The 132876-nt window shown below is 39.8% G+C and overlaps 2 protein-coding genes across 4 annotated transcripts in view; both read left to right on the top strand.

Moving 5' to 3' along the window:
- Dr1 (down-regulator of transcription 1) overlaps window positions 1-6321 on the top strand; it is a 16065-nt gene extending 9744 nt beyond the window's left edge. Inside the window, exon 3 of the mRNA XM_048351987.1 lies at window positions 4263-6321. Within this exon, the coding sequence (XP_048207944.1) occupies window positions 4263-4409 (147 nt within the window). The 3' untranslated portion in view covers window positions 4410-6321. The remainder of the gene's footprint in view (window positions 1-4262) is intronic.
- A 22397-nt stretch (window positions 6322-28718) lies between these two features.
- On the top strand, window positions 28719-120907 carry Fnbp1l (formin binding protein 1 like). 3 transcript variants are annotated; one of them, XM_048351990.1, is made up of 16 exons: window positions 28719-28943; window positions 63379-63494; window positions 77258-77311; window positions 79328-79475; window positions 80234-80296; window positions 85561-85665; window positions 91270-91398; window positions 93523-93669; window positions 95870-96073; window positions 97951-98109; window positions 103530-103544; window positions 106717-106826; window positions 112931-113063; window positions 113604-113698; window positions 115995-116143; window positions 117279-120907. In XM_048351990.1, exons 1-16 carry the CDS (start codon window positions 28920-28922, stop codon window positions 117455-117457), a joined length of 1830 nt encoding a protein of 609 aa, XP_048207947.1. In that variant the 5' UTR covers window positions 28719-28919; the 3' UTR covers window positions 117458-120907. The 3 variants fall into 3 exon arrangements, with proteins under 3 accessions (XP_048207947.1, XP_048207946.1, XP_048207945.1); XM_048351989.1 differs by lacking the exons at window positions 97951-98109; window positions 103530-103544 and having other exon boundaries at window positions 117279-117437; window positions 118651-120907; XM_048351988.1 differs by lacking the exons at window positions 97951-98109; window positions 103530-103544.
- Window positions 120908-132876: the final 11969 nt, after the last annotated feature.

The following is a 132876-nucleotide window of genomic DNA, read 5'->3' on the forward strand; positions in this document are numbered from 1 at the left end:
GGGAGAGTGCTATGTTAGTCTTGAGCAAAAAAGCTCAAGGACAGTGCCCAGGCCCTGAGTTCTAGCCCCAGTACTGGCGCAAAAGAAAAAAAAAGTAACACATTTTAAATTGTTTTCATCTTAAATCTGCTCTCTTTACTTACAGAAATCATACTGGTTTTCCTAAAGCAACCTATATACCCAGAGTAAAGTCTTTTTTTTTTTTTCCCCAGTACTGGGCCTTGGACTCAGGGCCTGAGCACTGTCCCTGGCTTCTTTTTGCTCAAGGCTAGCACTCTGCCACTTGAGTCACAGCGCCACTTCGGGCCATTTTCTGTATATGTGATGCTGGGGAATCGAACCCAGGGCTTCAAGTGTACGAGGCAAGCGCTCTTGCCACTAGGCCATATCCCTAGCCCCCAGAGTAAAGTCTTTATGTAATTCCTTGATTGTAGAATCTGATACTTAGAGCTTCCCAGTTTGACACTGGTTTATGTAAAAGTAAATTAAGGAGAGCCGCTTGAAATAACTGTTGAGATTTTACTTTGATATTTTCTCAGTCAGAATGACCATTTAAAAAAAGGAAAAACTTACCTAACATCCTCAGGTTTAAAATGATGGGCTAATAAGAGTATGGAGTCACTGGGCACTGGTGGCTCACTCATTTCATCCCAACTACTCAGGAGGTTGAGATCTGAGGTTTCTAGTTTGAAGCCCAGGGGCAGGAATGTTGAAACTCTGACCTCCAATAACCACAAAAAAAAAAAAAAAAAGCAAGCCAGAAGTGGAGAAGTGGAGCTCAAGTGGTAGAGTGTTAGCTTTAGCATTGACCTCAGAAGCTCAGTGACAGCGCCCAAGCCTTGAGTTCAAGCCCTGAAACTGGCATACAAAAAAAAAAAAAAAAAGAATACTGAGTCAGATTTTATGATTAATGGCTTAAAAGAAAATAAAATAACATCTACTTTGCAGTTAAATTAGGTCTCTGCCTTTGAAGCATCCTATTCTTAAAACTTTCAAAGGGATAATAAAGCGGAGAAGGAAAAAAAAACTAACTTATTTGTTACAATTCTACAGCCTAGTCTGAAGAATTAGCACATTAGTGATATTCCTCTGTTTCAAATAAGCAGGGCAAGAGAAGGTGGCAAGGTTTTTTTGGATTTTTTTGTGGGGAGGGTGTTGAACTCAAGAGTCTCACACTTGCTAGGTATGCACTCTACCACTAAGCCACATTTTCAGCTGGTTTTGTTTTTAGTGAGGCAAGATCAGCTTAGGTTGGCTTTTTTTTTTTTCCTGGACCTGGGTCTTGAACTCAGGACCTGGGCACTGTCCCTGAGCTCTTTTGCTTAAGGGTAGAGCTCTGCAACTTTGAGCCATAATGCCACTACCTTAGGCTGGCTTCAGATTCAGGCCCAGTTAGCTTTGAATTGGAGGTCCTCCTGCCTTATTCTCCTAGTGCTAAGGTGATGGGCAAGTACCACCATGTCTGGTCCCTCTCACTCTCTTGCTAAGTTCTCTTAATTGCAAGCATTTTAGATAGAATAAAAAACCAGACTTCCAGTAAGGTACTGTAATCGCCATTAGAATTGAGAAGTATCATTTTAAGGAAACTTTTTTGCTTTGTTTTGCTTTTTGCCAGTCCTGGGGATTGAACTCAGGGCCTGAGCACTGTCCCTGGTTTCTTTTTGCTCAAGGCTAGCATTCTACCACTTGAGCCACAGCTCCCCTTCTGGCTTTCTTCTATATATGTATTGCTGAGGAATCGAACCCAGGGCTTCATGTATACGAGGGGAGCGCTTTACCACTAGGCCATGTTCTCAGCCTAAGTAAACTCTTCTAAATTAGCACCATACCTGAGCTCCATGAAGTTGTATCAATCAGGTTGGTTTGGTTTACATAAAAACATTTGAGGGGCTGGGGATATGGCCTAGTGGCAAGAGTGCTTGCCTCATACATGAAGCCCTGGGTTCAATTCCCCAGCACCACATATATAGAAAACGGCCAGAAGTGGCTCTGTGGCTCAAGTGGCAGAGTGCTAGCCTTGAGCAAAAGGAAGCCAGGGACAGTGCTCAGGCCCTGAGTCCAAGGCCCAGGACTGGCCAAAAAATAAATAAATAAATAAATAAATAAATAAATAAATAAATAAATAAATAAATAAAAATAAAAAGAAAAACATAAAAAAAACCAAAACATCTGAGTCTTTTTGGTTTTGGTTTTAATTTTTGAGACAGGATCTTGAATAACGTTACAGCCCAAGCTGGCCTGTAACTCAAAATCCCTCTCTCTCCACCTCTTAAATGCTGGGATTACATGTGTGTTCCACCACACCCCAGGAGTACTTTACTCTGGCTGCACCAGTTTGTCCAGCAGCAGAAACTGAATCCAGTTTGAATTTTCTCTAATACTTAAGGAACCTGCCTGAACCAGTCCCCTCTCCCTTAGGGGTGTGGGTACCAATCCTTGCATCCTCCTCCAAACTCAGGGCATTAATACCAGCTGATTTATGCCTTTTTATGAGGGGTATGAGTCTCAGTTCCATGTGATTCCTTTATTCTCCAGTTTTAGCATTGGTGACTGTCCCCTGTATGCCACCTCCATAATATCTTAGTAATCTCTTCATGCTTTTCCAGTTGCCTGTCACTAGCTTTATACTTGGCTGACATAAAATCATTTACATTAAATTCCTCCTTTCCATAACTAGTATAACTTTTGTCTACTTATTACATCTAGATTGATACTGGGAGTAGAAAATAGTATTCAGTTCAACTTTGAGGAAGGATGCAATTTTAGTAGGCAAAAATCAGTGAATTTCTCCAGACACCAGTCGCTCACACCTGTAATCCTATCTATTCAGGGGGCTGAGATCTGAGGATTGCAGTTTGAAGCCAGCCTGGGCAGAAAAGTTCCTAAGACTCTTGTCTCCAATAAGCCACTCAAAAACCGGAAGTGGTGCTCTGGCTCCAGTTGTAGAGCATTAGCCTGGAGCAGAAAGAAGCTCAGAGACAGCCTGTGTCCAGGCCCTGAGTTTAGGCCCCACAACTGAACCCCCCCCCCAAAAAAAAAAATCAGTAAATTTCAAGGAGAATGAGTGACTATTAGCAAGAATAGATACACCAACAACGAGAAAATGTTCTGTGTGTTTGATAATTTTCTCTTTTGTGGGGGGGGGGCAGTTGGTCATGGAGCTTGAACTCAAGGCCTCCGTGCTGTCCCTAAGCTCTTTTTGCTCAAGACTAATGATCTACCACTTTGAGCCACAGTGCCACTTCTGGTTTTCTGGTGATTAATTGGAAATAAGAGTCTTACAGACCTTCTTGCCTTAGCTGACTTTGAACCGTCATCCTCAGATCTCAGCATCCTGAGTGGCTAGGATTACAGGTGTGAGCCACCAGTGCCCAGCTGAGAAAAGTTATATTTTCTAGATTTTCTTGAAATAAAAGGTAAGTAATTGGGACTGGGAATATAGCCTAGTGGTAAGTGCTAACCTCGCATACATGAAGCCCTGGGTTCGATTCCTCAGCACCACATATATAGAAAAAGCCAGAAGTGGCGCTGTGGCTCAAGTGGTAGAGTACTAGCCTTGAACAAAAAGAAGCCAGGGACAGTGCTCAGGCCCTGAGTTCAAGCCCCAGGACTGGCAGAAAAACAAGCAACAAAAAGGTAAGTAATTATGATAAAGACTGAGAAATATTAGAGTAGCTATTACATTCAAGTACAATTCTTTTTTCCTAGTACTTAGAGCTGGAGAACTTTTACCACAGAAAAATTATATATTAAGAAATTTTCATATCAAAATTGTAATATGAGGGGACAGAAGAAAGGAAAAAAACACAAAGAGTGGATGGAAAGAAATATTGTGATTTTACTGTCAACCTTTGCAGTTCAGTTTCTTTAATTGAGCTAAAGAGTTCTTGTTTTCTTTATGTACAAAAATTGCATAGTAGTTTGGAAATATTCAAGTTTGATAATGATTAAGGATGTTAATTGGCTTAGCTTTTTTTTTGGGGGGGGGGGGCAGTCCTGGGCCTTGGACTCAGGGCCTGAGCACCTTCCCTGGCTTCTTCCCGCTCAAGGCTAGCACTCTGCCACCTGAGCCTCAGCGCCCTTCTGGCCGTTTTCCATATATGTGGTGCTGGGGAATCGAACTGAGAGCTTCATGTGTAGGAGGCAAGCACTCTTGCCACTAGGCCATATTCCCAGCCCGGCTTAGCTTATATTTAACCAGAGTATAGTTTGCTTTTATATTTTTAAAGGTTGTAATTTGCTTTTATATTTTTAATATTTAGGCTAGACAGCAACAAGCAGAATTGGCCCAACAGGAATGGCTTCAAATGCAGCAAGCAGCCCAGCAAGCCCAACTTGCTGCTGCCTCAGCCAGTGCGTCTAATCAGGCAGGATCTTCGCAAGACGAAGATGATGATGATGATATCTGAAATTCACCAGCTGAGTTTCTGTTTCCTCTATAAATGTTTTTCCTTGCACAAGAAAACAGTGAAAGAAATGCTTATCTGTAATTTTGTATGCATCTTGGTGGACTTGCCATTGGTATTCTAGCGGTGTCGGCTGTTAAGTTTCATACATTGTGTGCTATACATGTAAAAACTATCTCTTTGAACTATTGAAAATTTAAGGTTCAGTATAATATCAATTTTGAATTTTTAATGGTGTTTATGAAATTTTGGATAGCAATCTGCCCTTTCTTTGATCAATAAACAGTGTTAACAGAAAACTTCAAGTTTATAAAATATAGTGAAATTTATACAAAAACTCTTAATCTGCATTTACATTTCCTCTGCCATTTTAACCAAACTAAAATTGGGAATTTTAAATTAGGTGTGGTGTGGTGTGGTGTATGGGATCAGGTTGATGAAAAAAGGAGTTCATTTCTGTAGTGTCTAAATTTTTAAATAATGAGTATATGTGCAGGCAGTAAGAATATGCTCAGATAAATATACTTATTTAGACAAACCTCAAAAGAAGACATTCAGCTTGGAAGGGAGTGACTTCAGTAGTAGTTAACATAAATTTGGTGAGTTTTATTTTTTATTTTGTTTTTTTGTGTGTGTGGAGGTAAAAGCTAGTTCTATTTTGGTATACTTTATCTTGAGCTACACTATGATATTTCAGAAACTGCTCAATTTTGAGGACTGTCAGGATTCTTACTATTTCACTCCAGTTCAATACTTAATAGTATTACTTGCTTACTTAGTCCATCTGTGTTTATATTCTTCAAGTATATAGGTGGGACTTTGAAACAATTGCTTGGGTTCCGTTGGTTTAACTGAAATTCATGAATATTCAGACCTTTGATAGGGATAAGATATGAAAGCTAATGAGAAAGAAGGTATGTTTGTTTTTTTAATTTAATTTGTAGTTGTAGTTTACCTAGTGTTTGTTTTTAGTACTACCTTTACATTTTCTTGACTAGATGACCTAGATGTCCAACGCTACCTTTTGACATGGCATTATTTTCTCCATCCTAATTGAATAATAGCTTTAAAAAGTTTGCTTTTTTGTAAGAAAGTGTGTCATAATGGATCAGCTCTATGTGAAACTTAAGTAGTTTCAAGCTGCTCCTTAAAGGAAGAAGCTTTAATTTGGTGTCAATAATAAAGTTTGGTAGTAATTGTTATAGGAATCCAGTGTATTGCAGAAATGGCATATTATTTGTATGTTGGAACAGAAAGGAAAAGCCACTTAAGATAATATGAAGTAATTAAATCCTATGTCAGTTGCCAAGTCATTTAAATTTCTATATTCACCAAGTCCAGAAATAGATTCTAGCTGCCAGGATTCCAATTTTAATTGGAGAGCAAGTAAGTAAAGTTTGTAAGTATTAGATTTCTTAATGATCACATTTTATAGTTTTAGACAAAGGGAAATATTGTTACACATTTGTCAAATATGTTTCCCCTACATGATAAAAAGGTTAATAATTTTGCTGAATATTTTAAGTTGAAGTTGCTTTGAGTTACTTCCTGGGTATCAATTCCATGAAGTGTGTTTGGACAAGATAAAAGGAATTATTTTTTAAAAGTTTTAAGTACCAAAGGTAGTCTAGTCTAGCAAAAATAGTAAGTTATTATGTGTTGGCTTTTCTAATTTGTACTGTAACATCCTTCTACTTTCTATTTTAAGTGTATCTATTTCTCAAGAAAACAACTTAGATATTTTTCCATACTTCTTTCTTTCTGATGCAGATTCAGGTTAATTAATATTTTACTGCATCTGATAATGTATTATATGTTTAAAAGTCTAGTGACTTTTCATTTTGACATTCTTGTGATTTCATATGCTGTATTCTTCAAGCAATAAAATTCTGATGTGTTTTATAAAATGTTCTTATATTTACTTATATAGAAAGATTCCTATCATTATTTTTACTACTTTTGAGTATGTTTTGATCATTTAGTATGTACTAGCCTCTTTTCTCCTTTGTTTAGTGTTATTTCAGAAAATGTCGTTTTCTGTGTGTGTGTGTGTGTGTGTGTGTGTGTGTGTGTAATTTATAATTCCAAAGCCAATGCATAACAGCTTGGTAAGCAACAGTTTATTTTTAGGTTTTAAAATCACAATTATGTCTTACCAATCATCACAACTTTAGTCTAGCTTTGTGGGTTTTTTTTTTTTTGTTTTTTGGGTTTTTTTTTTGGCAGTCCTGGGGCTTGAACTCAGGCCCTAAGCACTGTCCCTGGCTTCTTTTTGCTCAAGGCTAGCACTCTACCACTTACTTGAGCCACAGCGCCACTTCCGGCCTTTTCTGTATATGTGGTGCTGAGGAATAGAACCCAGGGCTTCATGTCTACGAGGCAAGCACTTTACCACTAGGCCATATTCCCAGCCTCAGAACATTAGTCTTTTGAAGAGAAAAGCAGAATCTGTAGGTGTTTTTTGTTATTGTTTTATTTTGTCATGGGGCAGTGCTGTCCCTGAGCTCTTCAGAGGCTCAAGGCTAATGCTCTACTACTTCGAACCACAGCACCACTTCAGTTTTCTGGTGGTTAATTGGAGATGAGTCTAATGGACTTTGCTGCCCAGGCTGGCTTTGAACCGTGATCCTCAGATCTCAGCCTCCTGAGTAGCTAGGATTATAGGTATAAGCTACCACCAACGCCTGATAAAATCTGTAGGTGTTTTTTTTTTGTTTGTTTGTTTTTTTGCCAGTCCTGGGCCTTGAACTCTGGGCCTGAGCACTGTCCCTGGCTTCTTTTTGCTCAAGCCTAGCACTCTGCCACTTGAGCCACAGCGCCACTTCTGGCCATTTTCTATATTTGTGGTGCTAAGAAATCAAAACCAGGGCTTCATGTATACTAGGCAAGCACTCTTGCCACTAGGCCATATTCCCAGCCCCCAAATCTGTAGTATTTGGGAAAGAAGTTTTATTTACTAAAGAGTTTTTCTGGTATAGGAATATGGTTTGGTGGCAGAGTGCTTGCTTGGCATGCATGAAGTAGTGGGTTCGATTCCTTAGTACAACATAAACAGAAAAAACCGGAAGTGGCACCATGACTCAAGTGGTAGAGTGCTAATTTTGAGCAGAAGAAGCCCAGAGACAGTGCCCAGGCCCTGAGTTCAAGCCCCAGGACTGGCCAGAAAAACAAAATTCCCATCCCATTGAATATACATCTATTTTTTGAAAAAGGTACCAAATTTTAAAATTACATATGCCATACATACAGAATAAAGTTTGAATAAAATGAATATACAATTTTAGTCTTCAGATGAAAACAGAATGGTATGAACCTCCCCCTCCCCTAAAAAAAAAAATTTTTTTTTTCCTGGTCCTAGGGCTTGACCTTTGGGTCTAGGCACTGTCCCTGAGCTCCTTTTGCTCAAGGCTAGCATTCTACCACGTGACCCACGGCACTACTTCTGGTTTAATTTGAGATAAAGAGTTTCACGGACTTTCCTGCCCAGGCTAGCTTTGAACCAGGCTGGCTTCAAACCATGATCCTCAGATCTTAGCCTCCTGAGTAGCTAGGGTTACAGGCATGAGCCACCTGCACCCGGCAATATGCCTCTTTTATTTATCATTTTTGTGAATTGTCTATGTAACAAATCACCAAACTTAGTGGTCTAAAATGATACAGATTAATCATCTTGTACCCTTAGAGATCAAAACTTGAAAATCAATTTCTTTGGGCCAAAGTCAAGGTATTGGAAGGGTTGATTCCTTCTAAAGGTGGTGAGGGGAGAATCTGTTTTGTTGTGTTTTTCAGCTTCTTATGACTGCCTGCATTCTTAAGCTTGCAGCCTCATCTCTCCATATTTAAAGACTACTTTTAGCATGTCATCTTCCCTTTAAATATTCTAGGGTAATCCCCCCACTCAGTTTCAAGATCCCTAATTTAATCACGTGTGTAAAGTCTTACTGTATAAAGTGATATGTCTAAAATTTATTACCAAGTCTTCTACTGATGTGAATTTAAGGAGTTTCTAGGTCATAGCTATTATAAATTGTGCCATGGAGAACATGCTTACATGCCTTTCGGGTGAGTATATGTAAACATTTCTGTTAAATATATACATAGGAATGGAATCTTGGAGTGTACATACTTTCAGTTGTAGTTTGTGCTGTCAAACAAATTTTCAGAGACTATAGGAAGGCATCATTTTGATATGTACATAATAATGAACTGCCTTGATAGTCTTAGTAACCTGAGGAGAGTAACAAATTTCTCAAAATACCTAAATTACACTATGTAAATTAAACTTCTACAGGTCTGATGTTACTTAAAATCATATTGGAGGGAATTAACAAGCAAAATGTTTGTTCTTATAACTAACACAGCAATATGCATTCATTATGTTATTGCTCCTCAGAAGAAATACCAGTTAAGTAATCAAATGGGAATGTTTAATAGTTTATAAATAGTATGTTCATTTTTTTAAGAAAATGATTTAACTTCATAAATATATTACCTTATTTGAATACATTAATATCCAGGTGGCTATTAGGAAGAATTGTTCCCTTCTACTTCTGGCTCTTTGCTGGCTAACTGGAGATAAAGGTCTGCTAGATTAGTCTTCCCAGGCTGGCTTTGAACCTTGACTCTGATCTCAGCCTCTTGAATAGCTACAATTGTAGGCATGAGCCAGCAGCACCCAACTTACCATATTTCCTCAAAATAGGAATTCCTCAAGCCGGGTGCCAGTGGCTCAGACTTGTAATACTACCTAGTCAAGAGGCTGGAATCTGAGGAGGAAAGTCCCCTTGAGACTCTTATCTCTAAAACCGGAAGTGGAGTTGGGGCTCAAAGTAGTAGAGTGCTAGCCTTGAGCACAGAGGCTCAAGGACAGTGCCCACACCCTGAGTTCAAGCCCCACAATCAACAAAAACAAAACAAAAAGCAAAAACCCAGAAGTGGAGCTGTGGCTCAAAAATGTTAGTCTTGCTGGGAATATGGCCTAGTGGTAAAGTGCTCACCTTGTATACATGAAGCCCTGGGTTCGATTCCTCAGCACCACATATATAGAAAAGACCAGAAGTGGCGCTGTGGCTCAGGTTGACAGTGCTAGCCTTGAGCAAGAAGACGTCAGGGACAGTGCTCAGGCCCTGAGTCCAAGCCCCAGAACTGGCAACAAAAACAAAACAAAAAAACACTTGCTAGTCTTGATCAAAAGAACTTAGGGACAGCACTCAGGCCCTTAGTTCGAGACCCATAACTGACCACACACACACACACGATAGTTTTTTTGTTTGTTTTTTTACCATAAATCAAGAAACTTATTAAGACTAGAACAAGAGTTCTCAATTTCAGCATTTTTAGCATGTGGAACTAGTTCTTTGTTGTGGGATGGTGTCTTGTGTAATGTTGGATATTTAACAGTCTTTGGTTTAGAACTACTACATGCCACTCACTATGCTACCAGCACTCCTAACCCACTCCAGACATTGCCCTTGGGAGAGAGGTAGACGTACACAGTTAAAATCAGCCCTGTTAAGAACTATTGCTTTCGAACACTTAGGTTTTACTTTTAGGGTAAGATATTAGTGGAGCTGGGCACCAGTGACTCATGCCTGTAATCCTAGCCACTCAGAAGGGTGAGATCTGAGGATCATAGAAACCAGCCTGGGCAGGAAAGTCTGTAAGACTTACCTCTAATAAACTACTCAGAAAAAGCCTAAAGTGGTGCCAGCCTTGAGCACAAAGAGGCTCAGGGACTACACCCAGACTCTGAGAATGAGTCCCAGGACTGTCCCTCCCCCCCCCCCCGAAGATATATATGGAAAGGCTGTAATCTAAACCCCTTTTAGAAGCAATGTGTCATTGGACAGACAAAAAGAAACATGATTCAAGAATAGGCCTAGGATTGAAATGTATTCCAAGACCAGCCAAACCTTACAGAAGGCTCTTGACTTTATTCTGATCTGTTCATTTTGAAAGATTATAATAGGACCTTTAATTGTACTATACATCTCTACCATTGTTCTGCTTTCTCACCTGCTGCTAGTCAAAGCAGTTGAGTGTACTGCTTCATATCTGTGCTATCATTTGTTTTTATGTTTTTAAGGTTCTGGGAGTTTGAACTTTAGGGCCGTCTGTCACATGAGCCATTTTTCTACTTCTTTTTGCTCTAGTCATTTTTCAGATTGGGCCTTCATTTTTTTTTTTTTTTTTTGGCCAGTCCTGGGCCTTGGACTCAGGGCCTGAGCACTGTCCCTGGCTTCTTCCCGCTCAAGGCTAGCACTCCGCCACTTGAGCCACAGCGCCGCTTCTGGCCGTTTTCTGTATATGTGGTGCTGGGGAATCGAACCTAGGGCCTCGTGTATCCGAGGCAGGCACTCTTGCCACTAGGCTATATCCCCAGCCCGGGCCTTCATTTTTGCCTGGGTCTAGCCTCAAGCTGTTTTTCTACTTCCACATCCACCTCACATGTATCTGGAATTAGAGATAGGCTCCACCACACTCAGCTTGTTGTTTTTAATTTTTTTAAATTTATTTTATCTGTGTTGTACTGAGGAATTAAACCCAAGGGCCTCATTCATGCTAGACAAGCACTCCACCACAAAGCCACATTCCTATCCTCAGCTTCTTTTTTGAGATATGTTATTTCTGTCTTTTGTTGTTGTTGCTTGTGGGTCTTGAACTCAGGGCTTGGGAGCTGTCCTTGAGCTTCTTCACTCAAAACTAGCACTCTACCACTGATCCACAGCACCACTTTCAGTTTTCTGGTGGTTAATTGGAGTTAGGGACTTTCTCCAGGGCTGGCTTTGAACCATGATCATCAGATCTCAACCTCCTAAGTAGCTAGGATTACAGGTGTGAGCCACTGGCACCTGGCTTACCGCTGTCTTTTTGCCTAAGCTGACATCTAATTTTTTTGTTGCAGACTCCCAAGTCTGTATTACAGGTATGGACCACTACACCCAGTTTATAAAAAGCATGTTTTTTAATATTAATTTTGTGCCTGTTCTGGGGCTTGAACTCAGGACCCAGGTGCTGTGCCTAGTTTCTTTTGCCCAAGGCTAACACTCTACCACTTGAGCCACCACTCCACTTCCACCACTTGTGGTGATTAATTGGTGATGACTATCATAGACTGTTCTTCCCTAGGCTGGCTTCAAACCTCAGTCCTCAAATCTCAGCTCCCTGAATAGCTAGAGTTACAAGTGTAAGCCACTGGTGCCCAGCCTGGCATATTAGTAGTGAATGTACAGTTTTTGTTTTTGTTTTCCAAACCTGGGGCTTGGACTCAGGGCCTGAGCACTGTCCCTGGCTCTTTTTGCTCAAGGCTAGCACTCTACCACTTGAGCCACAGCGAATGTACAGGTTTTTTTTTTTTTTTTTTTTTTTTTTTTTGCCAGTCCTGGGCCTTGGACTCAGGGCCTGAGCGCTGTCCCTGGATTCTTTTTGCTCAAGGCTAGCACTCTGCCACCTGAGCCACAGCGCCACTTCTGGCCATTTTCTGTATATGTGGTGCTGGGGAATCGAACCCAGGGCTTCATGTATGTGAGGCAAGCACTCTTGCCACTAGGCCATATTCCCAGCCCGAATGTACAGTTTTTTATATCAAGAACTGACAGGGAAAGCAGCATAACCTAAAGGGTTTTTGGTTGTTGTGTTTTGTTTTTTGCTTTTCATTTGCTTGATGTTATTTTTTTTAATTTTTCTTCTTTATTGTCAAAGTGAAGTACAGAGGGGTTACAGTTTCATGTCTAAGGCAGTGAGTACATTTCTTTTTTTTTGGCCAGTCCTGGGACTTGGACTCAGGGCTTGAGCACTGTTCCTGGCTTCTTTTTGCTCAAGGCTAGCACTCTGCCACTTGAGTCACAGCGCCACTTCTGGCCATTTTCTATATATGTGGTGCTGGGGAATTGAACCCAGGGCCTCATGTATACGGGGCAAGCACTCTTGCCACTAGGCCATATCCCCAGCCCCTCAGTGAGTACATTTCTTATCCAACTTGTTACCTCCTCCCTAATATAAAGGTTTTTAACTCAGAATCTCACATTCTTGCGTGCTGGCTCATCTGGTACTCATCTTGTTCATCTGCCACTCTTCCACTTAAGCCATGCCTCTAGTTTGACAATTTGCTACCTAGCTGGATATGTATTCTCCGACTTTTCTGTCTGGGTTGGCTTTGAACCTCAGTCTTCCAGGTCTCAGCATCCTGAGTAGATAGAATTATAGGCATGAGCTATTAGTGCTGTTTCCTTTTAAATTTCCTGTCTTAATATGTTTCTTGTATCTGTAATTTATATAAATAGTACTATTGAAACAAATAGAGTTACAATAAGCTTTAGTGTGACTGAGTGGTTTTTTTGTTAGGAATTGGAAGTGGAGGGGGAGACAGATAACATCAGAAGTAATAATGATGGAAGAAATGACATGCCTGCTGCTAAGGCATCCAAAGATTCTCTTGACAACTGAGGGAAAACAATGGCCTGTTTTTGTTTTTAATTATGCTCATAGAAGTTGCCATTTACTTAACATCTGTATTGCTGATTAGCTTCTAGAATCTGTAAGTAAGGCTTAGTGATGTAGTTAAACAAAGTTACAGTGGTATTGATTTCAGAAATATTTATTACTGAGGCAGGAGGATTTGTAAGTTCAAGGCCAGGCTGAGCTACATGGCAAGACCCTGTCTCAAAGAAAAACCAACTTGTAGAATACAGAAGAAAACCTGGATGATCTTGAGTATGATGATGACTTTTTAGATACAGAAGGCAGGATCTGCTAGGCCCCCGTGGCTCACATGTGTACTCCTAACTTACTCAGGAGGGTGAGATCATAGGGTCACAGTTCAAAGCCAGCTCAGGCAGGAAAGTCCATGAGGCTCATATCTCAAACTAACTACCAAAATAGAAGTGGAGCTGTTGCTCATGTGGTAGAGCATACTTTGAACACAAATTATTAAGGTCAATGTGCAGGCCTGAGTTCAAGCCTCAGGACTGGCACTAAGCAAGAACAAAAGACAGGATCCATGAAATAAATTGTTGATAAATTAGACTTTATTAAAATTAAAAACTAGGGGCTGGGGATATGGCCTAGTGGCAAGAGAGCTTGCCTCGTATACATGAGGCCCTGGGTTCGATTCCCCAGCACCACATATACAGAAAATGGCCAGAAGTGGCGCTGTGGCTCAAGTGGCAGAGTGCTAGCCTTGAGCAAAAGGAAGCCAGGGACAGTGCTCAGGCCCTGAGTCCAAGGCCCAGGACTAGCCAAAAAAAATTAAAAACTAGGGCTGGGAATGTGGATTAACGGTAGACTGCTTGCCTAGCATGCATGAAGCCATGGGTTTGGATTCCTCAGTACCACATAGACAGAAAAGGCCAGAAATGGGGCTGTGACTCAGTGGTTCAGTACTAATCTTGAACACAGAGAAGCTCAGGGACACAGTTCAGGCCCTGAGTTCAAGCACCAGGACCTTCAAACAAAACAAAAAACATATAGGTAATGGACAGCTAGAATAGACCAAAGACCTCATAGACCTTTCCCCCCAAAAGATAGATGCCGGGGCTGGGGATATGGCCTAGTGGCAAGAGTGCTTGCCCCGTATACATGAGGCCCTGGGTTCAATTCCCCAGCACCACATATATAGAAAATGGCCAGAAGTGGCGCAGTGACTCAAGTGGCAGAGTGCTAGCCTTGAGCAAAAAGAAGCCAGGGACAGTGCTCAGGCCCTGAGTCCAAGTCCCAGGACTGGCCAAAAAAAAAAAAAAAAAAGAAAAAGATAGATTCCACATTGACATGTGACATGCTCCCTGGGAAAGTAATCTTGCCCTTAGGGAAATGTGCATTAAAATTACAAGCAGTACTGTTACACATTAGCATGTCCTGAGTCGGAAGAGGTGACAGGTGTGGAATACAGAAACTCATGCATTACTGGTTGGGATACAACACTTTGTAAAATGTACAACAATGTGGTAAAGCAGCTTAATGATTTGTGTGTTTGTGTGGTGCTGGAGGTGGAACCCAGGGTTTTGAGCATGGAAGTACTCAATCTCCAACTCAGCTTCATGGTTTCTCATAAAACTAAACAAGTCCTGGGGCTTGAACTCAGGGCCTGGGCACCCTGAGCTTCTTTTGCTTAAGGTTTGTGCTCTACCACTTGAGCCACAATGCCACTTCCATTTTTTTTGTTTGTTTATGTAATACTGAGAAATTGAACCCAAGGCTTCCTGCATGCTAAACAAGTACTTGACCACTAAGCTACACTCCCAGCCTGCAGCCGTTCGCTATTAGGATCCTACAATGTTCCAAACACTGGAATGGTTCTACAGATATAAGATAAGCTGATCACAACTCCTCAAAGATCTTAACATTTTCCTAGAGGTCTTACTAGGGATAGATGGTGAGTATGTAGGAATGGCATCTAATGTGAAGGCAGGGAGGGATTTATCAGAAAGAATTTCTTAGAGGAAATGCTGCCTAAACTAAAATGTACCTGGTAATTTCTTAGAATGAGTATCAGGAAAAATCAAATCTTCCCTCTTCCTAAGGAACTCTGTGTGTTTATGCACTTGAACTCAGGGCCTGGTCATTGTCCCTTGGTTTCTTCACTGAAGGCTTTGAACTATGATCCTCTGATCTCAACCTCCTGAGTACAGGGTTACAAGTGTGAACCATCATCAGCACCTGGCTAGATAGACTTACAAATATGTACAGTTTAATAACTTAAATACCTGTGTGCCTGTTAAGTGCTGTTAGGCCTCTGGAAAGCTCTTAATACAAACAAAAACAATGGGTTATGTTTGGATTAAATATTTTGCTGAAGGATGAAACTATATTCATCTTGACTACTTAATATGCACACTGAGTTTGGTGAGTGCTCAAAGGCATATATCAAAGTTTCCTCTTTTCCAGCTTCCAGTTTTCCCTCAGAAAATTTGCTGAACCCTACAGAAACAGACAAAATATTACTAGGGCCTGCCACATGTGCCTTGGATTTAGCAGTAGGCCGGCAGTTTGGCCAAATAAAGTTCCCTCTTCTCCCCGGGGGGAAAAAAAAAATTACTAGCTGCTTTAATCCTTCTTTCCAATGACTTGCCCAGGGAAGTTCCTCTGTTTATAAAAAAGTACTTGATGCCAGGCACCAGAGACTCACGCCTGTAATCCTAGCTGCCCAGGGATCTGAGATCTGAGGCTTGTGGGTTGAAGCCAGCCTACACAGCAAAGCCTGTGAGACTATTTACAAATACACACACACACACACACACACACACACACACGCTGGCCTTAGAGCTGTGGGTGATAAAATGCTAGCCTTGAGAAAAAAAGCACAGCACCCAGGTCCTGAGTTCAAGTCCTAAGACTGGCATTATTAACAAATCATGAGGGGCTGGGAATATGGCCTAGTGGCAAGAGTGCTTGCCTTGTATACATGAAGCCCTGGGTTCGATTCACCTGCACCACATATATAGAAAATGGCCAGAAGTGGCGCTGTGACTCAAGTGGCAGAGTGCTAGCCTTGAGCAAAAAGAAGCCAGGGACAGTGCTCCGGCCCTGAGTCCAAGGCCCAGGACTGGCAAAAAAACAAACAAACAGAAAAAACAGATCATGAAACTCAAAAGAGCTTATTCTCTCACCTAAGAATTTTCTTTTTTGTCTTTTTCTTTTTTTTCCCAGTCGTGGGGCTTGAACTCAGGGCCTGAGCACTGTCCCTGGCTTTGTTTTGCTGAAGGCTAGCACCCTGCCAACTTGAGCCACATTGCCCACTTCTGGCTTTTTCTTTGTATGTGGTACTGAGGAATTGAACCTAGGGCTTCATGTATACAAGGTAAGCACCCTTGCCACTAGGTCATATTCCCAGCCCCCAGCTTTTTCTGTTTATGTGGTACTAAGGAATCGAACCCAGGGCTTCTTGCATGTCAGGCAAACACTCTACCCCTAAGCCACATTCCCAGCCCCTCGCCTAAGAATTTTCTACTTTTTTATCTTTTGGTTGTAGATGTGATTTCATCACAATGCCTAGGACTTTTAGGTCAGACTTCAATGATGTCTTTTGAAATCCCACTGAAGATCTAGGGTCAGAAGCACGCTAATCCAATGCTATGTACTGAGCATTGCTTATATTAAAGACTGAGTTACACATACTAAGCTTGTTGTTGTAGTCAAGTATTTGCTTGTACTAAGTGGACTGTGACCTGAAAGTAATATAAAATGGTCAAGACAAAGTAGGGTCATGAACTTCTTATGCAAAGAAAAGGGATACCCTATGTTACTTCAGATTTAAAAGTCATAAATAATCTCTTTATATTTACACTGTGTGCAGATAATAGAAAAGCAGTCCTACACATTCGCAGGCAAAGTGAAGGTGCTTGTGTGGTTTCCTAATGTACAGTATGGCATTTCTACCATTAGATGGCAGTCAAAACTAAGGCAATGATTAAACTCCCAATTTATGATTTACATAGGTGCAATTTATGCAACAGAAATATTTTTGAAACTTTCCATGAGAATTGAACATATTGTAAATTATCTAACATTCCTTTTTGAAATCAAGCTTATTTTACAAGGTAAGTTTCCTGAAAATGATCAAGTCTTCATATCTATTTATATCTATTTTTCTCATATATAAAGGTTTAGTTAGATAAAGTAAGTAAAGTGCTTGGGACTCACACCTGTAATCCTAGCTACTCTGGAGGCTGAGATCTGAGGATCTCAGTTCAAAGCCAGCCAGGGAAGCAAAAGTCTATGAGACTCTTATCTCCAATTAAAACCAGCACAAAGCAAGATAGATGTGGAGCTGTGGCTTCAATTATAGAGCCCTAGCCTTGAGACAAAAAAAAAAAAAAAAAAAAAAAAAGCCAATAGCTGGGTGCAGGTAGTTCATGCCTATAATCCTAGCTACTCAGGAGGTTGAGATCTGAGGATCATGGTTTCAAAGCCATCCCTGGCAGGAATGTCCTTAAGACTCTTCTCACCAATAAACTAGGAAGACAAAGCCAGAAGTGGTGCAAGCAGTAGAGTACTAGCTTTAAGAAGAGAGAGGCTTGGTGACAGAGTCCAGGCCCTGAGTTCAAGTCACAGGACTGGCAAAAAATAAAAAATAATTCACCTTCCGACACCATATTCCCATTTTTCTTCCACTAATTTTTGTAATTCATTACATACTCTTAAAAGCCAGGTTTGATCATATTTTGCCTTAAAAATCTCTGCCTACACCATAGTCATGAAGATTTTCTCATATGGTATGGTCTAGAAGCTTCATTATATTTCTCCTGAAACTGTATCTTCACAGTTTGATCTAAAATCTACTTGGATGAACTTTTGTGTACTATAAAAGGTAGGGTGAAGAATCATTGTTTCCATGAAGAAATGTAACTTATTAAAGAGATGGCATCTTTCTTAATCTGCAAGGTCAACATCTAAAATTTTTTGCAAGCTATATCAAACTTGGATAAAGTAGAGCATATTCACATTTAACCAAGTTGTCATTTGGTAGAGATTTTCTGAATTTAAAAAATGTTCCAGAGGGGGTTGGGGATATAGCCTAGCGGCAAGAGTGCCTGCCTCGGATACACGAGGCCCTAGGTTCGATTCCCCAGCACTACATATACAGAAAATGGCCAGAAGCGGCGCTGTGGCTCAAGTGGCAGAGTGCTAGCCTTGAGCGGGAAGAAGCCAGGGACAGTGCTCAGGCCCTGAGTCCAAGGCCCAGGACTGGCCAAAAAAAAAAAAAAAAAAAAAAAATGTTCCAGAGGCTGGGAATATGGCCTAGTGGCAACAGTGCTTGCCTTGTATACATAAAGCCCTGGGTTCGATTCCCCAGCACCACATATATAGAAAACGGACAGAAGTGGCACTGTGGCTCAAGTGGCAGAGTGCTAGCCTTGAGCAAAAAGAAGCCAGGGACAGTGCTCAGGCCCTGAGTCCAAGCCCCAGGACTGGCAAAAAAAAAAAAAAAAAAAAGTTCCAGAAAATCCTATTAAAACTGTTTATAGGAGCTGGGGATTTAGCTCAGTGGAAGAGCACCTGCCTGGCATGTGCAAGGCCTCGAGTTTGGGCCTCAGCTCTGGGAAAAAAAACAAAAAGCTATGAAAGACCAAAAAAAAAAAATAATAAAACTTTACATTTAGATAATTATGTTTTTTTGTTTTTTGTTTTTTGTTTTTACAAAATCTGAACACCTTTGGTTATAAGGAATACCTTTTTATTATCTAGATGTATTATCTTCTGGAGAATATAAAATGTTTTCTTGAGGGAATCTAAACAGGATAAACAAGCTGTTTGAAGTGAAGCAGAGTATGTAGCTTAGAGATGATCCTGTAAACACTTTAGGATCAATTACTCATTCTCAAAGGCAGTATTTATCCTTGTGCCTGTCCTGACCTTGTGCCTGACCTATCCTTGTGCCTGACCCAAACACCTTTGCAGGTGTTCTCATCTAGGTGGGGAAATATCCATATGGTAACCTTTTTAGAAAATAATCAAATCACAATAACAGAAAATCACACGTTTCCATTCTTAGCAATTCATAATGATAGAGAATGAAAATAAACAGTTTCTCAGTCCTGACTCCACAGTTAAAAGCAAGGTTTGTATTACAAAAGTCTGTATTCCTAGCTACTCAGGAGGCTGAGATTTGAGGATCATGCTTCAAAGCCTGCTGGAGCAGGAAAGTTCATGAGACATGTATCTCCAATTAACCACCACTCAAAAGCTGAAAGTGGCACAGTGGCTCAACTAGAGAGATAGCCTTGAATGAAAAAGCTTAGGGATGGCACCCAGGCTTGAGTTCACACCTCATAACTGGGACACACACACACACACACACACACACACACACACACAGTCAGCCACTGGGGGCTAATGCCTGTAATCCTAGCTACTCAGTAGCCTGAGGATCTCAGTTCAAAGCCAGCCCAGGTAGGAAAGTCTGTGTCTCCTCTTAACCACCAAAAAGTGAGGAGTGGAGATATGGCTCAAGTGATAGAGTGCCAGCTTTGAATGAAAAAGCTAAATAGGACTGCAAGGCCCTGAGTTCAAGCCTCAATACTGGTACCAAAATAAAACAACCAAACAGGGCTGGGAATGTGGCTTAGTGGTAGAGTGCTTGTCTAGCATGCATGAAGCCCTGGGTTTGATTCCTCTCAGTACCACATAAACAGAAAAAGCTGAAAGGGGCACTGTGGCTTAAGTCTTGAGCACAGAGAAGCTAAAGGACAGAGCCCAGGTCCTGAATTCAAGCCCCAAGACTGTCTAAAAAAAAAATAAATAAGCTTTTTTCCTTTAAAATAATCAAACTAACTCAAATACACAAAACAAATCCCATCTTAAGGAATTTTAGGGAGATCATATTGGATAATCATTTTCGTTGGTGGTGCTGATAGTGGTAGTGGTGGTTATGGGGCTTGAACGCAGGCTTGGGGCTGTCCTTAAGGTTTTTTTTGTTCAAGACTAATGTTCGTCCACTTTGAGCCACAGCATCACTTCTGTGGGGTGTTTTTGTTTTTTTTGTTGTTGTTTTTTGCCAGTCCTGGGACTTGGAATCAGGGCCTGAGCACTGTCCCTGGCTTCTTTTTGCTCAAGGCTAGCACTCTGCCACTTGAGCCACAGCGCCACTTCTGGCTTTTTCTATATATGTGGTGCTGAAGAATTGAACCCAAGGCTTCATGTATGCAAGGCGAGCACTCTACCACTACGCCATATTCACAGCCCATCACTTCTGTTTTCTGGTGGTTAATTGGATATATCAGTCCCATGGACTTTCCTGCCTGGGCTGGCTTTAAACCACACATCCTCAGATCTCAGTCTTCTGAATAGCTAGGATTACAGGCATGAGCCACTAGCACCCAGTGCTTGGATAATCCTTTTAATCTAAATATTTCATTATTAAGGCAGATAGACTACTATCTGCCAAAGAATAATAACTTCAGAATTATTCAATATGGAGTCTGAAGAAGAGTCTCCAAGAAAAAGAAATGTACTCATTACCTGACTTATGTGACTGTAACCCCTTTATAATAACAATTAAAAAAACAAGTAAAAGAAAAGAGTCTCCAAGAACCCCAGGACTATTGTCAGAGGTTAAATAGAGGCACTGTTTTCTAGAACAGGGGTTCCTTGACCAGGGTCACTTTTGTGAACATAAAATGCATTGCATTAACTATGGTGAAGGCCTGTAATTTGTCACATTCTTTCCCTCTGGACACAAACGGCCAGAAATAGAACACCAAGAGAAAGGAATAAACAGGTACTTTTTTCTTAGCTTGTGTCTGCCAGTGAAGGACTTCGATATGGCCAGTTTTGCTTTGGTGATAGGTAATGAAGAGAGTATCTTTGCACAGTGGAATCAGGAGAATGGTCCAGTTGATGACCAGCACCCTGAATTGAGGGTTCAATCTTGAAGTATTGTTGTCCTTCCTTACTATTCAAGGACATTTGCTGGGGAATAAGATTGAGTTAATTGCGAACTCCTTGAAGCAGGCTGGGTACATTCCTGTGATTCCAGAATGGTGGAAGATGCTGGAAGTGGCAGGTCCTTGTTACTCCTGGCCCCACCCACTAGAAGTGTAGACCAGGCAGGTTACTTGGGGATAAGTAAAGGCTCAATTACCACTTGGCAGAATCTAGTGGTACAAAACTAATATTTTAGGAACTCTCTCTTGAGCCCTAAACTCAAACACTGACCAGTTTGTGCCATCACCACCACTGAGTACAAATAGGTCGATGAAACTTTGGAGTTCTAAGCACAATCTCTCCAGCCTCACTTGAAGTGACTCACTCTTTTCACTCATATATACACATATTTCCTGGGAGATACAGATAATAGTAGTATGTGTGAGTATGAGCTGTGTATATTTGTGAGGGGGTTGTTTGTTTTGCAAATGCCACAGAGAAATGTGTGTGATTTTAATGTGTAATCAAAGTACACCCACAAACATTATGCTTTAACCACTGGGAATTTACAGTTTCTGACTTGGTAGACCTAGAGTGAGGCCTGGATACTGTTGTTTTTGCCTTTTCTTTTCTTTTTTCTTTTTTTTTTTTTTTTTTTTTTTTGCCAATCCTGGGGCTTGAACTCAGGGCCTGGGCACTGTCCCTGAACCTTTACCTTTCTGTGCTCATGTCTAGCACTCTACCACTTGAGCCACAGCACCACTTCTGGATTTTTCTGTTTATGTGGTACTGAGGAATAGAACCAGGGCTTCATGCATGCTAGGCAAGCACTCTACCACTAAAGCACATTCCCAGCCCTTGTTTTGTAATTATAAAATAAATGCACAGGGCTGGGGATATGGCCTAGTGGCAAGAGTACTTGCCTCGTATACGTGAAGCCCTGGGTTCAATTCCCCAGCACCACATATATAGAAAATGGCCAGAAGTGGTGCTGTGACTCAAGTGGCATAGTGCTAGCCTTGAGCAAAAGGAAGCCAGGGACAGTGCTCAGGCCCTGAGTTCAAGGCCTAGGATTGGCAAAAATAAATAAATAAATAAATAAATAAACAAATAAATAAATAAATAAATGCACAAAGCAGCCAGACACCCGTGGCTCATACCTGTAATTCTAGGTACTCCGGAGGCTGAGATCTGAGGATCATCGTTCAAAGCCAGACTGAGCACGAAAGTTTGTGAGACTCTTATTTCCAATTAACCACCAGAAAAGTGAAAGTGGCTCAAAGTTGTAGAGTGCTCGCCTTGAGCAAAAAAACTCAGGGACAGTGCCCACGCCCTGAATTCAAGCCCCAAGACCAACAACATAATAACCAAACAAAGCTGTGAGTATTGTAAGAAAAGTAGTACAAAGGAGTAACAGTGGGAAGGGGGATTCTGCTCAACGCAATCTCCAAGAAGCTCTGATCAGATGTAGGTGCTACTTCCAGTTTCTTGTGGGTCTTCAGAGCTACTCTAAGCACACAGGCACAAAACTGATGGCGTCCAGCATTCTACTGCTCTGAGCCTCCTCAGGCACAATTTTCTTTAAAAGTGTTCTAAGTCAGGTGCTGGTGGCTTACACCTGTAACCCTAGCTACTCTGGAGGCTGAGATCTGATGATTGCAGGTGGAAGCTAGCCCCAGGCAGGCAAGTCCAGTCCCTGAGACTCTTTAAGTAACCACCAAAGCACCAGAAGTGGAGCTGTGACTCAAGTTGTGGAACTCTAGCCTTGAGCAAAAAAGCTCAGGGACAGTGCCTGAGGTTAAGTCCCACAACCAAGCAAACAACCAAACAAAAACCTCTAAAATGTGAACTATGTTCATTCTTTTCAGTGAGTCTTAAAATCTTAACACACACATACCACTGTCTTCATGGCCGTTCCATCTTTGTAACATCCTCTAGTCCTAATGACACCCTAAGTTTTCCCTGTTGGATTTTAGGCTTGCTTGGGGACTGTCACTCCTTTTTTCTTGTATAGGCCTCCCGTATGCAATGTAGATGTCTGGTTTCTGCCTGTCCCAACATTTGATTTTAGAAGCACATAATTTGTTCTGATTTCCCAGGCTTACCACTGGGGGAGAATTTGCTTCAGGTTGAGACACACCTAGATTCTCATATGTGATATGGAGGAGACTCTAGACTCTGGACTTACACTTTGGAATTGATGTGGGCAGGAGTTTCTTTTTGCTCAGGGCTTGGCCACCATGCCACTTCTGGCCTGTTCTGTTTAGTGTGGTACTGAGGAATTGAACAGAACTTCGTGCACGCATTCTATCACTAAGCCACATTCCCAGCCTGACAAAACTCCTAAAAAGTTAACACTTAGATTTTTTGAGCCTGTATACACATTTTATTTTCAAATTTACATGACATACCAAATTGGAATCCATAAGAACAAAAAACAAGTGTTTTGCTTTTTTGCTGGTCCTGGGGCTTGAACTCTGGACCTGGGCACTATCCTTGATCTCTTTGTGTCATACAATACTTCTGGCTTTTTCTGTGATTACATGGAGATAAGAGTCTCATGGAGGGGCTGGGAATATAGCTTAGTGGTAGAGTGCTACCCTTGAGCAAAAAGAAGCCAGGAACAGTGCTCGGGTCCTGAGTCCAAGCCCCAGGACTGGCCAAAAAAAAAAAAAAATAAAAAATAAAAGTCTCATGGACTTTCTTGCTCAGGCTGCCTTCAAACCACAATCTTCAGATTTTAGCCTCCTGAATAGGTAAGATTATAGGCATGAGCCACCAGTGCCCAGCAAAACTGAGGTTTTTAAAAGTGCATTCTCGGGCTGGGGATATAGCCTAGTGGCAAGAGTGCCTGCCTCGGATACATGAGGCCCTAGGTTCGGTTCCCCAGCACCACATATACAGAAAACGGCCAGAAGCGGCGCTGTGGCTGAAGTGGCAGAGTGCTAGCCTTGAGCGGGAAGAAGCCAGGGACAGTGCTCAGGCCCTGAGTCCAAGGCCCAGGACTGGCCAAAAAAAAAAAAAAAAGTGCATTCTCTTTGTTAATGTGCATATCTTGAAAAAGTTCAACACAGGCCAGTCACCCAATAAAACAAAGAAATCAGAAAAAACATGAATACTTAAAAAATTTGGGGCTGGGAATGTGGCTTAGTGGTAGAGTGCTTGCCAGCATGCATGAAGCCCTGGGTTTGATTCCTTAGTACCACATAAACGGAAAAATCCAGAAGTGGTGCTGTGGCTCAAGTTTAACATGAGTTTTTTTTTTTACTAATCAATATTTATAATTGGCAAACAAAATTATTTAAATATATATATTATACAGTTTGCTGAACTGAGGTCCATATGCCTCATGCATGCATGTCATTTATTTTTTGTGAGTGCTTAACTTATTCTGCTAGCAAATTTCAAATGTATAATAATAGCGACTCCAGAAAATTTCATATGTAAAATATAATATATACATTAATGTAGTGGCCCAGTCTCATTAGGAAAATTACATGAGCTACATGAACTGGATTCAAAAATAGAATCTCAAATGATATAAAATCATCTGTGTGGCTGTCTCTTTCTTTCTTCCTATTTCTCACTTTTCTCAGGAGAGCCACCTTAAACTATGTCCTTGAAGTTTGGATTTCTTCCAGTTCTTGGTTAGAAAATCTGGCAGTGCAGGATGTAGAGATGACTATTAAATAGCCCAGACCATTCTTAGTTTGGCTGGCATGGAATCAATATGCCATTATGATTCCATTTTTTGTGTGGGGCTTCATTTGAACATTAAAGTGGATATGCCCAATTCATGATATCTCTTTGTTATTTTTCCTAACCTGCTCTTACCTTGATTTTTTTTTGGCCAGTCCTGGGGCTTGAAGTCAGGGCCTGAGCACTGTCCCTGGCTTCTTTTTGCTCAAGGCTAGCACTCTGTCATTTGAGTCACAGCGCCACTTCTGGACGTTTTCTATATATGTGGTGCTGGGGAATTGAACCCAGGGCTTCATATATGCTAGGAAAGCACTCTTGCCACTAGGCCATATTCCCAGCCCTTTAGCTTGATTTTTCTGGCTTAGCTACTGAGACAATAATTTTATTTGTCTTAAGACTTAGAAAAATTATTATTATTATTATTATTATTATTATTTTTGCCAAACATGGGGTTTGGACTCAGGGTCTAGGTGCTGTCTCTGAGCCTCTTTGTGTTCAAGGATAGGGCTCTACCATTTGAGCCATAGCACCACTTTTGGCTTTTTTTTTTTGAGTAGTTCATTGGTGATAAGAGTTTCATGGGGACTTTTCTGCCTGGGCTGGCTTTGAATGCAATCCTCAGATCTCAGCCTCCTGAGTAACTAGGGCTATAGGTGTAAGCCGCCAGCTCCTTGCTCGTCTTAAGGCTTTTAAATGAGAATAAAGAAAATATTATTTATGTGAGAGATTGTGATCTCTGGGTGGTGAGAGTTTTATTTGGTGGGTACTAAATTTTTCTACAGCTTTATTTTTTTCCTCATAACCAAGGCATTGATTTATGATTAGAGATTGCTGTATATGGACAAATAAAGTATTACATATTCCAGAATGCCACATATGCTTCACATCTTGACTTAAAAAAAAAAAAAAAGGAATTGTGGGGGCTGGGGATATGGCCTAGTGGCAAGAGTGCTTGCCTCATATACATGAGGCCCTGGGTTCAATTCCCCAGCACCACATATATAGAAAATGGCCAGAAGTGGCGCTGTGGCTCAAGTGGCAGAGTGCTAGCCTTGAGCAAAAAGAAGCCAGGGACAGTGCTTAGGCCCTGAGTCCAAGCCCCAGGACTGGCCAAAAAAACAACAACAACAAAAAAAAAGGAATTGAAACTGCTAGGGGGAAGTGGTGTACTGTAACTCAAATGGTAGAAAGCTAGCCTTGAGCACAAAGAGGCTTAGGGACAGTGCCCAGCCCCAGGACTGGGGAAAAAAAATGATGCTGTGTGCTGGTGCTCATACCTGTAACCCTAGTTGCTCAGGAGGCTGAGATCTGATCACAGTTCAAAGCCAGCCCAGGCTGGAAAGTCTGTGAGACTTTATCTCCAATTAACCACCAGAAAACTGGAAGTGGCATTGTGGCTCAAAGTGGTAGAGTACTAGCCTTAAGCAAAAGAGCTAAGAGACTGTGCCTAGGCCCAGAGTTCAAGCCCCACGGCCGACCAAATAAAAAAAGAAAAAAGGCAAGGAATAATGCCCCAGGACACAGACACACACACTCGGAGAAAGTAGAATAATTATTCTCTTGATTCTTAGTGTTGCTTTCCTTGTAAAATATGTAACTGAAATAGAACTTTGTGTAATTTATTGCCAGTAGGTCAAGCAGTGAAAAGATATAATTGGTTTGACAGATTTTTGTTTAATAATTCAAGTTATGATATGGAGGAAGCTTCTAGAATAAAGTAGAATTCATGATACTAGTTCTGTCAAGAACTGTCAAGTTCGTCACTTTGGAAACAAGCCATTATAGTCTGTTGGGGAGTTATATGTAGACAGTATTGCTTTAATGTGAAAGGTAGATTATTTTACCTTTTTTTTTTTTTTTTTTTTTGGCCTGTCCTGGGCCTTGGACTCAGGGCCTGAGCACTGTCCCTAGCTTCTTCCTGCTCAAGGCTAGCACTCTGCCACTTGAGCCACAGCGCCGCTTCTGGCCGTTTTCTGTATATGTGGTGCTGGGGAATCGAACCTAGGGCCTCATGTATCCGAGGCAGGCACTCTTGCCACTAGGCTATATCCCCAGCCCTATTTTACTTTTTTAAAGGTAAGGCATGCTATTGTAGCTTAAATAATGGTCTTAAATTCAATAAATCTTTGTCTTGGGGTTCTAATGAGTTATTCATTAAATACTGATATTTTCCTTTACTAAGTAGTGTTCCCTGTGATTGCTAAATACATTCATGATGTCTAGGGAGAGGAAGGGAGCGAAGAGGTGGACAGCACAAGTAACCTTGAAGGAATTACATTTGAAATAGACACAGTATAGAAAAATATTAGAAAGGCAAGTGTGTTGTCAGTGCTTCAGACACCTTATCTTTTTTTTTTTTTTTTTTTTGCCAGTCCTGGGTTTTGAAATCATGGCCTGGTTTGCTCAAGGCTAGCACTCTATCACTTGAGCTATTCTGGCTTTTTCTGTTTATGTGATACTGAAGAATCGAACCTAGGGCTTCATGCATTCTAGGCAAGCACTCTACATCTATGCCACATTCCCAGCCCTTCAGATACTTTTCATTGCATGGTATAATTAAGCATTTAAAAAACGGCCTTATGGGCTGGGTAGTTCAATGGCAAAGCACTTGCCTAGCAAGTGCAAAGTCCTGGTTTTGATCCCCAGTACCAAAAAAGAAAAGACAAAAAAAAAAGTTAAAAATTGGAAATAGCTGGGTGCTGGTGGCTCACGCCAGTTGAGGTTGAAATCTGAGGATGTTAGGTGGAAGCCAGCCCGAGCAGGAAAGGCCACGAGACTCTTAATATTCGTTTCCAGAAAACTGGAAGTGGTCCAGTGGTTCAAAGTGGTAGAGCGCTAGCCTTGAGCATAAAGAACTCAGGGACAGGCTGGGGATATAGCCTAGTGGCAAGAGTGCCTGCCTCGGATACACGAGGCCCTAGGTTCGATTCCCCAGCACCACATATACAGAAAACGGCCAGAAGTGGCGCTGTGGCTCAAGTGGCAGAGTGCTAGCCTTGAGCGGGAAGAAGCCAGGGACAGTGCTCAGGCCCTGAGTCCAAGGCCCAGGACTGGCCAAAAAAAAAAAAAAAAAAAAGAACTCAGGGACAGTGCCCAGGCCGAGTTGAAACCCGTTCAAAACCCAAGACGTACAAAAAAAAAAAAAAAAAAAAAAAAAAAAAAAAAAAAAACCAAAAGAATTGGGCCATAACCCAATTGGAAGAGTGTGTGTTCAAGCTACCTCAGAGGAGCACACCAAGAATTTACCATGTGGTGTGGCTGGATTGCCGGGTTATTCATTGGCCTGAGTCCGGAGCGGAGCCCAGAGGGCAAGGCCTGGAGCGGAGGAGGCCGGGCACCTGTGCAGGCTGGGCCGGGGAGGAGTTTCAAATGCTGACACGGAGCTCGCAGAGAACTGAAAACACTCAGCTGTCACCGCTCACGGGGAGTACTCCACTAGTCCAATGGATGTGTGTGTGTGTGTGTGTGTGTGTGTGTGTAGAAATGAGCACTAAAGTGCGCGTTAGGGACTTGAGATGGGTATCCAGTGGCACCAGCCAAACTTGCAGGCTGCCCGTCTGTGGAGTTAGATTGGCAATCACCTCTGCAGAGCGAGGGGAAGCAGGGTGGACTGCACGGGGAGACAGGGAGGCCGCCGCCGTTCCCCGGAGGCTTGGCGCCCGCAGGCGCGCGGCCGGCCGCAGCCACAGGTGTCCACTCCAGCAGCAAAGCAGGTGACACGGGCCCGGGCCTCGCCGTGGCAAGGTCCCCAAGCCAATCCCTCGTCCCTTACAAGGGCGGGACGGTGGCACTCGCATGTCACCGATTTTCAGGAATCAGGACTCTCCAGGTCGCAATGTCACACCCGACATGAGATGGCCTACCCCGGGAAGACTTGCGAGGAAACGCCGGTCTCCCCGGGCCGGCCGCTGAGGCTCGGAGGAGGCTTCTTTGTCCGGATTCTCTGGGCCGTGTGCGGGAGCTTCCCGCTCTGGGGGACTCCGGGCGGAGCGTGGGGGCGGCCTCTCCCTTTCCTCGGGCCCCATCCGTGAGGCAGAGACCCCGCGGCCCCAGCCCGCCCCGGAGCGCCTGGCGGCGGAGCCCCCACCCGCGAGGGGTCCCGGAGCTCAGCCCGCCCAGATCCCAGGGTGCACCGCGCGCCCCCTCCCCGCGCCGCGCGCCCCACCCCTCGGCCCGGACCCTCCTTCGCGGCGGCGGCGGCGGCGGCGGCGGCGGCGGCGGCGGCGGCGGGAGGCGGCGGCGGCGGCGGGAGGCGGGGACGGGAGGACGCGGCGGTGGCGGCTCCAGTCGCGTCTGTCCTCACTCACGGGGGAACCCGGCGGTGGCGGCACCTTTCCAGGAACTGACGCCGAGCCGGAGCCTGCGGGCTGGCCAGAGAGCACGGTCGGACAGCTGGACGGCGCCGCCGACGGACGCACGGACTGCGGGGCAGCCCGAGTCGCCTCAAGTTCCGCCATGAGCTGGGGCACGGAGCTCTGGGTGAGTGCGGGGCGGGGGACCGGGGCCGCGGGCCGGGCGGAGCTGGGTCGGCGCTGGCGGGCAGGGGTCCCGCTCGGCTTTGTGTGCAGGGCCGTCTTCCCGCCGCCGCGGGCCGGGGGGCTGGAGCCCGCGCCCCAGCCTCGGCCGCCGCCCTGGCCGCGCCTGGGACGGCGGGGCTGCCGCCCGCGAACCCCTGCCCTGCGCCCGCCGCCTTCACTTTCTCGGGCTCCGGGCACCCTTGCTCCCTTTGTCGCTCTCCGCCCCGTGGCGGGGGAGGGGGCCATTGTCCCGGGGGCGCGGGGGTCGTGGCCGTCGGGCTCGGCGCTGGGGCGACGGGCAGCGCGGCCCGGGGCGGCGCCCGGAGGGGCGGCGCGGCCCGCGGGGCGGTGCCGCCCCAGCCCAGGTACGCGGAGCTGGGCGGCTTTGTTCGGGGCCCGGCCTCCACGCCCATTTCCCTTTCCTTGCGTCCCGCGCCCCGCGCCTCGGGGACTCCGACTTCGGCCGCTGCCTCTGCGCTTGTTGGGTCAGCTTTGTGACCCGAATTCGCCTCGGGGACCGATGGCGGCGCGTGCGGCTTCCCCATTGCTGCCCCCCCCCCCCCGCCGTCCCCCTCCCGTTCTCTTTCCCAGTCTCCCCGGCCTTTCCCGGGCGCCGGAGGCTCCAGACGAGGCCTGGGGGCTGGCCGGGGTGGTGGGTCGGAGCAGCGGCCCCGTTGGGGCGTCGGGGCGGCGGAGGCGCCCGGGCTGCGGGCTCGCAGGTGCGGCGCGGGGGCGCCGTCCCGGCCACTCCCCCTTCTCCCACCTGTGCGCCTCCCGGCCTTTGTTCCCGGGCGGCCAGGATCGCTGCCGAGGGAGGGAGAGCAATTTGGGAGCGCGGTGCTCACGGTTGGCGAGGGTTCCGCGTCTTCCCCCCCCCCCCCCCGGCCTTGTGGACAGGGAATTGTAGGACGGAAAGAGACTTTAGCCGTCACCTGAGGGAACACCTGCTTAGCCATCCCAAGAATCTCCGGTGGCATTCTGGAACGGGGCTCGTCCAGTCTGTAAACACACCACCCCAAGAGAAAACCCCTCCGGAGCCTCTCAGACCGCGCCTTCCACAGCACTGATTGTTCTCATTACCAGAGAGTACGTGTCAATGAATTCTGTCCAATTTAACTCTCATTGGTGAGAGAGTCGGACGTTATCTGTTCCTTTCCTTTTCCTTTGTACATTCTGTGATTGATTGTAGTGTTGAACAGAAGTGGGGTTGGTTTTATTTTCCATTTTCGTAACTAGTATTTTTATATTTTTCCTTTGTATGTGTGTGTGCCGGTTCTGGAGCTTGAACTCAGGGCTTGGACACTGTCCCTGATCTCTTTTGCTCAAGGCTAGAATCGTACCACTTGAACCACAGCTTCACTTCCGGCTTTTTGGTGGTTAGAGATAAGAAGCTCAGGGACTTTCCTGCCTGGACTGGCTTTGAACTGTGATCCTCAGATCTCAGCCTCCTGAGGAGCTAGGATTATAGGCACAAGCTTCCAGTGACCCAGCCTAGCTTTAACTTTTTATTTAAAACTTTGAGATCTTACTTGTGTATGTGTATGTGTGCTGGTTCAGGGGTTTGAACTCGGGGCCTGGGGGCTGTGCCTGAGCTGCTTTTTGCTCAAGGCTGGCACTTTAACACTTGGCCACAGCTCCAGGTTCAGTTTTTTTGGTTGTTAACTGGAGATAGGAATCCCATGGACTTTCCTGCCAAGGCTGGCTTCCAAGTATGATCCTCAACCTCAGCCTCTTGAGTAACTAGGATTGCAGGGGTGAACCACTGGTGCCCGACAAAATTTTACCTTTTGACTTCTTTACATTTGTTGGGTCAAGGGTTTAAACTCAGACTTGCACTCTACCGTTGAGCAACACCCCAGGCTTTATTTAAAAACTTAAAAAAATTTCACTTTGTATCACACTATAGAAAAAGTTTTGAGAAAGAAATAAAATACTATAGTGAAGACTAAAATGTGTTCAAACCCTCCAGTACCACCAAAAAAGACTAAAATATAATTTAAAAGTTATTTTAAAAAGTTAATCTGATACATTGAGAAGCAATCTCAGCCCTCCAATCTCTCCTAGCTTATTATGTATTCAGCATTTGAATAGTTTTTTTTTTCTCCAACATCCTGAAAAGATAAACCCTAGGAGAGAGGAATTTTTGTTGGAATTAAAAATTGGTTTATATCCTTTGGAAATAGTGGGAAGAAATTTACATTTTTTTTATTTTTTATTTATTTATTTTTTTGGCCAGTCCTAGGCCGTGAACTCAGGGCCTGAGCACTGTCCCTGGCTTCTTTTTTGCTCAAGGCTAGCACTCTGCCACTTGAGCCACAGCGCCACTTCTGGCCATTTTCTGTATATGTGGTGCTGAGGAATCAAACCCGGGGCCTCATGTATACAAGGCAAGCACTCTTGCCACTAGGCCAGATTCCCAGCCCCTACATTTTTTTCTTGAAAAAATGTTTCTCCTTGGTGGTGATAGAACTCAGGGTTGCATAAGAATGCAAATGAGTTGTGATCCACCACTGATGTACCATCTTCAGCCCTCTCAATTTTTTTTTTTTTTGGCCAGTCCTGGGGGTTGGACTCTGGGACTGAGCACTGTTCCTGGCTTCTTTTTGCTCAAGGCTAGCACTCCGCCACTTGAGCCACAGCGCCACTTCTGGCCATTTTCTGTATATGTGGTGCTGGGGAATAGAACCCAGGGCCTCATGTATATGAGGTAGGCACTCTTGCCACTAGGCCATATCCCCAGCCCTCTCAAATTTTAACAATCATAATTTAAAGTTAATAGTGGTTTGAGGAGGACTTGATGGAAACATTTATTAGAAACGAAGTAATGTAGAGGCAACTAATATCAACTCAGTGTCTAAACCTTAGATAATTAGAACTTGGTGTAAGGAACTATGAGTGGGAGTAGAATAAACCTTGTAAAAATTCCACTAGACTTTGTTTTTACTTTTATGTTTTGAATAAGGATGTTGTGCTTCCAAAGAATTGTAAGGAAAGACAAACACCTGTGCTGTCTCTTGGTATTGAGAAATTTAATGTTGGGGAGATTCTCAGTTTTTAAATTTAGAAATCAATTTTCATAATTTATTTAACAAAGAGTGATAAGTAGTTATGTACTCAGGCCTATTGTAATGATCAGTGGAATTGTGTGTTTTTTAAAGTCTTCAACTTTAAATCTGACAGCAAAGGGATTCCATAGAAGAACATGACTGGCACTGGGTGGTACAACCAACAGTGATTTGCTGAGTGGATTGTGTAAGACTTGTGTAGTTGGGAAGGTATATCAATTAGCTGATAATGAATGAATGGTAGCTGTGCTTTGAGGACTTGTTGTGTTCCATGTGAGCAGTTAAGTAAGGCTTGAATAAATACAATACAGGAATCACCTTCTCCATTCTCTTCTGAGCCTATACCAAAGATTGCAGCAGTGTATTTTCTTGGGTGTGTGGTAGCTATAGAGTAGCATCTCAGGCATCACTTATTATATTGATTTCTTCTTCTTTTTTTTTTTTTTTTGCCAGTCCCTGAGCTTCTTTGGCTCAAGGCTAATACTCTACCATTTGAACCACAGGGCCACTTCTGGCTTTTTCTGGTTATGTGGTGCTGAGGAATGGAACCTAGGGCTTCATGCATGAAAGGCAAGCACTCTACCACTAAGCCCACATTCCTAGCCCTGATTTCTTTATACCTGTAGAAACAATGTTTGGGATGGAAAGAGCTAAACATGAATTGATGATGTCACATTACACACCTTTTGGAATTATTAGCTCTTTTTTTTTTTTTTTTTTTTTTGGCTGGTCCTGGGCCTTGGACTCAGGGCCTGAGCACTGTCCCTGGCTTCTTTTTGCTCAAGGCTAGCACTCTGCCACTTGAGCCACAGCGCCACTTCTGGCCATTTTCTGTATACGTGGTGCTGGGGAATCGAACCTAGGGCTTCATGTATGGGAGGCAAGCACTCTTGCCACTAGGCCATATCCCCAGCCCCCCCTTTTTTTTTTTTTGGCCAGTCCTGGGCCTTGGACTCCGGGCCTGAGCACTGTCCCTGGCTTCTTCCCGCTCAAGGCTAGCACTCCGCCACTTGAGCCACAGCGCCGCTTCTGGCCGTTTTCTGTATATGTGGTGCTGGGGAATCGAACCTAGGGCCTCGTGTATCCGAGGCAGGCACTCTTGCCACTAGGCTATATCCCCAGCCCTATTAGCTCTTTTTTTAAACAAGGAAATTAGAGCGTGGAAAAGGCTTATATTTAATAAGTTTTACTTATTAGGAGGTAACGTTTTAATTTTTTTTTTCTATCATGGGGCTTGAACTCATGGCCTGGGTGCTGTCCCTGAGCTGTTTTTCTCAAAGTCCGTGCTGTACCACTTTGAGTCACAGCACCACTTCTGGTTTTCTGGTGATTAATTGGAGATAAGAGTCTTACAGATCCTGCCTGGGCTGACTTTGAACCAAGATCCTCAGATCTTAGTCTCCTGAATAGCTTGGATTACAAGCATGAGCCACTGGTGCCCAGCTAATTTTTTAATTTTTTCTTTGACAGTCCTGGGGCTTGAACTCAGGGCCTGGATACTGTCTCTGAGCCTCTCTGGGCTCAAGGCTAGCACCCTACCACTTGGTCCACAGCACCACTTCTGGCTTTTTCTGTGTAAGTGGTACTGAGGAATCGAACCCAGGGCTTCATGCATGCTAGGCAAGCACTCTACCACTAAGCTTCACTTCCAGCCTAACTTTTTAATTTTTTGAGAAGCTGGTTAAAGTTCAGTAGCCTCCCGCTCCCTCCTGCCCCACGCAAAAGAAATCTGTGTGGTGTGTGTATGAAAAATATGACTGGTACATCACAGTCATATATACATGTGTATATGTGTGTATATATTATATATGAATGAATGATTTACATATATATAATTTAAAAATTTGCTGCCAAATTTTTGGTCAGTTCTTTGGGAGTAGTTTGGGAATCAAAACTATCTGATTTGATGTATAGGGTCACATAAACTTTTGTTATTATTCCTTAGTGTCCTGGTATGTATAATTTTTGGCCCTTTGGTTTTAATAGTGTAAATTCAAAGATTATTGGTATTTTCATCATAAATTAGGTAAATACCCTTGACAAAACAAGATATATTTTTGATAGAAATGGAAAAGTTTGATTATTATTTTTTGCCAGTCCTGGGGCTTGAACTCAGGGCCTGAACATTGTCCCTGCCTTCTTTTTGCTCAAGGCTATGAGCCACAGCTCCACTTCTGTTTTTTTCTGTGTATGTGGTGCTTGAGGAATCAAACCCAGGGCTTCATGTATACGAGACGAGCACTTTCCCACTAGGTCATATTTCCAACCCCGTTGGTTATTCATTACTTTGTCCAACTGAATGAATAGGTGCTTGGATTATTCAGAATATTAGTTACTGATTAGTAAGTCTATCTTGGAAGGAGGCTTTAGGGTTCTAAGAACTCTGAGCCACAGTGCCAGTTCTGGCTTTTTCTGTTAATGTAGTACTGAGGAATCGAATTCAGGGCTCCATGCGTGCTACCAAATAGATTTATCTGGACTAAAGGAAATGAGTTGCACCATAGAGGACTAGTTAGAGTGTATTGGCAATGTTGATTTTATTTGATTTCATGTGTTTTAGTGGCTGGGGATGTGGCTTAGCAGTAGAGTGCTTGCCTAGCATGCACGAAGCCCTGGTTCAATTCTTTAGCCCCACATACGCAGAAAAAGCCAGAAGCGGCACTGTGGCTCAGGAGGTAGAGTGCTAGCCTTGAGCAAAAAGAAGCCAAGGACAGTGCTCAGGCCCTGAGTTCAAGCCCCAGGACTGGCAAAAAAATTTTTTTTTCATGTGTTTTAGAGGGCACCTGACTAGAGGAAGTAGGCAAAGCTTATTAATGTGAACTGGATTACGTTTTCAAAGGCCATGAAACTCATGTGGAATTTTTTTTTTTTGCCAGTCTTGGGCCTTGGACTCAGGGCCTGAGCACTGTCCCTGGCTTCTTCCCGCTCAAGGCTAGCACTCTGCCACTTGAGCCACAGCGCCGCTTCTGGCCGTTTTCTGTATATGTGGTGCTGGGGAATCGAACCTAGGGCCCCGTGTATCTGAGGCAGGCACTCTTGCCACTAGGCTATATCCCCAGCCCTCATGTGGAATTTTTGTGTGTGTGTGTGTATGTATGTATAAAAACTAAAGCAATTTTTATGTCTCATCTACTGAATATTGTTAGGAGACTAGAGTCATTTTGATGGAAGTAAATACTTGGTACCCAAATGGATTTCTAATTTCTTCAGATTTGGAATATTCACATTAACAAAGAATTGTCTTCAGGATAGAGCCTACGTTTGAACACCAAATTAATTTATGCTTCAACCTACATAATCTGAAGATAATTGATGCAGTAATTGGAATGTTCTTCTTTTTGTGATACAGTAGTGAGTGTTGAACTCAGGGTTTTATTCCTGTTAGACAGGCACAGAAGGCACTGTACCATTTGAGCCATGCCTCTGGTCCTTTTGTTTTAGTTATTTTTAGAATAGAGTTTTAGTTTATGCCCAAGCCAGCCTTCACTGGATCTTTCTTCCTTTTTTGGGTCTCTGTGTGTGTGTCAGTTATGGGGCTTGAACTCAGGGCCTGGGTGATGTTCTTGAGAATTTTTGCTCAAGGCTAGTGCTCTACCACTCTGAACCACAGCTATTTTTCAAATAAGGACTCAGTTTTGCTGGGCCAGCTTTAGACCTTGATCTCCCACCTGTAACTTCTGCATAGTTGGGATTACATATGTGTACCAGTACAGGTGACTTGCTTGTTGAGATGGAGTCTTGCTAAGTTTTTGCCATAATTAGCCTCAAAACTCTGTCCTGGTTTCTACCTCCTGAGTAGCTATGATTATAAGTGGCTGATAATGAGCCTAGCCTCCTCCCTCCCTCCCCCTTGCTCTCTTTCTCCCTCCCTCTCTTTCTCTCCTGCCTGCCTGCCCTCCCTCCCTCCCTCCCTCCCTCCCTCCCTCCCTCCCTTCCTTCCTTCCTTTCTTTCTGTTATAGTTTTTTTTTTTTTTCTTTCCAATCCTGGCCTTGGACTCAGGGCCTGAGCACTGTCCCTGGCTTCTTTTTGCTCAAGGCTAGCACTCTGCCACTTGAGTCACAGCGCCACTTCTGGCCATTTTCTGTATATGTGGTGCTGGGGAATCGAACCCAGGGCTTCAAGAATACGAGGCAAGTGCTCTTGCCACTAGGCCATATCCCCAGCCCTCCCTTCCTTCCTTCCTTCCTTCCTTCTTTCCTTCCTTCCTTCCTTCCTTCCTTCCTTCCTTCCTTCCTTCCTTCCTTCCTTCCTTCCTTCCTTCCTTCCTTTCTTTCTTTCTTTTCCATTTCCCCTTTCCTTCCTGTCCCTTTCATCCTTTGCTTTCTTTTTCCTTTTCTCCCCCCCCACCTTTCTCTTTTTCCTTGGGTTTGAACTCAGGGCCTAGGCGCTGTCCATGCGCTTTTTGTGCTCAAGGCTAGTGCTCTACCACTTGAGTCATAGCTCAACTTCTAGGGTTTTTTTTGTCGTTAATTAGAGATAAGAATCTCATAGTTGGGTGCTAGTGGCTCATGCCTGTAAATCCTAGCTACTCAGGAGAATAAGATCTGAGGATCTTGCTTTTAAAGCTAGCCAAGACAGGAAAGTCTATAAGACTCTTATCTCCAATAAACTACCCAGAAAAAGCTGGAAGTGACACTGTAGCTAGAGTGCTAGCCTTGAGCACAAAGAGGCTCAGGGACAGTGCCCAGGCCTTAATTAAGTTCAAGCCCCAGGACCAGCAAAAACAAACAAAACCATAATTTTCTTTCCTGAGCTGGCTTTGAACCAAGATCCTCAGATCTTATCTTCCTGAGAAGCTAGGAATTACAGGTATAAGCCACCAGTTCCTGGCCCCCTTTTAAATTGTAAAATGAGCAATTTAGTAAAATGTACAAAATGGATTAGAGAATAACTAGAAGGGACACTGAGAGATCAGTTAGGGGTCTACTGTGGTTTTACCAAAAAGATAATTGTATCTTGGAAGTAAAGTAAGATGACAGGAGATCCAGAGTAGATGACTTACACCAAGTGAGTGTCTTCTGCATGAACGAATGGAAAAATGATGATGCTCAAATATGGCAGTATGTTTTCTCATTCTATAGTATTTAAAAGGATCAACTGCTGGGTTATCTACTGGAATAAAAACCTGAGGCAAATATAATAAGTTTGTTTAGATTTGCTCATATTGCTATCAAGTGCTTTTAAGTACATGGTAGAAAAAAGATGCTAATCTATAAAATAATAGGTCTAGAGTGTTCAGTCTGCAAACTTTATGATATACTTGATACTGTAAAGCTCTTCTAGTTCTCATTAGACCCTTAAGTATACAAAAACAAATTATGGTACAAAGCTGTTACTGCTGCCTGTTTGCTATAGTAAAGAAGAATGCTCAAGATGTCAGTGTCTTAAAAGGAAGAGGAGATCACTAACTCTTAAAGTGGGAATTGTAACCTTCCTTAGTGATAAGAAAGACTGATGGGCAGAGAATAAAGACTTAAGTTTAACTTGAAAATTTCATACTTATTAAGTAACCTGCTATAGTCATGTCTTGCATTAAAAAGTATTTTGTGATTAAGATACTTTCTCCTCTGGGCACAGGTGGCTCATGCCTGTAACCCTAGCTGCTCAGGAGGCTGAGACCTGAGGATCCAAGTTCAAAGCCAGCCCAGGCAGGAAAGCCCATGAAACTCTGATTTCTAATTAACCACCAGAAAACTGGAAATGATATTGTGGCTCAAGTGGTAGAGCGTTAGCCTTGAGCTGAAGAGCTCAGGGACAATGCTCAGGCCTAGAGTTCAAACTTCATGACACCACCACCACCAACAAAATTATTCTTTCTTAAAAAGAAAAGATGTAATATGGAATTTAGCTATTTTAAAATATTCTACCTTTAGATTAATCCATTTAAACCGTTTCCATAAAATTCTTCTACCTTTTTTGTTACTTCAATCAATTTCTGTAATTTTAAGTCCATTGATAGATACAAACATGATTTGGTTGTTAGAAACTATAGAAGTATGTGGGATAGTTGGGGGTCTGCCTCAGTGGTAGAGAAGCAAGTACTAGGCCCTGCAGAGACATACATAGATTTCACTTTGGTTTTAGAAATAGCAACACTAATTAAGAATCCTTCAGGTGCTGGGAATGTGACTTAGTGGTAGAGTGCTTGCTTAGTATGCATGAAGCCGGGGATTCGACTCCACATAGAAAAAGCCAGAAATGGTGCTGTGGCTCAAATGGTAGAGTGTTAGCCTTGAGCAAAGAAGCTCAGGGACAGTGCCCAGGTCCTGAGTTCAAGGCCTAGGACTGGCCAAAAAAAAAAAAAAAAAAAAGAAAAAGGAATCCTTCTGGTTAGGGATAAGTGAAGAACTGATCATTGTGAAATATGAAACAGTTGAGGCCTGAGCAAGGTGATATCTTAAAGTGTGAGCTGTGTTGGTCTGGAGCAGGGTATAAGAACCCAAGTCTTGAGGAAGGCTGGAGTGTAGTTGGAGTGACAGAGCCAGAGCCTGAGCAGAGAATGGACATGAGAACGAGATGAACTCAGTGTGGGGTGTCACACCATGTGTGGGATGAGAGCAACCAAGTGGAAGAGTGTAGAAAGTAAAAGCTTTAGCCATTGCCCTATGTTGGAGCCCAAGTAAAATGAGGAAGGCATCCAGCCTCAAGGTAGTAGCTTCCAGGTAGACAGAGAGCAAATAAGTACAGAGCACAGTGGACAGCCTGATGGGGAATTTCTAACAATGGTGGGTGGCCTGCGTGCAGGGAGGAGAATACCTGAGTAGTGAGCATCAGTACTGTAGCAGTGGGACACTTGGTGCACACTTATCCTTACATTAAGAATAAGAGGATCCAGTTTTTTTTTTTTTTTTTTTTTTTTTTGTCGTGGGGCTTGAACTTGGGCCTGGGCACTGTCCCTGAGCTCTTTTTTGCTCAAGGCTAGTGCTCTATTACTTTGAGCTAATTCCAGTTTCCTGGTGATTAATTGGAGATAAGAGCCTCTAAGGCTTTCCTCCTTGCACTGGCTTTGAACCTCGATCCTTAGATCTCAGTCTCTTGAGTAGCTAGGATTCTAGGCAGGAACCACTACCGCCTAGCTCAGGTTTTTTTGTTGTTGTTGTTGGGGCTTGGACTCTGGACCTGGGCACTGTCCCTGAGTTCTTCAGCTCAAGGCTAGCGTTCTACCATTTGAGCCACAGTGCCACTTCTGGTTTTCTGGTGGTTAATTGGAGATCCAAGTCTCAAGGACTTTCTTGAACTGAGATCCTCAGATCTCAGCTCCCTGAGTAGCTAGGGGTACAGGGGTACAGCATGAGCTACCGGTCGGTTTAGGTCTTTTAATTGTATAAAAAGATTATGAACGTTGAAAGGGTGGTATTTGTTGAAATTGGAGATAATTGGTATATATTCATGGTGTTCAGTATATAGAGATAGATACAAAAATACATAGATGTAGATGTGTGTATGTTGTCTTTATAATATGAATCTGCTCAGTTAGAGGACCTTTATTATTTATTTATTTATTTTTGCCAATCTTGGGACTTGAACTCAGGGCCTGGGCTTTTTTTGCTCAAGTCTAGTGCTCTATCACCTAAGTACCACTTCTGGCTTTTTCTGTTTATGTGGTACTGAGACATAAAAATTACTTTAGTTTTTACACACACACACACACACACACACACACACACAAATACACAGATTTCACATGAGTTTCATGGCCTTTGAAAACGTGATCCAGTTCACATTAAGAAGCTTTGCTGGAGGCTGGGAATGTGGCTTAGTGGTAGAGTGCTTGCCTAGCATGCATGAAAGCCTGGGTTCGACTCCTCAGCACCACATAAACAGAACATGCCAGAAGTGGTGCTGTGGCTCAAGTAGAGTGCTAGCCTTGAGCAAAAAGAAAGCCAGGGGCAGTGCTCAGGCCCTGAGTTCAAGCCCCATGATTGGCAAAAAAAAAAAAAAAAGCTTTGCCAGGCTGGGATGTAGCTCAGTGGCAAAGTGCTTGCCTAGCAAGTGCAACGTCCTATGTTCGATCCCCAGTACCAAAAAGAAAAGTAAAAAAAAACACAGTTTAAAAAAAAAAAGGAAGCTTTGCCTGTTTTCTCTAGTCAGGTGCCCTCTAAAAACACATGAAAAAAAAAATATATTTTTGCCAGTCCTGGGGCTTGGGACTTGGGGCCTGAGCATTGTCTCTGTCTTCTTTTTGCTCCAGGCTAGCTAGCAGTCTACCACTTGAGTCACAGCACCACTTCTGGTTTTTCTGTTTACTGAGGAATCAAACCCAGGGCTTCATGCATGCTAGGCAAGCACTCCACTACTAAGCCACATTATCAGCCATAGAGGGCCTTTATTAAACATTAAAATCTTAGTTTCTGATTATTTTCATTCACTAGAAGGAACTAGGTTTTTTTTTTTGAGAAATAGCAGATCTCATGCTATAGCAGGCAAATGCAAGATGAACCTAAAATACCAATCTTGTTCCAGAAAGTAAGGAAGTACTCAAAGAATGATGAAGACATATAACAAACACCACCTTAAAGAGGCCCCAGTGACCAAATATGGGACAATTGTAGCATAAACATTAATAATGGTTATGTATAGTAACCTATGGGATAAAACAGGAATCAGTTAAGTTCACACTGACATAAATAACTATGGAAGAGTTAACCACAGAGTTAAAAGAGTTACTTTCTATTATGGAGGCCTGGCCCTTAACACCTTAGTCAAGGGATCACTTAAATATCACTAGTAATGGAACAAATTGAAATCATGTGCTATCTAATGGATGCACTGATAGACACATCATTTCTGGCCTTAGAAACACAATTTAGGACATATTAAAGTATCAGATAAACTAAAATTGATGTTCATTCTACAAAATATTTCCAGTATTTGAATTCTGTGCTGTGTCAATAACTGGTAGCAAATGTTTAATCAACTGTTGTTCATCTGCCAGAGATGTCTCCCAAATTTAACAATGTCTACTACAGTAGACATTGACCAAAGAAAAACATTTGGAAGTAAATCAGCAAAAACTAAATGTTGGCTAGGTATAGTGGCCCATACTACCATTGTGGCTCTAGGTATAGTGGCCCATACTACCATTGTGGCTCATGGTTTTAGAGGTTTCTATCCATGGTCAGTGAGTTCTATTGTTTTAGTGTTTTCCTGCCTTTAATTTTGTGAACATATGCCTCCTTAAGAGGAAACAATACCCTCTCAAGTGAAGAAGGGCTATTCAAATGATAAGGTAAAGACTTTAGAAGAAAAAAAGGAATCAAGTATCACAATGCAGTATTGAACTCTCCATTCTGAGCAGTCACAGGCTTTACTTAGCAGAGGGTATTCTGAGAAGTAAAAACACTCAAGATACTAAGGATCTACTCTATATAGAAAAGACAAAATGGCCATGTAAACTTAAGGTGGTGTTCCCGAGAGTGTTAAATGTGCAAATGTTAATGTATAAGATAATTAATTTACTTGATCACTTCCTCTTCATTTTGTGTCTCCTACCAATATTCCTGTCACATTAGGTCATATGAAAATAAAATAGGCATATATTTCTGAGTATTCTTGTTTTTGAATAATGGGAACTCTTCTGATTATATGTGATACATAAGATTTACTTTTTTTTAATGTTTATTTTTTATTGAGTTTAAGTTACTACATTTATTTCACAGTACACATTTTAACCTTCACAACGATGAAAATTATCATTCTACTCTACATAGCTTATGGAGTCTATGAACTTTAACAATAAGATGATTTTTTCCATTTTGGGTGATATGTACATTACTTTCCTTTTGTTTAGTAACATCTGTTCCCTCTTTCACTGTTTCCCTCCTTCCCACTCCTACCCATGAGTTGCTTATTTCACTTGCATCAATGTCCGCTATAACTGATGGTCCCCGCTACATTATTATTACCTACTTTCCACTCATTCTGTGCCCCACTCCCAGCTTCCCTCAGGTGTGCTAGTTATATCCCATATATAATAAGACAGGGAATATAGAGTCATCTAAAAATAATAGGACATTTTCAGATGAGAAGATTTACTTTTAATTCATGATTTGTAATTTCTTAATTCTAAATATAAAGATATTCCAGGGACACTTTACATTGAGATGTAGAAGTTGAGATAGCATCTTGTACACATTGCCAGTCACTGGAGCTACTTGGGTCTCCGAGACACCGGAGCTATCTTCACCACTTCTGAGAGACACATAAGAGAGATCAGGAACATGTTGTCTTAAAGTAGGCAGGAAATCTCACTAGAAAAATTAAAAATTTAAAAATGTACTAGTCATTTATTACATGAATTGAGTAATTTCATGTGATATCAAATGGATTATACATAAAAACTTGATCCAGGGCTGGGAATGTGGCTTAGTGGTACAGTGCTTGCCTAGCATGCATGAAGCCCTGGGTTTGATTCCTCAGTACCACATAAACAGAAAAAGCTAGAAGTGGTGCTGTGGTTCAAGTGTTAGAGTGCTAGCCTTGAGTGCAGAGAGGCTCAGGGATAGAGTTCAGGCCCTGAGTTCAAGCCCCAGGATGGGCAAAAACAAAACAAAAAAACCTAACTTCATCTAGAGCTGGCCTCTGATGGCTCGTGCCTGTAATCCTAGCTACTCAGGAGGCTGAAATCCGAGGATCACAGCTCAAGGCCAGCCTGGGCAGGAAAGGCCATGACACTCATTTCCAATTAACCACCAGAAAACTGGAAGTGGAACTGTAGCTCAAAGTCTTAGAGTTAGCCTTGAGCAGAAGAGCTCAGGGACAGGGCACGGGCCCCGAATTCAAGCCCCACGACTGACAAAAACAGACACACGTGATCCAGGTTTCCTGAATTGTGGTCTCTTCTTTCACTTGAAAGTGTAGACAACTATTTTATCTTTAAGAACTTTATGAAAATAAACCATAGAGTTGGTGGTATGGGTCAAATGGTAGAGCTCCTGGCCTAGCAAGTGTGTGTCTCCCCCCCACAAACAATCATCTTGAAAATAAAACTGTAAAATTCTGTTTAGGTCAACCCTGCTTTTTCCAAAATATAGAGAAGATATGTAAATATAAGTATATTGCTTCATCATTTAACTGTGATTATAAGGTAAGAAGAGCATGAGGTCATTCCTTAGATATAAGTAGCTCTTCATTTAGATTTGAGCCAGGAAGTCCATTTGCTTTCTAAATAATAAATATGGACTCAGAATAAATGAACTGACTTAAAGTAACAAAACAAGAATAATTTAAGAGACTTGGATCTTTGATTCAGCTGGATTACTTAGCTCTGTTACCTTGGGCAAATAGTTTATTCCTCACTTAACTCATTGGAAATAAGCTGATCTTTGAAAGCCCTTCTAGATATAAAGGCCTGTGATTAGATTTTTTTACTTCCTTTGCAGTTACCAAGTAGATTTAATAGGGAAAGGGGACACAGGCTAGAGTGAAAAGGAAATGAGCTCAGTGGGGAACAAAGCCAAGAAATCAGATAGAGGCAATTCAAAGGGATGCTTAGACTGTTCTAGAGAATTTTCACATTGAAAATATGAGAGGATACAAAAAACTAGCTCTGTTCTTCCTTTTTCTTTTTGCTAATTACATTATCTATTGTTGGGGCAAAAATATCTGCTCCAAAGGGATGCTAAAGTAGCCCCTAATTGTCTGTACTTTTTGCAATTTCAGTTAGCAATGGTCAGCTGTAGCCTGAAAATACTATGTGGAAAATTACAGCAATAAACAATTCAGGTTAAATTTTGTGCTGCTTTGAGTAAAACAATGAAATCTTGTGCTATCTATCTTGCTCTGTCCTGCCAGGATAGAGGTGGCATTGTCCACAATACCCATGATGTGTATGCTACCAACCCATTCATTAGTCACTTAGTACCTGTTTGGTTATCAAATCCACCTTCTTGGTATTATAGTGCTTATGTTCAGGTAAAGCACAAGAACAATGATTCTGGCAATTAGCTTAATCCGTAGGGAAGCTAGCTATAAAGTGCTTCCTTTAGGAAAAAAGGGAAAGTTCTTGGCTTCATAAGGAAAGGGAAAAAAAAAATCATACCCAGAGGTTGACAGACCACAATCACATTATTGTTTTAAACTTTACTGTGTTTAATTTATGAATTAAACTTTATCTCATATATACATATATATGAGATAAAGTTTATGATCCAAGGTTTCAGGCATATGTTGGAGGTCTTGGAATGAATACCCTAGGATGCATTAGGCTACTACTGTATTATATTAAGTTGTAATTGGTGTAAGGGGAGAGGAGTGAGTGGCAGGAAGCAAGGACAATTATCCAAGAAGTGGAATTAGGGCTAAAGAGTATGACATAAAGAATAAAGAAAGATAGACGTGTAGTAGCTAATCCTACCTTAACTCTAGCTTCTCAAGTTTGAGATCTTTTTTTTTTTTTTTTTCTTTTCCCCCCAGTGCTAGGGCTTGAACTCACGGCTTGAGCTTCTTTTGCTCAAGGCTAGTACTCTTACTGCTTGAGCCAGAGCACCACTTCTGGCTTTTTCTGCTTATGTGGTACCGAGGAATCGAACCCAAGGCTTAATGTATAGTAGGGAAGCACTCTACCATTAAGCTACATTTCCAGCCAAAGTTTGAAGTCTTTGGAAGTAGAACAGTGCTGAATAACAGTCTCATATGAAAACAAGTGAAAGTCAATTACAAAGAACTGTGAAATATGGAGGCCAGGTGAAAAGATGGATCATTATTGTGGATGTGGTGTCAGGAATTACAGAATTAAAAAGGTAGGTAGGTGGGGCACCGGTGGCAGCTACTTGGGAAGCTGAGATCTGAGGATCACAATGCAAACTAGCATTGGGAGAAAAGTCCTGAGAATCCCCCCCACCCCCACCCCCAAAAGAAAAGAAAAGAAAAAAGCTGTAAGTGGCACTGGGGCCCCAGCAGTAGCGTACTAGTCTAACTCCTTTGTACTATTTAAAAATTTAAAAGCCAAGCAGGTATAGATCTAGTGTCACACAACATGTTCTGATGGTATGTATATAAATTAATTTTGGATAGAATTGTTCTAATTACTAAGAATGTATACCATTCTCAAGTAGTCTGTAGAGAGCAACTCATAGGTTGTATGAGGTTGAAATGTACACATCTGATCCTTTATAGATGTTAACTATTGCTGCTGTGTTAACATTCTTCATAAGGTACTAACCAGTAAAATTAAAGAGAAATTGTGATTATTTGACTAATAGTGCTCCTTTTTCCTGTGTCTTTGCTTATGTCTTGTGTCTAGTGCCTAACTCCATACTTGTTCCTTTGTTGAATTAAACAAATGAATAATAATAGCTATCAATGCCAAGTTCTGTGTTAAATGATTTATTTACATTTAATTTTTCTCACTTTACAGTGCTTGTAATGGTTTTAGTTTTGCAAATGTGGAGTGTGAGGTTCTGAGATCAAGAGCTAGTAAATGATTCTAGAGTAGGTGGGAGATAAGAACAATTAGAAACAGGTTGGGAGGAGGCGTGGTAGTCCTTGTCTTTAATTGCAGCTCTCGAGAGAGAGAGCAGTAAGAAGAATGCAAATTTGAGGCTACCTTGGGCCACACATGACTTTGTCTCAAAAATAAATTGAGAAAATAGTTAAATCCTACATTTAGAAATTATAGTCCAAAATCTGAATAAATCAGGTGAATATATGAAACATTAACATAATGCTTGTGTAATTAGTTATTGTAGTACTGAGGTTTGTATGTATATACCATGTGTTACTGACAGGAGTTAGTAGAAAAGCGGGTAGTCAGAGAATTGCCGGCCTGTAGAACTTGCAGATGGCTGGATAAGCTGATAAACCAGAACCTGCCTGACAAGGAAGTGGGGGAGGGGGTACAAAAGAATGAGGATGTAAAAAGGAGGAAGAATGGAGAAGGATGGGTATTAAATCGTTGACACCAGGACCTATAGGAAACAGAAAAAAAGACAAATCAATCTGAACAATCAGAAGGTGTCTTCAAGGGTTGCAGTCCTCCATAACTAACTGAAGACCAAATATTGTAACCAGGAGGATGGTGCAAGATGACTGAGATGGGCTAAAGTGCTGTATTCTGGTAGCATGTGTATACCATATGCTCTTTCTCAACAGATTTCTTTTCTAATACACTTTCTTACTAAAAGATAAGATTATTTGAAGAGTAAAGGATCAGAGGAAAAATAAGTGGTATGAACTAGCTCCTTACTACTCTCTAAAGACATTTTGTCAGTAGCAATATCTACAGTAAAAATGATGGAAATTTAGCCAGACACTAGTGGTGCATACCTGTAATCCTAGGTGTTCATGACCCTGAGTTCTGAGGATGGAAGTTTGAACCAGCCTGGACAGAAAAGTCCCTATGAGATTCTTATCTCCAATTAACCACTCAAAAACTGGAAGTGGTGCTGTGGCTGAATGTGGTAGAATGCTAGAGAACAAAGAAGTTCAGGGACTGTGCCCAAGCTCCGAGTTCAAGCCCCACGACTGACAAAAAAAAGAAAAAGAAAAAAAGAAAAGATTAAAAAAAAATTAATACAGTTCACTTTTTAAAAAATCAAGTGAAATGATTTCACTTTCAGTTCTGTGTGTGTGTGTGTGTGTGTGTGTGTGTGTGTGATTCTGGGCTTTGGACTAAAAAACCTTTTACCTGCAGGTGCAAGGTGTGCACAAAAGAGCTATACTTCCCTTTTTCTGCTGGTTATTTTTGAGGTGAGGTATCATTTCTTGCCCAGGCACACCTGGACATGGTCTGCCTATTTAGGTTTTTCATTATGGCTGGAGATAACCACCACACCCAGCTTCTTCCATTGAGATGGAATCTCATGGGTTTTTCTGCCTACACTGGCCTGGAGTTGCAGTCTTCTCAATCTCAGCCTTCCATGTAACTTAAGATGACAGGCATGTGCCACAGTGTTTAGCTATTGTTTGTAATGGAGTCAGCTGAACTTCATCTGGATTGCTTTGGAACTGTGATGTTCCTGATTGCTGAAGTACCTAGGATTCTAGGTGTGAGCCATCAGTGCCCAGTTTTGATTTTAAGTTCTGTAATTATGGTTTTAAGCACGTGCATGTTTTATTAGCATATTTGTAGTGTATGTATTTAAAACATGTTTAGCATTCTTTTTGTCTGTATTTGCCATTTTGTTGTATATTTGCATACATATGAATATAAATACATATATATTTCTGTTTTTTTGGCAGTCATGGGCCTTGAACTCAGGGCCTGAGTTATGTCCCTGTGCTTTTGTGCCCAAGGCTAACATTCTACCAGCTTGTGCCACAGCTTCACTTGCAGTTTTCAGGTGGTTAATTGGAGATAATGGACTTTCTTGGCTCCCAATTGTGGTCCTCAGATGTCAGCCTCCAGTGTAGCTAAGACTATGGGTGTGAGCCATCAACACCTAGCTAAGTTTTATAAAATTTTTGAAAGAATTACTGATAATTCCCAAAACATATAATACAAGTATAAAAATACTCTTATTGGACTGGGATATGGCTTAGCGGTAGATTGCTTACCTTTGCATGTGTGAAGCCCTGGGTTTGATTCCTCAGCACCACATAAACAAAAAGCTGGAAGTGACATTGTGGCTCAAGAGGTAGAGTGTTAGCCTTGAGCAAAAGGAAGCCAGCTACAGTGCTTAGGCCCTGAGTCTAAGCCCCAGGACTGGCAAACAAAACCAAAAAGCTTGTATTAACATTGGTTTTTCTAATATGAAATGATGCACATATAAAAATAAATGTTAGTACTAAAGTTGTCTTAGTATTAAGTAAAAATATTTTATATTCACTACAGACATTCATTTGCATGATGATTATTTTGCAGTAAAAAAAAGGAGAATGTAGGGGCTGGGGATATGGCCTAGTGGCAAGAGCGCTTGCCTTGTATACATGAGGCCCTGGGTTCGATTCCCCAGCACCACATATACAGAAAATGGCCAGAAGCGGCACTGTGGCTCAAGTGGCAGAGTGCTAGCCTTGAGCAAAAAAAAGAAGCCAGGGACAGTGCTCAGGTCCTGAGTCCAAGAACCAGGACTGGCAAAAAAAAAAAAAAGGAGAATGTATAATTGAAGTGTTGAGCTGCTTTAGATTTTAGTATTCAGAGCAGAGAGGTCATTAAAGGTCAGTTTCTTTTTTTTTTTTTTTTTTTGCCAGTCCTGGGCCTTGGACTCAGGGCCTGAGCACTGTCCCTGGCTTCTTTTTGCTCAAGGCTAGCACTCTGCCACTTGAGTCACAGCGCCACTTCTGGCCATTTTCTGTATATGTGGTGCTGGGGAATCAAACCCAGGGCTTCAGGTATATGAGGCAAGCGCTCTTGCCACTAGGTCATATCCCCAGCCCCAAGGTCAGTTTCTTTATATGTGTACAAAATAAAAAATTTGTTACCTTATTGATTGTAATTATTACATAATAAGATGTTTATGACTACCATGTACTATCCTGTTTGACAAAAGGTATGGTACTGATGATTTCTGCCAAAAGGGTAGTAACACCAGCATGATGTGTTTTTGTTACAATGAGTGAAGAACAAGTTATAAAAATAAATGGAAATGGTGCTGTAGCTCAAAGTGGTAGGGTGGTAGCCTTGTGCAAAAGAGCTCTGGGACATCATCTAGGCCCTAAGTTCAAGCCCCATGACTGACCAAAGAAAAAAAGTCTCACAGACTTTCCTATTGGGGCTGGCTTTGACCCAGGATCCTTAGATCTCAGCTTCCTTAGTAGCTAGGATTGCAGGTGTAAGCCACTAGCTTCTTCTTTTTTTCTTTTTTTTTGCCAGTCCTGGGCCTTGGACTCAGGGCCTGAGCACTGTCCCTGGCTTCCGCTCAAGGCTAGCACTCTGCCACTTGAGCCACAGCACCGCTTCTGGCCATTTTCTGTATATGTGGTGCTGGGGAATCGAACCTAGGGCCTCGTGTATCCGAGGCAGGCACTCTTGCCACTAGGCCATATCCCCAGGCCCTTCTTTTTTTTTTTTAGTGTGTGTGTGTGTGTGTGTGTGTGTGTGTGTGTGTGTGTGTGTGTGTGTGTGTAGTTTAGGGAAAATACAAACTCTTAGATGCTACTGTCTATTTTTAAAAATAAGTTACCCACTAGCTTCTTTTATATCTGTAAGATTACATTAAATTGGCCATAATTTCAAAATACTGAAAATAATTTCTTTTGTTTTTGTAAGACTCGCGACAAAATGCAAAAATCAGTATTAGACAACCTTTTCACTATTTCTCTCAGATTGAATTAATTTTGGTATATGTGGTGCTGGGGAATTGAACCCAGGGCCTCATGTATACGAGGCAAGCGCTCTTGCCACTAGGCCATATCCCCAGCCCTCTTTTTGTAATTTTTATTTCATGTAATACTGGAGTTTTGATCCAGTGTATATGGATCTTGTATGTGGTCTTAAGATTTGGTTTATCTCTTCTGTCCAACATTTTTGCCTCCCAGTCCTGGGACTTGAACTCAGGGCCTGGGCACTGTCCCTGAGCTTTTGCTCAAGGCTAGCACTCTACCACTTGAGCCACACCGCCACTTCGGGCTTTTCTGCTTATGTAGTATTGAGGAATCGAACCCAGGGCTTTATGCATCAAGCAAACGCTCCACCACTAAGCCATATTCCCAGTCCCCAACTTTCTTTCCAAACTCTATTCTGTCATGTCTGTGTGGAACTAGATTGACTGGACACACACACATACACACACACATACACACACACATTTTGCATTGATAAGGGTTTTCTCCACTTTTTTTTCTTATTTATTGTCAAAGTGATGTACAGAGATTTTTCTCCACTTTTCTGTTCTCATGATTGCTAGAATATAAATATGTGATAATGAAGTCTTTATACCGTCTTTATTTAGGATAGGGCTCCTGTGTGAGTCTTTCTTCTGTGTCAGAGTTAACTGCCTTGCCACAGTGATTACACACATAGTATGTATTAAATACTTTCCTTAGTTAGTATGACAAAATCCTGGAATAAACAAATGGAGAACATTTGCTTTGTTTTGGACAGGGTCTCTCACTATGTCCTCCAGCAGTGTAGGTCACACTGACCTTGAATTTGTAATACTCTTGTAGCCTAAAGGGAAGATTTGTTTTGGTTCACAGTTTTAGAGCTTTTAGTCCGTAGTCTTTCAGTCTGTCAGTTTGGGGTTTGTGGTGAGGCAGAATATTATGATACTGGGAAAATGTGTCTGAAGTTGCTCATCGTGATCAAGGAGCATTGAGAACAGGAAACAGGTACCCAGGGATACATAAAACTTCAAAGTGTTTACTCTCCACCTCCTTTGAACTACCACTAAACCCCACATCCTAAAGTTTCTACAAATCCCTAAAGTAATGCTTCCACTTGGGGACCTAGCATTTATTTACAGGAGTCTATTGGAAACATTTCATCTACAAATCAACACATAGGGTTTCTGCCCAGTGTATGTCTTTGAAAGTCACTCAATTTAATTTCCATGTTACTTACACATATCGCATTTTTCTTCACTGGGTTTGTACAGGTGTTCAAGCTTTGCTTAAAGTGGATAAGGCTTTCCCTGGAGCTAGTGGCTGATACCTATGATCTTAGCTACTCAGGAGACCAAGATCTGATGATTGAAGTTTGAAGTTGGCCAAGAAAGACAAATCCTTGAGACTCTCACCCCAAATTAATCAGCAAAAAGCTGGAAGTAAAGGTGTGGCTCAAGTCGAAGAGCACCATCTATTAACAGGGAAAAGCTTAGACAGAACTCAAGGCCAATATAAATGAATGGATGAGTGTAAGTAGACTTTGCTACATTGCTTACATACATAGGGGTTTTTCCTCCAGTGTGAGTTCATGAATACTGTTAAACATCACCCAGCAGAGCTGGGTGCCGGTGGCTCACACCTCTAATCCTAGCTACTCAGAAGGCTGAGATCTGAGGATTGCGGTTCAAAGCCCAGGCAGAATAGTCTTTGACTCTTAGCTCCAATGTACTACTCTGAAAAAGCTGCATGTGGCTCTGTGGCTCAAGTGCTATATATAATGCTAGCCTTGAGCAAAAAGAAGCTGTTAGGGACAACATCCCAGCTCTGAGTTTAAGCCCTAGGACTGGCACACACACACAAACACAAAACCACATCACCCAGCAGAAAAGCACATTGCTTACATGTAGAGAGTTCTGTACAGTGTGAACTATTTGTTTGCTCAAGGAACTTGAATAACTAACTGAAGACTTTCCCACATTCCTTACTAGAAATGGTTTCTCTCCTGAATTTGTTTACAAGCACTCAAATAGTGGTGATATCATTCAAACGCAAGATTTCCCACATTGCTCAAATAAAAAATATTTCTCCCCAGTGTGTGTTCTTTTGTGTCTTCAAACATCACTCAAAGAAAAGGATTTCCCACATTGCTTGCATGTTTGGGGATTTGTTCCACTTTGAGTTCTTTCATGTATTTGAAAGGAACTAAAATGGCTTATCTAAAAACACCATCAAGTGCTTTCTATATATACATAATAATTATTTTATTTTATTTATTTTTTTGTTGGTCGTGGGGCTTGAACTCAGGGTCTGGATGCTGTCCTTAGGTCTTTCTGTTCAAGGTTAGTACCACTTTGAGCCACAGCACCACTTCCAGTTTTCTGTTGGCTAATTGGAGATGAGAGTCTCATGGACTTTCTTGCTTGAGCTGGCTTTGAACTGTGATCCTCAGATCTCAGCCTCCTGAGTACCTAGGATTACAGGTGTGAGCCATTGGCGCCTGGCTTCATGAAATTCTTTTATAAATTGACCAGATTTTTTTTCTTATTTATTGTCAAAGTGATGTACAGAGAGGTTACAATTTCATATGTTAGGCATTGGATACATTTCTTGTACTGTTTGTTACCTCCTCCCTCATTCTCCCCTCCCCCCTCCCTGACTAGATTTTTTGTTTTTGGTCTAAAAAGGCCACTTTTTCAAAAGGTTGTCTCTTATATTGAGTTTGTAAGAATATATGAATTTGTCTGTTATTTCATCCTACAGGATTTTACTATTAGTCACCCATTCACCCCTCTCTATCTCTCTCTGTACACTTTTTAAGTATATATGTGCAGTATATAGAATTTCTATATACTGTGCATTGTAATCATTTTACAAGGATAGAGTTCAGAGTTTGTACAATAGTTTATTTTTGGATAGTTGTCTCACGTTGTGGCAATGAGAAATATGGAGGTAGTTGATATTTCCTCTTTGATCTTGGTTGATTTTAAGAATAGTATTGAGGGGGGATATAGCCTAGTGGCAAGAGTGCCTGCCTCGGATACACGAGGCCCTAGGTTCGATTCCCAAGCACCACATATACAGAAGCAGCGCTGTGGCTGAAGTGGCAGAGTGCTAGCCTTGAGCGGGAAGAAGCCAGGGACAGTGCTCAGGCCCTGAGTCCAAGGCCCAGGACTGGCCAAAAAAAAAAAAAGAATAGTATTGAAAATTAAAACTTTCTCTTCTCTATTCCTGCTTTTTATATAGTTCCTTCTTCCTGGAAGCTTTTTCCTTTAGCTTTTAGGAGTCCATATATTACTTGTATTTTGGAACTAAGTTCAAAATTTGTTTCCTTACAACTAACATCATACTGAATGGAAAAGACTAAAACTTTTTTCTTCTAGAACAGGAAAAGGACAAGTATGCCCACTTTTTGCCATTTGTATTTAAGATAATATTGTGAGTTCTAGTAGGAGCAATGGATACATAATGAAACAAACTCAGTAAAATGAAGAGTAGAAAGTCAACATGCAAAAATCAAATTGTGTCTCTATACAGTAATGAGCAATCAAAAAGAGAAATTAAGGCCAGGTGTTGGTGGCAAATGCCTGTAATCCTAGCTACTCAGGAGCCTAAAATCTGAGTATCACAGTTTGAAACTAGCCCAGGCAGGAAAGTCCATGAGAGTTGTGTCTAAATAATCACAGAAAAAAGTGGAAGTGGAATTGTGGCTCAAGTGGTAGAGTGTTAGCCCTGTTCAAAAGGAGCTCAGAGACAGTGCTCAGGCCCAGAGTTCAATCCCTAGTACGGGGTGGGGTGGGAAAGCAATTAAGAAAACAGTCCAGGGGCTGGGAATATGGCCTAGTGGCAAGAGTGCTTGCCTTGTATACATACATGAAGCCCTGGGTTCGATTCCTCAGCACCACATATATAGAAAAAGCCAGAAGTGGTGCTGTGGCTCAAGTGGCAGAGTGCTAGCCTTGAGCAAAAGAAGCCAGGGACAGTGCTCAGGCCCTGAGTTCAAGGCCTAGGACTGGCCAAGAAAAAAAAAAAAAGAAAACAGTCCATTTAAAATAGTATGAAAAAAACCAATAATGGGCATAAAAGCCAATGAAATGAAACACTAGAAAGACTAGTACATTGAAACCTTCAAAACATTTCTGAAGGAAGTTGAAAGAATAATTAGAAAGACATCCGTGTTCATGGATTGGGAAACTGAAATGCTAAGATGTCAATACTACCCAGACTGATTTTCAGATTCAGTCTAATCTCTGGAAGAATCCTCAAGGAAATTTTTTGCCGAGATCAGTGAATCTGTACTAAAATTCATGTGGACTCTTTCTGGGACTCTGAAATGACAAACCAGTATTGTGAAATAAGGAAGTTGAAGGGCTTCTCCTCCTCCCCCCTCCTCTCTCCTCCTTCCCTCTCTTTTTAGTGATACTGGAGTTTGAACTCAGGGCCTTTTTAATCACTCTACCATGAGTCATATTTCCAGCCCAACCTTCTTGATTTCTTTTTTTTTTTTTTTTGCCAGTCCTGGGGCTTGGACTCAGGGTCTGAGCACTGTCCCTGGCTTCTTTTTGCTCAAAGCTAGCACTCTGCCAACTTGAGCCACAGCGCCACTTCTGACCTTTTCTATATATGTGATGCTGAGGAATCGAACCTAGGGCTTTTCATGTATATACGAGGCAAGCACTCTTGCCACTAGGCCATATTCCCAGCCCCTGATTTCAAAACTTTTTTTATGTAGTATTCAGTGGTATCAGGTAGAGTGCCCAGAATAAACACTTGCTTACATGATCAAATTAGAAACTATTAGTAATTAGTAATGATAGAAGAATAATCGTGTTGCTAAGGAGAGAACCCAGCCAGTGCTCTTCCACTAAGCTATATCTGTGTACTAATCACATGATTTTTTGACAAGTATACCAAGACCATTCTGTGGGGGAAATGTGGTCGGGGTCATTTGAATATATTTTGAAGTTATAAGCTTGATTAAAAATTTTAAACTGAACGATACCAGTTAAGTTTCCTAAGTATTCCACTTCTTATATGTTTGTAATATACTAAGGCATGAAAATTATTAAATTGATTAAAAACCAACAGCACTCTCCAGCTTATTTTAGGGGTAGATGTTGATTGACCCTAAATTGATTTTTCCCTTCATGAGACCAACAAAAGAGAAAAAATGTCTTCAGCCCATATGAACTAAAGAGGAAGAAAAAAGTCAGTTGTATGAGATCCTTAAAAAAGTGTTTTTTGGTTGTAGTTTGGTATTCAGAAGTGCTAGAGAAACTGGCAGAAAATCAGAGCCATAGAGTGAGTCCAAAGTAGGACAGCAAAGTCATTATTCTGCTTTGTAGTGAAGAAAGTTTTCTTTAAATGGTGGTATCCCTTGGTGCTTGACTGGAAATACTTTATGAGGACTTCATTTGGATGCAAGGCAGTATCAAAGTAATCATAAAAACAAGAATTGAATATTAAATAGTGACTTTTAAAAGTCACTTCTGAAAGTCCTGTAACATTTTTGTGAGTTATTTTAAACTATACTAAGAATACCATTTTATAAGTAAAAGTAAAAAGACTGAGTAAATTTTTTTTAACACACATTACTATATAGTGGAATGTTGGAACAGCATAATTCATTTGGCTCATGTATAGTGTGAATATTTAAGAGACTTGGAGTCTTCAAAGAAGGCAAACAGATGATCCACCGTCTCCCAGCTTTAAAAATTTTTAAATATTACTCCTTAAATCTTACTCCTGAGATGTGTGTGATTGATTGAACTTAGGTGGGGCCCAAGATCCAGGTTTATGTCCAGGGGCTCAGATAATATTAGGAATAATAATATTATTATTCTCTTGCCACAATTAGCAAGCATAGAAAACAACAACAATACAGAGCATAACATCTGCAAATTTTCAATGACATTTAAATCAAGCGGTAATCTGCCAAATACCAAATTTCAAAAAACTTATTGATAAGAGTTTAGCAACTCCATTTAAAATTTTGTAGTAGGGTCTGGGGTTTTGGCTTTGTGGAAGAGTACTTGCCTAGCATGCATGAAGCCCTGGGTTCCATTCCTCAGCACCACATAAACAGAGAAAGCCAGAAGTGGTGCTGTGGCTCAAGGACAGTGCTCAGGCCCTGAGTTCAAGCCCCAGGACTGGCCAAAAAAAAAAAAAAAAGGTAAAATGTGAAGTATTTAAAATTTACTTTTTAACACATGTACAGTGCAGTAACAGGTGCATTCACATATGACCATTACCAGCATTCACCTCCAGAACTTCTTTATCGAAGGCAGCACCATTGAGTCACACCGTAGCTATGCAGGAGGCTGAGATCTGAGGATAGCAGTTCATTGCCAGCTGGTACAGAAAAGTCTTAAGAGACACACCATCTCCAGTTAATCAGCAAAATGCCAGACTAGGGCTGGGAATGTGGCTTAGTGGTAGAGTGCTTGCCTAGCATGCATGAAGCTCTGGGTTTGATTCCTCAGTACCACATAAACAGAAAAAGCCAGAAGTAGGGCTAGGGATATGGCCTAGTGGCAAGAGTGCCTGCCTCATATACATGAGGCCCTGGGTTCAATTCCCCAGCACCACATATACAGAAAATGGCCGGAAGTGGCGCTGTGGCTCAAGTGGTAGAGTGTGAGCCTTGAGCAAAAAGAAGTCAGGGACAATGCCCAGGCCCTGAGTACAAGCTGCAGGACTAAAAGTCAGACTGGAAGTGTGGCTTAAGTGGTGGAATGCCAGCTTTAAGAAAGCTGGGAAAGGGGGAGGAGGGAGGGGGGAAATGAGGGAGGAGGTAACAAATTGTACAAGAAATGTACCCACTGCCTTAGGTATGAAACTGTAACCCCTCTGTACATCACTTTGACAATAAATAAGTAATTATTCAGAAAAAAAAAAGCCCAGCAAGGGGGGCTGGGAATATGGCCTAGTGTTAGAGTGCCTCATATACATGAAGCCCTGGGTTCAGTTCCTCAGCCAGAAGTGGCACTGTGGCTCAAGTGGTAGGGTGCTAGCTTTGAGAAAAGTGAAGAAAGCCCAGTGAGAGGGCAGGTTCCTAAGTTCAAGCCCCAGTTCAAACAAAAACAGAAGGATAGACAAAAGCCTATCTTCAGAAGAAATATTTGTCTCTGTTACTGAACTCTTAAGGTCCATACTATTGGCTGTTATGCCAAGTCGCGAAACCACCACCAAGAAGACCACCGAGACTCAGACATTCCGAAATGCAAAAGCAAGGCTTTATTCAAGCAGGCTGCAGCCCGGGCCTTGTCCTACCCACCGACACAGTGGAGGTTAGGAGCCCGCCCTGAGCTGTGATTCCACAGAGCTTATAAAGGCAAAAAACAAAGTTACAGCAATCAGGTGTTCAAGCAAGACAAAAAACAAAGTTACAGCAATCAGGTGTTTAAGCAAGCAAGATTAGGATACAGGTACAAATCTGATTGGCACTAGGCTCGAGGCATTCTAGGGGTGGTTAGAGTTAAGCATTCCCAGGCGGTTAGAGTTCTTGACCGCCTGGGCCCTAATAAGCTTGCCCTGGGTTTGCTAAGACAACAAAACGGAGGCTGCCTGAAAATGGGGTTTACTTTTAACTCTTCATTCCCCCCTTCAGGCTACTCTACTGAAAACCTGGGAGACAGAGGTGGTGGTAAGAAAACAATTTATTCAAGACCAGCTTGGAGAAAGACCTCTTTTCTCCAATATCTTTCTCTGAGAGCTCAGAGTTTAAATGGATTTTAATAGACTGCAGTGAGACAGTGGCCAGAAATTCCCTGGTGTGGTCTTTCTCCTCAGAGTTATCATATTCTTCATGAATGAACAGCAGGAGAGGAGGGAATAGCATGAGGAGAACACAGTGTGGAAAGTGTGGCTGTTGAGATTAGGGAAAGGTTGAGAGGAGGTAAACATTGAAGTTCCCAGTCAATTCACCCAGCTCCTCCTCCAAAGTAGTCAACTATAATGCACTGCTTGTTTTAAACATTTTTCTATGCTTTCACATTTACAATATAAATATAGTTCTGCTTCACTATTACATATGGAGTAACCCTCATTTTTTCCCTTCTCCAGCCTGTCATTCTTTTGTTCACAAATCTAACTGTTTTGGTACCTCATGCCAGTGGAATTATACAATATTTGTCTTTTTTTGTGACTTTCTTCTTTTGAGTACCATATCTTCAGGGTTTATCTGTATTATGTAGCATGTGTCAGAATTCTTTCCTTTTTTAAGGACAAGTAATATTCCATTGTGTATACTACATTTTGTTTATTCACCCATCAGTTAATGGTTAAGTGAGTTGGTCTCACTTTTTTTTTTTTTTGCCAGTCCTGGGCCTAGGGCTCAGGGCCTGAGCACTGTCCCTGGCTTCTTTTTGCTCAAGGCTAGCACTCTGCCACTTGAGCCACAGCACCATTTCTGGCCATTTTCTATATATGTGGTGCTGGGGAATCGAACCAAGGGCTTCATGTATACGAGGCGAGCGCTCTACCACTAGGCCATATTCCCAGCCCTGGTCTCACTTTTGGCTATTGTAATACTGCTCTAAACGTGGGTGTATTGGAAGACTCTTTTGAAATTTCAAACTGATAAAAAGATAGCATATGTTAAAACAAAACTTTTATTCTTTTGTTGGTATTGGGCTTGAACTCTGGGCCTGGGCGCTGTCCCTGAGCTCTTCAGCTCAAGATTGGTGCGCTACCACTTTGAGCCACAGTACCACTTCCGGTTTTCTGGTGGTTAAATGGAGATAAGAGTCCCACGGACTTTCCTGCCTGGGCTGGCTTTGAATCATGATCCTCAGATCTCAGCCTCCTGAGTACCTAGGATTACAGGCGTGAGCTACCAGTGCCTGGCCTATGTGTACTTTTATAACAAAAGCATAAGTTGTTTTACCTCGACCCTACACTGGGTGTAGATGGGGGCAAGATAGCACAAAGAAGCAAAGAAAAGCACTGGATGGGAGGGTCAGGACTGAGAAATAATTGTTGCTTCCCAGATTGTTGGGGGTTAAAAGCAGGGAACATTTATATGTACATAGGGCTGGGTAGTCCTGTGATGGGATTTTAAGTCCAGGTTTTAACATGCATTCAGGAATGTGAGAGCCTCTTGATTTTGACTGGTGCTGCTAACTGGTTTCATCGCTTTCCTTGTAATAAAATTAAGAATATTTCAGAATTTATTGGTAGTATGTTTTCTAAAGGGAAAGTGTGTGTGTGTGTGTGTGTGTGTGTGTGTGTGTTGCTAGGAATACAAAGGCTTTGTGGATGCTACACAAGTACTCAGAGTGAGCTACATCCCAGTCCAACAAAAGTGTAATATTTTTTCCAAATTAATAACTAGTTGTCCAACTCTCTGGGTAAGAATTAGGTATCTTGGGGCTGGGGATATAGCCTAGTGGCAAGAGTGCCTGCCTCGGATACACGAGGCCCTAGGTTCGATTCCCCAGCACCACATATACAGAAAAAACGGCCAGAAGTGGCGCTGTGGCTCATGTGGCAGAGTGCTAGCCTTGAGCGGGAAGAAGCCAGGGACAGTGCTCAGGCCCTGAGTCCAAGGCCCAGGACTGGCCAAAAAAAAAAAAAAGAGGTATCTTACTGTTTAGTTCTGTTACTACCTGGATGTATTGCTGAGCTCATAAGTCTAGCTCTCAAACCCCACAAGACTGTCCCCACTGCAGATCTGGTTGTACGTCTTGGTCCTCTGGCTTTTCTGAATGACCTGACTGGAAATCAGGTGATTTAACACTCCTTCCTCATGTTTGATAATTTGCTCACAAAACACAGAGGTAATACCTTAAGTAATTACTATTACTGGTTGATGGTAAAGGATACTATAAATGATAGTTATGAACCAGATAGATACATGAGATGAGGTCTGGAAAGGTCCAGAGGTAACACCCTTGATTCCTGTGCAATCGGGATGCTCCATACTCCTGGCACAGGCTAACTCTGAAAAAATACTGTGTAGCAATTTTTTATTTTATTTGTTTATTTATTTTGCCAGTTCTGGGCCTTGAACTCAGGGCCTGAGCACTGTCCCTGGCTTCTTTTGCTCAAGGGTAGCACTCTTCCACTTGAGCCACAGCGCCACTTCTGGCCGTTTTCTATATATGTGGTGCTGAGGAATGGAACCCAGGGCTTCATGTATATGAGGCAAGCACTCTTGCCACTAGCCCCATCCTTGAGCTTTTTTGCACAAGGCTAGTGTGCTACTACTCAGGCCTCAGCTCCACTTCCAGCTTTTTCATGTATATGAGGCAAGCACTCTTGCCAGTAGGCCATATTCCCAGCCCTGTGTAGCAATTTTTATTTTGAAGGTTCCATATGTGGGCATAATTAAACCAGCAACTATTTGTGATGGAATTCAATCTCTAGACCCTCTCAAAAGGCTGGGTGCTGAGGCTCAAAGTTCCAGCCCTGTAATGACTGGTTTCTCTGACACACCACCTCCATTCTCCTGGAGCCAGCTCATTAGCATCATCTCAGGTATAGTTAGAGAAGATCTGGAAAGTGCATTCTCTCACCTGTCGCTGAGGGAATTCCAAGCACAAGAACTGGTGCAAAGACCGAGTATTTCTTACTGTGTCATACTTGCTTTTCCTTTTCTGATGACAGTAGTACTGTTTGTATGATAGTATGGTGACAAGCTAAATGATCTCAGCAAATACTGTTAGAGGTGTATAGTAATACCCCTAAACAATGTTTATTTATTAGGATAAGATTTTGCTACATAGCCCAGACTGTTTTCCAGCTTCTGAGATCAAGGAATCCTCTTGCTTTGGTGTTCCAAGCAGCTGGGACTAAAGACATGTACCACTGTACTCTGCAAAAAATATTTTTTTCTTTTTGTTTGAGACTAGAGCTAGAACTTTGTACCTGATGCTTTTGCTCATCAGCTGCTGCTGTACTAGCAGACTTATGCCTTCAGCTGCAAGAAATAAGTTAAGAAATATTTTTTATGAGAAAATTACACCAGATTTCTTTATTACAGTTTACAGTTTGATTAAAGTACAGATGTTTCTAACATTTCTCAGCTTAAGTTTGTTAGGTTCTGTAATACTGAAACACGTTACAGCTATGTTTTTGGGAACCACTAAAGAAAGATGTATAGAAAACTTGAAAACTTACATGGATGACTTGTGTGTGTACGTGTGTGTGTGCATGCACGCATGTGCGCATACATGCGCCTGCTGATCCTGGGGATTGAACTCAGGGCCTAGGTGCTGTCCCTGAGCTTGTTTGGCTCAAGGATACTGCTCTACCACTTGAACCACAGTGCTGCTTCCGGCCTTTTCTTAGTAGTTTATTGGAGGTAGAATCTCACAAGCTTTCCTGCCCAGCTGCTTTGGAACTGCCTCCTGAGCAACTAGGATTACAGGCCTTAGCCACCAGCACCGGCTCAATGCTTCCTTCTTGATCAGTATCACCCTTTTCTTTCTTCTCCCACATTTCCTCCCTTCCTTCCTTACCCTCAAGTGACCTAGTTCCATTTAATGTACATATTTTACATTGAATATAATGACTGCATTTGTTCACTTTCCCTCTATTCATGGCCTCTCCTACCCTTTCCCACCATATTTCTGTTTCTTGGTTTGACTAGAATTTTTAAAAGGAAATTGGAATAAAATTGCTGTTTATTGACATCATTATTTATAGGTAAGCAAAGGAAATCATTGCTAAGAGTCCAGAATATTGAGGCCTATTGTATTATAGTTAATTTAATATAAATGTAACTTTATGGTATAGATGACCGATTGCTACAATTATTTCCAAGTGAAACGACAAAGGACAGTTAAAAATCTCAGAGTTGCTGTTTATCCTCTAGCTGTTTGAGACATGTCATTTTTTTTTAAAATAAATGGCTATCAGTAATATTCCTGCTTACCTAGCAGCTAGTTAGGAGAAACTTTAATCTGTCTCTTCAAAAGACCAAAGGGAAGTTTTAATGGTAGTGAACAGCTGCTTTTCCAAGAAGCACAGAACAAGTATTTTCATGATGAATGTTTAGAAATGTATTCTTCATTATGTAATTTTGTTGCCAAAAGTGTCTATGTCAAGGAACAAATATATCTGAGTACAAAAAACTTTGACAAATAAGTTCTTGTGTTGAAAGCCAAAACCACAAATTTTGTTTAAAGAGCATAGATGCAGAGAGTAATTGGGCAGAGCAGGTTGTCTGTAGACCAAGGCTGTGGAAAGCAGAAACCAAACACTGCCACTTTCCCTGTAAATGCTCTGGCAGAGGAGATTTCCTTGTCATACAGGCCAGAACTGGTGGAGTTGGGTGTTTGGCTTTCCTTCTCCCATATGGCTCAGGTTAGATGAACAATTTAGTTCTGGTTTGGTGGGTGTGGAACTTATAGTGTGAGGGAATCCATTTTGATTTGTTCTAGTACTTTGCTCAATGGCCTCCTTTAAGTTTTGTTTAACTATTGTTTTAGTTTTCTCCAGAGAAACAGAATCAACAGTACACCTATGCATATTTTATTGAGAGAGGGTGGGTTTTATTTTATTTTGCTTTTTAATTGCTTTATTAACTTCACTTTTTTTTTTCATGTGTATGAGTAACACTGTTGTTGATAGAAACCTAGACTGGGTGCAAAAGCAATCTGTAACTAAAAGCTGGCAACATAAGACCTACCCAACACTAGAGAATAAGATGGGTTCATGGTAGGAGGATTAGTAAAGGCAGCTCTGGAAAAGAAGGGAAAGGAGCACATTCGTATTTGCATGGGAGATGGTGGTAGAACACCTCTCTCCCAATGCGCGTGGTGATTGAGGAGCTCCTTCCTGAGAGTACTCAACCGTCCCTCCCTAAATGTTCAGTGCCTCTCATCTCCTCCATGAACATTCCACAGCTTCATCTCCACCCATCCCATTCTTTATTTTTTTTATTTTTTTATTTTTTTTTAAATTTTTTTTTTTTGGCCAGTCCTGGGCCTTGGACTCAGGGCCTGAGCACCGTCCCTGGCTTCTTCCCGCTCAAGGCTAGCACTCTGCCACTTGAGCCACAGCGCCGCTTCTGGGCGTTTTCTGCATATGTGGTGCTGGGGAATCGAACCTAGGGCCTCGTGTATCCGAGGCAGGCACTCTTGCCACTAGGCTATATCCCCAGCCCCCATTCTTTATTTTTTTTATGATATTCTTTTTTTTTAATTGTCAAGTTGATGTACAGAGGGGTTACAGTTACATATGTTAAGGTAGTGATTACAATTCTTGTCAAACTTGTTACCCCTCCTTCATTTTTCTTCTATCTTCCCCCTCACCCCAAGTTGTACAATTAATTATATTGTAAGTTTATATGAAAATATATCAATAAAGAAAATCCTCCTCTGCATAACTGTTTTAAGTTAATTAAACAACAATCACAACAACAGCAACAACAACAAATGGATAAGACCTTACACTTTTTGTCTAGGCCAGTCTCAGACCATGATTCTACTGCTTTCCATCCCATTATTCTTGCCAACTGGATGTAGCCTGTTAAAAATGAAGGGCAAGATTGTGAGCGTAGCCTGTTTTTTCTTGCAAGTGGTCTTCACTTCTTCGTAGAGAGCCACCATCTCCATTTTTCATAGGCTGCTCCTTTTCTCTTTTCCCAGGCCAGTTTTTACAGTCCTGTTCTCCTTGTAATTCTTGCAACAGCACAGTGACACTTAGTTCCTCATGCCTGAACCTCGATCCTCAGATCTCAGCCTCCTGAGTAGCTAGGATTATAGGCATGAGTCACCAGGTGCCTGGCTTGGAGATTATTCTCAAAGAGAATGATGGTCTCTGGTAAGAGGTGGAAGGGAATGTTTTTGTTTTTTTTTTTAATTTTTTTTTCCAGGTTCCAGTGGCTCACGCCATTATGTCTAGAGTACATCATGCTTGAACGGAATCTTAAAGTAGGAGTTAACTACAAAAAGGCAAGCAGGGGAAAATGTGGAAACCAGGGGAGGCCTTCGAGGTAAAGGTGCTTAGGCAATTTCATGTTTTTTGCTTAAGAACCCATTTGTTGGTCTTGAAAGGTGATGTAAATGAGAACCAAGAGTTTTCTGTCTCATTGCTTCTCTGTTCAAATGTCAGGAACTGATTAAAATATTTATGGATAAAATGTCAGACTTCTTCAATGCATTTCTGCTTTTCTTTTTTAGGATCAGTTCGACAGCTTAGACAAACACACACAATGGGGAATTGACTTCTTGGAAAGATATGCCAAGTTTGTTAAAGAAAGGATAGAAATTGAACAGAATTATGCAAAACAATTGAGGTAAGTTAACTACTTTTTCAGTTCGTACTAATGAAATCATATATTTAGTGTTTAAAATTAGATAAATAGTATTTCAGGGGTTACATTTCATGCTTTTCATCAGAATTATATTGAATTAGGTAACCACTTTGGTTGATTTTAATCAAATCATCAACTTGTACTATAAGGAATATTGGTTAGGAGGATCAGGAATAATTTCATTATTGAATGACATTTAGAATCTGGGAGCAAAGTGCCATGAAAAATATACCTAGCTATTATCTTTCGTGCTTTATTCCCTTTAACTTCTTACTCTGGTAATCTTTCCAAAACACTGAACTTTTCTTTTTCAGAATTTCTCATTTCTTCAGTTTTTAAGAATTTAAAATTAAAGTTGTACTGAGTAGAGTTTTTATCTAAGTCAGGAATATGTTACTGATATAGATAATTTTGATTTCTGTGTTAGAAATTTTAATCTTAAAATGGATGGAAGGCTGGTTGCTAGTGTCTAATGCTTGTAATCCTAACTACTCATGAGGCTGAGATCTTGAGGATTATGGATTGAACATGTCCAGGCAGCATTTCTCTTCAGTTAGCCAGCAAAACTCAGTGGTGGAGCTGTGGCTTCAGTGGTAGAGTGCTAGTCTTCAGCAAAAAAGTTCAAGGAAAGCACCTAGACCCTGAGTTCAAGCCTCAGTACTGGTGTAAACAAACAAAACAAAAAATCTGATGGAATTCAGATTTTTATCACTTGGCAAAATCATCATTGTTCAGATCACTATTTGACAAGTAGGTTTGCTGGAACTTAATTCAGTAAAAGTGATTTTTGAAGTTTGAAGATTGGTCTGTAGATTCTTGCTATACAGGTAAGGACTCTTCAAATTGCAAGTGACAAAAATTCCAACCTAAACATGTGCTCAAGACTGAAAGGTCTTATTTTGGTTTGAGGGAGAAATTAGATCTATCTCCTGTTTTCTTTATTCTTGGCTTCCATTCATTAACGCCCCCCCCCCCCCCCCCGCATTCTGGAGAAGAACAACACTTTTCTCTGTTAAACCTTTGGAGGGGAGGAAAAGGGAAAGAAGAGAAGAGAGGGAGTAGAAGAAAAAGCGAGTACAGGCTGTACCACCCTGTCTACAGAAATCCTAGCAAACATTTTTTGTCATATGGACTCTGGTTAAGTATGCTTATTTTGAACAGTTCACTGAGATGGTAATACTATATTGACTTAAAGCTGATAAATTTAAAGTAGTGATCCCAGAAGGAAGGGTAACTATATGAGAGATAAGCGACATGCATCCAATATAGTCGTCCTTATAACCAATTTGTTAAATGGAATAAACCCAGTATAATTACTTATAATACTTTATGATGATATAATATTATTTTTGTGATATTTATTGAAATGTTGACATGCTAGTTTCCTGATCCATTTGACTTTGGCTTTTCTTGTCTGTTTTCCCTCCCTTCCTCCCCTCTCCTTTTTTCCTTCCCTTTTCTTCCCCTTTCCCTCTTCTCTCTTTCTTCTCTTGTTCCCTCCTCCCCCTCACCAGGAGAAGTCATCTAATAAATGGCAGACTTGTTGCCTCTGTCTCTTGGGACTGATAATTTACCAAACTATGAATATTTTCTTTTACTTGCCAAAAAGGGGGGGGGGGTGAATACTACTTTACTGATGGAAGAGTGACAAGAACTCACAATTAAATGAAAAATTTAATTTGTAATGAGAAAGTAGACTTTATTATGTGTGCTGTAGTTCAGTGACTTGTATCTTTCAAGGAATGCTGCATACTTAAGGAATTTGGCATATTTCCATCCTGGCTGTGGCTCTCAGTAGTGGTGATTCCCAACAGGATGGGGCTTATTGGGTGATGCTGAAATATTTGAGTAATAATAGAGTGGGCAGGAAGCTTGTTTAATTTGAAACTGTCTACTCCCTTCTCCCTCTGCATTAAAACTTGCTGCTTTGGATGAATACCTAGTAAATGATTGAATTAGCAGGTGCTGTTTATAGTATGTTTTGTTCAACAGGATGAGGTTTGCCCTGTTTATTTCCTCCTCATTAGCGGGAAATATTTTTTAGTTAATGCCCCCTAGTTTTGCTACTGCAGTGGCTAATTTCATATACAGGAGGAAGAGTGTGCCTCAGTGAGGCACATTTTCCTGCCGATAGAGCAATTATATTCAGATGTTAAATATTTGCTGTGCTTTATAAAAGCCCAGGCTGGCCTCCAAATTGTGGTTCTTCTGCTTCAGTCCTGAGACTGTAGGTATGCACCACCATACCCATCAACATTTTAGATATATTGCAAGTCTAAAATAATGCTGGGGAAGTGGAGCTGTGGCTTAAGTGGTAGAGCGCTAGCTTTGAGCAAAAGAGACAGGACAGTGCCCAGGCCCCGAGTTCAAGCCCTACAATCACCAAAAAACAAATAAAAGAAAAGAAAAAAAGAAAGAAAGTTGGGGTTTGTTGTTGTTTTGGTATAGTGTATTGAAGTAAAAACCTCCCTTAGCCAGGTGCTCTCCCACTTGAGCCACACTTCCAGGAACTTGGCTGAAATTTAAATTATGTTACTTCATAGTTTTAGGTCTACTTGTATGTTTTTCATAAAGATAAGTTTAGAAAGGGTTGACCACTTTGAAGTCTTTCCTTTTGAGCAAACATTTTTCTTGGTAGTTAAAGTGAAAGAAGCTGTTATTTTCATTTTCTTCTCAAGGGAGAGACTAGGAATACTTACGGTATTTAAAATCCTTATTTATTTATTTATTTATTTATTCATTCATTCATTCATTCATTCATTTATTTATTTATTTATTTATTTATTTATTGTCAGTGCTCAGGGCCTGAGCACTGTCCCTGGCTTCTTTTTGCTCAAGGCTAGCACTCTACTTCTTGAGCCACAGTGCCACTTCTGGCTTTTTCTATATATGTGGTGTTAAGGAATCAACCCAGGGCTTCATATACATGAGGCAAGCACTCTACCACTAGGCCATATTTGCAGCCCAGAAAGTGTTTTTTTGTTATGAAGATTTATTTTTGTGTTTTCCATAACCTGTTGTAAATTGGAGTTATGTATTATTTTAGTTCCCCCTTTGCTATCCTAAACTCTCTTAGCAGTTTTGTCTTGATGACTCATTAGAGAAGAGGAAACAGCAGTTGGAGAGCTTTTCCTTAATATTAGGTAACTAATGGATATTTTGGATCGGGATTGATATTCATAAAGTTAGTAAAGGTATGTTATAGCTTTTTTCTTACAGTTTTAAATTTTATTATTGAACTATTGTATTGAGGAGTTTTTAAGGTTTTTTTTTGTCTATTTGTTTGGTTTAAGATAAGGTCTTACTGTGTAGCCCATACTAGCCTGGAACTTTCTATGTAGCCTAGATGGGTTCTGAATTTACAATTCAAATTGATGGGATTACAGGCATGCACCACCTCCCCCAGGCTTTTAAAAATATTAAAAAAATTGTTATTATAAAGGTGATGTACAGAGGGGTTACCATTTCATAAGTCAGGTAATGAGTACATTTCTTTTAATCATTGGTTTCTGTTCCTAAAACACTTATTTGTGTGCCATGGAGCATAATTTAATCCCATTCTATTAGACTTACAGAGATGGCTTTCTCTTCCCCTAACTTAATTGTCCACATTACTAACCTAAACGAGCAACGAGCAATGAGTGAGTTGTTTGAACTCTCAGTTTGCATATGCTGCTGTCTCTAATCTCGAGAGTTTGGTGATTCATGTTCTCATTGTGTTTCTAGCATCTGCAGAACACCTGTTCTCTCATGGGCATCCAACAGGACATTGGGATGATTCAGTCAGTGAATCTACCACTTTACTAGCAGAGAGAGTCAGCCTCATTTGCCTTAACAAGAATTACAAAACATATTTCTGGTTAGCATATATATGTCTGTATGTATACACACACACACACACATATATATACAAATAAATGTATATATAGCAACCAGGAAAATATATATAGTGGTACTAGGGCTTGAATAATTTAAGGCCTCAAGCTTGCTACACGAGCACTTTACCATGAGCCACACTCATAACACAGATATTCCTGATTCGTTTATAAAAGTATTCTCTTAAATAATCTAATATAACCTTTGATTTTTCAGTGAAAAATAGCTGGAAGTGACGCTGTGGCTCAAGTGGTAGAGAGCTAGTCCTGAGCACAGAGAAGCTTAGGGACAGAGCCCAGGTCCCCCAAGCCCTTAGTTCAAGCCCCACGATTGGCAAAAAAAAAAAAAAAGTTTGGCTGTTAATGATGCCAGGGCCTCATGCCACTCTACCACTGATCTACATCCTTAGCCCCTCTTTGTCAGTCTTTTAGATTCATCAAGAATATTTTTGTTTTTAGATTGCTTGCCCGTTATTGCTTTTTTTTTTTATTACCCATTTGAACTGTCTACTTGTGCTGGAGGTCAGATAAACATATCTCTCATCATTCTATGTATATAAATATGTAAATCAGGCAGATTTAGGTTCCTTTTTGTGTTTTGGGTAAGCATTTTTGATGCTGGAAAAAAGTACTTTAGTCCTATTATGAATATAACATTCTGAAGGAAAATAGGCTATCCAGTGTAATGAACAAAATTGCTCTGAAAAATACTTAAATATGTTATGGCAGTCTTTTTCTCTCAGCCTCAATGAAGCAGGTAAAATATTATTTATTTTATTATTATTATTACTGGTGTACCTAAAAGGTACATCATAGGTTATGTTGTAATATTGTAGGTTGTATGGTTGGCTTGAATGGAGTCTGCTGTGACTTGGGTACAGTATCTGAGGTCTTTGGTTATTTGGGGTTGGGAATAGCCAGCCACAGATTGATGATTTTTACATATAGAGCAGCAAAAAAGATTCTTTAGAAAAATTTCCTGGGATAAACTGCATGATTTAGGTAAACCTACTTTCTTTCCTTTCTGTCTTGTGTTGTCAGTGCTGTCCCTCACCAGAAACTGAAGTTCAAATTAGTGCTATTAATGCTAGACTTTTATAATTAACTGTCTGTGATAGAATTCTGTCAAATGTCAGAAGCCTAACTCAGATTGACTTAAAGAATGGAACTTACTGGCTTATGTGACCGATTTGTTGGAGGAATATAGCTACTTTAAAAAGTACCTCGTAAACAAGAAATGTACACACTGCCCTACTATGTAACTGTACCCTTTTTGCACAACACCTTGTCAAAAAAATTTGTGTTCAATTAATAAATAAATAAAAAAAGTACCTAGTAAATCAGTAAGGAACTGTTGCTCTTTTCTTGGCTTGGCTTTCCTTTCTGTTGATTCATTCTTAAGTAGGCTTCTCATCCGTGGTTGTTGGATTATGTCCTGTAAATCTAAAAACTTCAGAAAGAAGTACTTCCTAAGAATGGCAACATACATTTTATGATTGACTTTTCTCAGGTGGGATTTATGAGCCTGAATCATCTCAAAATTTACTGTCTTAATACGTGGCCAACTTCACCATAGCTCCATGGGCATGACAGTGAAGGAATGTACTGAAAGCTGTATGTACTAACCTGTGTTGGAATATTAACTTCACAATAAATCTTCTCACTCGTGTACTCTGTTCCAAGTCCAGGTGGTAACAGGGCAGCCCTGTGTGGTAAGTCGGGAATCCCAACTGTTTTCCATCTTCCTCTTATTTTGCGGCCTCCATAGTGGCTTTACCGGAGAAAGAAGGGGCCAGAAGGTTGTATGCAGCTCTGAATGCCAGCCTGGTACTTCAAACAGAGCTCCCTCCAGGTCCAAACCCAAATTGGCCTTGTGGTCCTGTCTAACTGCAAGGAAGCCGGGAAGTTTCTTTTTTGACAAGCAGAAATGTGTTTGCTAGTCTGTTATCAGAGAAAAAAAAAGATGTTAAGTATTTAAAACAAATGTCTAACTTACAGACTAGTTTATAACTATGCAAACTTGCTCTCCAAGTTTGAAACTACTCACTTTTTGAATTGTTTTCTGCTGAGGGTTGATTTGTTTTTGTTTGAAACTTGTATTCATGCTTAAAAAGCACTTTAGAAGTAATTTCTAGAATACAATCTGTTTATAGATTGGAGACTATAAAATGCTACTAAGTTATTCAGTCACTTGGTAATCACTAAATTCTATGGATATTTAAACTTTGTGTGTGTGTGTGTGTGTGTGTGTGTGTATATGTTTGTGTGTGTGGTTTTTTTAGGGATCAAATTCAAGGCCTCAACGTGGTAGGCAAGTATTCTACCACTGAGCTATATCACCAGCTTATCACCAGCTTATCTTTAGCCACCTTCTCATTTTGTGTTTATTTTTTATTAGCATGTAATAATTGTGACATTTCTATGCATGTATGTCATGTACTGTGATCATTATTCAACCCCTCTTTTACCAGCCTGTCTCCATCCTCCCATCCCCCTGTCCCACACACATTTTTTTCTTCTTACAATTCTTTTATTTTGTTTTGGTTGGTTGTGAGGCTTGAACTCAAGGTCTGGGTGCTGTCCCTGAGGATTTTTGCTTACATTCAAGGCCTGGGCACTGTCCTCGAGCTTTTCTGGCTCAAAGCCAACTTTCTACCACTTGGAGCCACAGTGCCACTTCCAGTTTTCTGGTGGCTAATTGAAAATAGGAGTCTCATGGACTTTCTTGCCTGAGCTGGGTTTGAGCTGTGATCCTCCTGAATAGCTAGGATTACAAGTATGAGCCACCAGTGCCCGGTTTACAGTTCTTTCTTTCTTGCTGAATCAGGGCTTGAACTTAGTGCCTTGTACTCGCATTCAGCTTGCTTGCTCATGATTGGTGCTCTACCACTTGAACTACTTCACCAGCCCAGCTTTTTGCTAGTTACTTGGAGACGGAGTCTTGTAGACTTGTGTGGTTGGACTGGCTTCAAACTGTGATCCCCAGATATTAGTCTCCTGATTAGCAAGGATTAAAGGAGTAAGACCCCAGTGCCTGAATTTTTAAAAACCAATTTTTAATGGGCTTCATTATATTTCATACCTTAATGTGCTATTAAAAGTTCATTCATGTCAAGGCACTGGGAATGTGGCTTAGTGGTAGAGTGCTTGCTTAGCATGCATGAGACTCTAGGTTTGATTCCTCAGTACCACATAAACAAAAATAATACAATTATATTTTAAAAAAGAAAAAAAGTTCACGTCAAGCCACGAGCTGGTGGCAATCCTGTAATCCTAGCTAGTCAGGACTTTGAGATCTGAGAATAATGGTTTGAAGCCAGCCCAGACAGGAAAATCCGTGAAACTCATCTCCAGTTAATGATCAGAAAACTAGAAGTGGCACTGTGGCTCAAAGTGGTAGAATGTTGGCTTTGAGCCAGAAAAGCTCGAGGACAGTGCCCAGGCCTTGAATGTAAGCCCCAAATTTGATGAGAAATGCACTCACTGTCTTATGTATGAAACTGTAACCCCTCTGTACATCACTTTGACAATTAAAAAAAGTTCAAGTCTAGATTCTGCATGAGAGAAAAAAACTGGATATTTGTCTTTCTGAGTGTGGCTTATTTAGTTTAGTGTGATAGTTTCCAGTTCCATCTATTTCCCTGAAAATTTATTTGCAACTGAATAAAACCTCATTGTTGATATCACATTTCTTTTATTTATTAGTATGTTGATGGGTACCTAAGCTGCTTCATAACTTACTATTGTAAATAGTGCTGCAGTTGACATTCATGTGCAGGTGTCTCTTTTATGTGCTGCCTTAGATTCCTTTTAAGTATATGTTCTGTGATGGTGTAGCTAGGTTTTGTGGTTGTTTTAATTTTAGTGTTTTGAGGAACCTCTTTTTATTTCTGTGAATGGTTGGGCTAATTTGTATTTCTAAGGATTTCTTTGCTTTACAAATCATTAGCCAGAATTTTCTGTTTTTGTTAGTTTGTTTCCTTTGTCTTTTTTCTTTCTTTCTTTTCTTTGTCAGTCCTGGGCCTGAAATAAAGGCCTGGACTGTGTCCCTGGGTCTCTCTGTGCTAAAGGCTGGTGCTATACCGCTTGAGCCACAGCCCTACTTCTGGCCTTTTCTGTTTATGTGGTACTGAGGAACTGAACCAGGGCTTTATGCACACTAGCCAAGCACTCTACTACTAAGCTGTATTCCCAGCTTTGTTTTTGTTTTCTTGATGGTAGTCATTAGAAATGGCCGAAGTAGTACCTTACGTGGTTACCGTATATGATTTTGGTACATTGGATATTGTATATATGCCTACCTGAACTAGGGAAGGGAAAGAAAAATGAGGATGTAACAGTTATCACAAGAAATGTACCCACTACCTTATTATGTAACTGTACCCCCTTTGCACAACAGCTTGTCAATAAAATGTAATTAATAAAAAAAAAGAAATGGCCAAGATAGAATCTCAGTGTAGTTTTGATTTGTGTTTGTCTTTCACATGTTTATTGGCTGTCTATAATTCTTTTGAAGTTATCAAAAGACTATCCAATTCATTTGCCCATTTATTAATTGGATTCTTCTTTTGGTGTTTAATTTTTTTGAGTTCTCTCTGGATATTAATCCTTTACCAAATGAATATGCTAGCAATGATATTTCTCATTATGTAGGTTTTCTTTTTACTATGGCAATTGCTTCCATTTGCTTGTAAAGGCCTTTTAGTTTGAAAATTTGAAATGAAACAAGAGTGTCTAATTACTCTCTCAACCTTTATCTAATAGAGTATTTGCAGTCTTAGAGCAGTAACACAAAAAAAGAAAGGATAGTATGGATAAGAAGGAATGCCAGAGATATATATTTATAAGGTCTTATCTGATTTTTGACTAAGGCATCATGGAGAAAAGACAGCCCCTTTAACAAATAGTGCTGGAAAAACTGGATATCCATATTGAGAAGACAGAAACTAGATTCCTATCTCTTGTACAAAAACCAATTCAAAATGGATCAAAGATCTGAAAGAGCCTGAAACTTTGAAAGCACAACTTAAAACACTTAAAAGGGGTTGAGAATGTGGCTTAGTGGTAGAGTGCTTGCCTGGCATGCATGAAGCCCTGGGTTTGATTCCTCAGCACCACATAAACAGAAAAAGCTGGCACTGTGGCTCAAGAGTAGAGTGTTAGCCTTGAACAAAAAGAAACCAGGGACAGTGCTCAGGCCCTGAGTTCAAGGCTCAGGACTAGCAAAAACAAACAAACAAAAAAACACACTTAAAATATAGGTTGGGAGGGGCTGGGAATATGGCCTTGTGGCAAGAGTGCTTGCGCTTATACATGAAGCCCTGGATTCAATTCCCCAGCACCACATATACAGAATGCAGCCAGAAGTGGCGCTGTGGCTCAAGTGGCAGAGTGCTAGCCTTAAGCAAAAGGAAGCCAGGGACAGTGCTCAGGCCCTAAGTTCAAGGCCCATGACTGGCAAAAAAAAAAAAAAAATGTGTGTGTGTGTGTGTGTGTGTGTGTGTGTGTGTGTATATATATATATATATATATATATATGAATGTATGTATGTATGTATGTAGAATGACTTTCTCCAGTAGCTCAGGAGATAGTAGTAGGAATTGTAAAATGGGATTGCATCAAATTCTACCCTCCCTCCCTCCCTCCCTCCCTCCCTCCCTCCCTCCCTCCCTTCCTCCCTCCCTCCCTCCCTCCCTCCCATTCTAGGGTTAGCAATCAGGGCGTTGTGCTTACTGTGCAAGAGTTCTAGGCACTTAAACTCACCCCCCAAACTTTATACTTCTTCAGTAGCTTTAATCACATTTTACATTTACTATTTTAGCTATCTTAGGTATTGGAATAAGATTAGAAGTGTATTTTGGCTTTATTTCCTATATATAGGGGAATTTAACATATCAGATTTTTACTAAATTTACACTGCTAAATTTGAAGTACTTGTAACAGATGGATAGTCCACCATAGCCATTCCTTCTTGTATAGCAACTTTATTGATTTGTAATTCACATACAATATAATTCATTTTTTTCAGAAGCTTACGTTTCTTTTTTTCTTGTTGGATTTTTATTAGCGCTAATATGCTGTTTTAATATTTAAAGTTTGATAATTCCAAAGATTATTTTTATAATGACTAAAACACCAAGGCCACCTCCACACCAATTTTTTAAAAATAGTTGTACAAAGGGATTTCAGTTCAATCAGTGAGATTGTAAAGAGGAATTCACTCTTTAGAAGTGTAGTATTCAGTAGGTTTTAGTATATTTGCACCTGTTCAATAATTATCACTAAATTTAGAACATTTTTATCGTTCCCAAGGAACCCTGTAGCAGTCATTTCCTTTATCTTTAGGTCTGGGCAACCACTCATCTATTTTTTTTTTCTTTACTCTGCATTTGCCTATTATTTTTGGTGTTATTTTTAATCTAAGTTGTACAAGGGGGCATCAATTCAGCATATCAGTTTATGAGTACAGTGCTCCATCAGTGTTACCTCTTCTATAGTCTCCATTCCTCTATCCCCTAATGTGCCTGTTCTTGAACACTGTACTAACCCTAGTGTTCATGCACTGGTTTGAACTCAGGCTTGCTTGCTCATCATTTTCTTTTTTACTTTTGCCAGTCCTGGGGCTTGAACTCTGGGCCTGGGTGCTGTTCCTGAACTTTTTTGCTTAAGACACTATAGTACTCTGCTACTTTGAGTCACACCTTTACTTCCAGTTTTCTGAAGGTTAATTAGAGGTTAAGAGTAGCATGGACTTTGCTGTCTAGGTTGGTTTTGAACTGCAATCCTCCTAGCCTCCTGAATGGTTAGGATTACAGGCTTGAGCCACTATTGCCAGCTCTGCTGTTTTTTTTTTTTTTTTTTGCCAGTCCTGCGCCTTGGACTCAGGGCCTGAGCACCATCCCTGGCTTCTTCCCGCTCAAGGCTAGCACTCTGCCACCTGAGCCACAGCGCCCCTTCTGGCCGTTTTCCATATATGTGGTGCTGGGGAATTGAACCGAGAGCTTCATGTGTAGGAGGCAAGCACTCTTGCCACTAGGCCATATTCCCAGCCCCTCTGTTGTTGTTTTTAACACATTAAACATGGTTTATCATGTTTTAAATGTTAAGGTATTTCATTTCTTTAATCATCAATCTGAATTTTTTTTTGCTTACCTGTTAAAATGTTTGAGCCTACACCCTCACAGTTCTTTTTAAGTTATATACACTTGTGTACTTTTGAAATATTAATATACTAATAAATATTTTGGCTGGGAATGTGGTTTAGCGGCAGAGTGCTTGCCTAGTGCAGCACCACAGAAACAAAAAAGTTGGAAGTAGCACTGTGGCTCAAGTGGTAGAGTGCTAGCCTTGAGCAAAAGGAAACCAGGTCCCTGAGTCCAAGCCCCAGGACTAACCCCCCATATATATTAATAAATATTTTGATTTTTTGTTGTTTTTTTTTTTTTTTTTTTTTTTTTTGGCCAGTCCTGGGCCTTGGACTCAGGGCCTGAGCACTGTCCCTGGCTTCTTTTTGCTCAAGGCTAGCACTCTGCCACTTGAGCCACAGCGCCACTTCTGGCCGTTTTCTGCATATGTGGTGCTGGGGAATCGAACCTAGGGCCTCGTGTATCCGAGGCAGGCACTCTTGCCACTAGGCTATATCCCCAGCCCCTTAATAAATATTTTGATCAGAAATTAATATGAGGCATAATGCTTTCATTCTGTACTTTTCTTTATAACTAATGCTGACTGTGGATTTCTTTTCTTTTTTTTTCAAATTTTTATTATCAAACTGATGTACAGAGAGGTTACAGTTTCATACGTTAGACATTGAATACATTTCTTGTACTGTTTTTTACCTTGTCCCTCATCCCCCCTCTCTCCTCCCCCTTTCCCTCCCCCCGCAGGTGTTCATTTCACTTACACCAAACAGTTTTGCAAGTATTGCTTTTGTAGTTGTTTGTCTTTTTTTACCCTGTGTCTCTCAAATTTGGTATTCCCTTTCAGTTTCCTGCATCCAATACCAGTATACACGGTTTCCAATATACTCAGATAAGATTACAGAGATAGTGTAGGTACAAGACTGTGGATTTCTTGATAGCAGAAACTTAGCGAACTTGTCAGTGTTTTTGCCTGTTTATTACTGTTTTTCACTTAATTGGGTGTTAGGTCTTTTTTATCTCTCAGAGTACCCTGTTGTTGCTATTATAGCACTTTTCATATTGTATATTGTGAATATTGGTATATACCTGTCTCCTTTTAAGAGGGTCTTAAGCATGGATAAATTTTCACTTTTCTTTTTTGTTTTGTTCTGGGGGCTTGAACTTGGAGCCTGAATGCTATCCCTGTTTGTTTGTTTGCTTGCTTGTTTTTTCCCTCAAGGCTAATATTCTACCAATTGAGCCACAGAGCCCCACTTACTCCCCCCCCCCCCCACTTTTTGAGCCACAGTCTCACTTACCCCCCCCCCCTTTTTTTTTTTTTTTTGGTCATTAACTGGAGGAAAGAATCTCACAGAACTTCCTGCCTGGGCTGGCTTTGAACTGTGATCCCAGCCTCCTGAGTATCAAGGATTACAAGTGTGAACCACTGGCATGTGGTCATGTGGTTATACTTTCATTTCTTTTTTTTTTTTTTTTTTTTTTTGGCCAGTCCTGGGGCTTGGTCTCAGGGTCTGAGCACTGTCCCTGGCTTCTTTTTGCTCAAGGCTAGCATTCTGCCACTTGAGCCACAGCGCCACTTCTGGCCATTTTCTGTATATGTGGTGCTGGGGAATCGAACCCTGGGCTTCATATATACGAGGTGAGCACTCTTGCCACTAGGCCATATCCCCAGACCTATAGTTTCATTTCTAATGCTCTCGGTAACTTATACCATCTTAGAACACTGTACACAATTATTTGTAAATTGAATAAACTGAACTAAGTGAATTGATACTAATCTGGCAATAATTAAAATGGATTTTTTGGGGGGTACTTATCTGACAGATGGTAGAGCCATTTAGTTTAGAAATGTTTTTGTTTAAAGCAGTGAATCTCAAATTATTTGTGATGCTAGACCATTAAGGTAGCATTTTTGTTAACAAACAGGCATGAATGGAAGCAAAGATAGATAAGTTCATCTAATTCATCTGCCTAAAAAGAGAGAAGTTAAGCTGGGACCTAGTGGCTCACACCTGTAACTCAGGCTATTCAGAAGGCTGAGATCGGAGGATCACAGTTCAAAGCCAGCTAGGACAGGAAAGACTGTGAGATTTTTGTCTACAATTAACCACTCAAAATGCCAGAAGTGGAGCTGATGTTGCTCAAATGGTAGAGTGTTATCCTTGATCACAAAAGATTAGGGACAGCATCCAGATTCTGAGTTCATGCCCCCCCCCAAAAAAAAAAAAAAAAAAGAAGAAGCAGCAGCTAGGAATTACAGAATGATAGTCACATAAAAATGGTTGTGGAGGATAGTGGGGGATCAGTTCTTGTTCTTTATCCCCTTAGTGAGACGTCTGCTTACATTTTACCTTAGTTAGCATTAAAAGTCTCTGATTTGCCAGCTAAAAGCATAGGGCATTTCTTTCTCTTTTTCCTTTTTTGGTTCCCTGACTGGGAAATGAACCCGGCATAAGGGCATTCCTTTGAAATGTGTCCTCATACTGAATACTCTTATTTTTCTTATTTTTTCTTCTTCACAGCGTAATCATAATATATTCATTGAAACAAAATAAGCTTTCTGGATATCAATATTTTAAGAACAAAATATAAATAATAATCATATTGTAGTAGATGATCATATTGCTGTTGTGATTGTTTTATATATTCTGAAATTGGAAGCTTTTGAAGTATTTTAATTTCAAGAACACTATGGTTTTAAATTAAAAAAAAATCTTCTTCCCATAGAAATCTGGTTAAGAAGTACTGTCCCAAACGTTCATCCAAAGATGAAGAGCCAAGGTAAATGACCTGCCTGTGTATTTCTGCATATGAAAAACTCCTTAAAACTTGTACTCTTATTATTTAACAAAAATGTGTGATATTTTTATGAAGCTATTTTAAGAGTTTATTTTAATAAATCAGCATTTATATAAGAGGAAATTAGTGTTTTTCTTTTTTTTTTTCAAATTTTTATTATCAAACTGATGTACAGAGATGTTAGTGTTTTTCTTGTAAGGGTAAATACTTCAGTAGTTTTCTAGAATAGTGGAAGTGGAGACTCCCTTTTGGGAGATGGAGAGTTTGAATTCAGGGCCTGGGCCTTACTAATAAGCAGTAGCCTCTCCCACTAGCATCAAACCTTCCAGCCCTTTTTGCGTTTGTTATTTTCCAGACTGGACTGTGGTCTTCCTTTTTTACAATTCCCAGAGGTTAACTGGGATGAATGGGTGCCATTGTGTCCAGCTCCTCTTTCTCTCTTCCTGTTGTTATTTTTTTCTTGGCATTGTAGTTTGAACTCAGGGTCTCATACTTGTTATGCAGGCACTGTTAACACTGAGCCATGTTTCCAGCCCAGATTTTTATTGGTTATATTTGAGATAGGGTCTTGATTCCTGTCCAGGTGCACCCCTGGGCAGGCTTTACCTGTTTGGCCTCCGGCAGCTTAGGACAACAAGCACAAACCAATGAATCCCGCATTCCATGGACTTTTTTCTGCTGGAACTGGCTTTACATAGATTTTTAACAATCTCTGCTTCCCAAGCAGCCACCGGTGCCTAGCTAACATGGGAATTTCTAAGCAAGTTATACTCTAGAACTCTGTTTTAGTCTTCAGAAAAATATTTTCCCAAATTTGTTATAGTTCCCAGCCTTTTAAGATTTTACACTTAGAGGTAGTAAAACAATTTGGCTGGATAATTTAAAAGGATAATGAACAGTGATGAGAGTTTTGGTTTTGTATATGTGAGTATGTGTGCACACATGTGTGCACAGTTCCTGGAGCTTGAACTCAGGGCCTAGGCACTATTTCTAAGCTTTCTTTTGCTCAAGGCTAGTGCTCTACCACTTGAGCTTCAGCTTCACTTTTAGCTTTTTGGTAGTTTATTGGAAGTAAGAGTCTAATGGACCTTCCTGCCTGGGTTGGCTTGGAACTTTTTTTCAGATCTCAGCCTCCTGAGTAGTTAGGATTACAGGCATGAGCCACTGGTACCTTTTATTTTTTAAACCCTTAATAATAGGTGAGAAATTGCTTTTGAGCTATTTGGAGTCTTTGGCTATAAAATGCAGGATCAAAAAGAGATTAGACTTAATAAATTTGTATAATTGTTAGGATTTTTCAAATTTTGTTAATAGAGCTCTATATGAGCTGTCAATCTTCAACTGTAAATGGAGTGTTCCTTAGCATGTTCAAAGTAGATCCATACATTTTAATACAGTGATTCTCTTTGTTTCTCTCCTTCCCTACACACACATTTTTACCCTTATTTTTTACCCTTCTTATCCCTTTGATGCCAACCATAATGGCACTTCACTTCCATTCAGGATGTGGGCAGGCATACAGGCAGATGCATCCAGAGCTGATAACAGAGTTGTTGTGTAGATCAGCATTCGAGATGTATTTGAGTGGTATGATTGGCAGGTTCTGTCCTCGAGAGCAAGCACATCATCTCTGCAACAGGCTCAGCTGTCAAGCCTGGGGACCCAGTTCATTCCCAAGCTCAGGCCAGTCAGTTGGCAACCTAAGAGATTCCACTATGCCAAAAGAGCCTACAGGTAGTATTCTTACTATTTTTTTTTTTGCCCAAATATTCCTTTATTTATATGTGTCAGGCTACTTGAAGATCTTCAGATATGTACAACTTGAGTTTAATGTAGGATTCTTTCCATACAAAGTCAGTTTAGAACTGTTAGCTGGGATTTAGTTTGAATAATGTCAAAATTTGTCAGTTGTTTGGTATAGTCTATACCTCACTAAAAATTTTGTAACAGAAAGAAAAATCAATTTCACCATTTTTATTTATTATTATTTTTTGCCAGGTTTACTTCGTGTATAGCCTTTTTTAACATCCTTAATGAGTTAAATGACTACGCAGGACAACGAGAGGTAGTAGCAGAAGAAATGGCACACAGAGTGTATGGGGAATTAATGAGATATGCCCATGACCTGAAAACTGAAAGGAAAATGGTAATTCTTATTCAGTCACAATAGTTATATGAAATATTTTTTTCACAGAAAGAGATACCTTTGTTTTAAAAAAATGTGTGATGAGTATAAAACATTTTTTGTTTTACTAAATTTCTCTGATATAAAAATTGTGAGCTAGACTTCTCAATTTCTGTATCCTTTTGGATTCAAGACCAAGATCCAACAATTGCAGTGCACAGACTGAAGCCAGAATATTGCATATATTTGTTTCCTAGATACAAGAATGTTTTTACTTTTGTAGATATCTGAAAGAAAAATTCAAAAAGAAATATTTTATGGCATGTGAAATTTACATAAAATTAAAATTTTGTTGTCCATAAGTAATGTTTATTAGAATGGATTCTGATTCATTGACCTATATAGATTGTCTGTGGTTGCCTTTGCATTACTAGGCAGAACTGAATATTTGTGATAAAAGTCAAATGGCTTGCAAAGTTAATATTTATTATCTGACCCTTTGTAGAAACTCTTTGTTAACATCTAAGAATTTAGTCATTATTTTAAAGGTTAAATTTAAAATAGTGCAACACAAAATGTATTCAGAAATGTTTTACTCTTTCTATATTGTGAGAAAGGGGTGTGTGTGTGTGTGTGTGTGTGTGTGTGTGTGTGTGTGTGAAGTACTTGTAAAAAAGTGAAGATCCCTTTTGGGATTCCAGGATTTATTTAGTATTTAATTGTAATCATTTTTGTTTGTTTTGCTTTGCTTTGTTTTTTTCATGGTGGTTAAACTGTAGCATCTCCAAGAAGGACGGAAAGCTCAACAGTACCTTGACATGTGCTGGAAACAGATGGATAATGTGAGTTACAATGTGTTTATGGTTAATTTAATTTTGCAATTTAGATTACCCTTAAATTCTGTTTACTTATAGCTAGTTAAATTTAATATGATTCATAATTTGACATTAGTTATGTGTTTATTAGTTTTTTGAGATTTTTTTTATCATAGCCAGTAAAGAATAAATAAAAAATGTAAGATAATTTTGTCATTTTTGTTCTGTATAACACTTGTGTGAATTCTCTAATCTTCATATCACTATAAACATGTAACGAGACTATTTGGACTTTGAATAGTTCCTCTTAACTATTAATGAAGGAAAAAATAGGAGAGAAACAGTGATGTGTCTTAGTAAAACATTTGAATGAGAGGACCAAGACTTTAATTCTAGAAAATTTTCTTAGGACTTAATTTCTTTTGACCTCATTTTTAGCGAGTGAAAAATGAGGAGACTGAATTAAATTATGTGAGGTATGTGTGTTTTTTAATCTATAATTCTAAAAATGCTCCTGATTTAAGGCTGTCAATCAAGGATAAAAGAAAAAAATACTTTGTAGGGTATAGAAGTATAATTTGGGACTGGGAATGTGGCTTAATGGTAGAGTGCTTGCCTAGCATGCAGGAAGCCTTGAGTTAATTCCTCAGCACCACATGTATAGAAAAAGCCAGAAGTGGTTCTGTGGCTCAAGTGGTAGTCTTGAGCAAAAGAAGCTTAGGGACAGTGCCCAGGCCCTGAGTTCAAGCCCCAGTATTGCCCTCCCCTACCAAAATAAATAAATAAATAAAATAAAATAAAATAAAAGAATTGTAATGATTTCAAGTTGTTCTAATGTGGCTTTCCTAAAGGTTCTGATTTATGATATATTGTAATTAGAAAAAATTGAGTTATCTATCTGCTTTGTTATCTATCTTTGCTTAAAATGCTGTTCTAAATGATTTTTATAATATAAAACATGTCTTTTGAATGTCTAAGTTTTCAAGCAATTTTCTCTTCACCCAGCATATTTTTGTGATAATATATTCTTCAATAATTATATTGAAGGAAGTTTTTCATATTGTTTAGTCTGTGATTTTTAGGAAAAAAAAACTTGAGATTGAAAGTTATAATACACATGCATTTATTTACAGTATTTTTATCCTTTCCTTCCTTTTTAAAAAATGACCTGTTTCAGAGTTTAGATTAAGCTTCTGCTGTTTAATTGACACTGATAAAACATTCTTTTACCAATGCTTATTGAGAATCAGGTATAATAATAGTCTGCTTTCATTTTTGTCTTGATCTTTTTTCTAACTGGTCTCAGTAAGACTTGTAGGGAATGTTTTCATTGACTAAATTTTAAATTGCATTCATTGCATTTTTATTTGACACCTAATGAGTGTGCATATGTGTTTTCATTTGCACAAAACAACAGACTCCTACACTCTGGAGATATTGGTATCCTTTAAAAATTGGTGTCACAAATCATTGTCGATGATATGTGCTGACTGCCTTTTTTTTTTTTTTAATTTTTTTTTTTGTTGGTCCTGGGGCTTGAACTCAGGCAGGGCCTGGACACTGTCACTGAGTTTCTTTGCCTCAAGGCTAGCACTCTACTACTTGAGCCACAGTACTACTGCTGGCTTTTTCTGTTTATGTGATACTGAGGAATTGAACCCAGGGCTTCATGCATGCTAGGCAAGTACTCTACTACTACTAAGCCACATTCTTAGCCCTGACTTGCCTTTCGAACAGTTGACAGTTAATAAGAAAGGTTACAGAGATCCTAAGTAAGTGAGAATTATCAAAACTCTTAAAGGCATTAGCAATACTATAGGGAAAAGAAGGTGTATTCAACCCTATCATTGCTTATCCTTTACATGTATTGGTCCCTGGACAGATAAAATAAATATGATATAGTTCTTATTTTTGTCAAATTTGCAGTCCAGGGAAAGAGATTGACAGATTAATTTCTGTCTGTATGTAGGAGCAAGTAAAGAATCCTCTTTCCTATTTCTGTGTCTTCTTGCTTAGTCAAGAGAACAAAAAATTGTAGACATCCAAACAAGTCTGAAATAATTGGCTAGGATATAAATAACTGGGACAATGTGACACGATAATGAAATAGGCATTTCAGATGAAGGCAGAGGAAAGCAGCATGTGAGAGAGATCTGGAAAGAATGGTCAGATGGAGGTGCCAGTGCTAGGTCCATCATTTAGGATGGGCATGCACTTATAGGAACAGAGCCCAGAAATAGAGCAGTTCCAGAGTTGACCAGTAGTTCAGAGATGTGACTAAGGCTGTATGATCTTCCCTGTCTGCTTTGCCAGTTTGACCATATTGGTTTTTCATCCTTGTGCCTTTATGGTCAACAGTTGACTTTAGGTGCCAATCACCTTCTCCTCAAGTAAACTGTACTCAGAGACATTTCTTTTTCAACTGTCCCATTTTCTTAGGAAATTAAAAGAATTCCAGAAAGCCCCTATTAGACTTCTTCATAGACACCTTTCATGACATTGGATTACTTGCTCATGCTCCAGTTATTTTCAGCTTCTATATTAGGAAGCAAGTTCTACACAGTAAGGATAGAAGAGTAGAAGTGACAATTATTAGTCTGCCCACCAAAAGCATAATTAAAGAAGATATGTTTTTTGGAGTGTGTCTTGAATTGTACAGTGTTATGCAATATTATTTAATGGTGAAAGAAGTGTTTTTAAAAATACTGTTGTACTGTGATAGTTTTGCTGTTACAAGAAAATTATTATGCAGGTGTATAATAAGATACTTAATATAAAAATACTTCTGTCTAGCCAGGCACTGGTGGGTCACACCTGTAATACTAGCTACTCAGGAGGCTGAGATCTGAGGATCATGGTTCAAAGCCAGCCTGGGCAGGAGAGTCTGCAATACTTTTAACTCCAATTAGCCATCAAAAAGCTGGAAGTGGAGCTACCAAGTGGTAGTATGCTAGTTTTGAGCAAAAAAAGCTGGGGGACAGTAACCAGGCCTGAATTTGAGCCCCAGGATCAGCATGAAAAAACCCCACAAATCTTCTCTTTATAACTAGTCTCAATTTGTACCAAAATTAGTAGCCCATAGGTACTGGTAAATATAAAATATCAGATCTTCTGAGCACTTTCAGACTATGGGTAGCAAGGTAAGAAATAGGGAGAGGCTTTCTCTGGAGAATCCCAATCAACTACAGACAGAAAAATCATTATAGATACTGATCTTAGGGGTTTTCCAATAAACTACTTGACCATTTCACCCTCAGGGAACCCCATAATTCACCAGCCACACCTGTAGAGCTTTCAGTTTACTTTTTAACAACAGTATATAGCCAAAGATCTCCAGACATTTAAAGAAATATCTAATTGTGCACATCAGAGATCAAAATGAATGTTCAGAAAAAAAAAAACCTCAGGAAACAGGAAATGAAAATTAAAATCTTAAAAGCAAATAAGGAAAACACTCAGACTTAGTAATTTTCTCAGTGGAACTAGAAGAAATATTATATTTACAAAAATAATGTTAGGCTACTACTAAAAAAAAGAATACAAAAAAGACAAGAGCTGGGTGCTGGTGGCTAAAACCTCTAATCCTAACCACTCAGTTGGCTGAGATCTGAGGATTGAGGTTTAAAGCCAGCCTGGGCAGTAAAGTCTGTGAGGCTTTTGTCTTCAGTTAACTACCAACAAACAAATAAACAAAAACCCTGAAACACAGAAGTTGGAAGTGGACTTGTTGCTCAGATGGTAGAATGCTAGTCTTGAGCAAACAAGCTCAAGGACAATGCTGGGGCCCTGAATTCAAGTCCCGGATCCAGCTCACACCCACAAAAAAACTTCATAGTAGTAGAAATGAAAAACCCACGAAGAAGAATGAAAGATGAAGTCTAAGAAGTCTCTGAAAGTAGAACAAAAATGGTAGGGATTATACTGTAAAAGAAATAAGCTAAAATTAGAGGATAAATTTGATAATTTCATTTTCAATATAATAAACTCCCTAGAAAAAGAATGGGCGAAAGTAAGTCAAGAAAATGTCCCCTAAGTTGAAAGATATGTTTCCTGTTTATCTAACACAAATCTTACCTTTATGATTTCAAAACATGAAAGAGAGAGAGAGAGAGAGAGAACATGAGCAAGAGTGAGTGTAGACCAAACATGCTTTATGCAGTAGATCAGGAACCAGAATGGGATCGGAATCACATAGGAAACTAGAAAATAGTGGAATAGGACTGAAGAAAAGTGATTTCTACTTAAAAATTCTGTACTCGGTCAACTTTTATAAATGAAAAGAGTTGGTAAAGGCTATGGCTAATGTGTTATTGGTTTCCTAATACGTGTGAGGACCTGGCTCATTCCCCAGTACTGGATATGTGGGGATAAAAGGCATTTTTAGTCATAGAGACTCAAAAACTTCTCAGAAACCTAGGAGGCTGCTGTTGACCATGTTCCTGCAGAATGAAGTGAAACTATAGAAAGGAACATGGAACTAGGAACTAGGAGGTCTGAACAAGATGGCAGTATAAGGAATCCTTAAGATCGTGGGGAGGGAAAATACCAAGGAAACTGCTATACACTAGGCGTAACTGGTAATGAGTTCAAGTTTAAGCACATTAGAATCCTGTGAGACAGGTTTAATCAAGAGAATGAGGTTGACAGAATTCCTAATATGCTAGAATTAACTGTGGAATTAATATGTAGAATTAACTGTGGGGAAAGACTTACAAAGAAAAAGCACATTGAAAAAATATATACATACATATATGGATATAGATATGTAGCATGGCTCAGTTATAAGTAACTTTTACAAATCAGTAATTTTAATTACATTAACATTTTTTACAAGATCTTGGTCTAGGTAAATGATACTCCAGCAGCACTTAACAGAAACAATATCAAATCATTTTGGAGGGATACTTTATATTTCAACTCATTTTAGGATCCTACTCAAAAAGTATAAAAGCAGATACCAAAGTCAACCAATGAAATAAAAAAAAATTAAAAAGACTTGCTGAAAATGAGCTTATAGTAAAGACATACATTATTGGTGGTTGGGGGCCAGCAAATGAGATTTATAAGAAATATCATGCTTCTTTTTTCCCCCCTTCATATTCTATTATTATAGTCTGCTGTTTATAATACAGATTTGTTGTAATAGTTACTTTTTAATTTTGTAAAGACTAATTTTACTTTTAGTGTGCAGTTCATTTTTACACAATACACAGTGGTAACATTTTAAAGTTATTTAAACAAATTAAATACTTTATTAGTGTGATATTTGAATTTTTTTTCATTTTTTACAGAGTAAAAAGAAGTTTGAGAGAGAATGTAGGGAGGCAGAAAAGGCACAGCAGAGTTACGAAAGATTGGATAATGATACTAATGCAACCAAGGCAGATGTTGAAAAGGTAAGGAGACATTATCCAGTTCAGCTTTGAAATAAAAATATTGCTTGTAGAATTGGGCATGAGTAGCTCTTACCTATAATTCTGGCTACTCAAGAGGCTGAGATCAGGATTGTGATCCAAAGCCAACCTGGCCAGGAAAAGTCTATGAGACTCTTATCCCCAGTTTGTCAACCAAAAAGCTGGAATTGGACCAGTGGCTCAAGTGGTAGAATACCAGCCTTGAGTAAAAAAGCTAAGGGACAGTGCCTGGGCCCTGAGTTCAAGCCCCAGTACTGACACACACACACACACACACACACACTTTTCAAGAGACAAACTGCATCTAACTCTGGAATACACAAATATCTGCCTATTTTTTTAAAAAAATGTATTGATCTGAGAAGGAAATGTGTTGATTGATTATAACATCTCAACTGTATTCAAAATGTAGAAGAGAGAAGTTGGTACTGGGGTTGTCTGGCCTATCCCCAAATTGGGTGTAAACCTAAGATGTGTCAGCTGAGTATGTAAATAGGCTTTGAGTAGTGTGCTTCGCCAACTTTTTTTTTGCCAGTCCTGAGGCTTGAACTCAGGGCCTGAGCACTAACTGTCCCTGGCTTCTTTTTGCTCAAGGCTAGCACTTTACCACTTAAGCCACACTGCCACTTCTGGCCTTTTCTATATAATATGGTGCTGAGGAATTGAATCCTGGGCTTCATGTTTACAAAGGCAAGCACTCCACCACTAGGCCGTATTCCCAGCCCCATCACCAACTTTTAAGAAGAGAAAGCATGGTAAAACTGCCAGAAGGACATGATATCTCTTTATTCATTGGTCACTGTTGCCGAACCAACTGTTCTGTAGCAAATTTGTTGGTAGAATTAGCCCTGTGACTGCTGTTTAGCTTCTCTGCCCTCCTTCCTATGTGCTCTTTATCTTGGAACATTTGACAGAGAGACAACAGTGACATGTTGAACCTTACTTCCTATTGTTGGAAATATTAGAAGACCATCCTTCTTACATATCTCCTTTGGATTTTACAGTTCCCTAAAGGAATAGGATGAGAAAAAGAACAAAGGGAGAGAGAAATGTGGTTTAGTGGTAGAGTGCTTGCCTCGTGTGCATGAAAACCCTGGGTTCTATTACTCAGCACCACATATACAGAAAAAGCTGGAAGTGGCACTATGGCTCAAGTGGTAGAGTGCTAGCCTTGATCAAAAAGAAGCCAGGGATAGTACTCAGGCCCCGAGTTCAAAAACAACATATTTTCACTATTTTTAATGACCTCTACCTCAAACAGTATGTTCCTTGTCACTGGATACAGTCTCAAGGCAGCTTGCTTATCATTTTTTTTGTCAGTGGTGGGTCTCAATGTATAGGATTTTTTTTTTTGGGGGGGGGCAGTCCTGGGGCTTGAACTCAGGGCTTGAGCACTATCCCTGGTTTCTTTTTGCTCAAGGGTAGCACTCTGCCTCTTGAGCCACAGCGCCACTTCTGGCCATTTTCTGTATATGTGGTGCTGGGGAATTGAACCCAGGGCCTCATGTATACGAGGCAAGCACTCTTGCCACTAGGCCGTATCCCCAGCCCTGTCTTTTTTTTAAGTCCTGGGGCTTGAACTCTGGCCAGGGCGCTGTCCCTGATTTTCTTTTGCTCAATGCAAGCGCTCTATGACTTGAGCCACAGTGCTACTTCCAGCTGTTTTGAGTAGTTTATTGGAGACAAGAGTCTCCTGGAGCTTCCTGCCTGGTCTGGCTTGGAATCATGATCCTCAGATCTCAGCTTCCTGAGTGGCTAGGATTATAGGTATGAGCTACCAGCGCCCAGCTGTTTGCTATTTTTATTATGTTTTAAAAATCATTTTTAAATACTTGTACAAAGGGGTTTCAACTTAACATACCAATTTTTAGTGTCACTGTCCCCTCCCCCTTCAGTACTAGGATTTGAACTCAGGGCACTCTGGCTGCAATGCAAGCACTCTCACACTTGAACAACTTTTTTGCTTTTTAAAATTTTCCACATAGGATCTTCTGTTTTATTCCTGGGGCTAGCCTCAGACTACAGCAGCTGGGTTTATAGGTGTGTATCATCATGCCTGCCTTGTTGAGACAGGATCTCTATTAATTAATTATTTATGTATTTGTTTATTTATTTATTTTTGGCTTGGGTTTGCCTAGAACCATAATATCCTACCTCTCCCTCCTCCTATATAATTAGATTATAGGCTTGAACTTGGCCTGCTTTGGCATTATTCATTTCTAGACTTGGTTTTGGAAATACCATAGAAAAAAATCAGATTTTTCCTCGTAATAGCTTTTTGGATGTTTATAGTAGATTCTTTACTCACAGATGAATCATCTTATCTCTTCAACTATTCACTTGTGAATAGCTTCAAGTTACCTTTCATTATAATTACTTTTCTTTGTATATCCTTTATCAATATCCTACCGTAAGAAGTTTTCTGAAATTGAGTATAATCAGGTGTGTTCTCATCAGTCCCAAGTTTCATAATCTCCTTTTTCTGTACAGTGCACTTGCTTAAACGTGTTATAGACTGGGGCAGCTGCATTGCTTAGATTTTCTTTTCTTTTTTTTTTGGCCAGTCCTGGGGCTTGGACTCAGGGCCTGAGCACTGTCCCTGGCTTCTTTTTGCTCAAGGCTAGCACTCTGCCACTTGAGCCACAGCGCCACTTCTGGCCATTTTCTGTAATATGTGGTGCTGGGGAATCGAACCCAGGGCTTCTTGTATAGGAGGCAGGCACTCTTGCCACTAGGCCATATCCCCAGCCCCTTGCTTAGATTTTCTTCCATTGAATTTTTAGAATCTGAAATCCCCTGTCTTTCAAGTGATAGGAGAATGTGTGTGTCTCACACAGAACTTATGCTATTAGTATTTTAATTCATATACACATCATTGTCTATTATTAGATTTGGCCCTGCTATTAAAAGTTTTTGCATCCTGATTTAGATAATCTGTATAAATTACCATTGCATTACTATGATCATAAACATAGTTAATCAATGTGTTATCATTACTTTACAAGAAAAGGAGCCACAACAATTGCAAAGGACATTATTTTGTATGTTGTTGGTTGATACTAGATCAACTCATTATCAAATAATGTTGAATGTATATACTAGTAAGGAAAGTGACCTAATTGGACTCTGGTTTATCTTTGTTTTGTCCATAGAGATAACTTTAGAGAGGATCCATGCATCTTGAAATGTAGCAATGATGTGATTATTAGTTTGTTTTGCTGGTTATTTTGGAGACAGAGTCTCATGGATTTTTCTGCCCTGGCTGACTTGGAATTGTGTTCCTCTGAATCTTAGCCTCTGGAGTAGCTAGCCAGGATCACAGGTGCATGGTTTCCTTTTTTTTAAAATGCTCATTTATTTGCTCTTTCTTTAATTGTTAGAAAATTAGGGGAAGTTTCAACTGCTTTAGTGCCTAGCTTTATCTTGCATGCATATATATATAGTGTGTGTGTGTGTATGTGTACGTGTGTACACATACACATGCACATATACTCTTCTGTCCCAGCCATGGGACTCACAGCCAGGACTTGGAACTTGGAAGCGTTTCCACTGACAGAACCAAGAGGTTGTGGGGTGAGGGAATTTGGAACCCTCTTTGGTTCCATTGTGGCTTTATGGTGGAAAGAGAAAAATAATACTTAAGGGTTCCAGGTTGGAAACTAACATTTTTTTGTTTTGTTTTTCTAGAAATACTTTGAGCTGTAGTGTTTAGTTTCTATAACTCTTACTGGAATCTTTGAGTACACTGTGGATTAAATTTTTTTTAATGGGCGTAATCTCAGATCTTGAATATCTATAGCTCAGTTTGTTGATGAGATAAAATCTCTAACCTACTACTATGTTTGAATTATATTTGTGGGAACTAGCATTAGAATGGTGAGGTATATTTACAGTGTGCTTTATGAATTTACAATTTACCAAGCTCTGACAGGTAAAATGATTTGTTTCTTGGAACATTATAAAAATTGAGCTCAGCTGGATGTCAATGGCTCATGCGTATAATCCTAGCTACTCAGGAAGCTGAGATTTGAGGATTGAGTTTGAAGCCAGACTGGACAGGAGACTCTAACCTCCATTTAAGGAGCAAGAAGCCAGAACTGGAGATGTGACTCAAGTAGTAGAGTGCCAACTGTAAATAAAAATAGCCAAGCTGTGAGCATGTAGCTCTGAGTTTAAGGGACAGTACTTTCTTCCTTCCTTCCTTCCTTCCTTCCTTCCTTCCTTCCTTCCTTCCTTCCTTCCTTCCTTCCTTCCTTCCTTCCTTCCTTCCTTCCTTCCTTCCTTCCTTCTCTCTCTCTCTCTCTCTCTCTCACACACACACACACACACACACACACACACACACACACACATGAGTTGACATCTCAACTCAAAAATTATTTTGCTTACATATCCATCTATCCACCTACCTACTCACCCACCATCCAGGCTATTTTTGAGCGCATAATCCTCCCACCTCAGCCTTTTGAGTATTTAGAACTACAGGTGTGCACCATCATGCCCAGTGAACTCAATATTTTTTCCTATTTAGAACAGTTGAGAAATAGTTTTAGATTACTCTCTAATGAATCCAAAATGATTATACTCTTTATATTATATTTGCACCAGTGTTTATAATACTCAGTTACCTTTCTATAAGAAAAATTCATCATTTAAAATTCACTTTTTTCCACCAGTATTGGAATTTTGAGGTTTTTGATTCAAGATCTTGTGCTGGCTAGGTAGACAGTCTACCACTTGAGTCCTGCCTCCAGTTCTTTTTGGTTTTAGTTTTTTTTTTTTCAGGTAGAGTCTGGTGCTTTTGCCCAGGAAGACCTTAGACCATAATTCTCCTATTTATGTCTTTCCTTGTAGAGGGGATTACAACACATCACCATTCATCGGCTTATTTTAGAAGTAGGTCTCACTAACTTTTTGCTGGGCTGTCCTTGAACTTTGATCCTCCTATTCTCTGTCTCCAGAGTAGGTAGGATTACAGCCATGAGCCACCTGTCCCAGCTCAAGTTTTTAGCATTATTTACTTCTAATTGGAATGAAATAGATTACAAAGAAATATTTTACTAAATTTTTAACAGTCTAAAATGAAGTATTCCGAAGCTACTTGCTTTTCTTTTCTGATTTAGTGTACCAAAATATAATATTATTTATTATTTTCTATATAAATTTTTTAAAGAGAGACTATTTGAATGGATGATTGCAGGAGGAGGAGGATGATAATAGGGAGAAAGAGGGATGTTGTGAAGTGGAGGCCATCCTTGACCAAAAACATTTGGAAGCCTCTGCTTAAATTAAAGTGACAGCAGTAGTTCAGAAGAGTCAGACAACTTTATTCTTTAAAAAAAAAAAATCTTTGTTATTATTATTTATGTGCCCTGAGGAATCAAACCCAGAGCCTTATACATGCTAGGCAAGCAGTCTACCACTAAACCACATTCCCAGCCCCCAGACTACTTTATTCTTTTTTTTTTTTAGACTACTTTATTCTTGATATCAGCTGTTGGCTTCTCCACTATTGTGATCTGATTTTAGTATAATTTCAGAAAAATGAATTGCTATAATTTTGTTGTTGGATCAATTTGCCTGTAGGCCAAACAACAGTTGAACCTGCGCACACATATGGCTGATGAGAATAAAAATGAATATGCTGCACAGTTACAGAACTTTAATGGAGAACAACACAAACATTTCTACGTGGTAATTCCCCAGATTTACAAGGTAAGTTTTAGCCATTGGCTTCATCTAGTTTGAGTGCAAAGAATTGGTGTTTAATTTTCTTTCTTTCTTTCTTTCTTTTTTTTTTTCAGTTCTGTAGGTCAAACCCAGGATCTTGTGCAGGTTAGGCAAACATTTTACTACTGTGCTAGCTACACAGGCCTAAAGTTTAAATTTTAAATCTTATGCATCAAAATATTTCTAAGTTTACTAGTTACCAAGAGTGGTGATGAGGAGTTGATTTAATTTGATGAGTAATTTTTTTTTATTTTTAAACCATAATTTTTTCTGAACTATTGTTATAATTAGCCCACTAAAACAATGACATTTTTGATGAATTTTAATACTGTGTCATCAAGTATGTGACTTTAATAGGGGAATTCATTGAGATTGCATATTGTAATCTGTTTACCTAGAATTGGGATGTAGCTTTTTTTTTTGCCAGTCTTGGGGCTTGAACTCAAGGCCTGAGCACTGTCCTGGCTTCTTTTTGCTCAAGGCTAGCACTCTATCACTTTAGCCACAGCGCCACTTCTGGCTTTTTCTATATATGTGGTGCTGAGGAATCGAACCCAGGGCTTCAAGTGTGCTAGGCAAGCACTCTACCACTAGGCCATATCCCAGCCCCAGATATATAGCCTTTTGATCTCACATCAGTGTTTTTGGCATTAGTACAAGTGGCAGGAATAAAAATAAATTGTTTCTGCTAGCCTGATTTCTGCCTGCTTGTCTTGTTGCCTGTTAGATTACAATTAAATTGTAATTCAGGATCATCCTTTAATGATAGCAGATGCCAAACAGGTAAAGACCATAGACCTTTATGATTTTCCTAGTGGGAAGAGAAATTAGGGGAAAGAGATTTAGTAAAACCGTTGCATTGAGTTGTATCTAGGATAATGGCGTTAATGTGGATTGGCAGCCTAGTGATACTTATTTTTCCTTTGTAAGGCATGATGGAAGTACAAAGGAAACAGCCTGAATTGAATATCAGATTCTGGTTACTTCATCTGGAGCAGCAAGCCTGCCTATCCTCACTGTAATGCCTTTCTAGGCTTATTAGCTGTCTTCATAGTCTAGGGAAGCGACAACTTGGAGATATAATAACTATCTTTTTGTGTTTTAGGACCTGATTATTTTGTTTGGAATTCACTATGGAATAATCATGGTATTTTTCAATGCCAGGAGCTTTTTTTTTGGCCAGTCCTAGGGCTTGGACTCAGGGCCTGAGCACTGTCCCTGGCTTCTTTTTGCTCAAGGGTAGCACTCTGCCACTTGAGCCACAGCGCCACTTCCCTAGCCCTCCCCCCCCCCCCCTTTTTAAATGCAGGTCTCTTGCCACTAGGCCATATCCCCAGCCCCTGCAGGTCTCAAAATAATTTCCAGGGGAGCTGGGAATATGGCCTAGTAAGAGAGTGCTTGCCTGGTATGCATGAAGCCCTGGGTTCGATTCCTCAGCACCACATATATAGAAAAAGCCAGAAGTGGGCACTGTGGCTCAAGTGGTAGAGTGCTAGCCTTGAGCAAAGAGAAGTCAGGGATAGTGCTCAGGTTTGGAGTTCAAGCCCCTGGACTGGCAAAAAAGAAAAAAGGAAAAAAAAGAAATTACAGGCTTTGGAAGTAATTACAAAGGGACTGTGGTATGAAGGCTATGGGAATTTGAGGACTTAAGCAATGTAGCTGCTTACTAGGAAAGCCAAAGGTTATTGTGGGCAAATAGCAAGTGGTGTAAATAATACCATTAAGCTAAACTAAGAGATTAGAGGTCTCAGCCATATAGGTAGGGTAATGCTTAAGAAACAAAGGTCTTTGGTCTTCAAATGGAATTTTTTCTGGAAGCATAAGAGCTACCCTTGGGAGCGAAAGGTGAAAGAGGTATGGTCAGAAATGTGGTAGCTGGTAGGAGTCATTTTAGAAGATGAAAACCATCGTCACCTGGCTTTTGTATGTACTTAAGGCCTGAGGATTTCTTCTTTCTTTTGATAATTTTTAGGAAGTCTCAGATATTAAGTATAGATAGCACTTGTCAAGAAGTATTAGGGTAGATATCTTTAATTATTTGAGAAGGCATTCACTTCAAAGTGATAAAAAATTCACTTTTTCTTTTCTTTTAAAAAAATTCTTGAGTAGCAATTACAAGAAATGGATGAACGAAGGACTATTAAACTCAGTGAATGTTACAGAGGATTTGCAGACTCAGAACGTAAAGTTATTCCTATCATTTCAAAGTGTTTGGAAGGAATGATCCTTGCAGCAAAATCAGTGGATGAAAGAAGAGTAAGTACTGATAAGTCTTTGAATAAATGCATTTCATTTGTGTGTGCATTAAAGTTAATGAAGTGTGATGAGAAAATGATAAGGTGATCTTCGTTCTAAACATATATATATATATATATATATCCTGGGGTTTCTGTCTCTGAGCCTCTCTGTGTTGAAGGCTTGCATCTAGGGTTCTACCATTTGGGCCACAGTACCACTTCAGCTTTTCTGTTTATGTGATACTGAGGAATAGAACCCAGGGCTTCATACATGCTAGGCAAGCACTCTTAGCACTAAGCCACATTCCCACCTCTAAGTTATTAAGTTATATTTTTTAGGACAAAGTCTCACAACAAGTTAGATTCTTTGGACTCTAAGTTACATTCTGTAGGACAAAGTCTTTGCAATATGTTAGACTCTCTGGATTTTAAGGACTATTCAAACTGTTCTGATTCTTAAAAATGTGTATTTCTAGCTCTCTTCTTCCTGCACTCATTTTTCAGTTCTAATCCAAGAGTAGCCTGTGAATTGTTTGTTACAAATTGTATTACACAGTCTAGTGAAAGTTTAGAGAAGGACCAGTAGATGTAGTTAGCAGAATGACTTGAACACGGGAGTTGGTGTTTAAGCTGGATCAAAAACCATGGATCAGGGGCTGGGGATATGACCTAGTGGCAAGAGTGCTTGCCTCATATACATGAGGTCCTGGGTTCAATTCCCCAGCACCACATATACGGAAAACGGCCAGAAGTGGCGCTGTAGCTCTGCTAGCCTTGAGCAAAAAGAAGCCAGGGACAGTGCTCAGGCCCTGAGTCCAAGCCCCACGACTGGCAAAAAAAACCCCCCAAAAACCATGGATCAAAAACTTTGTATGGGGGCTGGGGATATGGCCTAGTGGCAAGAGAGCTTGCCTCCCATACATGAAGCCCTCGGTTCGATTCCCCAGCACCACATATACAGAAAATGGCCAGAAGTGGCGCTGTGGCTCAAGTGGCGGAGTGCTAGCCTTGAGCAGGAAGAAGCCAGGGACAGTGCTCAGGCCCTGAGTCCAAGGCCCAGGACTGGCCAAAAAAACACAAAAAACAAAAAAACAAAACTTTGTATGTAGAGGGGCTGGGGATATAGCCTAGTGGCAAGAGCACTTGCCTCGTATACATGAAGCCCTGGGTTTGATTCCCCAGCACCACATATATAGAAAATGGCCAGAAGTGGCGCTGTGACTCAAGTGGCAGAGTGCTAGCCTTGAGCAAAAAGAAGCCAGGGACAGTGCTCAGGCCCTGAGTCCAAGCCCCAGGACTGGCAAAAAAAAAAAAAAAAGTGAAAAACTTTGTAGGTAGGGGCTGGGAATATGGCCTAGTGGTAAGAGTGCTTGCCTCATATACTTGAAGGCCTGGGTTCAATTCCTCAGTACCACATATATAGAAAACGGCCAGAAGTGGCGCTGTGGCTCAAGTGGCAGAGTACTAGCCTTGAACAAAGAGAAGCCAGGGACAGTGCTCAGGCCCTGAGTTTAAGGCCCAGGACTGGCAAAAAACAAAAACAAAAACAAAAAAACAACAACTTTGTATGTAGAGGAAACAGGAAATTAATCATATTGCATCCTAATTAAGGTGTAACCTTAGCTATGAGAATTTGGGTACTTGAACAATGTAGTGGCTTCCTAGGAAAGCAAAAGGCTATTGTTGGCAAATTACAAATGCCAAAAAAACTAGTCTTGTGTTTGGTGATTTCTCAGTAAATATGGATTGTCCAAAAGAAAATGATTGGCTGAAAATGAAAATATAAGGGAGGAACAAGAGAAAATAATTAGTTTTGTGGGAGTGACACATATGTATCACATATTTTAGTCTTTGCAGCAAGCTTATCAAAAAGATATTAGCAAAGATCCTTCTAGTAATTAGTAGAACCCTTAGATTTACAAAAGAAGCAAATTTTTGGCTTCTTCAGTTGGGAATTCCAAAGTACCCACCTATGTGTTGTGTATGTATGTGTATGTGAGTATGTGATACATATATGGGCAATTTGTAACCTCAGGTATTTTTTTATTGGGATTAAAATACTAAGGGCTTCCTATAAATTCACAGAAAATTATTTACATTGAACTTTTGGTGATTATAATAGAAGTATGTCTTTAAACTTTTATTTTCTTATATTGATTAAAGTTTTGCAAATTGATGAACAGATGAAATGGTTTAATAAATTTGTTTCTTGTGTATAGGATTCTCAAATGGTGGTAGACTCCTTCAAGTCTGGTTTTGAACCTCCTGGGGACTTCCCATTTGAAGATTATAGTCAGCATATTTACAGAACCATATCTGATGGGACCATCAGCACATCCAAACAGGAGAGTGGGAGGATGGATGCCAAAACCACAGTAGGAAAGGCCAAGGGCAAATTATGGCTCTTTGGAAAGAAGCCAAAGGTAAAAGTCATAAAATTCCTACATATGAATGAGATTTTCTTAGTAAGTCAATCAATTAATGTAGACATTGACTGGATAAGAACTTACTGTTAAAGGAGGATAAATATTTTCTGTTTGAATGATTCAATTAACCATTTATTAGAAAGTTTATACCTTAACAGTAAAAATTATTTCTGTATTTAGCATTTGACCACCACATAATGATAAAATGAGAATATTAATTAAGCTGTTAATTTCTGGTTAAATTATAGGCTTTTTGAAATTTCACTTGCATATAGTTTCATCAGCATTTCTAAGGAGACATGATTGGACTAAAAAAACCACTAAAATAGCCAGACATACTTAGAATGAATGATTAATCAAGAGTAGCAATGTCAAATTAGATCATGTAGCCTGGACTGACAAAATTACTTCTCTCATCCATATGATTTTTCAAATGAGAAGGGAGGGGCTATGTTTTTTATTAGTTGAAATAAAAAATGATCTCTAGTTTGCTAAGAAAACTTTACTCCTCTGTCAAGCTCATACTTTTCATGTGCCATTTGTTTTAGGTAGGTAAATAGCCCAGTAGTCGTCAAATGGATTAATGAGTGGTTTGACATTCACAGTTTAGTGACGGTAGTACTGTCATAGCAAGGAGACTAGATGGATACCTTTAGTCTGATGGATGTGCTGCACTTATAAAGAATACATGATAATTGTAATTCTTTGATCTTGGCTCATGACTATAGATATAATTCAACTTGATTATGGATAGCTATAAATACTTTTAAAAGCATACTTAACATTTTGATCAGATTTTATTCATGCTTTTAATAATATTGTCCAGTCAAGAAGCTGAGAAATGAGACTTTTATTATTATTATTATTATTAATTTTTTTTTTTTTTGCCAGTCCTAGGCCTTGGACTCAGGGCCTGAGCACTGTCCCTGGCTTCTTTTTGCTCAAGGCTAGCACTCTGCCACTTGAGCCACAGAACCACTTCTGGCCATTTTCTATATATGTGGTACTGGGGAATCGAACCAGGGCTTCATGTATATGAGTCAAGCACTCTTGCCACTAGGCCATATTCCCAGCCCCTCCCCCCTTTTTTTTCTTTTTTTACCAGTCCTGGGGCTTGGACTCAGGGCCTGAGCACTGTCCCTAGCTTCTTTTTTGCTCAAGGCTAGCACTCTGCCACTTGAGCCACAGCGCCACTTCTGGCCATTTTCTGTATATGTGGTGCTGGGGAATCGAACCCAGGGCTTCATGTATAGGAGGCAAGCACTCTTGCCATTAGGCCATATTCCCAGCCCGAGAGACTTTTTTTTATAGTCAAAGTAGCTAGAGGAGTTTGAAGTGTAAGCAATACAAAGAATTACTTTAAAGGGGGTGAAATAAGTGTAATATTCACATAGTCTGAGAGGGGAAGCCATGCACATAATGAAAATATCTGGTCTATTTTTTATAATAATCAATTACAATTTTAATATTGTGTTGTAACATTAGCCCTGTCTGCTGTCTTTCTCTCTGGACAAGTATAGGTTAAGTGTGCCTGTAAAAGAATCCATGGTGGTGCTAAATCTCTAGACAACAAAAGACAATTTAAAAGTTTATCTCACACTATTCTCTCTAACATGATAATTTCTGTACTCTATATTTCTAGTCTATCAGCTTGTAACAAATAATCAAGTGAAATGGTATAGTTTTAAAAGTAAAATTAACTTTTAAAATGGTAGATTTGGGCAAAAATATGTTTTCACTTTTTAATAATATCTTAATAAAAATTTTATTTGAGTTATATTTTGTGAAAAGTATGTTACCAAAAATAAGAATTTTCATTTAGGAAAGAACTATGCACATTGGCTTATTGATTCCTTTCTTTATTTCCATATTAGCCACAGTCCCCACCCTTAACCCCTACTAGTTTATTCACATCCAGTACTCCTAATGGGTCCCAGTTTCTCACTTTCTCCATTGAGCCCGTGCATTATTGTATGAATGAAATAAAAACAGGGAAGCCCAGAATTCCTTCTTTCAGAAGCCTCAAACGAGGGGTAAGTTTAATGATGGGTTGAAATGCATGATGGCCTATTGTGTGTGTAGTGTGGCTTTTAATACTCTCCACCCTCATTATAAGGCTCTCTCCTATAAATGTTTAGTGTTACAAACACCGCAGAATCAAGTAGAGCTGTCCCAAGTTAAAAACAACTCCTCTTTGTAACATTTGAAATGCTCAACTCTAAAAGAAATGGTATTATAAAGAGGGTGTTGGGTACAATCATATTTTAGCTATTTTTTTTGTTTATGTGAAATCATATGTCCACCATTGTCTTGTAATGTATTTACATTTTTAAGACTTTCAGTAATTTGTCACTGGAGTTACTCTTGTAATAATTTGTCACTAATGCTGACTTCACCTGACAATTTAAAAATATTACTTGGTTGACAGTAAAATGTCATGTTTGATTTTTAATTGCCCTTCTTACTTTTAGAAGCAGAAAACATAATTTTGAATAGCTTAATAAAAAAAACTAGGGTCTGGTGACATCTGTTATCTCAGCATTTGGCAAGTCGAGGCAAGAGAATTGTAAGTTCAAGAATACCTGGGGTGCCGGGAAAGCAACTGTGTTTTGAGGCTGTCTCAAAATAAAAGTTTAAAGATAGGCATATTAAATATAAAGACTGCTTAGAAATCAAATGAACATATCTGGAGGTACTTTGGAAATTACAAAACCTAGAAAAATACTTAGGTATTACTGAGTAATGTTTTTATGGAATTTGCTTTCTTAAACTATTTTTTAAAAATAAACAATTTTTTATTAGAATTTTGCCTTTATTCTTTTCTTTAAAAAAAATAGGCTAGTTTGTGACATTTGTATTTTTCAGAGAACTCAGCCATTGAGAATTTACAGACTAGAGCTGAGAATGTGGCTTAGTGGTAGAGAGCTTTCCTAGCATGCATCAAGCCCTGGATTTGATTCCTCAGTACCACATAAACAGAAAAGGCCAGATGGGCATTGTGGCTTAAGAGGTAGAGTGCTAACCCTGAGCAAAAGAAGCCAGGGACAGTGCTCAGGCCCTGAGTCCCAAGCCCCAGAACTGGCAAAAAGAAAAAAAAATTACAGACTAGTAAAATGCAATTATAGCATTGTTTCTTAGCAACAGCTATACTGTTCTACTGATAAATTATTACTCTGTTAGTGAACCTACCCCTCTGTCATTTCCTATCCTCTCTCCCTCCCTTTGTGGGAGTTGACCCTAAAGCTTTGTGTATGTTGAACACTTGTTCTACCACTGAACTCCTAGACCCCTAATTCTTACTTATGTTTGAGTTTTAAAGTGCATTCTTAATATTTCTCGCCTAGAGTTTATCTTCATCTGTAAGATTTGCCTGTCATTTGGAAAACCTAAATTTGATAATCATAGATGAGAAATCAGTGTCTTATCACTGTCAAAAGTGATTATGTAAGGTGTGGTAGTACATCTATATAATGCATGCCTCTAATCCCAGCACTTAGAGATGGAAGGTTTTGGATCACGAAGTCCAGGCCAGGATGAGCTACAGAGTGAGATCTTGTCTCAACCCCTGCCCCCATAAAAAGAAATCTAATTCTTAACAATAGTACACTAAAATTGTTTTTTTTTCCCTTTTATTTCTCGCTGTCTCTTTTTTTCCCCGCCTTTCCCCCTTTTTTTCCTTTAGCTTTTTCTGACATCAAATTGCATTTTAGACATGTTGAACTTTGCAGGTAGAATTTTACAAATGCACTAATTAAAACTATTGACTTGATCATTATTAGTTTTATTTTATTTATTTTATTTATTTTTGGCCAGTCCTGGGCCTTGAACTCAGGGCCTGAGCACTGTCCCTGACTTCCTTTTGCTCAAGGCTAGCACTCTGCCACTTGAGCCACAGCGCCACTTCTGGCTGTTTTCTGTATATGTGGTGCTGGGGAATTGAACCCAGGGCCTCATGTATACGAGGCAACCTCTCTTGCCACTAGGCCATATCCCCAGCCCTAGTTTTATTTTTTATATGTTGCTTTAATTTTAAATATTCACATGTTGGCTTTATAGGGTCCTGGTTTTAGAAGGCTGAAATTTCCTCCTGGTTTTAGTTTTAGTATCATATCAAAGAAGCAAGCAGCATGCTTTGAGACAAACCAGTTGGGTAGTAGATGATGCACAGATGGACAGTGTACTACTGTGTTGGATTATTGGCGTTGAGGTTTTTTGTTGTCTCAATTGCTTGCTATTTGGAATTTTACTAGATACTATTTCAAAACTAACCCAGAGGTCTTTTTCTTTTACTTTAGAATTTTATCAATACAGAAAAACTCAGAAAAGAAAGTAAACTTTAAACTTTAATAAGTCATCTTTTTTTTTTTTGCCAGTCCTGGGACTTGAACTCAGTGCCTGAGCACTGTCCCGGGGCTTCTTTTTGCTCAAGGCTAGCACTCTACCACTTGAGCCACAGCGCCACTTCTGGCTTTTTCTGTTTATGTGGTGCTGAGGAATCGAGCCCAGGGCTTCATGCATGCTAGACAAGCACTTTACCACTAGGCCATATTCCCAGTAATTTATGTGATTGTGACATGGGTTTTTCTACCTGTTAACTTTAGGTATTGAGGTTTCTTGAGGCTCATGGGATATTCAGAAACTTACTTTCTTCTGTATTTGTTGGATATTGTAGTGTCTACAATTCCCAGTAAGGAGATGAGGATTATCGCATGAGAGCAATGTTTTTTGAGCTTGGCATTGGGACCAGTTGATTTTTCTGAGCAATAATTTATTTTCTGTGACTATAGTATAAGCTTTAATGGATATTTGGGGAACATACCCATACTTAATTTTAATATACAGACTAACATTTTTTACCTTAAAATACCACTTTTGGTTTTCATTAGATCATCTCCCACCCCCCCTTTTTTAAAATTTTTTTTGGTTAGTAATGGGGCTTGAACTCTGTCTGGGCCTGGGTGTTGTCCTTGAGCTCTTTAGCTCAAGGCTAGTGCTCTACCACTTGAACCTCAGCCCCACTTCTGGTTTTCTGGTGGTTAATTGGAGATAAAAGTCTCAGGGACTTTCCTGCCAGAGCTGGCTTGAAACCACTATCCTCAGATCTCCATCTCCTGAAGTAGCTAGGATTACAGGTGTGAGCCACTGGTGCCTGGCAAAATCATTCCTTTTTAAAGTAATAGATTTATCTAGCAATAAGAAGTGCATATTTTGTGCTTTAAATTATTCATGACCTTCTAGACTTCCAGAGGGTTTTTTTTTTTTTTTTGGTTGTTGTTGTTTTGTGGCTTGAACTCAGACTTGGGTATTGTCTGTGAGCTTCTTAGCTCAAGGCTAGTGCTCTACCACTTGAGCTACTGCTCTACTTTTGGCCTTTTTGGTAGTTTAGTGGAGCTAAAGCATGCCTGGCTGGGCTAGAACCTCGATCCTCAGTCAGATCTCAACCTTCTCAGTAGCTGGGATTACAGGCATGAGCCGCCAACACCCAGCTTCCAGAGTGTTGTTGTTGGTTTTTTTTATAGATACATTTTAAAGTATATTACTGATTTCCTCTTTAGTTCTTTTGTATTTATTAATATGCAGTGATTATATGAAATTTTCTAGTCTATTAGCATAGAATAATCTGAGAGTGCAGTATTTTTGTATTGAACATGTTTTACTTTAAAAATACATAATACATTTCTAATAATTTTTTTACAAAGAACTGAAAATTTCAGTTGATAGTTCACAGTAAAACTACATTAGCTAAAATGGAAACTTGTATTTCAGTTGTAATCAATCTATATATCTTAGATATGTCAACTGTCAGAAATTACCAAAAAACCTGCTTCACTGGAAATTTAACTGGTGATAATTATCGTAAGATGTAAATCAAATACTTAATTTTATTTTTTTGTACTATATGTAATTTTGTTTATAGCATTTGGAGAATACCATGAATATCTTACCTTAAACCTTTTATATTTCCTCACTGTTAATTTCATCATAGCAAAATAAATTGTGTTTTTTATTTCTTAAAACTACTGATAGTCTAAAGAATGTTAAAAACTTAGTTTGGAAAGATAATGTATAGCAAATGTCATCTTATCTTCATAACCATTAATATATATGGCCAACTCATCAGAGATAAGGGGTAGATATTTTTACCAGATATTTATTAAACTTCTTTCAAATTTTTATATGAAATTCTTCCTGACCATTTTCTGTTTCTTCTTAAACATTATGACTTAGAAAACAGAATAAATGTAAAAAAGGGATTTTTATTGTTATACTGGGAATTGAACTCAGGGTCTTGTACATGCCAGGCAATGAGTCTACTACTGCTATTCATCTCTAGCCTGAGAAATGAAAGATTTAAGGGCTGCTGGTCAAATGTGTGAATGTGAAGGTTAATCTTGTAAAGCATGCTGCATATCTGTGCGCCTGTGTGTGTGCGTGTGTGTGTTACTCTATTAAGAACACTGGTGGTTGGTCTCTTCAGATTGTTATTTTGTATTTTGAGAAAGAATAAATCTTTTTCATTTTGGGTTTGTTTTTGCTTTTTTTGTTTTGTTCGTCCTGGGGCTTGAACTCAGGCCTGAGCTCCATCCCTAAGCTTATTTTTCTCAAAGTTAGTACTCTACCCAAGAATAAATCTTATTTACTAAAAGTTTTTGGTGTTTTTAATGCATATTGATTTCAGAGTAAAAGCTAAAATAGAAACTATTTTTAAAACTAAATTCAGCCTATATATTTGTCTGTTGGGAGGTATGTATAGGGAATTTAATTCTGGGTAGCTTATTTATTTTGATAATGTATTTTATACATTAAAAATAGTATCTTAAAACTAAAAAATGCTACACTTGCATTACTATGATATATTTAATTTCACAACAGTGTTTCGGAGTATAAAAATTCAGATGATAGTGTTTTCTTTAATTGTTGGGAAGGCCATTCAGTATTTCACCCAAGATTTTCTTTTTAAATAGCTAATTATTAAATCTTTAATATTCAGTTGTTCAAATACTAGCAGTTTTTGAAAATGAAGAACAAGTAAAATCTACCTATTTGAAAATTCTCTTAACTTAGGATTTTACTTTTAAAACATGTATGTTTCTTTCTTCTTGTGTATTAGAGAGAAACTTAATTAATAGATCCCAAATTGTTGTAGAGCTCTATAAAATACCATGAAAACAATTCTGCATGATTATTGATATAATGATTATTTACTTTTGAGTGTTAAACTTAGAAAATATCTGCCCATTATCATCAGTGTGTGCTGCTTTTTCTTTTTTGCAAGTAATTTGCATTTCCAAAATGTGCTTAAAATTGTTTTTTTTTCTAGCATAATTGTTTGGATTGCAAAATTTACATGATTTACTTTAATATTTTAAGAAAATAGGTTATTGCATCTCCTGTATTACAGTTTCATGTGAATAATTTACCATTTCTTTCTGTTTTCCATTGAACTATTCAGTGGTCGGTGAAGATGGTAAGCCTCGTGTGCTGATCTATATACTATGCCAACATTAAAAAAATCTCTAAACATTGTTTTGTTTAATTCAAAACAAGTGGTGAAATACATCCCACATTTTCACCTTGTATGTGTTTTTTGTTTTGTTTTACAATAATTCATAGTCCAATATTATTACAAGTACCTCTGGATGTCATGGATTAGAAAATGTGGTTAACTGTCATCAACCCTTTAAATTCTTAAATGTTCTTGGTTGGAGTCCTTGTCATGCTATGTAGCAGAATAAATTAAGGTGAAACAGTATTTTTAAAGTGACATAGTAGAGCAAGAGTTCATGTTATGCAGAAATAAACTATTTTCTCAGCACCCTTTCTAATGATACAGATTTGATTTGTATCTTATTACAAGAATTGCTAGAATTTTTCAAAAAAGTTAGAAACAGATTTTCTAGTGAAATTTAATTTATGGAGTCAATGGTCTACTACTGAATGGGAACAGAAACAAACAATGGAATTATCATGTAGGGGTGTGTGTGTGTGTGTGTGTGTGTGTGTGTGTTGTTGTTGTTGTTGTTCCTCTGTTTGTTTATTTCAGATTGGTGGACCTACTTTTTGAAGAACTAATCCCAAAGTTATTGAGGCTTTGCATAAGAAGAGGGACTTTAATAGACAGTTACAAATGGGCCTTTCTTTATACCCATAGGAAATGCAGTGATTCTGTCCTTTTTTCTGTGTAAGAATATCTTATAATGGTAAACTGGGGTATGAAATAGCTACTGCAGTAAAGTTGATAACAGTGTTTGATTAGGGATAAGCAGAAATGTGATGGTTTTCTGAAAAAAATATTATATTGCATTCCTGAAAAAAAATCTACATTGAAATGTATTTCATCATTTCATAAAATATTTCTTCAAGACTTTCAGAAATATTTTTACAAATATGAATTAAGGCTGGGTGCTGGTTCATCCTAGTGACTCAGAAGGATAAGATCTGAGAACTGTGGTTCCAAGCTAGCCCAGGCAGGAAAGTCTTTGAGACTCTTATCCCTAGTTAGCCACCAAAAAGCCAGAAGTCATGCTGTGGCTCAAGTGGTGGAGTGCTAACCTTGAGCAGAACAGCTCAGAGACAGAACTCAGGCCCCGAGTTCAAGCCCTAGGACCAGCACACAGTCAAAAAAAAGTTTATCTTTGACACATGCATAATAATTTAAAGAACAGAAAATTTTAGCATTCCTTTGATTAGGTAGATTGATTGACATAGTTATTTCTGGTAAAGGCAAACCAAACTATTTAGATGGGTGCTTTGCTTTTTGCCAGGAAGCCTGTTGAGTGCTCCCTGGTGTATAAGCCATGGGGGAAAAGAGTCTAGAGATTCTGTTTATATTTGTCATGGGTTATTCTAGAAGTGAGGTTTTCCTTTCTAAAAAGTAATATGTAAAGTAATCTTATAAAGAGTAATGTGCAGCTATTCTATAGACCTAAGTGTCCCAAACAGCAAAAATGCATTTTAGTTTGGAAGTTCATTTCAGCAGCACCTTAAAAATTCTTAAAATAACATTTTGAAAAGGGAAGAAATATATCAATTTTTGGATTACATACAAAGTAAATATAGCTTTATATATAATTAAGTGGATCCAGTAATTGCTAATATTGATTCAGTTATACTTTCTAGTAGGTAAATGCAAATTAATAAAATAACATTGAAAAGGAAAAAGAGAGCCAGGAATGGTAATATAGCACTTGGGAGGCTGAAACAGGAGATTTTCAAGTTCAAAGCAAGGCTAGACTACATATCAGATCCTGTTTCAAGAAAAGAGGAAACTTTTTTTTTCAGATTTTTAAAAATTTAATATTTTTGTCAACGTGATATACAGAGGGGTTACAGTTATGTATGTAAAGTAGTGAGTACATTTATTGTCAAACTTGTTACCCACCCCTTCATTTTTCTCCCACCTTCCTTCTCCCAAACTTCCTTCCCAAGGAAACAGATTTTGAATAAAATTTTACTCTATCAATGGTTTTTTAAAAATTATGTAGTTTTTTTAATATAAAAATATTTAAAAAATCCAAACACCAAGAATACTTCATGAACCAGGTGATGGTGGCTCACAACCTAGCTCCCCAGGAGGCTGAGGTCTGAGACTTGAAGTTTGAAGCCAATCTTGGCAGAGAAGTCTATGAGACCCTCTTCTCCAGGTCACACGCACACACGTGCGTACACACACACACACACACACACACACACACACACGCGCGCGCGCCCCCCCCCCCCCCCCCCCGCTCCAAGTGGTTAGAGTGCTAGTAGCCTTCAGCAAAGAGGCTCAGGGACATCACCCCGGCCCTGAGTTTAAGCCCTATGACTCGACCAAAAAAAGTATATAATATATTTTATGCAATTTTATATATAACATAATCTGTGAAATTATCACAATGGAAACACCTTTGTACTATTAATTAGTATTGTAATAAAAAAGGAGAGAAAAGGATTAGATCCTTTGTATTTTTTCTTTCAGGAACAGCTGAGAGATGTTACTTGATTTTACATATGGAAAATAAGAAAATATACTCCATGTGTGAATACAATTTTTTCTCAATTGATTTCTTACCTCTTGCTTTTTAATGATTAAAATTTGTTTTAATTCTAAAGAATGGTTTAATAAGTATAATCACTTGAAAGACTATATAGTATTGAAGTTCATTTCATTAGTTGTCTTGTGAGGTAAGTTGTTTACTTAGCTCCTTGTGCAAAAGCTTGTTTTTAGTTTGAATGTTTCTAGTATTTTAAATATGGCAATGAAACACATGTAAGCATATATGTAAAACAATAACTTAAGTAAATGAGAAATGTTACATGTTTCCATGTTGTTGGTGTTACTGTTAGAAGTTTCATATGTACTCATTTTAATTATGCCAAGACTTGAAAGTAATGTGATATATGTGATGACCAATTACATGTATTTGGTGATTTTTTTTTTGCCTATTCTATTCATGGTTTAAAAAAATAACTGAAACATGAGCTTTCCAATATAATTGTTTTCAATAATTCACACATCTATGCAGATTTCTTTTTTTAAATGCTTGAAACTAAAACTTAGAATTTACAATTGGTACATTCTTATTTTGTAACAGGTACATTTTGAAAATAAAATTTTCTGAAAGTTTATTTAATAATAATTTAGATTTTCTTTTCAGGGCCCAGCACTAGAAGATTTCAGTCATCTTCCACCAGAACAGAGGCGTAAAAAGTTACAGCAGCGCATCGATGAACTGAACAGAGAACTACAGAAAGAATCAGACCAAAAGTAGTGTCCCTTTAAGTCCTATCCTATCCTCTCTCTCGAGCTCTGTGTTGAATGATGTGTTCAAATGTGTATGGAGGCCGAGCACTGTGACTCACGTGTGCAATCCTAGCTACTCAGGACCCTGAGATCTGAGGCCAGCCTGGGTAGCAAAGTCCATGAGACTCTTACCTCCAATTAACTACTCAGGAAAGGCCAGAAGTGGTGCTTTAGTTAAAGTGGTAGAGCAATAGCCTTGAGCAAAAGAAGTTCAGGGACAGTGCCCAAGCCCTGAATTCAACCCAGGACTGGCACCTAAGGAAAAAAAAAGTGTGTGTGGAAAGTTTCAGAATCATATATGCTGGGCTGTGGCTATAGCTTAGTGGTAGATTGAATGCTTCTTTTGTGTGGGAGGATGGGGGGGTTCCATCTCTAGCACCACACACCCCCAAGAAAGAAATCCCAATCCAAATACTTTGCTAGGAGAAAAATATGCTCCTAAATTGCAGATTTTTATGATTCCGATGTTTTAGTTAAAAACAAAACATTGGAGAATTTCTTGATGTAGAATTTTGTTTATTAACGTATTTTATGCGTTCCACAAATCTGTAACATACTTAGTGATTTACTATATAGTTTTATATTTACTATATAGTTCTATCTTATATTTTTTACAAGCTTTCATTTAGTTTTAGCATGCAGTTTGAGTTCAGTTTCATTTGCTTAAATTCTTATGTTTGCAGTGATTTACTGTGTATATTTTCACTGAAGATAAAATTGAGGCTTAAACTCTAGCATGAGAAATTAAAGTTTTGTTTTTTTCTAGCATGAGAAATTAAACTTTTGTTTTTGTCCCAGAACTGGGGTTTGAGCTTTGGGCTTCTCACTCTTGTTCAGATTTTTGTTCATAGCTGGTGCTATACTATTTGAGCCACACCTCCGCTTGTGGCTTTTTGCTGGTTATGGAGATCAGAGCTGAGGATTTGTGTACTTTGGCTGCTTTAGAACCTTGATTCTCAGATCTCAGCCTTCTGAGTTGCTGCTAGAGCCATGGATGCCCAGCTTGAGAAATTGAAGCTTTGATATGAAGAATTATGTTTGGGCATGGTAATGCATTCTTGTAATCTTAACCTTTCAGAAGTTGAGGCAAGAGGATCTAAAATAAAGCTTTAGGCCAGACTAGGCTATATAGCAAGACCCTGAATCAGAACAAATAAAACTACCAAATAATAACAAAAGAAGTTTGTGTCAGGCCAGTTGCCTCTGACTTACTCCTGTGAGTAAGCCTCCTCAGGAGGCTGAGAAATTAAGGATCATGGTTTGAAACCAGCCCAGACAGGAAAGCCCATTTGATTGTCTCTAATTAACCAGCCAAAGAAAAAGGCTGAACTGGAGGTATGGCTCAAGTGGTAGAGCACCAGCTGTGAGCAAAAAAGCCAAGTGAGACTGCAAGGTGCTGAGGTCAGACTCTGGTATTGGCAGCCTGTCCCGCCCAAAGATATATATGGGATGTTCAAATGAGATTACATTACAGTCCATTCTCCCCTGTAATAGTTACGGTCTGTAAAGTCACTATAAACACTGAATTACTGAATATGGAAACTGTTCCAGGGACGAATGCAGGGTCAGGCTCTAGGTAGCCACTAGCTCAACATTTTAATCTACAGATACATGGCCTTGTTTTATGTATGTTTCTGTTTAAAGATACCCTATTTAATACTTTGAACTGCACCAATGGTAATTACACCCCAACAAGGCCTATATAACCCATGATTTCTCTGTAAAGGAATTATAGACTTGTGCTTAGGAGTATGGGGTAGCACTTGAGCACCCTGTGTATAGGTCATTCTCAATACCAAGATCACCAACAAAAAGCACCAAAAACAGGACACTTAATAAGTTGCAAAAAGGATACTATTCAGAATATGAGAACCAGAATTCGAAGGCAGAGTATTTTTTGCTTGCTTGACCTCTGCTGACACTCAGTAAGCCTCCACTGTTTTGAAGTGACCAGGAGAGCATTTTGTTTTTGTTTTGCTTTGTTTTTGGTGCTGGTCCTTAAACTCAGGGCACAGTTCCTGAACTTTTGTGCTCAAGACAAATACTCTACCACTTAAGCCACAGCTCCACTTCTTCCTTTTTTGGTTTTAACTGGAGATAAGAGTCCCATGGACTTTCCTGCCCAGGCTGTGTTTGAACCACAATTCTTAGATCTCAGCCTCCTGAGTAGCTAGGATTGTAGCATGAGCCACTAACACCTGGACAGGAAATACTTTGAATACCAGTTTTGGAGTTAACAAATTAGTAGGCAAATTCATAAACATGGAATCTGCCAATAAGTAAAGCCATCTATGTTAATTTTAATGATTTTGAGATGTTATAGCATTTCTTAATAGAACCACATATTCATAATAAATAAATAAAAGTTTGGTTTAATATTCGGTGCTTAGCGCATATAATATAATCCATGCTAGGGCTATCATTTTTTTTATTGAAAGCTTAGTCCCAGATCCTAAGCATTTTACATTCTAATTGGGGAAGACAAGACAGAACAACTTAATTTTTACATAAGCTGGATTGTGGTAGCTGCTAGTAGAGATAGAAATAAACTAGGAAAGTCTAGAGGCTGTCTGCTGCTAGTGGCTCAAGCCAGTGGGGCAGACAAATCTGAGAGATTTCTCTCTCCAATCAACCAGCAAAAAGCTGGATTAGAGGTGTGGCTCAAGTAGTAGTGCTGCAGCCTTGAGAGAAAAAGCTGAGAATTCCAAGCCCTGAGTTCAATTCTTAGTACCATACAGAAACAAAAGACAAAACAGAGGAAAGAATAGTGAATTTTTACTGAGATAATTGAGGAAGACTTTACAGGGGAGATACGAGGGAAGGAGAACTATGGTCTAGGAAATGAATGTTTATTGAGGGGTTATTATGTACCAGGCACTCAGCTAAGCATGGAGCATATCATTTGAACTTCGCAAAATAGCCTTCTGAGGATTTTCTTCTTTCAGGGATGGGGAGCCTTTTTTTTTTGTCTGCCAAGGGCCTTTTGGATATTTATAACATCATCCTCAGATCACACAAAATGATCCATACAGTCAGAAGGTCTGTGGGAAGTTGACTACAAGCATAAGAGAATCATATATGTTTGTGCCTGCCACATCCCAAAAGATTGCAAGGCCTTATGTGGCCTATGGGCTGGGTGTTCTCCAACCTGTATGAAGAAGGATATCAAACAAATACATACCTTGTCTAAAACTAGATCGCTTGTAACACTTAGCTTCTAGGCACTGGCCAGTTTGTCTCCAGAGAATTAAAATTGGAATTGGACCTTAATAGGGAAGGATTTTTTTTTTTTTGCCAGTCCTGGGGCTTGAACTCAGGGCCTGAGCACTGTCCCTGGCTTCTTTTTGCTCAAGGCTAGCACTCTACCACAATGCCACTTCTGGCCTTTTCTGTTTATGTAGTGGTGCTGAGAAATCAATCCTAGGGCTTTGTGTGTGCTGTGCTAGGCAAGCACTCTACCACTAAGCCACATTCCCAGCCCAGAAAAAAGGATTTTTGTTAAACAAAAAAGTGAAGGGGAGGGAGAGGACAATTGGAAGGACAAGAACAAAGGGACAAATGTGTTCCTGCCATGATTTGGAATTATCTCTAATCTAGGGAGATGATTAAAAATTATGCGGAGCATATAATAATAGGATGAGGGTAGAAAGGTATAGGATGAGTAGAGAAATGAATGCTTTTCTGTGGTACTTTGTTGGTGTTGAAAAATTGCCAAAAGTTGTGGAGAAGAGATAATTAATATTAGCAGTTCTATGTTCTAAAGAAAAGTAATTTACATTTCTATGAAGACATCATAGGAGAAGGGAATTTGAGGCAGGGAGACTAGTTAGGGGACTTTATAGATACCACGGGTCTAAACTAAGCATGGCCATGCTATAAAAAGGAGGAAAGTGTAGAAATGTCCATTTCAAAGCTAGTGTAGGACCCCTTTTAAAATTTTAATTAATTAATTTTATTTATGTGGTAGTGAGGAATTGAACCCAGGGCCTCATGCATGCTAGGCAAAGCATTCTACCGCTAAGCCATATTCCCAGCCCAGGACCCTTTCTTTTTATTAACAATACTGGGGCTTAAAATCAGGGCCTTAGATACTTGCTAGCCTGCTTGAACCAGACTTCCAATCCTTGGTTTTAGGATTTATTTATTTTTTTGTGTGGTTGTTGTTTTGACAGACTCATGTTTTTGCCTGGGACTGGCCTCAAACTATAATCTTACCTATGCCTCCCAGAGTCTAGAACCACAAGCATACACTACCACATCTAGCCCTCTGGCATATTTGTTGAGGTGGGAGTCTTGCTAACCCTTTGGCTGGGCTGGCCTGGCGTCTCAGTTCTCCTGAGATCTGCCTTCTAAGTCTCTGGGACTACAGGCATTCTTGCCCTAGCAGTAGTTTGTAATTTTTATGACTGGAGGTCCAAAAAAAAGAATAAGAAGGAGGAAGCTTTTTTCCTTCTTCTTTTTTGGTTGTTTTTGTTTTGTGCCCTGTAGTACAGGAGAATGGCCATAGAATTAAGTGAAAATAATTAAAAATAAATTTGGGGCTGGGGATATAGCCTAGTGGCAAGAGTGCCTGCCTCGGATACACGAGGCCCTAGGTTCGATTCCCCAGCACCACATATACAGAAAACGGCCAGAAGCGGCACTGTGGCTCAAGTGGCAGAGTGCTAGCCTTGAGCGGGAAGAAGCCAGGGACAGTGCTCAGGCCCTGAGTCCAAGGCCCAGGACTGGCCAAAAAAAAAAAAAAAAAAAAAATTTGGGGCAAGAATAGTGATTTTACTTATTTTTAAGATATGTGAAAAGTCTACATTGGAAGTATCCAGTTGAGTCTGGAAATAATGCATCTAGGACTTAGGAGAGAAAGAGGGTTGAGAATCATCTGAGGGTTCGTGAATCATCTGAAGTTAGATGGTATTAAAACTAAAGAAACCATTAAATGAGGAGTGTAGGATGAGATGAGAAGAAACTTCTGTCATTTTATGTAACAGACATTTAAATTTTGAACGAAGGAGAAGGAGCCAATGAGAGAACATGAAAAAGCAAAGAGAAGAAGGAAAAGAAAAGTAATAGCCAGGTCAAAAAGGAAAAGGGTATTAATACTACCCAATGGGGTCAGATGATAAGAGTCAGAGCACCCACTGGACATAACCTATTGTAATGTGGTTAGAGAAAAGGAGTTAGATGACAGGAATTGGCAACAGACCTGAATTTAAAGGTAGGAGCACATTTGAAAGATGGCATTCCTATTTCTAGCATGGATGAGTGGGAGGACAGTGATGCTATGTCAACCGAGATAAGGAACACTGGTGCCGTAGTGTAGCTGGATGGGCAAAGAATGATTTTAGCTTTCGAATCAGACCTGGTGGCACATGTCTATAATCCTAGCATTTGGGCTAAGGCAGGAGAATGGAGAGTGGGAGGCCAGCTTAGGCTATATAAAATGTCCCTGCCTAAAACAAAACAGTATTGAGTTTGAGACATGATGAGTTTAAGAATGTGAGGAATACTCTATATACAGTATTAAAATGTATACACCACATAATATATACATAAATAAGATGTGTAACAAGATAAGAGAAATGAAATGTATTCCATTTGGCATTAGAAGTATTTTAAAGGATCATTTTCTTGTTTGATATACAGCTTTAAGCAAATTATCTTTAATCAGGTAACATTTAACTAAACTCAGAGATGCGATTACTTAAAATTAAGCTGCACTTGAGATTCTGGAGACAAATGAAACTCTTACCTAAAAACATACAAAGTGCTGGCGCTGGTGGCTCATGCCTATAATCCTAACTACTCAGGAGGCTGAGATCTGAGGACCGTGATTCAAAGCCTGGTTCAAAGCCTGCCCAGGCAGAAAAGTCCCATGAAACTCTTACCTCCAATAAACCACTGAGAAAAGCAGAAATGGTGCTGTGGCTCAACTGACACAGTTCTAGCCTTGAGCTGAAGAGCTCAGGAACAGCGCCCAGGCACAGAGTTCAAGCCCCAGGAGCAACAAAAAATAAAACAAAACATACAAAGTGAATATTTAATCCTGTGGGGTTTTCCCCCCTGCTTTTCAGAGATGCACTCAACAAAATGAAAGATGTGTATGAGAAAAATCCACAGATGGGAGATCCAGGGAGTTTGCAGCCTAAGTTAGCTGAGACCATGAATAACATTGATCGCCTACGAATGGAAATCCATAAGAATGAGGTAGATTCTCTGACTCACCAGTTCTCTTTTATAAGCTTCATTGTGATCTATTGGTTTTTTTTCTAGAATTATGTTTAATTTTAGGTCTTACGATTAAAATATCATTTCGGTAAGTGTTAATCCTTCATTTAAGTTGTTTTTTAAATTTTTTTGTGCCTGTTCTAGACTTTGAACTCAGGGCTTCAGTGTTGTCCCTGAGGGTTTTTTTTTTTTTTTCAATTTTAATGGTTATCATAAATGTGATGTACAGAGGGGTTACAGTTACATAAGTCAGGTAATGAGAACATTTCTTTTGGGGCACTGTCACCCACCTCTTCCCCTGGCTCTCTCCCAATTTTTCCCTTCTGTCTCTACCCACAAGTTGTATAGTTCATTTTCAACTATGATTTAAAAAAAAATCAGCTATAAAGTTGATCATTGATCAAATTGGAAGAAGTGCTCATCTTTAAGAATCATATAAACCTCAAAACACATTTTAAATTTAGGATATCTTATGCGCTTTTGAACATATTTATTGAGCTTGTTTATTTCTTTCCTAAGGCTTGGCTTTCTGAAGTTGAAGGCAAAACAGGTGGAAGAGGAGACAGAAGACACAGCAGTGACATAAATCATCTTGTAACACAAGGGCGAGAAAGGTGTTTTTTGGCTTGTATTTTTTTCCCTAACCTTTTCTTGCTCTTTTGTCTTAAAGTTCATGCAATCCTTTTTCTTCCTAATTTAATAAGTTTGGCATTGTAGAACTTTAAATCTTTTGGACCTAAGTAATTTTCTTGTGTTCCTTTATTAATAGTTGCAGTGAAGTGTAAAATTTTCATCTTGCTGTTGAATTCTAGTTTATTATGCATCCCCAAACAGCTAGGAATCTAGGAACCTATGCCCTACAATCTGGGCATAGGAGGAATCTCAGGTTGGGGAAGACTAAGGTGGAGTTGGGTATTTTTTACCGAAGAAAAATCAAGTTGCTCAAGATTTGGTAAAGAATTAAAAGGGTGGGGAAAGGACGTATTGTTCCTTTTCACAAGTTTCCAAGTTACATTTTGCCATTTCTATGTTTTTATAGTACTTGTGACATCTCTTCCTTGGCATAATATGCATACATACATACATACATACATACTTTTCCCCATAATTAAAAACCCATAAAGTAGGTTTTACCTTAGAGAAGAATTTGAGAGGTCTGGTATCAACACGTGGTGTAATTTGACCAAGTTCAGTTTTAGTATTTCTTTAATCTGAGCTTTCTAGAATATAAAATGGAAGTTAAAACACCCATTTTTCAGGATTGCTAGTAAGTCATAAAAGAAATAATATGTAAAGCATTTAGAAATAAAATACTTGATAACAGTACTTTCTTCTCAAGAGTCATTTCCTCCCCTCCTGTCCATCTCTCCTGTTGCTTTGGAGTTTCTGTCTTTAGTACCTCAGAAGAGATGTACTATAACTGGTTTTTGTTATTAGATAAAACCAAGGTTAAAAGTACCTAATCTTGGGGGCTGGGGATATAGCCTAGTGGCAAGAGTGCCTGCCTCGGATACACGAGGCCCTAGGTTCGATTCCCCAGCACCACATATACAGAAAACAGCCAGAAGCGGCGCTGTGGCTCAAGTGGCAGAGTGCTAGCCTTGAGCGGGAAGAAGCCAGGGACAGTGCGCAGGCCCTGAGTCCAAGGCCCAGGACTGGCCAAAAAAAAAAAGTACCTAATCTTTTTGGTATGTATTGTTCAAGAACATGGCTTTCAGACTTACTGAAAGTGCTATAAAATCTAATCCTGTAAATTTTTCTTTTTCTTTTTCATACCAGTCCTGGGGCTTGAACTAAGGACCTGGGTGCTGTCCCTGAACTTATGTGCTTAAGGCTAGCACTCTACCACTTGAGTCACAGCCCCATTTCCAATTTTTATTATTATTAAAATTTCCTTCAGCTATTTTGATACAGCCTTTTTTTTTCCTTCCTATATATGTGGTGCTGGGGAATTGAACCCAGGGCTTCATATATACGAGGCAAGCACTCTTGCCACTAGGCCATATTCCCAGCCCTTATTTTGATACATTAATAAAAAATTTTAGCATTATTTTTTCTTTGATTTAATTTTTTTGTAGTGTATTACCTATTCTTTTCTGTTAGTTACTAATTGTTAGTACTTGTTGGTTTCTAACTTCTCTGTCACCATGATAAATTGGAAATGGACTTATTTTTTCTGTTTTACATGACAATGTATACTTGTATTAACTTACGGTAAAAATGGGCTTCATTGGCTGACTTGAAAGATAGCCTAGATTATATCCTCTGGACTCACTGTTTCTCTACCTCTCAGCTATCCCTTCTAGTCTGTTGGCTTAGTTTTAAATCTCCCATCAGGTGATTTTCTGCAAAGCTCTAGGCAGTTTTCCTCAAGGTTCAAAGTGAAAAGGGAATATGCTTTTCTTCTAGTACAGCCAGAGGTCTCTGTACATTTCGTGTATTTGATTAGGTTATAGGACTGCTGGTTAACTATTCACCAAGAGAGTGCTATGTTTCTGGCCCTTCAGAGTCCACAATAGAAACAACTTAAATAGCAGCCATACCTAGGTCTGGGTAGGGAGTTCCCTCTGGAATACTAGGGCTCTTTTGCTTAAAGAGGAGGGCAATGAATTTAGGGTGATGCAGTGGGAAATGTGTCTACTACAATTTTTCATTTTAACTTGAGACCCAGTGTTAATGAGATGCATTTATTGTTATGTGTCTAGAACACTGTAATTTTAAAAAGTTTATTTCAGGAAATTCAATAAAAAGAGTGTTGTGTTAGAAATAATTTATCTTGTCACTATTTAAGAAAATAGGGCTTAATAATAAACTATGTCATTGAATATAAAATTTCTGAATTGATCCTGAAAAGATCAACTTATAATACATGAAGTGCTCACTTGATTGGGGATAATTTTATGTTTTCAGTCCTGAGGGAAGTTACACTGATGATGCAAACCAAGAAGTCCGTGGGCCGCCTCAACAACATGGTCATCACAACGAGTTTGATGATGAATTTGAGGATGATGATCCCTTGCCTGCTATCGGTCATTGCAAAGCGATTTACCCTTTTGATGGTACATTCTTAATATGCTCTGTTGGATAAAATTGGCTCCTTAAAGTCTTAATTATATAGTCATTGACTTTAGTGTCCTTATCTAGATAGTACATCATCAGAAAATTATAGTTTCAGTTCATTAGTTGTATACTTTTATTTCCAGTATATTATAAATGTAGGGGTTTTTCCCCACAGACATGGAATTGAAAGAAAATTGCATGTTATAAGCATCCCAATACAGATTATACCTATCAACTCTGGTTGCTGCAGAATTCCCTTCTCTTTGGGCCTCCCTCTCTCTGTTAACAAGCCAAACGTCATCATATCCTAACTTCACAGCCTGCCTTTTCAGATGAGATAGGGGCTATGACCCTCTGCTTCAGATTTTTGTTACCTTTTCTTCTCTTGGATTCTGAAAAATCCCTGTCCTCAACAGAAAAGCAGAGTAGCATCTTCATAAATGAGTTGCTACTGAATAGTATAGGGTTTGTCTTTCTCTAGTTGTCCATTGATTTTTAAAAATGAGTAAAGTCTTTAGTCACTTTATCTAGAAAGTAGGGAAGCAACTTAGCATTTGTTAAATGGAGATTCAGGTATGAAAATTGTCTTCCTAAGCCTGCTGGGGTAAGGGTAGTGAGGTTCTGAGACTGATGAGGTTTTCAGAGGAGTTTGTGCTGTGGCCATTCTGCTGTCATCACCAGAGTCCAATGTGTATTTTTATCTGTCCTCTCTTTAGAGGTATATTTTCTTTTTTCCCACCTCCCTACTGCCTTATAATTATTTCACCGATTTGTATTTTGTGAATTTTTGAGGTAGGAGCACCACTCAAACTTGAAAAAAGACTTAGAATAATAAAATAAGAGTCACATTACTGACTCTTACTATGTGGCTCAGTTTCTTTATCCGTTATTTGGGTTGATATTCATCCAGCCTCATAGGCTCACTGTGTTACTCAGATGAGATTGTGTATGAAAGTGTTGGCAAATTACAAAGCATCATAGAGACGGTGTTGTTACTGGCCGTCAGTGGGTTCTTGGATCCAGGTACATTGAGATCCAGTAAGATTTCATGTTATTTTGTATGTTGTATTTATAATTTCTAGCAAATACTGCTGTGCTTCAGTCATACTTATATCATGAAAACTCTCATCCTAGGACACAATGAAGGTACTCTGGCAATGAAAGAAGGTGAGGTTCTGTACATTATTGAAGAAGACAAAGGTGATGGATGGACAAGAGCCCGGAGACAGAACGGTGAAGAAGGCTACGTTCCCACGTCATACATAGATGTAACTCTAGAGAAAAACAGTAAAGGTGCAGTAACTTATATCTAAACTAATCAGGCAGCTTTGTGCCATGCATGACATAAGAAGGATAACATAAAATGACACAACCAAAAGGTCAGAAAGATGAGAACCTGGAGAGCATCGCAGTCTATTGTTCACTGTGTGAGCGGAGTGCAGGCTTGATCTTGGAGATGTGACTATTGCCACAAAAATTGTTTTGTGATGCCTTATCGTTTAAGTAATGTTGGTGTGAAGTTTAACTGATGCCTTCTGCTCTACGTCCTGCTTAAGTCTGTGTGAAGGATTTGTTTTTCTGCCTTATAAATAATAGGATTTAGTTACTGGGCAGGAATTCATATTTACTTCAGAAAAGACAGAGACTATAGTGAACTCAAATAAGTAAAACTGCTCTGAAATGGTGGAGTAAATGATTCCCAAAAGAGTGGTTTGTTCTAAGAGTTTGAATTTATAGATTTGTGTCTCGGGAGAAAAGTAATAGATAACTGGGTAAAACAATAATCATTTTTCTTTTTCTCCCTATTCTTAACTGGTTTTGTAAAGAAAGAAAATAAGCACCTACTGCATCATCTATTTAAGCAATAGGCTAATCAAGAGACTTGTAAAATTACTCGGTCTAGCTTTCTTTTTAGATATCAAAATGCTTTCAGATTTATGGTAATTTTTAATAATGTACAAACTTTTTCCCAAATTAATCTCATGCTTGTATTTTTCATCTTGAAAATATCTTTTGGGAATATCTCTTAGCGATTACTCAGCATTTGGCATTTATACATAGGAAAATAGATTTTAAATAATTGAAGACAGAGGAAATCTTGAAGGGAAATACTGATCGTTTACTTTTAGAACAGAAACAACTTTTTTGGCTGGGTTAAAGGAAGACCCTGCCCCATCATTTAGGGCTTCATTTTACCTGGTTTGCTACTATTAGAATAGATTGTGGTGTTTTTTCCCCCATTGTCATTCAAAAAGCATTTTTGGAAACGTCGTATAATCAAGGATTATACAGTGGGCTGCCCTTGTGATTACATTAATTTAGTTGTGAGGAAGCTGTAAAGCTGCCCCTTGATTTTGCTTATGTCTCATATTTTCCTGGTGTTTTCAGTAGCTGATTGTAAAATTATTTTAGAGACATTTGGGACAGACACTGTATCTGAACACCCCTTTTAGTCTTACCAAAGGTCTTCAGTAATCCTTCTTTTCTTTTTCCTCCTGGACTGCAGGTTCCTGAAGAGGGGTTCTGAGGAAATGGGCAAGATGTTGAAGGAGGTTACATGCAGCTGCTTTTGGGGGAGAGGGGGTAGAGTTGTCAGGCTCAGAGAGAGTGAGAGAAGCAAGTTGCATGAATGCATGCAGACATGATTTTTTTTTTACTAACTTCATTAGCATTTCCATATATTGTTTTTAAACAATCACTATAATACCAATCCTTAAATTCCTAGTGCACCATTACTTACATGGAAGAAAGATGAAAAGCCTACAGTGGCTGAGCCTCTTTTTGTTTATTTTACTGATGTCCAAATCAGAAACAAAGCAGAGCTGTCATAAAATGTTCTTACTTTTAGCTATCTTATCAGGACTATGTCTATCGAGCTCTGTTCTAAGTGGCTTTTCAATCCATTGTCTGTTAGAGCCTCTTCCATCTGTCTGTCTGCCTGCGCCACCTACGTGCTTGCTTAACATCCTGTTGCATGTCTAAAGTGACCAGGCTTAGATTTTCAGGCATGTCTTTATAATCCCTTGTTCTTGTCGAAGTCTTTGTGTTGTTTTACATTTGTAGTGCAAATTACTTTTGTCAAATGTCTCCAGCACTAATGTTCCATCTTAGTGTTTGTGTATGCTGCTATAACTTCCCCACTGCAAACATTCCAGTTTTGACATTACGACGATGTAGTCTGTGAACCTGAAGCATTTCTGATGAGAAAAAGAAACCACCTGATCTAGCCTACAGCCCAGTTAACAGATCTCTGAAATGTGATACATCTTCTGCACCTCAGTCTGGGAAGAACCAGTAGTGAGCATTGAAGTCCTGGCATAATAAACACAGAAGAAACTTTTCCACCTCAAGACACAGGACTATTGTCACAAGTCAGCTGCTTCCATTCAAATGCTGCCTTAAACGAGAGTGCCTAAATCTGTTGATTGCCAACACTACCACACCAGTATCTCATAAAGGGCTTTATGTGTCAGCTCAGTGCGACCTCTTTTAACTCTGCCGCCCTGTTGCAGCTGCCAATGTAGCCTTGGTAGGTGGCTTTCGGAGCTCTACCATGTACACTGGTGCATCTTCAAAGTTATGCATCACACTGAAGACATGTTTGAGCCCATTTTAGCGTTTTTATGAGAAGTTTTGTGGACCTCCCCTACCCCCACCATTGTCTTTTAATTTGGGATTAAGATGATGTCACTTGATTCTTGCGATGATAGTCTTGTTTCCAAGTGATGCTTTTGTTTGAACCAGATAAAATTTAGTGAAACTTTGTAATGATCTATGTGCACTTTTACTTGTAAAATGGAAATTTCTGTATGTTTATACCTGTAAATATATTTGTTGTTAGGGGCCCTATCGCTCATGTCGTCCCGCCTGGCATTTGTGATTCTGTTGATGACTTGTACCTGAGCTACTTTCTTAGTGGTGGTGTAACCGGGGTGGGTGGGATGGGAGGGGTTATTTGTATCGCTGATGCGCTCCATTAATTTGGTTTTTACTGGTTTGAACGGAGAAAGAGAACGTGAAATGGTCTGTGTATTATTGGATTTTAAGCAATATTTTAGAAGCCGTGTGACTGCTTTTAATAATTTTTCCCAGTGTTAATTGAATCATGCCCTCATTTATACTAAAGCTGAATGACAATTGTGTGAAAGCTAATGCTGTCATAAGATCAAGTACACCACAGCTGACATATAATGTATTGCTTTTGAGGCTAGTAAACTATAAAGTTTAGATATTAAATCTCGTTACAGGGTTATTTATATAATGTGACATTATTCAGTACTAACTACATGAAGTAGTTTTAAAAGCTAGTGCTGTTTTTATTTTAAAGGTTACAGTGAGAAGGAAATGTGATCCGGCTGTGTTTGTCTTCTGTACAGAGCCTGAAGTGCTTATGTTTTTTTGGCCATCAGCCACAGAGGGCAAAGTTTAAAGCTTTCTTGTAAGGACTAACTGTTCTTTCCAAGCTACTGTTTGTTTTTCTAAATACAGGATTTGCTTCCGTAGGAGGCAAGTTCCTCCATGTAGAATAGTGCAACCTGCAACCGGTTCTTACAATAGGACAAACATTTGTACGCGTACAGTTTAAATCATTCTGAAATCATTCTTAAATTTTGAACATGTGAATTGTCCAAAAGAAATCTTTAATTTTGCAGGTATTTTTACTCTTTGTGCACATGTTGATTTCAAAATGGTAAATGCTTTGTTTAAGATAGTGTTCTCTGTTGAGAATATTTTCATGGAATAAAACAAACTTTTCATGGTCAGTTGAAGTGTGTAGTTATGTTTTATTGTTATGTGAGCCAAAGGATATAATTTTGTTTTTAAATGTGCTAAATTTCAGATAATGCAAGGGGCTAAGTTCATTAATTGGGGCATCCTTTTTGGAAACTAGCGTCAGATATTGATTCTGATTTTGGTCTCTCTTAAGCTATCTTTCTTTCTCTTTCTCACCATTTCTTCCCCTCTTCTTTTTTTCTTTCTTCCTTCTTTCTCTTCTTTCCTTCCTTCCTCTTTCATTTTCTCATTCTCACTTTTTCTCCCACCTCCCTTTCTTCCTTTCTTTCTTCCTGCCCTCTCTCCCTTCCTTTCTTTCTCACTCTTTCCCTCCTTCTTCCTTCCCTATCTCCTTTCTCACTTATTCTTTTTTTTTTTTTTGCCTGTCTTGGGCCTTGGACTCGGCCTGAGCACTGTCCCTGGCTTCTTTTTGCTCAAGGCTAGCACTCTGCCACTTAAGTCACAGCGCCACTTCTGGCCATTTTCTGTATATGTGGTGCTGGGGAATCGAACCCAGGGCTTCAAGTATACGAGGCAAGCGCTCTTGCCACTAGGCCATATCCCCAGCCCCGTTTCTCACTTATTCTTTCACTCCCTCCCTCTCTTTTCCTTCCTTTCCTTCTTTCCCTAGTTTATATGCTTGTTTGTGTATTATAGACATACCAATTAATAACCATTTAAGTTTGGGCATATACTGGGTGGTATGGCTATAGAGTCAATATTCAAATGACAACACTACAACTGCTGTAGTTCTAGCCCTACCCTCAGCTTATGTCCACATAGCAACATCATTGAATATTCCATTGTGTCAGGAGACCTACTTTACATTTAAGGTTTGTGAGGTTGTGGGGCACACTGACTGGCCCCGCCTGTCCGTGCCCCGGAGGTGTGTGTCTGTTGTGCCTTGGGAGTGAGGCCCTGAAGAGCCCCGCCTGCCTCAGTCCCTGGGGGCGTGCTTGCTTGCACCACCTCCCGGAAGAGGGATCCCGGTTAGCCCCACCTGCCTTCTGGGTCCGGAACTGGAAAGGCGGCTCTAGCTGGCCACGCCTCCCAGCCTTAAGACCATGTGTAGCAAGATGGCTGCCGGCAGTAACCTGGGGGCGGTCCTGCTAGTATTTAGGCGGCCCCTTAGGGAGGTCCCATGGCCTTCTGCCCTTGACTGACAGATTGGACCGCCAATCATCGCCCCTGGCTAGGTATGTTACACCCTCCTCTTCCTGCTGCCATTGCCCATACTTAAGATCGGGTCCGCCCCACTAAAACTGAGAGCAGTCTTGAACCTCTCCCGAGTCGTCTGATTGTCCAACTACTGATGAAAGGTTGGGCTGGGTGCGGGCGACTTGCGGCTCTTTACCTATTCTGGGTTCACACTCAGCAGGGTGCGCTTCCTTGCCTCTCCCGCTGGCTGGGAGAGCACCCGGGGTGCAGGGACCCCTGCAACGGTTATCCACATTTATGCATAATTTTACTGTGTTTAATGTCTCTTTATATGAATACATAGAATGTATCAATTTTTTATAGATACTGGGACTCGCTCCTGAGTTGGGATAGTATAAACTGCTACTTTTACATATCCAGCTGTATACTTACTGATTCAAGAGTTTCTGTACAATTTATATCTAAGAGTGAAATTCCTAACATGAACTCATATAAGTTTATTTTAATGGTAATGTCAAAATCTAACCCACAAAGTTATTATACTAGTTATAAACTTCTTTAAGTTATGTATAAGGGTAGGGTGCTCATTTTATATCTTGGCCAACATTTAGTTAGGTATCAGTCTTTGTGTGTGTGTGCGTGTGCGTGCGCGTGCATGTATGTGACAATACTGGGGCTTGAACTCAGACCTCAGTTTCTTTTTTTTTTTAATTGGTTTTAAGCTTCTATATATATTTCACAGTACACATTTTCACCTTCACAATGATGAAAATTATCATTCTACTCTACATAGTTTACAAAGTCTGTGAACTTTCACATTAAAACCATTTCCTCTACTTTGGGTGATGTGTACACTACTACATTACTTTCCTTTTGTTTAGTCATATCTGTTCTCTCTTTCATTCATTCCCTCCTTCCCATCCCAGTCATGAGTTGCTTATTAGTTCACTTTCATCAGTGTCCAATATAGCTGATGGTCCCCTCTGGTATGTTATTATTATTAGTGTTGTTGTTATTTTCACCCGCTTTCCACTTATTCTGTGCCCACCTCCCAGCTTCCCTCAGGTGTGCTCGTGTATCTCCCATATATGAGGTAGGGAATATAGAGTCATCTAAAAATAATAGGACATCTTCAGCTGAGGACCTTTCTTTCTTTATCTTTGGGGTTCCAAGAGGTGCGTGGGTCTTACTATTTGGTGCTTTGATCCCAAGACTGTCCTCTTTTGTTCTTACTGTGTTGTTTTTTTTTTTTTTTTTTGCCAGTCCTGGGCCTTGGACTCAGGGCCTGAGCACTGTCCCTGGCTTCCTTTTGCTCAAGGCTAGCACTCTGCCACTTGAGCCACAGCGCCACTTCTGGCCGTTTTCTGTATATGTGGTGCTGGGGAATCGAACCCAGGGCCTCATGTATACGAGGCAAGCTCTCTTGCCACCAGGCCATATCCCCAGCCCATCTTACTGTGTTTTGGTATCTTGAGTCCTGTTTATTTTGTTCTATCTCATTGCATTTTAAATCTAACACCCAACTATCAGGAGACCATATGCCATTTGTCTCTCTGTTCTTAGCTTAACTTGCTCAACATGATTTGTTCTAGTTCCACCATTTTCCAGTGAATGCCATTATTTTGTCTTTTTTAATGGCAATGTAAAATTCCATTGTATATAGGTACCACATTTTTTGGATCCATTCATCTGTAGTGGGGCATCTGGGTTGTTTCCATATTTTGGCTATTGTGAACAGTGCAGCAATGAACATGGAGGTGCAGGTGTCCTTGTTGTATCCTGGATCTTGTTGTTCAGGATAGATTCCTAGGAGTGGGATGGCTGGGTCATAGGGTATGTCTATGTTTAGTTTTTTGAGGAACCTCCAGACTGCTTTCCAGAGTGGCTGTACTAGTTTACATTCCCACCAGCAGTGCAGTAGGGTTCCTCTTTCTCCACATCCCTGCCAGCATTTGTTGTTGTCTGAATTCAGAATACAGGCCATTCTGACTGGGGTAAGGTGGTATCTCAGTGTTGTTTTTATTTGTATTTCCTTTACTACCAGGGATGGTGAGAATTTCCTCTTTTTTTTTTTGCCAGTTTAATTTCTTTTGAGAAATGTCTATTTAGTTTCTTTGCCCTTTTAGTGATTGGTTTATTAGGCTTGGAAGGGGTTAGTTTCTTGAGCTCCCTGTATATGATGGATATTAGGCATTTGTCTGTTGCATTGCTGGTAAATACTTTTTCCTGATTGTTTGTCTGACTTTCTAGTTTAGTAGCAATGTCTTTAGCTGTGCAGAAACTTTTTATTTTATTTTATTTATTTTTTTATTTGTTTATTAATTGAACACAAAATTTTTTTACAAGGTGTTGTGCAAAAAGGGTACAGTTACATAGTAGGGCAGTGTGTACATTTCTTGTGATATCTTACGTCCTGTTTTTCTATCCCTTCTCTAGGTCAGGTAGACATATATACAATATACAATGTATCAAGAACATATATAGTATTCACAGACTTGGTCTCTACTGTCTCTTCGTTTCCCTTTGTTAACAGTCATATATCAGGGAGATCATGCCCCTTTGTTTTCTGTGTTCTAGGCTTGTCTCGCTCAACATTATTTGTTCGAGTTCTGACCATTTCCCTGCGAATAACAATATTTCACCATTCCTAATCGCTATGTAGTATTCCATTGTCTATAAGTACCATATTTTTTGGATCCATTCATCTGTGGAGGGGCATCTGGGTTGTTTCCATATTTTGGCTATTGTGAATTGTGCCGCGATAAACATGGAAGTACAAATGCCTTTTTGATATCTTAGGTTTTGCTGTTTAGGATAGATGCCTAGGAGTGGTATGGCTGGGTCATAGGGTAGGTCTATATTGAGCTTTTTGAGAAACCTCCATACTGATCTCCAAAGTGGTTGTACTAATTTGCACTCCCACCAACAATGGAGAAGGGTTCCTCTTTCCCCACACCCCCTCCAGCATTTGTTGTTTCCTGAGTTCAGAGTATAGGCCATTCTAACTGGGGTGAGGTGGTATCTCAGGGTTGTTTTTATTTGCATTTCCTTTACTAGCAGGGATGTTGAGCATTTCCTCATGTGTTTCTTTGCCATTTTTATATCTTCTCTTGTGAAGTCTCTCTTTAGCTCTTTTGCCCATTTCCTAATAGGTTTATTGGGCTTGGAGGGGCTTAGTTTTTTGAGTTCTCTGTAGATGACAGATATCAGGCCTTTGTCTGTTGCTGTGCTGGTAAATATCCTTTCCCATATGGTTGGCTGTCTTTCTATTTTGGTGGCTATGTCCTTAGCTGTGCAGAAACTTTTTAATTTGTAGTAGTCCCATTTGTCGAGTCTTTCCCCTATTTGTTGTGCCCCTGGGACTCTATTCAGGAAGTTCCTTCCTGTGCCTATAAGTTCTAGCGTCTTTCCTACTCTGTCCTTCAGTAGTTTCAAGGATTCAGGCCTCATATTGAGGTCCTTGATCCATTTTGAGTTGATCTTGGTTCATGGTGATAGGCTTGGGTCTACTTTGAGTTTTCTGCATATGGCTGCCCAGTTCTCCCAGCACCAGTTGTTGAAGAGGCTATGTTTATTCCATTATATGTCTTTAGCTCCTTTGTCGAATATCAGTTGGCTGTAAGAGTGCGGTTTTATTTCTGGGTCTTCAGTTCTAATCCATTGGTCTTCCGATCTGTTTTTATACCAATACCGTGCTGTTTTTGTTATGATGGCCCTGTAGTAGAGCTTGAAGTCTGGTACTGTGATACCTTCTGCACTGCTTTTTTTTGCCTAGAATTGCTTTGGCTATTCTAGGTCTTTTGCTGTCCCATATGAATTTATGGATTGGTTTCTCTATTTCAGTGAAGAATGTGGCTGGGATTTTGATAGGGATTGCATTGAATTTGTATAACAATTTGGGCAAGATGGCCATTTTCACTATATTGATTCTGCCTACCCATGAGCATGGGAGGTCTTTCCATCTCCTTGTGTCTTCTTTGATTTCCCTTATTAGATTTTTGTAGTTTTCATTAAATAGGTCCATCACGTCCTTGGTTAAGTTGATCCCTAGGTACTTTATTCTTTTTTTGGCTACTGTAAATGGAATTGTTTCCATAATTTCCTTTTCCATTTGTACATTGCTGGTGTACAGAAAACCTGCTGACTTTTGTGGATTGATTTTGTATCCTGCTACTTTGCCAAATTGGTTTATTAGGTGTAGGAGTTTGGGTACTGAGTTTTTTGGGTCCTTCAGATATAAGATCATGTCGTCTGCGAATAGGGATAACTTGATTTCTTCCTTGCCGATGTGGATCCCTTTGATGTCCTCCTCTTGCCTTATTGCTATGGCTAGGGATTCCAGCACTATGTTGAAAAGAAGTGGGGAGAGTGGGCATCCTTGTCTTGTTCCTGAGTTTAGGGGGAATGATTTAAGTTTCTCTCCATTTAATATGATATTAGCAGTTGGTCTGTTGTATATGGCTTTTATTGTTTTGAGGAATGTTCCATCTATTCCTGTTCTCTCCAAAGCTTTTAATAGGTATGGATGTTGTATTTTGTCAAAGACTTTTTGGGCATCGACTGAGATAACAATGTAATTCTTATTTTTAGATCTGTTTATGTGGTGAATTACGTTGATTGATTTACAGATGTTGAACCATCCTTGTGACTGTGGGATGAAGCCTACTTGGTCATGATGTATGATTTTCTTGATCAGTTTCTGGATCCTGTTAGCTAATATTTTATTGAGGAGCTTTGCGTCTGTGTTCATTAGTGATATTGGTCTGTAGTTCTCTTTTTTTGTTGGGCCTTTGCCTGGTTTGGGAATGAGTATGATATTAGCTTCGTAGAATGAGTTTGGGATTTCTCCCTCTGTTTCTATTTCGTTGAAGAGTTTGAGGAGTATTGGTATTAGCTCCTCACTAAAGGTTTTGTAGAATTCGTTGGTGAATCCATCTGGGCCTGGGCTTTTCTTAGTAGGGAGGTTCTTGATTACCTCCTGTATCTCACTGTAAGTTATTGGTTTATTTAGTTGATTTATTTCTTCTTGGTTCAGTTTGGGCAGTTTGTACTTCTCTAAGAATTGATCCATTTCTGTAAAATTATTGTTTTTTGCTGAGTTGAGGTTTTGGAAATAGGTCCTTATGATTGTTTGAACATCGTGTGTACTTGTTGTAATTTTTCCGGTGGAGTCCTTGATTTTACGTATATGAGTCTTTTCTTTTTTTTGTAAGTCTTGCAAGGGGTCTGTCAATTTTGTTTATTTTCTCAAAGAACCAGCTTTTAGTCTTATTTATTTGTTGAATGGTCTTTCTATTTTCAATCAGATTTATCTCTTCTTTAATCTTTGTGATCTCTCCCCTCCTAGTTGTTTTAAATTCTGTCATTTCTTGTTTCTCCAGTTGTTTTAGTTTCATCGTGAGGTTATTCACCTGCTCTGCTTCCATTCTTTTAATGTGAGTGCTGAGGGCAATGATCTTGCCCCTCAGTACTGCCTTAGCTGTGTCCCATAGGTTTCTTTGTTATGTGTTTTCATTGTCATTGTGGCTTATGAATTCGTTGATTTCATCTTTAATTTGGTCTGTGGCCCAAGTGTTGGATAGCAGCGTGGGGTTTAGCCTCCAAGAATGTGTATAGCCTCTGTGGTATCCTTTGTTTTTGAGGGTTACCTTTAATCCACTGTGATCAGATATAATACATGGGATGACGTCAATACTTTTGTATTTGCTGAGGTTCTTTGTGTGGGCTATGACGTGGTCTAGTTTGGAATATGATCCATGGGCTGCTGAAAAGAAGGTGTGTTGGGTCTCTGTAGGGTGGAAGGTTCTATATAGGTTTGTTAGATCCATTTGGGAAATGGTGTTATTTAGGTCCTCAGCTCCCTTGCTAATCCTCTGGGTGTTGGATCTGTCTCTTGGAGAAAGTGGGGTATAAAAGTCACCCACTATGATTGTGTTTGCGTCTATCTTGTTCTGTAATTCTGTGAGAATTTGCTTGACATATGTAGGGCCTCTTTTGTTCGGTGAGTATACATTTATCACAGTGATGTCTTGATTCTAGATTTTTCCTTGTATTAATATGTAGAAACTTTTAATTTTAATATAGTCCCATTTGTCCAGTCTCTCTCCAATCTGTTGTGCCCCTGGGATTCTGTTCAGGAAGTTCCTGACTGTGCCTTTATGTTCTAGCATCTCTCCCACTCCTTCTTGTAGTAGTTTCAGAGTTTCAGGTCTGACGTTGGGGTATTAGTCCATTTTGAGTTGATCTTAGACAAGCTGGGATCTACTTTAAGTTTTCTGCATGTGGCTGGCCCAGTTCTCACAGCACCAGTAGTTGGAGAGGCTATGTTTTTTTTCTACTTTATGTCTATGTCTCCTTTGTGAAAAATCAGCTGGCTGGGGATGGGAATGTGGCTAAGTGGTAGAGTGCTTGCCTAGCATTCACAAAGCCCTGGGTTTAATTCCTCAGCACTACATACACAGAAAAAGCCAGAAGTGGTGCTGTGACTCAAGTGGTAGAGTGCTAGCCTTGAGCAAAAGGAGCTCAGGGACAAGCCCCAGGACAGCCCCCGCCCCCCCAAAAAAAAAAACCAGCTGGCTATAGGTATGTGGTTTTATTTCTGGATATTCCAATCTATTCCATTGGTCTTCAGGTCTCTTTTTTGTGCCAATACCAAGCTCTTTTTGTTATTGTGACTCTGTAGTAGATCTTGAAATCTGGAATTGTGATACCACCTGCATTGCTCCTTTTGCCTAGAATTGCTTTGGCTATTCTAGGTCTTTTGTTGTTCCATATGAATTTTTGTATTGTTTATTCTAATTCAGTAAAGAATGCCATTGGGATTTTGATGGAGAGTGTGTTGAATTTGTATATTATTTTTGACAGTATGGCCATTTTTACAATATTGATTTTGCCTATCAATGAACATGGAATGTCTTTCCATTTCCTGGTGTCCTCTATGATTTCCCTTTAAATTTTTATAGTTTTCATTAAACAGCTCCTTTTATATCCTTGGTTAGGTTCTTAGATATTTTATTCTGTTCTTTTTGAGGTTACTGAAAATGAGGTTGTTTTTGTGAGTTCCCTTTCTGCTTGTACATTGCTGGCATACAAAGGCTACTCATTTTTGTGGATTAATTTTGTATCTTGCAACTTTGCTGAATTGGTTTATTAGTTCTAGGAGTTTGGGAGTGGAGTTTTGGGGGTCATTCAAGTAGAAGATCATGCCATATGCAAATAGGGATAGTATGATTTCTTTCCCTATGTGGATCCTTTTAATGTCCTTTTCTTGTCTCATTGCTCTGGCTAAGAATTTCAGAAATACACTGAAGAGGAGTGGAGAGTGGGCATCCTTGTCTTGTTCCTGATTTTAGGGGAAATGGCTTTCGTTTTTCCCTTTTAGTATGATATTAGCTGTTGGTCTGTCACATATGGCCTTTATTGTTTTAAAGACTGTTCCCTTTATTACTGTTTGCTTCAGAGCTTTAAACATGAATGGGTGTTGTATTCTGTCAAAGGCTTTTTCACCATTGACTGAGATAACCATGTGGTTCTTGACCTTGGCTCTGTTGATGTGGTGAATTAAGTTTATTGATTTACGTATGTTAAACCAGCCTTACATCTGTGGAATGAAGCCTACTTGGTGATAATGTAGAATTTATTTGTTTCTGGATTCTATTGGCTAATATTTTATTGAGGAGCCTTGCATCTGTGTTCATTAGAGAGCTTGGTATAACTTCCTCTGCTTCTATTTCATGGAAGAGCCTGAGAAATAATGTGGGTATTAATTCCTCTTCAAATATCTTGTAGAATTCCATGGTGAATCCATCTGGGCCTGGGCTTTTCCTTATTGGATCCATTTGATTGCTTCCTCTATTTCATTGTATGTTATTGGCTTATTTAGTTGATTTATATCTATATCTTTTTAGCTCAGTGTGAGTAATTTGTATTTCTCTAGAAATGCATCCATTTCTGCTGGGTTTTCCTTCTTTAGTGAGTATAGGTTCTGAAAATAGTATTTTATGATCGTTTGGATGTCCTGGATGTTAATGTTGTAATTTGTCCTGTGGCATCTCTAATCTTATTGATTTGAGTTTCCTCTTTTTTTTTTTTGGTTAATCTTGTGAGAAGTCTGTCAATTTTATTGATTAAAAAAAACCACCCTTCTGTTCCATTAATTTTATGTATAGTTTTTAAAAATTTCTACCTCATTAATTTCTACCCTAATCTTTGTTATCTCTCTGTGTCTCGTAGCTTTAGGTTTAATTTTTTCTTGTTATTCTAGCAGTTTTAATTGCATCATGAGGTTATTGACTTGAGCTGCTTTTGTTTTCTTGATGTGTGAGTTTAGGGCTATGAACTTGCCCCTCAGCACTGCTTTTGCTGTTGTGATGTGTTTTCATTTTCATTGAATTGTAGGAACTCTAATTTCTTCTTTAGTTTGTTCTGTGACCTGGGTGTTATTCAGTAGTGTGCTGTTCAGCCTCCATGTATTTGAGTAATTTCTGCTGTATGCTTCGTTGTTAAGAACTAGTTTGATTCCACTGTGGTCAGATAGGATACAAGGGATCATGTCAATCTGCTTGTATTTGCTTAAGTTCTTTGTGTGAAATATAACATAGTCTATTTTGGAGAATGTTCCATGGGCTGCTGAGAAGAATGTGTATTGGGTTGTTGTTGGTTGGAAAACTGTATATGTCTGTTAGTTCCATTTGGGAGATATGGTATCATTTAGGTTTAGGACTTCTTTGCTTATCCTCTGTTTGATTGACCTGTCCTTTGGTGAGAGTGGAGTGTTGACGTCTCCCACTGTTACTGTATTTGGGTCTGTCTTGCTTTGTAGCTCTGAGAATATTTGTTTTACATATTTGGATGCTCCATTGTTTGTTGAGTATAAATTAATGATTGTGGTAATCTCTTCTGAATTTTTCCCTGTATTAATACGCAACGACCCTTTTTGTCTTTTTGAACTGACTTTAATGAGAAGTCTAGCTTGTCAGAAATCAAAATGGGTGCTCCTGCCTTCTTGCTAGGTGAATTTGCATGGAAGATCTTTTTCCATCCCTTTACTTGGAATTTGTTTTTGTCTTTGGCTGTGAGATGGGTCTCTTGAAGACAACAGATGGATGGATCTCGTTTTATGATCCACTCCGAAGTTCTTTTTCTTTTGATTGGAGAATTGAGTCCATTCATGTTTATGGTTATTATAGAGAGATTTGCTGTGTTTCCTGTCATTTTTTTCCCATTTCCTTTTTTCTTTCCTTCTTTCTTATACCTTTGCTTTTTCAATTGACCCCCTAGTGACTTCTACCTGATGTGATACCTTGGTGTTGTTTTCTCTGGGTTGTAGTCCTCTTAATATTTTTTGCAGTGCTAGCTTCCTGTTCATGTATTCCCTTAATTTTTCTTTGTTATGGAAAGTTTTGATTTCTCTGTCGAATGTAAATTCTAACTTCACTGGGTATATCAATCTGGGTTGGCAATTATTGTCCTTCAGGGCTTGGATAGTACCTTTCCAGGCTCTTCTTGCTTTGATGGTTTGTGTGGAAAAGTCTACGGTGATCTTGATCTTCCTTTCATTGTTACCTATGGCTTCTACTGTAGTCTGCATTGTTGAAATTGAGCCATTTATGATCTCTGTTTTGATTTTCAACGTGTTAATTTTGTCTCGTAATGAGATAATTGCCATGTCTATTTTGGTCTGTACTTCTTTTTTGAAGTCCTAAAATTCCCTTAAGATTTTTTCTCTATGTTCTTGGAATTGTTTGTGGGGCTCTACCACTTGAGCCACACCTCTATTTACAGCTTTTTACTAGTTAACTACAGATAAGAGTGTCATGGACTTTCTTGCGTGGGCTGGCTTTGAACTGTGATTCCCAGATCTCAACCTTGTAAATAGCTAGGATTATAGATAAGTCACCTGCACCTCACCCAGACTTTATTTTTATCATTTCAGAGGACATGAAAGTACTTCATTGTGGTTTTGTGTTTCCCTGTTCATTTTTACCTGCCTCTTGGGAAAATGTTTTCATTCTTTTGTTATCTCTTATGGGAGATCTTGGTGCATTGAGGATGCTAGTTATATTAGCTGTTTCTAATAATAGACATGACTAAACATGGGCTGAAAGTCCCATGAGACTAGTTCTCTCAGTTGTCATTGGGCTGGCAAATCCCCTCCATGGCTGTTCTGATGGTTGTAACTGTCCTCAGCTCCTGGCTGGCAGTTGGCCAGAGCTACCCATTCCTTACCACTTGGACCTCCAGCAGGGATCGATCTCGCCTTCTTCCCTCCTGGTGATCCACGAGAATAAAACTCAGAGCTTGCTGTCCTTGTATAACTTCATCTGCCCCATGCATGGCCACACTGGCCAGCCTCCGTACAGTGTGGGGAGGAGGCACCAAGTGTGAGCGCCAGGGGGCCAGGAACATTGGGAATCATCTTGGAAGCTCATCTTTGTCAGTTTTGTGTTGATAATAGTTTCTCTGTTGTCTATTTGAGAAGTTCTTCATTTCAGTCACTTTAGCTTCTTGTAACTTCCTCGTTGAGAATGATTCTTTTGCCTTTCACATGTAGGGCCATTCATCTACATTGTGTTGTGATGTTACATGGTAAGGAACCTTGTTTTTTTTTTCTTTTCTTTTTGGTGGTTCTGGGGTTGAACTTGGGGCCTCAAATGGGCACTTGGACCTCCAGCTCAGGAACCATTTTTCCCTTCTCTTTCATTTGCTTAATCTGTTCAAGAATTAATCATTTAAAAAGTTACCCTTTTCCCACAGATCAGCAATACCTTTTTTTGGGGGGGGCGGAGGGGGTTGATTGTAG

Source organism: Perognathus longimembris, chromosome 7 (assembly GCF_023159225.1).
Source record: "Perognathus longimembris pacificus isolate PPM17 chromosome 7, ASM2315922v1, whole genome shotgun sequence".
Classification (NCBI taxonomy): domain Eukaryota; kingdom Metazoa; phylum Chordata; class Mammalia; order Rodentia; family Heteromyidae; genus Perognathus; species Perognathus longimembris.

Coding starts and splice junctions, on each gene's coding strand:
- Fnbp1l (XM_048351990.1), top strand. CDS start 28,920: ATGAGCTGGGGCACGGAGCTCTGG. Junction 77,312..79,327: donor TCCAAAGATGAAGAGCCAAG/GTAAATGACCTG, acceptor ATTTTTTGCCAG/GTTTACTTCGTGTATAGCCT. Junction 113,064..113,603: donor TGGAAATCCATAAGAATGAG/GTAGATTCTCTG, acceptor TTCTTTCCTAAG/GCTTGGCTTTCTGAAGTTGA.